The sequence below is a fragment of the Gorilla gorilla genome, chromosome 6, assembly GCF_029281585.2.
Source record: "Gorilla gorilla gorilla isolate KB3781 chromosome 6, NHGRI_mGorGor1-v2.1_pri, whole genome shotgun sequence".
Lineage (NCBI taxonomy): Eukaryota > Metazoa > Chordata > Mammalia > Primates > Hominidae > Gorilla > Gorilla gorilla.
Window position 1 is genome coordinate 32,557,966 of NC_073230.2, and position 144,179 is coordinate 32,702,144.

The 144,179-nt window shown below is 41.2% G+C and overlaps 2 protein-coding genes, 1 non-coding gene and 3 pseudogenes across 5 annotated transcripts; 2 read left to right on the forward strand and 4 right to left on the reverse strand.

Annotated features, from left to right (window-relative positions):
- Positions 1-5,205: 5,205 nt before the first annotated feature.
- On the reverse strand, positions 5,206-50,270 carry SPMIP4 (sperm microtubule inner protein 4). Of its 3 annotated transcripts, none has more exons than XM_019030289.4 (10): positions 49,836-50,270; positions 49,040-49,197; positions 38,161-38,337; positions 31,002-31,073; positions 28,313-28,342; positions 24,826-25,007; positions 21,380-21,468; positions 12,106-12,280; positions 11,713-11,804; positions 5,206-6,262 (listed from the first exon to the last, which is right to left on the reverse strand). In XM_019030289.4, the coding sequence occupies exons 2-10, from the start codon at positions 49,171-49,173 to the stop codon at positions 5,441-5,443; spliced, it is 1,773 nt and encodes a 590-aa protein (XP_018885834.1). In that variant the 5' UTR covers positions 49,174-49,197; positions 49,836-50,270; the 3' UTR covers positions 5,206-5,440. The 3 variants fall into 3 exon arrangements, with proteins under 3 accessions (XP_018885834.1, XP_018885835.1, XP_018885836.1); XM_019030290.4 differs by having other exon boundaries at positions 49,527-50,263; XM_019030291.2 differs by lacking the exon at positions 49,836-50,270 and adding an exon at positions 38,421-38,514 and having other exon boundaries at positions 49,040-49,182.
- Positions 50,157-66,727, forward strand: LOC134758797 (ubiquitin carboxyl-terminal hydrolase 22-like; annotated as a pseudogene).
- Positions 66,728-80,226: 13,499 nt separating this feature from the next.
- LOC134758798 (large ribosomal subunit protein eL8-like) lies at positions 80,227-87,765 on the reverse strand (annotated as a pseudogene).
- Positions 87,766-98,648: 10,883 nt separating this feature from the next.
- On the reverse strand, positions 98,649-102,564 carry NPVF (neuropeptide VF precursor). The gene is made up of 3 exons (XM_004045196.4): positions 102,380-102,564; positions 100,707-101,107; positions 98,649-99,253 (listed from the first exon to the last, which is right to left on the reverse strand). Exons 1-3 carry the CDS (start codon positions 102,515-102,517, stop codon positions 99,202-99,204), a joined length of 591 nt encoding a protein of 196 aa, XP_004045244.3. The 5' UTR covers positions 102,518-102,564; the 3' UTR covers positions 98,649-99,201.
- Positions 102,565-138,683: 36,119 nt separating this feature from the next.
- Positions 138,684-138,910, forward strand: LOC115935531 (small nucleolar RNA U3). The gene has a single exon (XR_004071141.1). It is a non-coding gene; the product is annotated as a small nucleolar RNA U3 (small nucleolar RNA).
- Positions 138,911-139,949: 1,039 nt separating this feature from the next.
- LOC101136140 (tRNA-splicing endonuclease subunit Sen15-like) lies at positions 139,950-140,317 on the reverse strand (annotated as a pseudogene).
- Between the last annotated feature and the right edge of the window lie 3,862 nt (positions 140,318-144,179).

The window sequence follows — 144,179 nt, forward strand, 5'->3', positions numbered from 1 at the left end:
TCTTGAACTCCTGACCTCAGGTGTTCCACCCACCTCAGCCTCCCAAAGTGCTGGGATTATAGGTGTGAGCCACCGCGCCCAGCCAGTTATCACTTAACTACACCTGCTTCTTAGCAATTCAGGCCCCTCCCATAATCCTAACCTTGTGACCTTTCATTAGTGTTTCAAGGGTGATTTTTGGTTCCTCAACAAGTAGGGGGTTAGTTTTGGGAAGGAAGGAGCTATTATTGTCTTTGCCTTACAGTTAAACTATAAATTCCTCCCATAGTTAGCTTGGCCTATGCCCAGGAATGAACACACAGCTTGTGAGGTTAGAAGCAAGATGGAAATAGCTATGTCAGATTTATTTGACTTCCATCATTTTTGCAAATGCAGTTTCAGTGACACTGGGAGCAACACACATCCATATCTGTTCAGTGGTTTGGAGCAGGGGCCCTCAATCCCTGCTCTGTGGCCTGTTAGGAACAGGGCCACATAGAAGGAGGTGAGGTGGGGGGTGAACAAACGAAGCTTCATCTGTATTTACTACCACTCCCCTTCACGCACATTACTGCCTGAGCTCCACCTCCTGTCAGATCAATGGTGGCATTAGATTCTCACAGGAACTCGAACCCTATTGTGAACTGCACATGCAAGGGATCTAGGTTGCATGCTCCTTATGAGAATCTAATGCCCGATGATCTGTCACCATCTCCCATCACTGCCACATGGGACCATATAGATGCAAGAAAACAAGCTCAGGGCTCCCACTGATTGTACATTTTGGTGAGTTATATAATTATTTCACTGTATATTATAATGTAATAATAATAGAAATAAAGTGCACAATAAATGTAATGCACTTGAATCATCCTGAAATCATCCTCCCCCACGCCCCAGTCCATGGAAAAATTGCTTTCCACGAAACTGGTTCCTGATGTCAGAAAGGTTGTGGACTGCTGGGTTAGAGGACATGGAGCTGGAAGACCTGAGAAGGAAGAGAAAAAGGTTCTATGCCAGACTGGTCATATTTAGAAAACACTCCATATTATTGTTACGGCGAGGGAGGAGTGGTCCTTGCTCCCAGAGCTCCCAAGATGGTGGCAGGCCGCTTCCAAAATGGCAGCAGGCCACTTCCAAGATGGTGGCAAGCCTCGTGTTCTCTGACCTGGGGTTCTTGGCCTCACGGATTCCAAGGAATGGAATCTTGGGCCATGTGGTGAGTGTTATAGATCTATTAGAAGCCATGGGTCACAGAAGAGAAGCATGGAATCCAGTGACTAGTGTTCAGCTCGATTAGGACAAACCCAGGCACTTAGCCGTGCAGGAACAATGGCAAGATTTTAGCCTGATTGGGAGTGGCAATGGGCACCTCGCTGGATCAGGAGCACAGCGGACACCCTGCTGGATCCGGAGGGATGGAAGTCAGCGGCGTGTCTGTGAGGGTGGCACACAGTGGTGGATGGCAAGCGAAAGCTCAGCTCGAGCTGTAACAAACACGGACCAGAAGAGTGCAGTTGCAAGATTTAATAGAGTGAAACAGTAAAAACAGAGCTCCCATACACAGGGAGGGGACCCAAAGAGGGTAGCTGTTGCTGGCTTGAATGCCTGGGTTTATATCCCAATAATTGTCCCTCCCGCTGTGCTTTCATGCAACAGATGATTAGCTGCTTCTTTACCTCCTGTTTTTGCCTAATTAGCATTTTAGTGAGCTCTCTTTACTATCTGATGGGTCGGGTGTGAGCTAAGTTGCAAGCCCCTTGTTTAAAGGTGGAAGGGGTCACCTTCCCAGCTAAGCTTAGGGATTTTTAGTCGGCCTAGGAAATCCAGCTAGTCCTGTCTCTCAGTATAACCATCGTTGTCGTGTGCATTTTATTCCTCACTACTGTGTATATCATTGACAATGCTAAGTACTTTTTTGAAATATCTAGGCTTTGTAGGTATTCAGTGCCTGATACATATGTTAAAAGTAGAGGTTGTAAAATAATACATTTTGTAAATATCTTTTTGTTAAAATTCCATGTGAAATGTTGTTTGGGGGAGAATGGCCAAACCACCTCTTGAGTAGTACACATTGTGTTTGTGCACTGTTTCAGGGGAAGAGAGAGGAAAACAAGCGCAAAGAGCTCTATGCTGATGTCTACAGTGAGGCAAGATTAACCACTGTTCCTTACTTCTATGCATTTTATTGTACTTATCTGTGTATATAAAGGATAAACAATACCTAATTTACAACATCTAGTCTTTCTAGATGTTAAAGAGTTGCTTGTGTATAACAAAAGTAAGGTTAGTAAACGAGTATATTTTATACATTTTGCTCAAATTTCCGAAAATTTGAGCATTATTGACCACTGAGTTGATGGAGATGGGAAGGGTTTTAGGCCAGAATGTTCATATTTTAAAGGCTCTTTCAAATTATAACTACTCTTACATGTGTGCAATTTATTCAAGACTGCTGTACACATAGTGGACAAATTAACTCCTTATGTATGTTAAATGTAGAGGTAGTAAAATATCACTTTTTGCTAAAATTCGTAGGAAATATTGGCTTTTGGAAATGGAATTGTTACACCACTTCTGTGAGCAGTATATTATTGTCTGTACTTGTTCAGTGGTTTAGAGGAGGTAGGAGGGAAGGAATTGCAAAAGGTAATATGCTAGTGTGTTCATATTTGGACATTTTCAGGAACTGTTTTTTTCTGTATGTTTTGTGCATTTTGTTTTGCTGTGTATATAGTGTATATAATGGATAAATGAGTCCTAATTTTGCAACATCCAGTCTCTAGATGTTAAAGAGGTTGCCAGTGTATGAAAGCACTTAGTAGAATTAGCACAGTTTTGTACACTTTGTGTTGAAATTAATAGCAAGTTGTCTTCTATAAATGACTTGGATATGAATTTGTTCAACCATCTCTAAGCATTACACATGCTTATGTTTGTCCACTGGATTGAAGGCAGAGAGAAGGAAGTGAGGATAGAATGGTTCAAGGCCAAAGTGGTCATATTTAGAAGATCTCTCAGATTGTGACCCTTGTAATGTGTGTAATTCAACTGCTGTGTATATAGTAGACAAGTTCTGATATGAAATATCTAGTCTTTGTAGATATTCGGATGTGCCTGATGTTTTAAAAGCAGAAGTAGTAGAGTAATACTTTTTGTAAATAGCTTTTAAAAATTAATGGAAAATACCGTGTTTGGAAGTATAATAGAATGTTAAACCACCTCTATGAACAGTGTACTCTCTGTATCATTCATTGGGTTGAGGGAGGAGGGAGGAAATTGCAAAAGGTGTTTTGCTAATGTGTACTAGAACATTTCAGCTTATCCATTGCTCTATATGTTCTTTTGATTTAACTTTTCTGTACTGTATATATTGCGCATGTACTGGACAAGTGAATCTTAATTTTATAATACCGAATCTCTGGATATTAAAGAGGTTGCCAATGTATGACAAAAATAGAGTTAGTAGGCTGGGCATGGTGGCTCACGCTTGTAATCCCAGCACTTTGGGAGGCCGAGGCAGGTGGATCACAAGGTCAGGAGTTCGAGACCAGCCTGGCCAACTAGTGAAAACTCTTCTCTACTAAAAATACAAAAACTTAGCCGGGCGAGGTGGCAGGTGCCTGTAATCCCAGCTACTTGGGAGGCTGAGGCAGGAGAATCGCTTGAACCCAGGAGGCGGAGGTTGCAGTGAGCCAAGATTGTACCATTGCATTCCAGCCCAGGCAACAGTGTGAGACTCTGACTCAAACAAAAACAAAAACAAAAACAAAACACACACACACACACAAAAGAACCAGTTAGTAAACTAACACATTTTGTAAAAAAAAAAACAAAAACCAAAAAAACAAAAACAAAAAACACACACACACAAAACAAAAAAATTGAGCTTTTTGATGAGCATGCTTGGAGTTTGGTATTTTCTGTCATCAAATAAGGGCAGATTCATTAGCTTTAACAATCAGCAGAGTTAAAGGAAAGGCTGACTTCCTCTTAGTTGAGGAGCATGACTATGACAATGCCTAAAGAGAAGGCTGTGCCACCCTTGCATGGAGGTAGGCACAGTGAACACCATATTTAGAATGTAATTTCTAACTAATTTCCATGCAACCCAGGGAAGCTGGGTACAAAGGTATGAACATTACACAAAACTCTAGGAGTGCAATCAAAACCTCAAATGTTTATACTGGAGAGTTACATCTTCCAAAGTTTATTATTTGGAATTCCATTCCAGTGATCTACTCTGTGATAAAAAGTGTGTACACTATATCTCCCTCACCTCGGACACTCCCAATTGCATTACATATTAAAGGCTATAGAGAACCCAGTGACCAAGGCATGCAACTGACATTGTTGCTCCGATTTCCCCAGTATTATTTCACCATGTAAACTTTTACTTCCTGTCATAATGTAACTAGTGCTGTACAGGATGCAGTTGGAAAAAAATTCTCTAACTTTAGCCCAGAATAGTTTTAAGGAGGTTACAACCAAACAACATGTTGGTCATAAAATTAAAATAAATATTCACAAAATACTTAAAGAAATTCCTCTTGAACTTCCACGACAGACTATGTTTAAAATCTACCTCTTGGCACATTAAATGAATTGACTTGCATATGGGAGTTAGCCAAACTCTTAGAGAACACACTCCAGAAATGAAGATTTGGGGCTCTGTAATAACTGATACCAAGCCATCCTTTCTTGCTATAATTAGAACTCACCAGTTGCTAATTAAGGCCATTGCTAGATCTTCAGTAAAATAATTTTATCTGCATAAAAGAAACAGTTATGTTTCTCAATCAGAAAGTTAAGGGTAAGCAAACAATTCAATTTGAAATGTGTACGTGCAGAGAGTTTTGGGTTTCATTTTTTTCGCTGACTTATTTTCTTTACATGTTTACATAAAGGAACAGAGTCCACATACTTTTAAGACAATATAGTTTTTAGAGGTGTCCATCCCTTAATTAACTAGGTGTTTGGGTTTTGTCTTTTCTACCTAATGCTACTATGTACAAAAATTTACATAAAGGGACAGTGTTCTCATTTTTATTAAGATACTATAATTTGTATAGTCATTCATTAATTATTGATCATTTGAGTTCTTTCCAGCTTTTCAATTTTTTTTGGTGAAACAATGATGTAAACTTTGTTGTACACATTGCTTTTTGTGATTTTGGAAAATTTCCTTGTAGTATAATCTGAAGATGAGAGATTAAAGACTATAAATTTTTCTAGTTCTAATATTTTATTGCCAAATTGTTAAACTTTTCAAGAAGTCATAACATCACCTTTTCTGGGTTCCTCCAACCAGATACTAACTTAAATTCCTGAAAATGTAAACCTCACTAACAAGGTCCTTGTGGTTTAATCTAGAAAACAGAATCCAGCAATATGAAGGAAATTCTGTTATATTTTTTAGCTTCTTGCAAGAGGCTGGGTTTTGAAGGGAAGAATGAGTATCTCAATTATAGAAATAATAGGAATTATGGCCATAGAATTGGTGCTTCATCCCCGAATGCTCATTATCCCTGAGGTCTTTATGGTCTTCTAGAATTGATTTATGGAAACGCTTTTGTGCACCAGTTTTTGAAAAAGAGTTCTTAAGCTCCAGCAGGTTGGTCTGAGGTTTGGTCACTCCAGCTCTAGGAATCCAACCAAGAACAGGTCTTGTTTCTTCAATGTTTTCCATGTTCAAGAACAACTCTTCTTCTGGCTTACTTAAAAAATGTTCTAAAGTGAAAGCTTCCGTGTCTTGTTTATTCTGTAAAACACTAGGTTTACTAAGGCTAACAGGGTTTGGACACATATTATACTGATCACGTAGGGGAGATTTAAGATTTTCATAGTGAATCCAGTGGTTTGGTTTACAGTAAGGTGTGGGTTGGGTTTTTAGTGACTGCTGTCTCCAGTATAAATCTTCTGTCTTTTTAGTATCTGTGATTTTTGGAAATGGCTTTATGTCATAAATGCTAGTAAGGTCTTTTGTTGGGTAACAAGATGGGAGTTCATAGGTAGACAGCAAGCTCTGTTCTTCTATGATCTTCTCTTCAATATCCTGGTTTTTATGGGTCACACCGGCTGGTGTGTTATCACTAAGTGCCATCATTTCTTTAGAACTGGGTACAAAGGTATGAAAATTACACAAAACTCTAGGAGTACAATCTGGACAGGAACGTGGTCTTTGCTGGACTATAGCCTCCAGAGAACGTCGGTTCTGAATTAATCGGGCAATTCGTCCTTCCAACGGTCTGGGAGGTTTGAAGACAGGATGGAATTTTTCTTGCTGTAGTTGTGGGATAAAAAGGAGAAAAAAATTGATCAGGGATATTGCCACAAATGGTAGGTCAAAAGTATACCCATTTTCATTGTCTGAGTACACGAGATGGGCGTAGGAGTGTACATTGCAATGCTCTTTGATACTAATTTAAAGACATTGAAATTTGGGTCCAAATACATTTTCCTCCTTTACTGGTTCTAGAGAGTATGAAAGGGGCATGTTTTTTATTTGGCTATACAGAATTCTTTCTGTGTGGGAACTCTGCTTTTAAACTTCAAAGATATAAAGCAATCACTGGAATAAAACTTCTGTCCATCACTAACAGATGGCATTAGCAGTGTGTGCAGTTATTTAATTTCAGCCAAAGTCTCCTTTATTAGGCCTTAGCAAGTGCCCTTAAACCTTGGCTGAATCGGAATCATCTGCAGAGCTGGCATGAAATTCCTAAGCTCCTAAGACCCTCCAAGACTGTGGGTCAGAAGGTCTGTAGTGGGCCCCAGGAAGCTGAATTTTCTTTTTTTAATTTTTTAATTTTTTTATTTTTTCTTTCCTTTCTCTTTGGTTTTCATTCTCTTATGGTTTTGGCAGGTTTTGACAGTATTAGAGTAATGCGAACCTCATAAAACAAGTTGCGGAGTGTATTAATTTGCTAGCGCTGCCATAATGAAGTACCACAAACTGGGTGGCTTAAACAATAGAAATTTATTGTCTCATAGTTCTGGAAGTTCAGCCTCAGTGTATTGGCAGGGTTGGTTTCTTCTGAGGGTTGTGAAGAAAAATCTGATTCCTGCCTCTTCCCAAGATTCTGGGTGGTTTAATGGAAATCTTTAGTGTCCCTTGGCTTGTAGAGGCATGACCCCACTGTCTGCTTTCATATTCACAAGACATTCTCTCTGCAGCATGTCTACCTCTAAATTTTCTTTTTATAAGAACACCAGTTAGACTGGATTAAATTCACCCTCATGACCTCATTTTAACTTGATTACCTTGGAAATGACCCTATCTCCAAATAAGGTCACATTCTGAGGTACTTGGGATTATGCTACAACTTCAACAAAAGAGATTAACCCATAATATGGGGTAATTTAACCTTCCTTACATTCTAAAAATCTTGTGTAAGATTGGTATTATTTCTCCTTGAAGATTAGAAAAGATTTACCAGTAAAACCACTTGGGTCTAGACTTTCCATTTTAGGAGGGTTTTTGATAAATTCAATTTATTATGTATAGGACTATTCAGATTTTCTTTATCTTCTCATGCCAATTTTGGGAGGACCACTTTTTAAGGACACTTGTCAATTTTAAGTTATGATCCTTTTAATGCCTGGAGAATATGTAATGATAATCTTTTTAAAAAATTCATTATAACTGTGATTTATGTGTGTATTCTTTTGTTCTTAATCAATCTAACTAGAAGTTTGTCAATTTTGTTGATCTATTCCAGGGATCAGAAAACTTTTTTCTGTAAAAGGCCAAGTAGTAATAAGCTCATAATTTAGTGTAAGCATTGTGGACCATATGATCATCATTGTAACAATGCAACTCTGCCATTGTTGAATAAAATCAACCATAAACAATCCATAAACAAATGAATATTGCTGAGTTCTTTTATTTTCTTTTTGTGAAGATAGAGTCTTGTTATGTTGCCCAGGCTGGTCTCTAACTACTAGGCTCAAGCAATCCTCCCGCCTTTGCCTCCCAAAAATGATAGGATTACAGGCCTGAGCCACTGTGCCCAGCAACTGTTGCCATGTTCTAATAAAATTTATTTACAAAACCAAAAATAACCACAATGAGTTAATACTCCACAGTCACCATATAATCAAAAAGAGAGAAATAAATAACTGTTGGCATTTATGTTGAGTAATAAAAACTCTCATACATTTCTGGTTGGAATGTAAAGAGTTACAGCCACTTTGAAAAATGGTTTTGAAGTTTCCTAAAATCATATAACTACTCTCCCAAAACAAAAACATATGTCCATACACAGATTTGCATGTAAATATATGGAAGCTGAATTTTCAACGAGCATTTCAGGTGATGGTGAGGCTGGAGATTTGCTATGCTTTGAGAAACACTGGTCTGAGGTGTCATGTCTGTGCTTTTTTTAAGTTGTTTTATAAATATTATGAACTCAATTATGTCTGGTAACTGCGAAAGTAGTGAGTGTATTTAAAGTGCTATTAATAGATACACACTGGGTGGTGGGAAGAGGACGCAGCTGACTGGGAGGGGGTATGAGGAGGAAACTTTCTGGAATGATAGTATTCTGTATCTTGATAGGGGTTTGGGTTACAAAGGTGTGTTTGTTAAAACTCGATGAATGTACACTTAAGATTTGTGCAATTGCATTGAACTTTATTTCACCTTAAAAGAAAAAAAAACCGCAAACAAATATTGAACTCTGGTTGATAATATACATGCTGAATGTTTAGGAGTGAAGTAAACTAATATCTGCAATTTACTCTAAAATGCACACAAATAATATATATTTATTATTTCTGGAGGATGGATGGTTAGAAGGATGGAAAGATGGATAGATTATGTGATAAAACAAGCATAGCAAAATGTTAGTGGTGAATCTAGGTGGTGAGTATATGGGTGTTAATTATACATTTACATTATACATTTTTTTTTTACTTTTCTGTATGTTTTAAACATTTTATAATAATATGTTAAAGTAAAAAAACTACCAAAGAATGTATGTATAATGATGATGGAATTGACAGCAGAGATAATACAAATGAGAGTAGTGAGAAAATAATCACTGTAGCTTGGACTTAAAAAAATGGACTTAGGAACATCCTTTTGAAAGCTAATCTGCTTATAGTCAGAGAAATTTCCATATTGAGGTAACAAATTTGTTACAGCCTTTAGCTAATCAAGTTTGAGTAAATAATGTGATGAAAAAACTTTAGCTCTTTGACGTGCTTTGTTAAATTTGTCATAAAAAAGGACAGGACTTATCATATTGTACTTTGACCATATATATTTCTGTATGCAAGAAGCAGTTTTTAGTGCTTTTATTTTACACTACTACAATAAAATATTTCATACACATTTTTATTACCATTAAAACATGTTTTCCCAGTCTGTTCTTTATGGTTTAATCAGAAACCAGCAAGAGTCACTAAAACTTTCTTTTAAACTTCCAATTATCTTAGGTATATTTTATCTCGTTATTCATAAATATTTAAGAGTTGATTTGCTTGCACAATGATTTTGTATATAACATATTTGGCAAACATCCTGTATATAATGGAATACGTATTTTGTACATACCATACAGGGTCGAATCTCTGGAAATCTGGACAGTTGTTGAACACACCTGACAACATGTGTTCATATAATATTTTCTATACTTAGAGAATGCTCATTGCAAATTCAACATAAAAATTATTAAAAACCCTTCAGTGAATGATAAAACACAGCCTATAAACCTGCTCCTGGTGTTATGATTTTATATCACCTTAGGAAATGCTGAAGCAAATGTAAAATCAGTATGTTCAGCTCAGTTTTTATTTTATTTATTAATTTATTTTGAGATGGAGTCTCACTCTGTTGCCCAGGCTGGAGTGCAGTGGCACAACCTTTGCTCACAGCAACCTCTGCTTCCCAGATTCAAGCGATTCTCCCACCTTAGCCTCCTGAGTAGCTAGGACTACAGACATGTGCCACCATGCCTGGCTAATTTTTGTATTTTTAGTAGAGACAGGGTTTCACCATGTTGGCCAGGCTGGTCTCCAACTCCTGACCTCAGGTGGTCCACCCGCCTCAGTCTCCCAAAGTGCTGGGATTATAGGCGTGAGCCACCGCACCTGGCCCTCAGCTCAGTTTTTTTGTTTTCTTTTTTCCCCCCACCCAGCATGATCTTGGCTCACTGCAACCTCTGCCCCATCCCCCCGGTTCAAGCGATTCTCCTGCCTCAGCCTCCAGAGTAGCTGGGATTACAAGCGCCCACCACCACGCCCGGCTAATTTTTGTATTTTTAGTAGAGATGGGTCTCACCATGTTGGCCAGGCTGGTCTCAAACTCCTGACCTCAGGCGATCCACCCGCCTCAGCCTCCCAAAGTGCTAGGATTACAGGCATGAGCCACCGAGCCTGACCCAGCTCAGTTTTTGAAGTGTTCACACTGAAATAATCTTACAGATGCTTTTCCATGTGTTTTTCACAATTTATATATCTTCAAAATGTTAATTTTGTTTTCAAAATTTGTAGTTGTCGAGAATAAAATTTAGGCCTCAAATAAAACAACACATATGCAAACTATTAGGTCATTTCATCTCATTTACATAATTAAACCAACAGATTATACTTTTGCTTATTAAAGGGCTTGATTATTTCTTCCAGGCCATTTCACATAATCAATTTAAAAGTCTCTATTGATATCTGCAGAGAATGTATTGGCTTTTCATTGTAATTCAGCCAGCTCTCAATTATTATGAATATCAGGAGGAAGCCTTTATTTCTTCAAAAGCAATGGTAATGTACAAGATATATAAATATGCAAAGGGCCAGGCGCAGTAGCTCACGCCTGTAATCCCAGCACTTTGGGAGGCCAAGGCGGGCAAATCACGAGGTCAGGAGATCGAGACCATCCTGGTCAACATGGTGAAACCCCGTCTCTACTACAAATACAAAAATTAGCTGGGTGTGGTGGTGCGTGCCTGTAATCCCAGCTATTCTGGAGGCTGAGGCACGAGAATCGCTTGAACCCAGGAGGCGGAGGCTGCAGTGAGCTGAGATCGTGCCACTGTACTCCAGCCTGGCAACAGAGTGAGACTCTGTCTCAAGAAAAAAAAAAAAAACAAAGATCTACGGAATTTACTAGGAATCTCATTAAATCACTAGTTAAATTCTTTTGTAAACTGCTTTTGTAAGTTATTTCAGCAACAGTAGCATAGTAGAAAATCTGTTAAAAAAAAAAAAACACTCTGAAGAAGAAAAGAAATCTCTTTTTTTTTTTTTTTGAGACGTAGTCTCGCTCTGTCGTCTAGGCTGGAGCGCAGTGGCACGATCTCAGCTCACTGCACCTCTGCCTCCTGGGTTCAAGCGATTCTTCTGCCTCAGCCTCCTAAGTAGCTGGGAGTAGAGGCGAGTGCCACCACGCCTGGCTAATTTTTGTATTTTTAGTAGAGACAGAGTTTCACCATATTGGCCAGGCTGGTCTCGAACTCCTGACCTCGTGATCTGTCCGCCTCGGCCTCCCAGAGTGCTGAGATTACAGGTGTGAGGCACTGCGCCTGGCCCAAGAAAAGAAATCTTGCTTGTTTTCCCAAACAGCAGACAAAGTATTCAAACCAGTTCAAATCAGCTCAGAATTCACTTCTAAAATGAGTAAAAATTTCCATTTGCTAACTTGATTGCTAAAACCCAAGACACAAAAAGTGGCAAAGCAAGAAGGAGCCCAGCACTCTCCCCCCAAATAACTGAGAGTTGACTGCAATTACTTACAGGCTCTGGGTCAAATCCTATCTTTCCTGTTAACTCTGCTACCATCTTTTCATGGTAATCATCCAGTTCAAGGGGGTCCATGGGCCCCAGACCTTAATGGAAACATCATCTTATTATTTTGTTAGGGTAAACGAAGAACGACAGTTATATTACCCTTTATAGGAAAACTTACCCATTCCTTTTGTAATATAATTAGAACCAATAAAATGAAAACCAACCCTACCTCCCAGCTACCTATGAAGAGAAATTTACCACCCACCTTAATTCTTATTACTTAGGATTTAAATACTTTGAGAAAAAGGCAAAAACATGAGAAGTTGAAAGCTTGTCATAGCATTTGTTAAATATTCCAATTTTGTTCTAATTTTTACTTGTATGAAAGTGAACTCATACCTGTAAAATCACGAGTGTACGAAGTGAGCCAGTGGGACCTCTGAAGATTTCTTTGTATGTTGGCTTCTTTGGCAGAGCAAATAGGGTCCCATGAATTTAAAGAAGTGTTAGGAGCAAAGGTTTTAGGAGGTTTTGGGTAGAATACTGGCTTATTTTTCTCAACACCTCTGGGAAACTAAAATATGAACATAAAGATTACTGCTGTTAATGTCATCTAGTAGAATAAGAGCTGATTCATGATCTCAGCAGGAAAGAGGCAAAGGAAATTCCAGGCTGACGTCAGAATGTTTTTTTTTTTTGGTCATTAATTACTAGTTAATTACTAATTGCTATAATTGGAACCATATATAGAGTTAAACACAATATTCTATCAAATAAATGGTAAGGTCTTTTCTAAAAGTCTTTTGCCTTAGCTGGGACTTTGATAATGTGTATTGGAGAAATGTCCCTGAATATTCTACCTCCAGTGAAATTTTATTAGCAATACAAAGGGCTCTAAGGTGGTCTTTTGGCTAAGTTTAGCTAAAATTGTGTGCCTTCTACTTTTCCTTCCACGCCTGAAATGAAACCATTTGATGTCTTTTATGAATTTCCAATGAAGTTTAAATCACTCAAATTCAAATAAAATTTTCATTCTTCAGACGTAACTAGAGAGTTTTATTTTATATTTTCAAAAGAGCTATGCATGTAAACATGAGTGAATAAGTGAGTTTCACTGCAGTCTTTTTGATTAGAAATTCACCTTTTCTCAGTATCTCTCTTATGATACTTAATATTTACTAAGCACATATAGGTGCACAGCAGTGGCTGCAAACAAGCATGGATCCAAAACAAATCTTGCCATCCAGGAACAGGTTATTGGCTAGTAGGGGAGATAAAGCATGAAACACAAATGACAAAAAGGTTTTAACAAGTAATTCTTTGTCATAAAAGAAGTAAAGACACTTTTTTTTTTTTTTTTTTTCCAGAGACAGGGTCTCACCCTGCCACCCAGGCTGGAGTGCAGTGGTACAATCATAGCTCACTGAAACCTCCAACCCTTGGGCTCAAGTGATCCTCTGGCCTCAGCCTCCTGAACAGCCTGGACTACAGGCCTGTACCACCACTCCTGGCTTTTTCTTTAAAAAATACTTTTTGTAGAGACAGGGTCTCATCATGTTGCCCAGGCTGGTCTCAAACTCCTGACCTCAAGAGATCCTCCTACTTCAGCCTATCAAGCATTAGGATTATAGACATGAGCTACCATGCTCGACCATGAGACAGAATTATTTGAAAGTTCAAAGAAGGGAGAGATTGAATTCACCTGAATGGGGAAGTGGAGCTGGGAAACAGGGAGGGAGGGTGAAGACAAGAGGCCATGTCATGTTATATGCAGAAACTGGGCCTTGAATGATGTGCAGAGATGTGGAGGCCAAAGGAACAGCAGGAGCAGAGTGGATAGTGGTGGCAAGTGTGGAACTAGCATTTCTTCAACATTAGGCTGCTGGGTGCCCTCACAGCCAGGCCCACCCTTAACACTTGAGGGCCTGGGATGAAAGTACAAATGGAAGTCTGTATTCCATTTCACTAAATAGTTAAATTTATAAATCAAGTAAACAAATGTTAAATAAAATATGTTCCTTTCACCTGCTTTGACAAAATATCTCTGGAACAACCTGTAAGACCAGGTTTAAATTTGGACTTCTTGGACTACTTCCAGTTCTGCACTGGGACAGGGTGGTTCAGGCAGAGCCAGCCGCTGGCCCCTGGCCTCAGCACCCTGACTGCTTTCTTCTTTACCCGCCCCATTTACCCACCACCTCACTTCTAGCAAACAGGCATGCAGTCATGTTTTGGTCACTCCTTTGGCCATGAGGTATATACCAGCTTGGCAGCACTGCCAACCCTTGGGAAGATGGACTTAACGAAGAGACCCTAAGAAGGGCCTAGGATTGGGTTTAAAGCTATTTGGAGGCCGGGCGCGGTGGCTCACGCCTGTAATCCCAGCACTTTGGGAGGCCGAGGCGGGCGGATCACGAGGTCAGGAGATCGAGACCATCCTGGCTAACATGGTGAAACCCCGTCTCTACTAAAAATACAAAAAATTAACCGGGCGTAGTGGCGGGCGCCTGTAGTCCCAGCTACTCGGGAGGCTGAGGCAGGAGAATGGCGTGAACCCGGGAGGCGGAGCTTGCAGTGAGCTGAGATTGCGCCACTGCAGTCTAGCCTGGGCGACAGAGCCAGACTCCGTCTCAAAAAAAAAAAAAAAAGCTATTTGGTCAGGGAATTCTGTGGTTCAAGATCATGGTCAGGGGAGGGAGACAGAGGAGCATGGGCTCCAGACGAACATATCCTCTTGCTCCACAGAAAGGGCCACAGCCAGAGGAAGGCCAGAACTGGCCCTCTAAAGTGTGGGGCCTTCTAAAGTTCCCGGGCCTAAGGGTTATGCTGTTCATAGCAACCCTGTGAGATTAGAGTGATTCCATTTTACATATACAGTAATCATGGTAAAAGGCACTGCTACCCCTATAAACCTTTAACAAATATGTGGCTTACTTATTCAGGGATAAAGAAAGCCCCTTTTGATCTCCTTATCTTTTTCATTATTTGCAGAGCCAGTTTACTTGGAAATAAGAAGGACTGTTTTTTTTTTTTTTTTTTTTTGAGATGGAGTCTTGCTCTTGCTCTTGTCCCCCAGACTGGAGTGCAGTGGTGCGATCTCGGCTCACTACAACCTCTGCCTCCTGGGTTCAAGTGATTCTCCTGCCTCAGCCTCCCAAGTAGCTGGGACTACAGATGTGCGCCACCACGCCCGGCTAATTTTTGTACTTTTAGTAGAGACCGGGTTTCACCATGGTTGGCCAGGCTGGTCTCCAACTCCTGACCTCAGGTGATTTGCCTGCCTCGGCCTCCCAAAATGCTGGGATTACAGGCATGAGTCACCATGCCCAGCCAAGAAGGACTTTTAAAAAAATATTGTTCTACGGGGCTGGATTAATCTTGTATCTTACACTGGTTGAACTAACAACAGAGATCTACTGAAACACATTCAAGGGCACGGAAAGGAAATAAGCAATGTGAAATTTTACTGTAGCGTGTGATGTCTTGAGAAGGGGCTAAAGAGGCAGGAAACATTTGAGAGGGGAACTGGCCAATTTTCAGTATGTTAAGGGGATGTTACTCTGAGAGGATAGTGAGAGAGGGGTGGTGGAAGTCATTTACTCCAAAGGTATTCATTGGCTCAATACACTAAACTCAGGGTACAGTTTGTATCTGATATGGAAGATAAGCCTACGGCAGAAAGGAATTCCAGTTCCTGAGATGTTAGTTTCTAGACAGACACTCCAGTCTACAAAGAAGTGACATTAGTTGTTTTGAATTTGGAATATATTCTCAGAGGAATAGTACTATATAAATGGTGGTTACATTCCCAGCATAGCTCATATAATATATGTAACTCATAACCTATTTAATAAACATTTACTGAATACCTATTGCATGCAAAACCATGTACAAGGTTCTGAGAGTTCTGTGCTAGGCACCAAAACTCCATAAATTGTCACTAAAATAACATGGTTGTAATATATTAAATGAAACAAAAAAAGGAAATATAGTTTTTTTTTTGTTTTATTTTAGTCTTGAATGATGGGGCTTAACCAGGTTAAATAGGGGAGGTTAAAAGGTTTACTGTGGAGACCACATTGCCATTTGCAGAGGCTTTAGCATTTGGGAATACTGGTTCTTTATTAGATATTTTAATTAATTCTATTAGCACCATTTTTACACTAACAGGTTATGATAAGGCACTTCGTTCATTTACATCTGGAATGAAGACAGAGAGAGAGAGAGAGAGAGAGAGACGGAGAGAGGGAGCAAATGAGAGACTGGCAGACAGAATTATTTTTGGCCTCTAGTCAGGGCTTAGGAAAGAGAGACGGCTGAAGGGAGAAGAGGACGCCTGGTTGGATAACAGCGCTGCCTGAGATGGAATGGTGGGAACACTGCGGGTGTGAGACAGAAGATGAGGAGAGAGACAGACAGTTTGTTTCCCATTCTGGACACCTTGTCTGTCAATGGGCCTGAGCAGGTGGGAGGGGGCACAGGGTGCTGGCAGTCATGGAGAGGTGCACTGTGGGCGTCCAGTTATTTGGTAAGATGACTCCTTTCTAAAGGAGGTCCCTGCATGATCACCAAATTCATTATGGCCACTTAAGGATGAGTGTGGAGTATGGGTGGTATGTTGGAGAGAGAATTGTCCCTGGAATGAGGAAAGTATCTCTAGGATGGGAATGGGCATTTTAGATTGGAAAGATGGCAGGTGGATCAAGAAGAAAAACTGCTCCCCTTTGAAGGGGTGATATCAGTGAGCTCTCTTTCAAAGGGAAGCCAAGGGTCTGTCCAAATATTTAGGTTTGCAGAAAGCTGGGTTGTAATGAACACTGTGTTATTCTCAGTGAGGCTTTGAAAATGGTTTTGTTAAAAACATTTCAAAAAGTCCAAAGTAAGGAGGTTTATGGCACTTGACCTTTGTGATTATATCTCATCTTATCAAAAAATGATTACAAGGTAGATTTCATCCTAGAGACTATTCTCATATCCTAAAAGCTAAGGCTAGACATTCAAGTTCTTGAGAAACAGGACAAAAGTCTTCACTTGAGTAAGCAATGAAACAGCCCAGAAGAGTCAAGTATTAAAACCTATGTATGGGCCGCACACAGTGGCTCACACCTGTAATCCCAGCACTTTGGGAGGCCGAGGAGGGAGGATCACTTGAGGCCAGGAGTTTGAGGCCAGCCCGGACAACAGGGTGAACCCACCTCTACAAAAATTAGCTGGGCATAGTGGCGCACATCTGTGGGCTTAGGTACTCTGGAGACTGAGGCAGGAGAATTGCTTGAACCCGGAAGGCGGAGGCTGCAGTGAGCTGAGATTGTGCCACTGCACTTCAGCCTGGGTGACAGAGCAAGACTCCATTTCAAAATCAAAATAAAACCTATTTATGTTTGCCAACTGGAAAAGGAAAAGGAACGTTGATTGGTTTGGTAACAGATGCAAACGGTCAGTGAGAAGAGATCTCAGCGGGAAGAGAAGGGTAGCAGGAGAGGCCCCGAATAGAGTGATAAGTACAATGATCACCAGAGTCACTAATGACTCTGGTGGGGAAAACTGGGCCAGTCCAAAGAGGCAAAGCTAGGGCAGCTCTGGGGTCTGGGTGGGAAAGGGGCGTCTGATCTCAGTAGCTGCTGAAGGCACAGCTGCTGCATCCACATGCAACGTGAAAGGAGGAGGGAAAAACGACATTTAACACACTGTTAACATGAAGCCCCGGGACTTAGTTTTTAAAAGGTTAACGTTCTTATGTGGAATATTCTCCTTTCCAAGGTTACCCATTTCTCTATGTTGCTAGGTAAACAAAGTATTATAACCATTGGAATAATAATACTGATAGCAGCTAATATTTATTATGAACTTACGATGTACCAATATTGTGCTGGGTGCTTTTCTGTGTATTTCATTCTCAGGACAGCACTATCAGGTAGATTTTATTATTATTCCTGCTTTATCTATGAGGAAACTAGGTATTGAAGGATTAAGTATGTTACCCAGGTCACAGAACTGACAAGTTTTAGAGCAGTATGTTATACATATTTTCTTATTGGCTTGGATGGAAAGTACTAACATATGGTTCCCGGAGTTTTCTGTTTTGCAGCTAAGTGACATATTTTTGGACCTGCTTATCAGGTTAGTAGTGTCCCTTCTCCTTCCCTGGGTAGAGCAGAAGGAGGGAGAAGACTATTATCCCAGAAATGCAAGTTACAAGTCCTTGAAAAACAAGGCATTCTTGTTATGAGTTCCATTCTCAGAGAATGATGTAATTGGTGTGGGGTGCAGCCTGCACCCCTGGTGATTCTAATGTGCAGCCAAGGTTGAGGACCACTGCTCTGGCAATAGGAAAGGTAAATACTATAAAAAATATCCTCCTGAGCCTGGTGTGGTGGTGCACAGCTGTAGTCCCAGATACTTAGGAGGCTGAAGCAGGAGGATGCAGAAGGCCAGAAGTTTGAGGATATGGTGTGCCATGATTGCACCTGTGAACAGCCACTGCACTCCAGCCTGGTGTTAAATAATTAATAGATCTGAGAAAGGCAGCATGAGACAGAATCTGTCTCTTTTTTTTTTTTTTTTTTTTTTTTGAGACAGAGTCTTACTCTCACCCAGGCTGGAGTGCAGTGGTGCCAACTCGGGTCACTGCAGCCTCTGCCTCCTGAGTTCATGCGATTCTCCTGCCTCGGCCTCCTGAGTAGCTGAGGTTACAAGCATGCCCCACCATGCCCAACTAATTTTTGTATTTTTAGTAGAGTCAGTGTTCCGCCATGTTGGTCAGGCTGGTCTCAAGCTCCTGACCTCAACTGATCCACCTGCCTTGGCCTCCCAAAGTGTCTCCCAGAGGGATTACAGGAGTGAGCCACTGCATCTGGCCATCTCTTTTTCTTTTGTTTCTCATTTTTCTTTAATATTTTAGAATTTAAAGCATTTAATTCAACAAAAACCAACTCATAAATTGGGCAGTCGCCAAACCAAAATAGGTTCAGAGACTCTGCCGCCGCCAGGTGGTGGAAGAAGGTTTATGGACAGAAAAAGGAAAGTGACCTATAGAAAACAGAAGTGAGACACAGAAACAGCCAGATTGGTTACAGCTTAATGTTTGTCTTATTTGAACACGGTTTGAACAGTTGGCTGCCTTTGATTGGCCAAAACTAGGTGATTGGCACAAGAGTAGGTTACAGTCTGTTTATGCATCCAGTTAGGCTGCAGTTCATTCTGTATGGAGAAATCTTTAGGCCAAACTTAAAAGACATGAGGAGGTAGCTGTAGGCTATACTTAACAATTCCCCCTTTCTGGTTAGTGGGCAACATAATGAGACCTCGTCTCTTAAAAAAAAAATCCTTTAATAGGAATAGAACATTGTAGATAAAGAACACTGTAGATTACCTCCCCCAATTAAATGACAAAAGGCAGGAAAAATAGGAAGGACAAGTATAGGGTATTATCCTAGAGATTAGAGAAAAAAAAAGGTGAGTCATGAGTTACTCCCAGGAAGCTCAGCATCTATTTTATTTTTACTTCTTTGTCCAGGGAAATGCAAAACTTGATTAGAGTTAGGGATGAGCCAGAAGAAAATGTGAAAGGTTGAAAATTAAGAGCAGTTAATAAAGATTAAGAAAGTGGGATTAATCATCAGAAATAAGAAATAAATAAATAAATCAGCCAAAAATATTTATGTACAATGCACTGTGGGGATATACACATAACATATTCTGTTCTCAAATAACTCATAATTTAATTGATGAAATATGAAATATGTGAAAAGTTACTGGTTATAGTATGTGTGGCAGAAGTCAGATGAGGGAGATATCATTTCTGCTGGAGTAATAATAATGCCTTATAAATTATAGTATTTTCTAGTTTTGAATCTTTCATATGATCCTCTTATCTTGTGAAATTTACAGGACAGATTTTTAGTGAAATTACCCAGATACGTTTTATGAATTGAAGCTCAGAAAAGGGAAATAATCTGCCTAGTATCACTTACACAGTAAATGGCAACAGAGGAGTGACCCGCAAGCACACAGGCCTCCTGACCTGGTTCTCTTTGCTACATAACAGAAACAAAGAGGGTTGAGCTGAGCCTTGAATTAGCAAGTGTTGGGCAGAGAGGCCTTGGGAGGAGGGCATTCCAAGAAGGGAAATGGCATGAACCTGTTTGGGAACCAGTGGGTGGGGCCAGGCTGCAGGCTGGAGGTAAGGGCAGATCCTGAGGGGTCTCTGCACCTCAGTTAAAGCATAGGGATTTACACTCAGGCAGAGGGGAGCTATTCAGGATGGCTGCCAAGGAATGTGACATGAGGAAAACAGGATTTTAATGACTAGGAAGAAACTTAGCTACAGATCTGGAGCCTTTGGCTATAAGAACATGTTATGATAGGATGGGTTCTAGAATAACTCTCATATTTCTGGGTTGTTTAGATATAGATTTTGCTTAAAAACTGAAAGAGATCCAGTAAAACAGACGCTTCGTTAGGACTTCTTTTTGACATTTAACTTTAAAAAAACAAACGGGAAATGACTACTTTATAGATGACTCTGTGACATGGCGGTGACCACATGCTGGGCCTGTCATAATGGTTTGCCAGGTAAAATTCAAATGTTTTCAACCTCCCAAAATTATCACTTGCCTATCTCATGGATTGCTGGATGCCAAGAGATAATATATGGAGAACACTTGGCACTGCTTCTCACCAACCATGTTAGCTATTATTATTTTCAAACGTCTAGATATTTTCCCTCTTGATTTATAATTTTCTCTTTTTATCCATGAGGAGTTATGGGACAGAGGTTAAGGTCAGAGACTAGAACTTCACAAACCAGATTTCTGTGATCATGACATAGTTACAAATTCTGAGTCACAGTTTCCTTATCTATAAAATGGAAATGATGATGCTAACCTTAGGAGGTTATTGAAAGGGTTAAATGATGTATTTAGAGTGGTTAGGTGTGTAGCAATTTCTCAATAAATGGTGGCTATTGCTTTATTTCATTTTAAACTTGACACCAATATGATAATAATGGCTGGAACAATAATAGCTTGCAAATCTTTCTGGAAATCTCCCATTTACTCTCTGCATATTTGGAGTGACTGGAGGTATTATAAGTTGTAAGAATAGGGTTGGAGGAACACAGTGTGAGAAATGCAGCCCTCCTCCACCATCTTCCTGGGGGCAATCTTTTTTTTTCTGGTAACTGTGGAATGTTCCATAACTACCAACAGTACATGAAATCAGCTAAGAAAACTGAAAAATGTAAATCATAGTCAAAATCTCAAATTTTACATTCAGATAGAAAATGAAAATAAACTTTTAGATTTTTTTTTTTTTTTTGAAACAGAGTTCACTCTGTTGCTCAGGCTGGAGTGCAGTGGCATGATCTTGGCTCACTGCAAACTTCACCTCCCAGGTTCAAGCGATTCTCGTGTCTCAGCCTCCCGAGTAGCTAGGACTATAGGCATGCACCACCACACCCGGCTAATTTTTGTATTTTCTAGTAGAGACAGGGTTTCACCATGTTGGTCAGGCTGGTCTCAAACTCCTGACCTCAAGCAATCTGCCCACCTTGGCTTCCCTAAGTGCTGGGATTACGGGCATGTGCCACCATGTCAAGCCTAGATTTTTATAAATGTATTGACTAAAAATATTTGTTACTTTCCTTTAAACACACATTTAAAAAGATACTTACATCATAATATACACCTTGACCTGGCCAAGTCAGTGCTTTCTTCTTTGAATCCATGGGAATATCAATCAGTTCATATCTATAAGGATTACCTGAAAATTTCAGGAAAAGCAATAAATAAGAACAGTCTTTTAAGGGATTAATAGGTACAATAAATAGAAATGAGATAATACAAGGTAGAGATGAATGTTGGTGTACATTTTACCTATGTAGTTACAGCTTTAGAGAGATTCAGCTTGCTCTTGAATTCTTTTTATTTTTTATTTTTTTTAAGATAGCATCTTGCTATGTTTCCCAAGCTGGACTTGAACCCTTGGGCTCAAATGATCTTTCCATGTCAGCCTCCTGAGTAGCTGGGACTACAGGGCAGGGCAGGCCACCACACTTGGCTTGTTGCTCTTGAATTCTTGAGCATGTGCAGGAGCAGCATGTGGGCCACACAGAGTGCGAATGAGTCTTTAACCCTAGTGCTCTCAGTAGTAATAGGAGTCACTAGTACTTCACCTTTCTTCTTAATGAGAGAGATCTTAGGTAAATAATAAGTGTTCCTGGATCCTCTTTCTGATCTTTTTTTCCGGCCTCTGGGGACTCAACAAATACATTTCTATATTATCTGTTTTGGCTTTTCTCTGCCTAAATATCAAGTTTTCTGAAACTGAGTTAGTACTTGCTTACCAAAAAGGTATTGAAAGGGAACATCTTAAACAATACAGCTTTTTAGATTTTGTTTTATATCTGATAAGCTTTACCAAACAGCATGGCTTGCTTTGCTCTCGTGATAAGTTTCAAGTTAAAGAATGTTCTGAACACCCATCTTCATATGTAATAAGAACAAGGGCAGGTGTTTATTGAACACTTACCATGTGCCAGTCACTGTACTGTTTTATATACATACATCATCACATGCAAATTTTAACATTACTATAAGAAAGGTACTGTTATTCCAACTTTAGCGAATAAGGAAATTGAAGCAGAGAGAGAATAAGTGATTTGTCCACATCTCAAAGGTAGAATTCAAACTCAGGCAATCTGATTCTAGAGTCTGCACTCTTAACTTCCTAACCTCTTTCCTTCCTTCCTTCTTTCCTTCCTCCCTTCCTCCCTCCCTTCCTTTCTCTCTCTCTTCCTTTTCCTCCCTCCCTCCCTCCCTTCTTTCCTCTCTCCCTCCCTCCCTTCGTTTTCTCTCTTTTTTTTTTTTTTTGAGACTGAGTCTCTCTGTCACCCAGGCTGGAGTGCAGTGGCATGATCTCAGCTCACTGTAACCTCTGCCTCCTGGGTTCAAGAGATTCTCATGCCTCAGCCTCCCAATTAGCCGGGACTACAGGCATGCACCACCAGGCCCGGCTAATTTTTGTAGTTTTACTAGAGACAGAGTTTTGCCATATTGCCCAGGCTGGTCTCGAACTCCTGGCCTCAAGTGATCTGCCCACTTTGGCCTCCCAAAGTGCTAGGATTACAGGCATGAGCCACCACACCTGGCCCATGCTTCTTAGTTCTAATAAAGAAGAATTAAAATAAGTGGGAGAGTAGAAACCTAATGCCGTACTAGTTCCTGGAAAGATTTTTTTATAAGGGTTGTTAGAGTATGCTCATCTTTTAAAAATTCCCTAATAGTGACTGAATGGTTGGAGAGAGGTAGAGGCTTGGAAGAGCAGGAAATTAAGAGGACAACTTGCTTTTTCAGTCCCTTATGTTACTGCATTGAAAAGTGTTTTTATGGGCTGGCCATGGTGGCTCATGCCTGTAATCCCAGCACTTTGTGAGGCTGAGGCGGGCAGATCACTTGACGTCAGGAGTTCGAGACCAGCCTGGCCAACATGGTGAAACCCTGTCTCTACTAAAAATACAAAAACTAGGTGGGTGGGTGGGTGTGGTGGCACATGCCTATAGTCCCTGCTACTTGGAGGCTGAGGCAGGAGAATCACCTGGACCCGGGAAGCAGAGGTTCCAGAAAGTGCCACTGCACTCTAGGCCTGGGGAACAGAGCAAGACTCCGTCCTCCCCCAAAAAAAAGTGTTGTTATGAATTCAACACATATTTCTGTGATTTCTTGCTAACTATGTGTACTTCAGATAATTTCAGAAATTACTGAATTCAGGATTGAGAAAAAGAAATCTACTTTGACAATTTACGTAACAAAGTCATAAAAATTTTACTTGTTTAGGTATCATACTTATCATTTCCTTTAGAACATTTATAGTTCTTTTGCATGGCACCATCTCTCCCCACTTCTGCTATAGAGCTAAGCATGGTGCTCGATACTAACAGCCAGTATACTTGATACAGCTTTCACTGCCTTTTTCCAATGCTGCCTGGTCTGAGAGGCAATGGGAAAGTTCAGCATGGTACACACATACTGCAGTCATTATACGCTAGCAGGGTAAGAGAATAACTGCTAACATTTATCTCTGTTATTTGATAAGTGGGTTCTATTAATAATATTCCCATTTTGCAGACTGGGAAGCAGAACAGAGGAGTTCAGAAACTCTCCCATGGACCGCAGGTGAGTAAGTGGCAGATCCAGAATTCTACTCATGCAGTCTGACTCTAGAATCCATGCTCTTACATATTCCACTATGCTAGCTTTCAAAACGTTACTATCTGCTAATAAGACACTGAGGTTGAGGCTGATCATGGCAATATTCTGTCCTTGCATTTTGGTCCAAATATTCATGTATAGAGGAACTGCAGGATAGGACAATCCTTGAGTCTTTTCTACCTCACCTAAATGCACTCAACAAATATTTGTCTTTGCCTACCATGTATCATTTCTGTCCCTCTCTCAAGTGTTTTCACTCTTTCTCCAGAGATGGCCTCTCTGTTTACACACATGTGTAGGACTCCTCAGCAAAGACCGAGGTGTCTAGTGTGGGAGAGACTCGATGACTAGTGTACGGGATTCCTGATAAAACACATTCACAAAGACTCCAAGGTTTGCAGCTGGGAGAACCTGCTCCAGGGTGTTAACAAGGACTGAACAAACTACTCCCATTGCTTTCTGCATCTTATTTCAATGGGGATCTTTCAATTCTATCACTGCTGCTGCATCCACATCCAGACTCTGTGATTGATGCAAACACTGTCCCTTGTGCTGATCACCTGGGCTAGGATGAAATTTTTAAAAGGTAAACCGTGAGAGCAGGAAAGAAATAAAAATAGAAAATAGAAGTGGAATAAAAACCACCAATTCTACAACGTTTTGGTTTCTGATTGTAACATGAGAGGCTGTGTCGAGGGGAAAGTTTGGGAGCACCTGCAGAGAGTCTGATTTGATGGGTCCATGGTGGCGCTCCAGCTGATTTGTAAAGTCGCAGCTGTGAACAAGTTTCCTGATCTATTGAGTCACACATTTGTGACTTGAGTCCTTTGTGCTCCTTGCTTTAATTTTATTATTGAAGAAATCCCAATAATAAGAATTAATACAGTTCTGATTCCAGATCACATTTTACCTCTTGTCTTCAAAACTGTTGAATCATAAGCCTTCGTTGGCACCGTGGGAGGAAAGGGCTGCTGGGTGCAGGCTTTAATGCCCGTGTAGAGGTCCTCAGGTGACGTGAAGGTGGGGAACATGGCGCCGCGACAGATGTGTGTGTGGTAGGGGTGTTCAATTGGATATGGCAAGCAGATCTCTCTAAGATTTATTGAGGAAACAAAACAAAATGAAAACAACAGAAAGAAGTATGGTTGAAAAAATTAATCACCAAAAATTTATTGGGACCCTTTTTTTAATGGCAGAAACTGTTCTAATGCTGGGGGATAGGACAGTGAGTCAATGTCCCTGTGCTCATGGAATTAGCATTCTCTTGGAATGTATACCACAAAACAGGACATTTTCTTAATTTTGCTAGACAAAACTAAATTTAATTTTAAAATAAATCATACCCAATTCTTTATCAGTGAGTAAGTTTCATAACTGGTATAAAAAATATAAAGCAAAAAATAAATGAGTTTTGTGTTTTTAGAAGGGTATAGTTGCTTTTAATTACTGTGTCTTATTTTAAGAGGCTCCCAGGAATTGTTTTGGGCATTCTGCTTCAGCAAAGTGATCTCTAACCATCTTTGAATGAACTTTCAACCCAGGCCATCTGTTTCTTTAAGCAATCAATCAACAATCAACAATCAACAAAATATAACCCCTGTTTATATACACAGTACTGCTTCAAAATCAAAAAGCCAAAAACAGCTAGCACACTGAAGGAAAAAATAAACATGTTAAAGAGACCATAGGGATATAATTTTCCTATCATTTGGAGAACTGGCAGAGGTTAAAAAAAAACCATGTGGGAGCTGTCTAAACTAGAAGAAAAGCAAAATTAGGAAGTCCATGGGATAGAGAAATGTTATTCATAACAAGAAAATTAAGCAGAAAAAAGCAAGACCAAGTGTTTATGTGTTGAATTCCTCCCCTCCGCCCCCATCCATATATTGAAATCCTAGTCTCCAGGGCCACATATTGTAAACTTGTATGGAAATAGGGTCATTACAGATATACTTAGTTAAGACCGAGTTATTCCACACTGGAGCAGGGTGGGCCCCTAACCCAAGATGCCTGGTATCCTTTTAGGAAAGGGAAAGTTGGACACAGACAAACACCTGAGGAGAATGCCATGTGAAGATAAGGCAGAGATCGGGATGATGCATCTACAAGCCAAGGAGTGCCAAAGATCACCAGCAAAGCCCAGAAGCCTGGGGAGAGGCATGGGACAGAGTCTCTATCACAGTCCTCAGAAGGAACCAACCCTGCTGAGGTCTTCATCTCAGACTTCCGGCCTCCCACCTTGGAACTTGCCAGGCTACAAGCAGAAAGGTGAATCCAAGAAATATGACCTAACAAAAAGGACTTTACTTTTCAAACTGTTTATGAAGAGAATTTGAAAAGCTCAAGACAAGGGTTCTTCACTTTGTCGTTTTTTAAAAAATAGAAAGACCAAAAAAACCTAGAAGTTAATTTTAATAGCCTTTTGAATAGGTCTTTAGCTGAAACACAATTTTTTAAATGGCAGCTTAATAATTTCTGTTAAGCTTGATAGAGGACTCCTGTGGCACGGAGGATACTGGCTGCTCAGATCTCGGCTTCTAACACCTGTCCCCAGTCAAAGGAGTCAGGGTTTCTGGGAGTTATTATTACTATTATTATTATTTTTGAGACAGAGTCTTGCTCTGTCACCCAGGCTGCAGTGCAATGGCAGGATCTCAGCTCACTGCAACCTCCGCCTCCCAGGTTCAAGCGATTCTCCTGCCTCAGCCTCCCAAGTAGCTGGGATTACAGGTGCTCGCCACCACACCCAACTAATTTTTTGTATCTTTAGTAGAGATGGGGTTTCACCATGTTGGCCAGGCTGGTCTTGAACTCCTGACCTTGTGATCCACCTGCCTTGGCCTCCCAAAGTGCTGGGATTACAGGCATGAGCCACTGCGCCCGGCCACTCTGGAAGCTATTATATAAGATGAGCCTGGATTATTGCAGAGTGACAGAAAGAAAGGAAATGCTAAAAGGAAAAAAAAAGAAAGCCAAAACCCCACGATGATGGGGAAATGTCAAAAGAATATAGGAGCGAACTCAAAGAGCTCCTCATTGCCAATCTTAGTAACAAAAGAAAGTGGTATTGGATTGCTACCTAAGTACTAAAGCACAAAATAAATTTCCATGAGTCTATACTGAGAGAAATAAGTGATTGAATAAATAAACAAATGGAGTGGAATCGATACATCTCCCATGTAGAATGCCAAATAATTTATGCAGGTACTCTGCTTTCAAGAAGGTGGAGTATAAATCCAGATGCCTTAAGTGTGGGCTGCACACAGACACACAGAGAACTTCTTCTAGAGTGCAGTGTGGAAAGGAGGAAAGAAAGAGTGTGTGTGCAGCGGGGAAACCTGCTGAGGACACCTCTGCCGGGCGGTCAGGGTTAACATCACCAGGGATAGATCATGCCAACGGCATGTACCCTTGCTACGATGCGATGAAAACAGAACTTTATCTCTGTGGTCTTCCTTCCGCAAATACATCATCCCAGTCTAACCATAAGAAAAATGTCAGTCAAAGCCCAATTTGGGGGCATTCTACAAAATATCTAACCAATAATCCTAAAAACTGTCAAGGTCGTTAAAACAAGGGAAGTCTGAGAAACTGTCACAGCCAAGAGGAACCTAAGGAGAGATGGTGACTGAATGTAATGCAGTACTCTGGATGGGATCCTGGGACAGAAGAAGGACATGAAGGAAAAACTGAGGAAATCTGGATAAAGCATGGATTTTGGGTCATAGTGATGCATCAGCAATGGTTCATTAATTGTGACAAATGTGCCATATTATTGTGAGATGTTAACAATAGGGGAAGCTGCGTGTGATGTATATGGGAACTCTCCACACTATTTTCTAATAATTCTATAAACCTAAAATTATATGAAAATAAAACATTTACTAAAAAAGATTTTCAGGGGATATAATGGGAGAGAAATCAAAGTAATGTTACCCTGGACTTGCACCAGCCTTTCCTTCCAACTGTTAAGACATAGTTTTCAGGCCAGGCACTGTGGCTCACGCATGTGATCCAGTACTTTGGGAGACCGAGGTGGGCGGATCACTTGAGCCCAGGGGTTCAAGACCAGCCTGGGCAACATGGCAAGAACCCATCTCTACAAAAATTACAAAAATTAGCCAGGCATAGTGGTGCACACCTGTAGTCCCAGCTACTTGGGAGGTGAAGGTGGAAGGATCACCTGATCCCAGGGAGGTCAAGGCTGCAGTGAGCTGTGATGGCACTACTGTACTCCAGCCTGGGCGACAAAGTGAGACTCTGTCTCAAAAAAAAAAAAAAAAAAGAAAAGTTTTCATGGGAAGTCTCACTTGTTTTCACACTTCTAAGACATAGGAAATGTCAATTTTTTTTTCTTTGATTATAACAGAGAAGGAAAATATAAGTTATTTACTTACCCTACTGTTGAATTAGGCGGCTTGGGTATCCTAGAATAAAAACAGGAAACAAGTTCTAACTTACATTAAGGGCTTTTAAAGGTTTATATTCCTATTAGAAACTTGATTAATGATATAGGCTGGGCATGGTGGCTCATGCCTGTAATCCCAGCACTTTGGGAGGCCAAGGTGGGCAGATCGCTTGAGCTCAGGAGTTCGAGACCAGCCTGGGCAACATACAAAATAGAAAAATAACAAAAATACCAAAAATACAAAAAAAAATTAACTAGGCATGGTGGTGCATGACTGTAATCCCAGCTACTCAGGATTACCCAGGAGGTGGAGGTTGCTGGGTGACAGAACAAAAGTCTGTCTCAAAAAAAAAAAAAAATAATAATGATATACCCCATTTTCAAACCGTAATGTCATTAAGATAATGTTCTTGATTAACTTTCTGGATTCCTGAATATTGACAAGACAGGTATATGTTGTTTCCTTATCTCAGTTGTCTGTTGATTACTTTTTCCATCCATTTATTCTAACCTCACCACTGTTTCTGCATTTTCCATTTGTGGTGAAGATACAAGGGATGACTACTTCTAATGATAAGAGAGCTCTGGTTCTTTCTGACGTTTACTCTCATAATCAGGCAGTAGCCAGATTGCTCTGAGGAAGCCTGATGTTATACATGTGGTGCAATTTCATGGCCTAAAGTGACCTGAGTGTGGCCCAGCTGGAGAGGATATTTAAGTACCATGTATGCTTTCTACCTTTGCTCTGTGTTGCTGATCTCTCATGATAGTAAATGTTGCCCGGTCAGCAGAGGGAATAGAACAAAACTGACCAAGTTCCTGGAAGCATGCCTTTTCTGAAGCAGTTCATTCCAAGGCTGTGCATTTACTAATTACTCCGAACCTTGCATGCCAAGAAATAATCCTGTAGCCCTGGAAAAAAGTCGACTAAAGACGGGTAATCATCCACCTACATTGGATTTCAACAATTCGTTTCAGCCTATGTAAATAAAATTCTGAAAGATTTCAGGTGTGAAAAATGAACAGAATGTTATCAATTTGATAGTAAAAGTCAGTAAAATTGAATACACTGTTTAATTTTTTAGATGTTCTTCCATGCTAGCAGACACTCCCTAGAAAATGGCATGTAAGCCATATAAATTTATTATCCTGTAATGCATTATAAACACCTGACTCCCATGAACTATAAAGGTTTATATCTTTTTAAATTTCAACTCTAAATCTGTGGGCACGAAACTAAAAAAAGCATGTTCTATCTTCCATCAACATCACTGAGTTGGAAAGATGGTGGGGGCACAAAGGGCAGGGAAGTGATGAATATATGAATCCAGGGAATCTAGAGTTGTTATTAATAGATTGGCAACTATATATAATACATTAAGCTAGCATCTAAAATTATTCTTATGTGACAAATTCCACTACAATATTGATAAGCATATGCCTAAAAGCATATGCCATTTTGATTTGATTCGAAATGAAAAAAAAAATTAAATTTAAAATATAAAATCTTTTTTAAAACTTCAAGATCTGAAAAGATAAAATGAAAGTAACAAATGCTGAGACACCTCTTCCTTGACCTAAATCAGCCCATTAATTTTACTGCCACCCTTCACATCTGCTTTGCAAAAATCACCAAAGGGATAAACCGAGACAACCACAAATTTTGTCTTTTTGGCGCCATCTAGTGGCTAACTTCTATATTAAATTTTTACCTATCAACAACTAGTACTTCTTAATAAAGTGATAGTTTCATTATTACTTCAATGCTGTCGTGTTTAATATTTATTTGTTTGTTTGTTTGAGACGGAGTTTTGCTCTTGTCGCCCAGACTAGAGTGCAATGGCGCGATCTCGGCTCACTGCAACCTCCGCCTCCTGGGTTTAAGTGATTCTCCTGCCTCAGCCTCCCTAGTAGCTGGGATTACAGCCGCCTGCCATCACGCCCAGCTAATTTTTATATTTTTAGTAGAGACAGGGTTTCGCCATGTTGGCCAGGCTGGTCTTGAACTCCTGACCTCAGGTGATGCACCCTCCTCAGCCTCCCAAAGTGTTGGGATTACAGGCATGAGCCACTGTGCCCAGCTGTGTTTTATTTTTATCTAAAAATAAAAATGTATGCTTTTGTAATGTACATGACAAACTATTTAAAAGTGTAACAAAATAATACACTTGAAAAGAATACCTTTCAGCGACGGGTAAATTAACGAGTATGCCTTACGTTAAAAAAAATACTTAGGAAGTGTTATTAAGAGTTATTTGTAGATGATAATAAAAAACTTCTATCCTCGTAAAATTCTGGTTAAAAATTTATTGAGGGCCACTATGGCATTTTCTATTGATATTTTAATAAATGTAGCAGATTCTTACTAGGTTGGGTAAGTAGGTCAAAGGCAGGAAAATGGACCAAGATAACTTTTAGGAATCCCTTTGAACATTACTATTCATCAGCTCCTGTTTTTTTTTTCTTGATTTCTTTAAACACTAAAAACTATTGGTTTGTTATTTATTTGCTTTTGTTTGTTTGGTCTTGGTTTCTGGCATTAATTGTCTCTATTTTAAAAAAGAAATAATTTGTTTCTCTAAAAGTCCCCATTTGGGGCTTTAAAAATGTCTCATATAACTCATTTCCACTTAAAAATGTTATTTGATTTTATATAAGGAAAAAAAACCCAGACTTACAAAGAATCATTTCCATAGACATCACTTTTTTTGTTCTGGGTCAAATAATAAAATTGTTCAATAGGAAGCTTTCTGAAAAGAAAGAAAAGATTAAATTAAACATGTTTTAAAATTAACACAATATAATGGTGAGATAGTAAAAGACAAATAGATTAATAACATATCCACGTATATGTAGAAATTCAATATATGAAAAGGTGTCATTTTATTTATTATTATTTTATAATAAATAGAGACGAGGTCTTGCTATGTTGCCCAGACTTATCTTGAACTCCTGGGCTCAAGAGATCCTCCTGCCTTGGCCTCCCAAAGTGCTGGGATTACAGACATGAGCTACTGTGCCTGGCCAAAGGTGTCATTTTAAACCAGGGGAAAAAAGATGTATTTTTCTTTTTTAAAATGTTAGAACTTTTTATTTATTGATTTTTTTTTTTTTTGGTAGAGACAGTCTTGCTATGTTGCCCAGGCTAGTCTCAAACTCCTGGCCTCAAATGATTCTCCCGCCCCAGCCTCCCAAAGTGCTGGGATTACAGGCATGAGCCACCACGCCCAGCCAGGATGTATTTTTTAATATAGAAAAAATTCAGTATTCATTTGAAAAATAATCCATCTCTATTTACACTATTCAGAAAGATAATTTCAGGTGGATTTAAAAATCTAAAGAATTTGGGGAAAAACCTATACAAAAATTAAAAGAAAACATATAGGAATATGCTTTTTCTTTGGTGGTAGGAAGGACCTTTAAAATAATAATTCTATTTTAAAAGTCAAAAGCCTGAAAGAAAATTTGATCATCAAATTTAATTATAAGGCTGGGAGTGGTGGATCACGCCTATAATCTTAGCACTGTGGGAGGCTGAGGTTGGCGGATCACTTGAGGCCAGGAGTTCAAGACTAGCCTGGCCAACACAGTGAAACCCATCTCTACTAAAAATAGAAAAAATTTGCTGGGTGTGGTGGCCCACACCTGTAATCCCAGCTACTCGGGAGGCTGAGGCATGAGAATTGCTTGAACCTGGGAGGCAGAGGTTGCACTGAGCTGAGATCATGCCACTGCACTCCAGCCTGGGCAACAGAGTGAAACTCTGTCTCAAAAAAAAAAAAAATTAATTAAAAAAATAAAAAATAAAAAAACTAAAAAACCCAAATTAAATTATCAGACAAAACCATAAAAGTTCAAATAAAATAAAAGTTAGAAGAAATACTTGCAAATATTAATAAAGATAACATATAAAGGATTGTTTCCAGAACATAAAGAACCAACAAGAATCTATAAGTAAAATACAAACAATAAAAATGGGCGAAGAATAAACGTAGAAAAGGAAATGTAGAATGGCCATACCTAAAGGATAAGAAAAGTACTCAACCCAACTAGTAAGCAGAGAAATGCATTCTCATAACCGTGATACCCTCTATACTCATTAGATAGGCAAAAACTATACATTTTGATAATATAGATGGCCGGGAGTGTGAGGAAATGAATACTTTTAGACACTACCATGACAATATAAATCATTTGTGCTACATGCACTAAGGTTTAAAAAAATCCCTATACTATGACCCACTTAGGATTTGGCATTTATTTATTTATTTATTTAAAATTTTTTTTGAGATGGAGTCTTGCTCTGTTACCCAGGCTGGAGTGCAATGGCGTGATCTCAGCTCACTGCAACTTCTACCTCCTGGGTTCAAATGATTCTCCCGCCTCAGCCTCCTGAGTAGCTGGGATTACAGGCACCCGCCATCGTGCCCGGCTAATTTCTGTAGAGACAGTTTCACCATGTCGGCCAGGCTGGTCTCCAACTGCTGACCTCAGGTGGTCCGCCCACCTCAGCCTCCCAAAGTGCTGGGATTACAGGCATGAGCCACTGCGCCCAGCTGGATTTGCCTTTTAGAAACCTTTGAGCATTATCTCAAGAAGCCTTGTACAAGGATGCTTTTTAAAGTATGGTTAATGTAAAAAGAAACACAGAGAGAAAAGAATACATGACGGCTAATAATCTATGATGCATGCGTATTGTAGAATACTGTGAGGAATTAAAAACAATGTACCCATTGAAAATATACAGTGCCATTTCCTGGATGTGTGGAATCACTTGATACACAGTATTAGGCAATTTTGGTTTTTTTTCTCTCTACAATCTAGAAATAGCCACATGTCTGTAAATGTAGACAAACATAGATCTACATCATTCTTTTTAACTTGCTTTTTCCAGCCTCCGAATGGCCCTGGAGTGTGAGGGTTATTTGTACCCCACAAGAATGCTCACCTAGAGAAACACGCCATTGAGTATGTTCTCAATAATTAGGTAGATAAAACGACCAGCTCTGTGTGTGTCAGGTTTTCTCCAGTCACCCTGGTGCTTGCTCAGTGGCTTCATAACGAAGTGATCATGGCGGCAGCACAGAAATTATCACATATGGACTCAGTGACATGAACTTCCCTCACTAAGACTCACCTGGCTATTGGCAAATTTGAGTTTGCCATCAGAAGTGACCAATCGTAAGCACTTGATAGGGTGACCTATCCCTGGATGTACTAGTCAGCCATCTGGTGGTAGGATAATTACATTGAACCCCTTCCATCATCAAAGAGATAACTTATCCTCATAAGATTAGACAGTTCTTCAAAATAGGGATTTCCCTTCCCTTCTCACCATGCCTCTGCAAGTAACATCATCAGTAAACTTACTAAATGTCTCATTCGTTGCCATGCCGTCTTAAACAATATTATTTTTGACTAAGGAACTCAATGTACCGCAAAAGACATTGGGCAACAGTTGGTTGAATTCAAATGATTCACCATATTGATAGAATGTTAGGTTTTGCCATACTTACAGAACATTAGGATGGCTTACTGAATATTCAATTATGGCTGAGTGTTGTCCTAAAGAGTGTGGGACACGCTCTGAACCAGTGACCAATAATTAGATTCCCCCTTAGCCAGAATGCATGGTCTGAAAACCAAAGAGTGGAAGTGGGAGTGGTGCGTCTTACTGTTATACTTATGGTTACACTTGAGAAAATTTGACTCCCTCCCCAGCTACCTTGAGCTTTGGTGGTTTAGAGGTCAAGGGAGAAATGCTTCCATCAGGGGATACAACAATGGTTCCAATTGCATTGGAAGCTGAATTGATGATGATGTGGTAATTTTAGGCAGGATGACTGATCCTGAATATCAAGGGCCAGAGGATATTACACAATGATGGGGGAAAGGAGTATTTCTGGAACCTGGGGAACCTTTTGAACACCTAGTATTGTCTTCAGTAGCATGGAGTTAATGAAACACTATAGCAGCCTTACACAGGCAGAACCACTAAGAGCTAAGATCTCTTAGAACACACTTTTGGGTTGTTCTATCAAGTAACGTACTCCTACCAGCTCAGGTATTGGCTGAGGGCAAGGGAACTTGGAATAGGTAGTGAAGGAAGGAAATTATTATTATTTATAAAAGCATTTTTAATTTCAATAGTTTTTGGGGAACAGGTGGTGTTTGGTTACATGAATAAATTCTTTACTGGTGATTTCTGAGATTTTGGTGTAACCATCACCCAAGCAGTGTACACTGTACCTAATGTGTAGTCTTTTATCCCTCACCCCTTTCCCAACCTTCCCCCTGAGTCCCCAAAGTCCACTGTATCATTCTTATGCTTTTGTATCCTCATAGCTTAGCTCCAACTTCTAGGTGAGAACATACAATGTCTGATTTTCCATTCCTGAGTTACTTCACTTAGAATAATGGTCTCCAGCTCCCTCCAGGTTGCTGTGAATGCCATTATTTCATTTCTTTTTATGGTGAGTAGTATTCCATGGTATATCTATGCCACATTTTCTCCATCTACTCGGTTAATGGGCACTTGGGCTGGTTCCGTATTTTTGCAATTGCGAATTGTGCTGCTATAAACATGTGTGTACAAGTGTCTTTTTCATATAATGACTTCTTTTCTGGAGGAAGGAAATTATAACACCAATGATAGCCTCATGACCAGGTGTGGGAATGAGGACTACAGTCGCTTCTCCTATTTTCTGCCTTGATGTGTCTTATATAATTGTATGTATTTTCTTTTTTCCTCTTCATTTTCCTTATTATTTCATATAGGATACATTGGTGATGGTTAACTTTATTAGAGAGCATAGGTATAGAATATTGGGACAAGATTACAACTGAACTAGACAGGAGTGGGCACTTGGAATTGGATATAGCAAAGTTGGAAACCACTTTTCTTTGGCCTCTGCTTTTGGGGAGGTGAGTATATTTTCATTTGTATGAAAACTGTTGCTTTTTTGTTTTTTTTAGACGGAGTCTCACTCTGTCGCCCAGGCTGGGGTGCAGTGGCACAATCTTGGCTCACTATAACCTCTGCCTCCTGGGTTTAAGTGATTCTCCTGCCTCAGCCTCCTGACCTCATGATCCGCCTACCTTGGCCTCCCAAGGTGTTGGGATTACAGGCGTGAGCCGTCGCGCCTGGCCGCATTTTCTTACATTGAAGCAACGGTCCTCCAACTTTGCTGCATGTTGGAATTATCTGAGGTTATCTTGTTAAAATGCAGATTCTGTTTCAGTAAATCTGGGGTGGAGGCTGAGATGTGGCATTCGCCATTTCCTAGGTGATGCCGATGTACCGTGTATTGAATAGAAAAGCATGCTATTGTTGCTGCTGTTGTTTAGAGTGACAGTCCACTGGCACTCAAGACTGTCATCTTTACAATACCCTCTCTACATTTTGCTAGTTTCCCACATTTGGAACACCCCGCTTCCCAGCCTTCCTAGCAGCCAGGGTGCAAATGTGCCCTAAGTTCTGCCAATCATCCATATCTATACTAGATTTTGAGTTGACTGTGAGTAGCCTGAGAACATGAGCTTCATGAGGGGCATCCAAACCACCAATAAGGTTGCAGGAGAGGTGTCCAGTTAAAGAGGCACTTCTTCCCTGATGAGGCCAGTCCTGGGAGTGAGTCTGGCCAATATTCCTGGATGCCGAACAATGAGCCTATTTCTCTAGGCATCCCACAGTTTTGTCTCATAATCTTGCTCTTTTTTCTTTCTTTCCTTCTTTTTTTTCCTTTTTTTGAGACGGAGTTTCACTCTTGTTGCCCAGGCTGGAGAGCAATGGTTAGTTTAAGAAGAACAGGATTGCCGGGCGTGGTGGCTCACGCCTGTAACCCCCGCACTTTGGAAGGCCCAGGTGGGCGGATCATGAGGTCAGGAGATCGAGACCATCCTGGCTAACACGGTGAAACCCCGTCTCTACTAAAAATACAAAAAATTAGCTGGGCGTGGTGGCGGACGCCTGTAGTCCCAGCTACTCGTGAGGCTGAGGCAGGAGAATGGCACGAACCTGGGAGGCAGAGCTTGCAGTGAGCTGAGATCGTGCCACTGCACTCGAGCCTGGGTGACACAGCAAGACTCTGTCTCAAAAATAAAAACAGGATTGGCCAGGCGCGGTGGCTCATGTCTGTAATCCCAACACTTTGGGAGGCCGAGGCAGGTGGATCACCTGAGGTCGGGAGTTCGAGACTTGCCTGATCCACATGAAGAAACCCCATGTTTTAGTCTCTACTAAAAATACAAAATTAGCTGGGCGTGGTGGCACACGCCTGTAATCCCAGCTAGGCTGGGAGGCTGGGGCAGGAGAATTGCTTGAACTCAGGAAGGGGAGGTTGCAGTGAGCTGAGATCATGCCACTGCACTCCAGCCTGGGCAACAAGAGTGAAACTCCACCTCAAAAAAAGAAATTAAGAGATATGCAGGTGTAACTGGCATTCTAAGTGGAACAAGTATTTTCTCTCTCCTTGTCACATTCAGTAAGAGATCATGCACAAATATCATTTTGAAGTAGATCATCCTTAAGAAACAAGTCTTTGGCTTTCTTTTTACACACTGGAATTCTGTATGAATATTTCTAATTCTTATAAAGTATTGTGCATTTTTTAATAATTAAATTTTGGGAGGGCAGTAGCTGTAAATTCCATACAGAGCTATCTCCCCAGTCTCTAGAACAATGCTTCCTATACTTAAATTACTGAGCAGATAAATGAATAAACAGATGCACAAATAAAATGAACAGATGAAAAGAACTTGGGTGTTGGAGTCAATACATCTGGATTCAAATCCCTATTCCACAACTTTATAATTGTCTGACCCAAGGAAAGGTGCTGAATCTCTTGGGTCTGTTTATTCATTGTAAAACAAGGATGGCAGTATCTGCTTCACAAAGACATTACAGTTCCATGAGAGCGTGGGCTTAAACACATCTGTTGAGTGAATGAATGAATGTGAGGTCCTCACTATCTATAATGTATGTTGATGTCTGAATCTTTCTAATTGGCCTGTGACTGTCAGGCCTTTTTATTTGTCTGCTTTTTATGGCTTTCTGAGGCTTTGATAAGGTCATCGGCGGCACATGTCCCTGTTGTTAATGTTTCTCTCTCTTGCTGTGGCTTGTCTTCCTTAATTTATTTCTTTTACCTGCTTTAGAACAAAGAACTAGTTAACTAGAGTGTTCATAAACCAGATAATCAGGATTGTTAGATAAAGCAGGAGGAAGTAGGCTCTGTGCCAAGTGTATGATAGACTGCTCTGAGTAAATCCTTAGGAAATATTTAATATAACATTTGCTATTCAGATTTTTTTCTGCTTTCTGTTGAATTTTAATGTGTTTTGAATAGAGTTGCTGAGTAACTTTAAGATTTATAAACTATTATTGAAAGGTTTTAACACTTGAAAACAATGCCCAGCAGATTCTAGTGACTATCAAAAAGACTGACAAATTACAAATCAAAAGTTCCAAAAACCAAGAGCATCTGTACAGATTAGGCCAGGTCTTTGCTCAAACAAAAATATTTAAAATTTAATTGTTTTCTCTCTTTCTATCTCAGGAACATTCCCATTTAGTTTTAGATAAGATACAATAAGTAAGTAAAGGAATTAAATGAATCAAAATTTCTGATCACAATATTTTAACATCACTAAGGACAGCAAAAACCATTCATTTATTATTATTTCACAATTAGAAATTAATTTTTCATTCTGTGTCTTTTCATAAATAGTAAGAGAAATAAGTTTGAAGACAGATTTAAGCAAACAAAGGACTCACAATAGAAGTAAAGAAAAATGGATAATAAAGACCTTTCTGTGAATGGCAGAAAGTTTATTTACCTTGGCCAGGTTTCTCCACCAAATCCATAATGCTGATGTCCTTTGCCCATGACACGAGGAGGCTCACACTTTGGCCTGTGGTCCTCGGGGAGTGAAATCGGTATTATCCCACCATACTCTCTTTCAGCGCCCCAAGGAAGCCTACATGGTTGAAGTGACTCCCTTAATTCCTGATACCTGTGAAAAAAGAGAGACTTTAAAGAGCCTCAGCAACATAACAGATGCATAAAATTGCATAACAGATTGCATAAAATTCCTACCACTTCATAAGTATTTTCAGATTAAATCTTCAGAACACAGAAGTCTCAGTGTCAGGTAGATTATGATACTGGTTAGTTAGGCATCATGGGACTGCTGAAAGAATAAGGTTAAATTTCTGAGGATTTACAGATTATCCTTTTTTTGGTCATCAGTTATAGTGTGTTTATTTTTTTCATTTTTTTTTTTTTTGAGACAGGTTCTCACTCTGTTGCCCAGGCTGGAGTGCAGTGGCATGATCTTGGCTCACTGCAGCCTCTGCCTCCTGGGTTCAAGCAATTCTCCCACCTCAGCCTCCCGAGTAGCTGGGATTACAGGGGCCATCACACCCGGGTAATTTTTGCATTTTTAGTAGAGACGGGGGTCTCACCATGTTGGCCAGGCTGGTCTCGAACTCCTGACCTCAGGTGATCCACCCGCCTCGGCCTCCCAAAGTGCTTGAGACTACAGGTGTGAGCCACTGCATCTGCCCATGTGTTTATTTTTAAAAACAGGTTTATTGAGATTTAATTCACTTGCCACACAATTCATCGATTTAAAGTGTACAATTCAGGCCAGGTGCAGTGGCTCATGCCTGTAATCCCAGCACTTTGGGAGGCCAAGGCAAGAGGACTGCTTGAGCTCAGGAGTTCAAGACCAGCCTGGGCAACATAGCAAGACCCTGTCTCTATTTTATAAATTTATGATTAATTAAAAAATAAAGTGTAAAATTCAATGGCTTTAAAGTTTATTCACAGATAAGTGCGAGCATCCCCACAGTCAACTTTACAGCATTTTCATCATCTCAAGAATACCCTGTATTGCTAAGCCATCATCCCCTATACTCCCCACCCTCACTCTATCCCTCGGCAATTATTATACTAATCTACTTTCTGTAGATTTGCCTATTCTGGACATTTCCTGTAAGTAGAATAATGTAACACGTGGCCTTTTGTGATGGGCTTCTTTGACTTGGCATAAAGTTTTCAAGGTTCATCCATTTTGTAGTATGTGTCCATACTCCATTCCATTTATTTATTTATTTGTTTTTTTGAGATGGAGTTTCGCTCTTGTTGCCCAGGCTGGAGTGCAATGGCGCGATCTTGGCTCACTGCAGCCTCTACCTCACCTCACGGTTCAAGTGATTCTCCTGTCTCAGCCTCCCAAGTAGCGGGGATTACAGGTGCCCACCACCACGCCTGGCTAATTTTTTGTATTTTTAGTAGAGACATGGTTTCGCCATGTTGGCCAGGTTGGTTTTGAACTCCTGACCTCACGTGATGCCCCCTGCCTCGGCCTCCCAAAGTGTTAGGATTACAGGCGTGAGTCACTGTGCCCAGCCCTTCATTCCTTTTAATGGCTATGTAATATTCTACTGTATAGATATATCACGTTTTGTTTCACCATTCATCAGTTGATGGACATTTGGGTTATTTTCACCTTTTAACTCTTGTGAATAATACTGCTATGAATATTCATGTTCAAGTTTTGGTTTGAATACCTGTTTTTAATTCTTTGGGGAATTAAATTAGAAGTGGGTCATATGGTAATTCTGTTTAATTTGTTGAGGAACTGCCAAACTGTTTTCTACAGTAGCTGCTCCATTTTACATTCCTACCAACATTGTATGAGGATTCCAGTATCTCCACATCTTTGCCAACACTTGTTATTTTCTGTTAAAATTTAAAAAAATTATTGCCATTCTAGTGGATGTGAAGTGGTATCTAATTGTAGTTTTGATTTGCATTTCCCCAATGACTAATGATGTTGAGCATTTTTTTCCATGTACCTATTGGCAATATCTTTATTGGAGAAATATCTATTCAGATCCTTTGCATTTTTTGTTGTTTGTCTTATTTTTGAGTTACAAGAGTTCTTTATATATCCTACATATAAGTCCCTTGTCAGGTATAATAGGCAAATATTTTCTTCTATTCTGTGCAATTTCTTTTTACTCACTTGATAGTGTCCCTTGAAGGAAAAAAGTTTTTTAATTTTGAGGAAGTTCACTTGATCTGTTTTTCCTTTTATTGCTTGTGCTTTTGGAGTCATATCTAAGAACACAGTTACAAATCCAAGGCCATAAAGATTTATCGCTATGTTTTCTTCTAAGTATCTTACAGTTTAGCCCTTACGCTTAGGTCTTTGATTCAGGATGAGTTAATTTTGGATACAATATGAGATAAGGGATCTCATGCATCTATTCTTTTGCATGTGGATATCCAGTTGTTCTAGCTCTATTTGTTGAAAATCCTTCTTCCTCATTAAATGGTCTTGGCTAAAGATTATCTTTGGATTTTCAAAAATGGAGAGTATTGTAAAGGAATATTCCTAATCTTGTAAAGGAGCTACTTACCCATAAGTTTTATCTTGGGCTACTATAACAATGGTTCTCAAAGAGTGGTCCCTAGACTAGTTGCATAAGCATCTCCTAAGAGCTTCTTAGAAATGCAAATGCTCAGGCTCCATCTCAAAACCTAAGAATCAGAATCCCTGGGGATGGGGTGCAGTAATGTTTTAAGAAGCCCTCCGGGTGATTCTTGTGCATGCTAAAGTTTTAGAAGCACTATTCTATTCAATAGTTACCTTGTAAATTAATCATGTCTCCAAGTCCCACCCCTTACAACAGTACTATGCAGGACTGGCGGTTTCCTAAATTGGTTGGTAGGGCTTATCTAATCTTGAAACTGGTAGCTCAGATGATTTTCTCTGCTTTTTCTTAACAAAGGAGTGAAGGGCAGGGATTCTATTGGCTCACTGTTGTAACCTTTACCCCAGTGCCTGGCACACAGGAAGCACCCAAATAATACTATTGAATAAATGAGTAAGGCCAAAGAGATGGATTTGTTTCCTATACTGCTTTCTGTGATAGAGGAATGAAATCTTCTGGTTAGGAACACAGCCTTACAAAAACACCTGCAAATGTATCTGGCAAAAGTTCTGCTTCCTAATTAGGAAGGATTTAATGACTTTCAGTTTCCAGTAATGGCGGCCTAGGTTATTTGGACCAAACTTCCCACTGAAAACAACTAAAAATACTGGGAGGAGAAAAAAAAAATCTTAAAAACAACTAGCTTTTTGACAAGACAGAAAGGGATAAGTGCTACATAGAGGGTAAATAGGAACCCAGTGAAGTAAGCAAGCAGGGAAGCCACTTCTGCCCTTAGGGCAGGGCCGATCCTGGCAAATTTACATTTTTGTTTTAAGGTGAGGGATATGGAAATCAGCCAAGTGAGGAAACTAAAGGAGACCATCTACACAAGAAGCTGGGACCTTAAAATGCTTACCCTCTCATGTTCAAGGTGAGTCAGAAGTTAACCAGTTCCCTTGTGGCCCCAGTTTGCACCTACCCTAAACTTAAGCTTGGATTTAAGTGGTCCTGGATTGGTATTATGGTATATACCTATAAGGCACTTTGCAGGACAAACAGGAATCCTTTCAGTAGGAAGGATTCTTGGGGGAAATCACAAGATGTGTTCTAAAGGATGAGTAGGAGTTATCTAGAGGAAACAGAAGAAATACTGGGGCATGCAAGGGAATAGCAGGTAGAAAGGCCTAGAGTTTAATAGACTGGAAAATTCCTGACAGTGTTGAACTTCAGTCTAGAATCTCTCTTAGGGAAGAATTACTTTTGTTTGGTAAAATATTCTGCTAAGCCACTTGCAGACACAGAGACTCTGAAAGTATGGGTGTTGGTAGGAGCTCAAGCAAGCTCAGACTGATTAAACTGCTCTGCAGTGGGAGAAACTTGTTTGTTTGCTCTTGAAAGAGGGAGAGGAGAGGAAAGGGGAGTAAGGGAAGAGGGAGATGAGAGGAGCCAGCAGGATGGTGAGGCTGCTGAGGACTGCACTGGTTGGGTTGAAAACTGGGAGAAACCCTTGGCGACAGCTGGTTAAAGACCTTTTAAGAATGTGGAAGTTATGGCTAATAAGGTGTTTTGGTTACATGTAGCATGGCATGGAGTGACTCTCCTTCCTGATCCCCAACAGCTCAGTGAAGTTTACCAGGCTCACAAATGCTCTGCATGGACAAGGTCCTTAGAGAAAAATGAGGGATGACTGAGTTTCACATCTGGGTCAGTGTGTTGTTCTAAGTGGAACCAGGAACCCAAAGTCAGAAGTGACCATGAGACTTTCAAGTGCTATCCCTATCCTTGTCCTGGGAACTTGGATAAATTTGGAGGAATTCCACAAGGCATGGAGTAAAGATCTGAGATCTGAGTAGAACTTACCCAGATCTTAGGGGCTGAGAAAACAGAGTTGAATTTTGAACCATATTAGAAGAGTTGATATAGAATTCTAGAACTTGGGGCATGTAGACAAGGGCCATGGTGAGAGGTGGAGCATGAGAGGAAAACAAGGACAGTATCCTGTGGGGCCTTCTAAATCCTCTGGACTATACCCTGAGAACAGTGGGATCCAGTCAGAAACATGGAGGAGAGGAAGGGGGTGGTGGGGTGAAGGGTTGGGGGAGGAGGGCGAGAGAAGGAAGGGGGAAGAAAGTAGGAGAAAAAGGGAGGGAGAGAGAGGGGGAGAGAATGGGAAAGAGAAGGGGAGATAGGTAGGTAGATAGGGAGAGAGAAGGGGAGAGACAGGAAGAGAGAGAGAGGGAAAGAGAAAGAGGTATGGACTGTGGAGCTACTTTTTCTCTTTACCAGTACAGTGCTTGGCTTAACATAACCCCTCCTCCCCCACCTGTAATAATTGTTGAATAGAATGAAGAAGCAACACTCAGGACTATAAGTGGAATGTATTGTCTTGTGAAGTCACTAGATTGAGAGTTGGCAAAGCATGGCCCATGGGCCAAATCCAACTCCCTGCCTGTTTTTGTAAACAAAAGTCTATTGGAATACAGGCATGACCATTCATTTATGGACTATATACATACAGTCTATGGCTGCTTTTGCCCCACAATGGCAGAGTTGAATAGTTGGACAGAGACCGTAAAGCCTACAATATTTACCATCTGGCTCTTTACAGAAAAAGTTTGCTAACTCCGCACTAGCTAGGCAAGGAGAGTCCTGGGCCCACTGATTTGGGGTGCTGCAGAACGGATGCTGGCATTCAGCTCTCAGACCTCTACGTCCTCCCTAGCTGTCTGACAACGATCAACAGACACGATTTGGGGGACACGACAAGTGAAAAATACTTAAATGCATTTGATTAATGACAACCTAAGCTTTAATATCTAAGTCTGTAAAAGTTACATTCAAAACCTAAATGAGTCAATTTCTCAACATCTGACCCCCCGTATATTACATTGTCCCCGGAAGATGAGCCGGTAGAAAATGCTAATCAATCATTTGGGCTGGCATCCACCTAAAGCTGGAAAGTTGCAGGAAATCATTTAAAATAAAAGACAATGCATAAATAAGTCGTATTTCCCTCTTACTTTAAGGTATCATGTCTCCCTCCCCTTAGCCTTAATATTCACAGAATTGTAGAGAAGGAACCAAATTAAAATAAAAATTGACATTTTAGGATGTAATAATTTAGGATTTCATTATAGGCTCCCATTTGTTTCTGGATTCACTTCGTTGCTTTCTGATTCTTAAACATTTTTAAAAAATGATAGTTATCTGCCAACTACAAATGAGGGTTATGTTTTAATAATTTTAATGAAATTTTAAACCTTTCTCTTTCCCTCTCTCCATCTCCCTTTCTCTCTCTCCCTCTTTTCCTCCCCTTCTCTCTCACTGTCTCTCTCACCTCTCTCTCCATGTCTCTCTCACCTCTCTCTCCATGTCTCTCTCCCTCTCTCTCCCTTTCTGCTAGCCCACTAGTTCTCAATGTAAATAAAATACATCTCTATAACAAAGAGAATAATTATCAAATTATTGGTGCTACCATCTCTAGCAATAGAAAATTGTTTACTTGTTTTTGAAAAAGATACATTCCCTATAGATGAACCAATATTTCATTTTAAAGTCACTGTACAAGATTTTGTGCATCAAACCCCAAATTCAGTAATTTAGCCAGTAATTACTAAAAGGCATGATTAAAGAAAAGCTCGAAATAAACATAACCCTCATTTTTAGTTGGCAGATAACTATTATTTAAAAAAATGTTTTAAGAGTCAGAAAACAGCAAAGTGAATCCAGAAACAAAATGGGAACTGATAATGAAATTCTACAATGAAATCCTATTATATAATGAAATCCTAAGCAATTCTCAAGGCACTTCCTTAATGGATATGTTTGTTTGCCCTGTGAGCTAAGAGAACTTGCTAGAAGTTAAGGAGAAGTCAGCTGAATGAAAAAGAGGATAGGAATCTTGATGATTTTGAGTAGCTGTTCCTGCCAGTTAAATTTTCAACAGAAGAAATGAGAAAAAAATACCACCTGTTTATATACTTAGTATTTTTAATGGAGAGCAAGCAAGTTTATATAAAATAGTGGCTAGCATAATTGTCCCAAAAAATCCACTTGAGTAAAGTAATTAAAGTGTAGCAACTAACTTGCTCTTGGTCATCAGGTAAGCCAGATCCATAGTCCTGGTTTTCTTACATTTTCAGTGCTGCTAGCCCAGTAGTTCTCAATGCAAGCTGAAAAACTAAAAAATGCAGATTCCCTTGCCCCCCACCTCAGACCTGGGGAGTCAGAATGTCCATAGATAGAGGCAGCCTGGGAATCTGTTTTTCTAGAAAGCTCCTCAGGTGATTTTGAAGTACCCTGTCTGTAGACCAGTCCTGGGTAACAGGGAAGCTAGGCCGTGTCACCTATTTTTGTATTGTTTTATTTTGTTTTGATTTTTGAGAAAGAGTCTCGCTCTGTTGCCCAGTCTGGAGTGCTGTGGTGTGATCTTGGCATACTACAACCTCTGCCTCTAGGCTCAAGTGATCCTCCCACCTCAGCCTCCCAAGTAGCTGGGACCTAAAGGTGTCAGCCACCACACCTGGCTAATTTTTGTATTCACCTCACCTATTGTGAAAAGAAAAAAAAAGTAGGCTGATGTGAGGAAATCGTTTTGCGTCACTGTTAAAACTGCCAAGTGAGTGCCATGATGGCTGCATCTAGGTTGTAGGTATGGCCTACATGATCTAAGTTGTACCTGGATACATCATGATATTGAAAAAGGGTGTCCCTTTAAGTACATCCGTGTTTACAAAATTAAGCTGCTGAGTGCAAACGTATGCTAGGGCTCACGTTCACCCTTACCATTATGAAGGTAATCCTGAAAAACCAGGGGCTTTCTGTTTTGTATTGTTTTATTTTGCTGTTGAGATACCTTGTGATTCAAATTGGGAGCCACGGACCCTGCACCTGGTCTGAAGAACTGAGCCTCAGCAATGATAGAACAGAGTTACCACCAGTATCCTGTTATCACCGTCCAGAGCCGTTCCATCACTAACACTGAGAGAAAAGACACTCTTTTGTAAGCTGTCTGGCTGCTTTTTAAGAGGGGGTTAAGAGGAGGGGTTCTGAGAACACATGATCATCCTGGTTTTCTTAATCTGGTGATTGTGAAAGGAAAGAATTCACGTGAAATAAAAGGGAAAGCAAGTTGTAGTTATTAGGAGCCAGGAGCATGGTTATACCTAGATAGAGCTTCAAATAATACCTTTTTGTAGTTTATAGTTGGCCATATATTGTGTTGAATTTTATAGTCAGTTAACAAAAAATGTGCTTCTCTTAAATTTCATGCCAGTTAAGGGTTTTGGAGCTGATCACTAACCAACTATAGGACCGTTTAGGTAGAGGGTATCAACATTTCAGTGAAAAGCCTTTGACAGTGCTTTTTGATGGTGCATTCAGATATGGCAGCCCTGAATTCTTGGATTCCTTTAGGCCAAATATAAAACCTCACATTGCTGTTTTTGAGCCAGGGACAACTGCCCATTCCCAGATCACACACAATCCACTAAGGGTTTTATTTGACTCAAGGGAAGCTCTGCCTAATGTGATAACCCTTGGAGTTGAACAGGAATTTAGGGCTGAAAACCACTCTTGTGAATCAGGTCAATGGTAGAGGAGTAGGGGCAGCAAGGACTGACCCAGAAGTGACAAGAGCTCCTTTTCCTCCAATACAAGAATATTTCTTTTCATTAAGTGAAAATAGCAATTGATTTAAAACATGTTGAATATGATCTTTACATTTAAAAAAATTGGAGAGGACACATATTAAGATGTTAACACAGCGGTTATTATCTCTGGATAAAGGAAATATAGAGGGTTTTTTTCCTGTGCTTCATTTTCATAATTTTTCTGTTGGAAAAATAAAGAATTTGTTTTCCTTACAAATTTCTATGATTTCTACATTATGAGGAATGTGTGTTAGTTTTATAATTACGGAAAAATCATTCTTTTTCTTTATTAATATAAAGAGCATGTTTGTAAACTGGAGAAGATCTGTGGAAGTCTGATCGAGATGGTGAAAGGCTAAGTGCAAGAAGAAAAAGGAGCTGACTCTGTGAGAATCAGTGTTTAGTCTGGCAAACAGAACTTTCACATGGGCCAAGAGAATTTTCAGATCTTGAAGGGCTGCTAGCATGGGATGATGAATTACTATTTTGCATAGCTTCAGAGGGAAGAACCAGAATCAGCAGGCAGAAATTACAAGGGAAAAAATTGTTCACATTAGAAAGAAAATGATCTAACAATCAGGAGCATTCAAAAATGGAATGGACTGCCTGGTGTGGAAGTGCTGTCCTTTCTGGAAGTGTTTAAACTGAGGCTGGGTGACTTCCTGTCTGGTTTCCTAGAGAATTCTTAAATGATTGGGAGGCTGAAGCGGATGGATCATGAGGTCAGGAGATCGAGACCATCCTGGCCAACATAGTGAAACCCCATTTCTACCAAAAATACAAAAAAATTAGCTGGGCGAGGTGGTGTGTGCCTGTAGTCCCAGCTACTCAGGAGGCTGAGGCAGGAGAATTGCTTGAACCCGGGAGGCGGAGGTTGCAGTAAGCCGAGATCGTGCCACTGCACTCCAGCCTGGCAACAGAGTGAGACTCCGTCTAATAAAAAAAAAAAACAAAAAAACAAAAAACACAAAACAAGTAGACAACCACTCAGGCTATTTTTTCACTGTCCAGGTGTTTTGAGGTGTTTTTTCCTTTTCCTTTTCTCAAAATGATTCAAGTAAATACAATACAGGAAATGCTGACACTAAGATCTTGGCAAATTACTGGTGTGTATCTGTTATTTCATATGTAAAATGCAGATAACAGTAGTACTTTTAGGGTTGTCATGAGGATTAAAAGAATTACTACATACAAAGCATTTGGTAGAGTGCTGACACACAGTAATCACTAGATAGGTGCAATTATTTTCATTGTAATTTTTTTTTTTAAACTTTTTTTCTAGGTTCAGGGGGACATATGCAGGTTCGTTATACAGGTAAATTGCATGTTGCAGTGGTTTGGTGTATAAATTATTTTGTCACCCAGGTGATAAGCATAGTATCCAAGAGGTAGTTTTCTGATCCTCGTCTTCCTCCCTCTCTCCACCCTCAAGTAGGCCTTGGTGTCTGTGGTTCCCTTCTTTGTCTCCATGTGTACTCAATGTTTAGCTCCCACTTATAAGTCAGAATAGGTGATATTTGGTTTTCTGTTCCCGTGTTAGTTTGCTTTAGAATAATGGCTTCCAGCTCCATCCACGTTGCTGCAAAGGACATGATCTCGTTTTTTTACAGCTGCATAGTATTCCATGGTGTATATGTACCACGTTTTCTTTATCCAGTCAACCACTGATGGTCATTTAGGCTGATTCCATGTCTTTGCTGTTGTGAATAGTGCTGTGATGAACATACTTGTGCATGTGTCTTTATGGTAGAATAACTTATATTCCTTTGATAGAACAACTTATAAGAACAATTTAGAATCCAATAATGGGATTGCTGGGTCAAATGGTAATTCTGTTTTGAGTTCTTTGAGAAATCACCAAACTGCTTTTCATAAATTAAATCATAATGTATAATTAATGTGTTACAGGGAATTTGGTGAAGCAAAAATTTACACAAGTATAAGCAGCAAATTCTGGGAGTATTTTTGGGCAGATGGTAGAAGGGCATGTTAGGGAACCAATACAGTACTATTTATAAAAGTCTTTGCTTACAACATATTAATTTCCCAGTGAAGGAACGGACCATTCTAAGATTTTAGAATGTAGTGGATGAATTTGATGTGTGGCTTTTATAGCAGACAGCCACTTACTTCTCGAGTTCCTTACAGACACTTGAAGGTTCAGTTAATTGCCACGTTTTGCCTTCCCTATTATATGATAAGCAGAAGAGCCCCGGCCCGGCGCAGTGGTCACGCCTGTAATCCCAGCACTTTGGGAGGCCGAGGTGGGTGGATCATTTGAGGTCAGGAGTTTGAGAACAGCCTGGCCAACATAGTGAAACCCTGTCTCTACTAAAAATGCAAAAATATTAGCTGGGCATGGTGGCGCATGCCTGTAATCCCAGCTACTCTGGAGGGTGAGGCAGGAGAATCACTTGAACCTGGGAGGTAGAGGTCCCAGTGAGCCGAGATCGCACCACTACACTCCAGCCTGGGCGACAGAGAGAGACACCGTCTCAAAAACAAACAAACAAACAAGAAACAGAAGAGCCCCAGAACAAATGTTTTTCCTCACATAATAAAACACACTAATACATTAAAACTGCTTTTTCTTGTTTTCTTTTTCTAGTTTTTGTTTTACCTGTCCTCTGAGGCAGTTGGGCGAGTAACCGTCTGGAGGGGGGTGTGCAATTCATTAGAGTAAAAGGTGTTGGACAGTATGTCAGCTCCTTCAAGCTCCCTGCAATAGTAGGGCCTGCCGTGAATGACTTCCATGCTTCTTGGCTAAAAAGGCACAACCTGGAAAAGAAAAGGAGGGCACACTTGGCTTGTCGAGTCAAGGCAGGCAGAAAACACACTTTACACTGCGAAATTGTTCAACCTGACGCTGCACAGACGTCACAGGCTTCCCTCTGCACTGAAAGCCGTCAAATCAGTAATAAATAGAGACCTAAATAAGTTCTATGGAAATAAATTTCAACTGAAACAAATCCACAAAGTGGACGGTGCCTCCAAGTAGTCACCAGAATGACCATCCAGTAGGTTCGTACCAGTCCGCTACTTTGTGGCCATCAACTGACATTCAATTCCTGCCTCAAATGTAACTATAACTATTCAAGAAAACTCACTCGACTTTTAGCCTGTGGTCTTTCCGAAAATTAGAGACTCTTCATTCAACAAAATAAGCGCTGTCCTAAAGCCTTCGGGGATTCTGGACAAGAATCCCTTTGCAGATGGTGCAGTCAGTGGTGCAGCACGAACGGGACCCTAAAGGGGATTCCCGGTTTCCAACTGCGTCGGAGAGAATCCCACCTCTCACTCGGACTTGGGGGAAGGCCAGGAGGCGGCGTAGCTGGGACCAAGGGTGCCAGGGGCCGAGGCCGAGCCTCACGGGCTGTCATTGTCCTGCAAGCGGTGCCTCGGGGGTCTGGACATACCTGGGACATGAGCCTGGGGGCGCTGCGGGACCGCTCCTCCCCTCGCCTCCCCGCAGCTGGCGGCCTTCGCGGGCCGAGGAATTTTGAGGTCGTCCGCACCTACGGCCCGGTGGAGCTGGCAGGCAGGGGCGGGGGCGGGAGAAGGACGGCGGGCAGGCCGGGGTGGGGTGGGGCTGGGGGCGCTTGTGACGGTGGCCGTGACCGCGGCATTAGGTGATGCGTCCTTGAGGGGCTGGGGGCTTCCGGGCGGCGAGCGGGGCGCAGTAGGAGGCTCTTAGAGACCTCGGAGGAAACCAGCCCAGCGCTACGGGACTGGCAAGAATGCGAAGAGGAACCGAGGGTGAACAGAGTGCGAGACGCCGGGTCGGAGGCGAGACGGGCTCTTCCGCCTTGCGGCCCCTGGCCCCGCCTCCCGGTCCCTTGCCCCGCCCCTCTCGGCTCACCGCCCTGCCTCCTGTCGGACCCCGCCTTGCCCCGCCCGCGCCCCGCCCCCAGGCGCCCTCTAGCGGCGGCGGCGAAGGCGATATCAGTTTCTTTTTCCAGGGCTGCCAGGTCTGGAGCTGTCTCAGGGCTGGCCAGGGAGCTCTCTCATGTGGACTGGGCGGAGGAAGAGCTCCGGTCCAGTGGAGTCCCTGGTGAGGTCGGAGCATCCGACCTGTCCTCCCTCCCCAGGTCACCTCGCAAAAATTGGGGACAGTGTGGCCAGATAGAGGGTGGAGTCTGCAGGATTCTGAAACTGCAGCCCCTGGCATGGCGCCCTAACAGAGTCTCTGCTCCTTCCCTGGTGGGTGCGGACATGGCAAAGTCCTTTACTTGCCTCGTCCCCAGGGCCTAGCCCCACCTTGATTACCTCAGTTTTCCCCAAAAGATACAAATGTGAGCCACGAATCTGCACCTACAGGGTCATGAGTTCCTGTGATGGCTGGGAACAAGGGATGTCACCCCCGCCCCCGCCACCTGCCACCCCATCAAGGAATGGGATGTGGGGAGGTTAGGTTGTGTGTATGATATGTGTGATATGGTTAGGCTTTGTGTCCCCACTCAAATCTCATCTTGAATTGTAATCCCCATAATCCCCACGGGTCAAAGGAGAGACCAGGTGGAAGTAATTGGATCATGGGGGCAGTTTACCCCATGCTGTTCTCATAATAGTGAGTGAATTCTCACAAGATCTGATGGTTTTTATAAGGCTCTTCTCCCTTCTCTCAGCACTTCTCCTTCCTGCCCCCTTGTGGAGAAGGTAACTGCTTCTCCCTGGCCTTCTGCCATGATTGTAAGTTTCCTGAGGCCTCCGCAGCCATGTGAGATTGTGAGTCAACTAAGCCTCTTTCGTTTATAAATTACCCAGTCTTGGGCAGTTCTTTACAGCATTGTGAGAAAAGACTAATACAGTGTGGGAGGCTAGAAATGAGCCTGCAGGAACCAGAAGGTGAGGGTGAGAATGACCACCTCTGAGAAGAAGGGCGTTGAAACTGTGTGCCAAAGAGTTAAAGAAAACAGTCATAGAAATTCTTGAGTTTACAGGATGGCAGATAAAAGAAACAAATTGCTGAAATGCTGAAATGCCTGGGCTTGTAGGTTAATAAAACTGGCTGAAATCCATTGGAACCTATAAGGCCAACTAGAGTCTGCACAGATCCAGCTTGCTGACCTTACAGCTGAATTTCTACTGCCATGTTTCATACTAACTCCTCACTGAATTTGCACGTGGAACCCTTAGGTAGCATGAAGAGATAAGAGCACATGCGCAAGGACTTTCCAGACTTCCTCTTTCCTTCCACCAAGCACCTGCTAATCCCAGAATCCACACTCAAAACCATTTCTAATAAAATAATTGTCCTAAAGCCAGCACAGGGAGACAGATTTGAGCTGGACTTCCTATTTCTTTGTTGGTTGACATGAAATAAAAGTTTTTATTTTATCAAAAACCCAGTGTTATAGTATTGACTTCTAGTGCCTCGGACAGCGAGCCTCCTTTGATTGGTAACAGTATGATGGTGCCTTTGCTATTCTCTGCCTACTTTACAACTTTCTACTAACCAACCAGTGGGCATTCATTTTGTGCTGTGCCTTCAATGTGAGTGTTACCTGGAGTGGGGGAAGAAAGGTGTATTGAAGTAGGCACAGTGGTAATTTTGTAGTCTTGGTTTATTTCTTAGTTCCTGCACCTCTGCCGACCTTCCAGTAGTTACCACCCACTAAGCCTAGAGGAATAGATCCTGCTGGAGACAGAGTTGTGTATTAGGTGAAACTGGCTTTTATCTTTGACATCTTTATTTCCCCTCCAATTTCTGGTAGTTCATTGTAAGCTTTTGCCCCTTTTCTGCTCCTGTGCGTTCAGGATCTCCCATTAAATTCCTTGTCTCCCCAGCCCATTTCATGTCCCCAGTCTTCCAGTACTTTCTATACTTCACCTTTTTCTCATCCTCAACCTTAGTCCTATTTTCCCATGGCTTGATTCTTCCTGGGAGGAATAACTGAGCATGATAGATTTAATCAGAGGCATCTGATGAAGATGCATCACTAGCCATGTATGTACATGGATGGTGGTGACACCAGAGAAAGTGTGTCAACTCCAGGTTGAATGATCAGGATATGCCATGTGGTAGCCTCCAGGTTCTAGGGGATTTGAAATTTTATTTTAGGTCAGATGAGTGTAAAAGGCAGATAAATGTAATTATTTTTATCTTTATCGTTTTTCAAATAAAATGTACAGGCAACAAAAATTCATTGTCAGATCGTTGTGAAACAATTGTTTTCTTTGAAAATGCTTCTCCATCTGAAATTTTCAGGGATATCAGGATTGGGTCTATTTGTTTGACCAACACTCTTTACTCTTAGCTTTTGTGATTTAACTCACTCCATCTCAGCCAGCAGGTGATGTGGATGTGATCTCAACAACACAAAGTAGCCTCCTACCCAGGGATGCTCAAGTGACTGACTTCTTAGGTATAACATGGCCAGGGGGCCAGTAGCCTCAGATTGCCTTCTTTTGACTTCTCACGTGTTGATCTTGTCACCACCTCATTTTGCTAGTAATCCTTCAAGCAGGGAAGATGAAATTTGGCAATGAAAATAATATATGCTTAGAATACTGTGGGTTGATGACAATTCCAAATCACAGTTAGACCTTTCACCTTCAGGTAAAGAATAAGTAGGAGGTAGATAATAACATAAAGCATGAATTACAGTCTATAACCTTTCTTTTAAGTCTGTTATAGAGACCAGTAAAATGAATGAAGAGACCAGTAACATGACTTTTTTTTTCTTTTTGAAACACAGTCTCTGTTGCGCAGGCTGGAGTACAATGGTGTGATTTCGGCTCACTGCAACCTCCGCCTCCCCGGTTCAAACAATTCTCCTGCCTCAGCCTCCCAAGTAGTTGGGATTACGAGTGCTCGCCACCACGCCTGGCTAATTTTTTGTATTTTTAGTAGAGATGGGGTTTTGCCATGTTGGCTAGGCTGGTGTCAGACTCCTGACCTTAGGTGATCCGTCTGCTTTGGCCTCCCAAAGTGCTGGGATTACAGGCGTGAGTCATGCACCCGGCCCAGTGAATATTTTTTACGTGAAAAAACAATTTGGAGTCTGGTGCCTTGCTTAGAAGATGTGATGGAAAGTGTCTCAGTAATGTTAAAATATGCATCTTTAAAAATTGAAAAACTTAAAGCCTCGTTGATTTCAGTATATGTATCTTCTTAGTAGGATGACAATTAAAAGTATGTATATTCTGCTGACTTTAAACTACAAATGAGTTAAATTACACTTTAATACTTTTTTGTACTGAATAATTTAACCTAAGTTCAGTACTTTAAATTCTTCTCAAAACATATTTTCTTTCTTTCATAGTTGTTTATTATAAAAACGCAATCAGCTTTTTTGTGGGTATCATTTCAATTTTTTTCTTGAAGAGAGTTATTTTTAAAGAGCATTGTAATCTCAACAGTCTTTATGGTTGTAGTCATGTCAACTATGATCAATTGAATAAGCCTAGAAATGTAATGTGCAGCACAAGGATTATAATATTCATAATATTGTATTGCATACTAAAATTTTTCTAAGAATGTAGATTTTAGATGTTCTCCTCCTCCAATAAAAAATTTACTGTGTGAAAAACAATAATAATTTTTTTTTTGCCTTGAGTAGCTAAGGAACTAGGTGGTCATTTAGTAGTGAACACTGAAGTGACGTTGATGCACACATTTATAAAATGTGCTATTTAGTAAACAGTTACCAGTTACCTAGAATGCATCAGGGGTTGTCCTAGCACCTACAATCTATGGGGACATGGAGCCATGGAGAGTCATAATCAGTGAGGTAAGTGCTCGACTGGGGCCAGCACTCTTGCTGTAGGGGTCCATGGTCACCTAACCAAGACTCTTGTGCTTCTGATATCATTCCCTTGGAAATGTCTGAAAAGCAATGTAAGGTTCTTCTATTTAGAAACATGATCATCAGGACCCTTTAGCGAGGTGACCCGGCCATGTGCCCTTGGTTACATGCAGTTGTTTGTCCTTGTGGCCTCCCTGGCATCTTTCCATTTATCTTTCTTTGCATCTTCCTACATGGATATTCTAACATTTTGTCCCATGAATTTGAGTTCCTTCTGGGTAGCCTTTTTCTCTCTAATCTTAAACCTCTGCTCAGAAGACTCAGTGGTCAGTCTCTATTCCTCTGTCATGATTCAATGTGTTTGAACTATGACCTATATACAGATGGCCCCATGCGCTATCCCTACTGCCTGGTTGAGTGAAGTTATGTAGAATATGTGTTCCACATATGTATTAAGTTCCACTACTTAAGTTTCTTCTTCACTGATCCACACACACAGATATGGATGAAATGTGTATTGGATAGAGAGGGTGGGCATGGTGCTTCTAGATGCAACTGACAGGAAGACATGCTGTCCCCTGGGGGCTCCAGCTGATGAGGACAGTCCGGGAGCATCCTGTGGTGTCACATTCTGTACTCAGGGCATGGTGATACCTAGTCAGGGAGGGAGGTTGTAGGGGCTTCCTTGGATGTACCTGGCCCACCATATGTTCAGCTGTCTTACCAGAAAAATATTGACTCAATCATTCTCTATATGAAAAAGGTAATCAGTTACCCTACTCAGTCATTTGGGTATTATGTGGGCTTTCTTGGCAAGATTGAAGCTGTGGGGCTCTTCTTAGGGAATGAGAAAAAGAAGCATTACGAATCCAAGTGCTGTGATTTCTCATCACGTTAAAATAATGAGACCCTCTGTTGAAATGAGGAGTGTCCTCACGTGCGCTTTTTTTTTTTTTTTTTTGAGACTGAGTCTCGCTCTGTCACCAGGCTGGAGTGCAGTGGTGCGATCTTGGCTCACTGCAACCTCTGCCTCCCGGGTTCACACCATTCTCCTGCCTCAGCCTCCTGAGTAGCTGGGACTACAGGCGCGTGCCACCATGCCCAGCTAATTTTTGTATTTTTAGTAGAGACGAGGTTTCACCATGTTGGCCAGGTTGGTCTTGATCTCTTGACCTCATGATCCACCTGTGTTGGCCTCCCAAAGTGCTGGGATTACAGGTGAGAGCCACCGTGCCTGGCCTGATGTGGCCTTTTAAAGCATTGGCCCTGGGTTCCTCGGGTCTCTGCTGGGTGAATGTGCTCTTCCCTTGGAGACTCCCCAACTTTGGAGTGCACAGATGTTAATCCCAGAACCGTGGCCTGTCCCCAGGTGATGACAACAGGAAGAAGGCCAACAACCCCAAACACTGCAGCTGCCTCATAGATCAGATCTTCACTGGTGGGCTGCAGTTGGACGTCACCTGCCAAGTCTGCCAGTAAGTGACAGGCTGTGTGCTTGGTGCCATCAAAACCCACCGGGGCTGTGCTGACATCTCCCAGTCTCCAGAGCTGCCAGTCTCCAGAGCTGCCAGTCTCCAGAACTGTGTGTGCTCTGAGAGGTCTTTAAGGAGGCTACAAGAGAAATGGTTAACAGACGCCCTGAGAGCAAAGGTCATGGGGTAGAGGTGCTTCTTCTTGGGGAGATCCTGGGGCGGGTGCCCCAGTGGGATGCGAGACCTCCGTGTGGAGGTCTTGGCTGTTGTCCACAGCCAGTAGTGTGTTCTTGGAAGCTTCCCCCACCATTTCTCTTCTTTTAGTCCTTGACCAGGAAACAAAAAAAATAACCCCCTTCAAGAAGGGGTGGATCACGCATGGCAGATTATTTACATATGTACTTTGAAGTGTGTTAGTTTTCATTATCATTATTTTATGGTTTCCTGTTCCATTTTCTCTATGTAGCGGCCCTAATTCTTTTGAGGTGTGGTCTTTGCTTATAGCTCCAGGCATTGAGTGCAGGAAGAATCTGCTGCTTTGTCAGATTAGAGGGACCCTCTCAACCAACCTCAGTGCATGCTGATGGGTTTTGTTTTTATTTTTAGGCATGGGGTTTTATGTTGCCCAGGCTGGCCTTGAACCCCTGGGCTCAATCAATCCTCCCACCTCAGCCTCCCAAGTAGCTGGGACTACAGGTGTGCGCCACGGTGCCTGGCTCTGTTCTTTACTCCAGTAGAAGTTTTAAAAACCCTGGACATGATCCACTAAAACGATTTCAGAACCCATAATGGATTGCCACTTGCAGTCTGCATAAGACCAACGAAAAACGGAGAGGGCCACTGCTGGCTGTGTCACAGATGCAATTTTCTGTAAGGAGCATAGACCGTTAGGGGCCTTGGCTCTAAGCATTAGAAACCGAGTTTGCTCTGAGCAGTTTGGACCTCCTCGCTGGCCCTCAACTACTGAATTCCGTCAGCAGGAGATTGTCTCAGATTTAAATCCTGTGTAAATATTGACAGCAAATTTCCCAGTCTGCGAGTTTTTGTTTTTAGTGTTGTCAAATAAATATCTAGCAAGGAACCAGCCTTGTGAAATGCAGCATTAAATGTCCAGCTCGGGGCTGGGCACGGTGGCTCATGCCTGTAATCCCAGCACTTTCAGAGGCTCAGGCAGGCGTATCACTTGAGGTCAGGAGTTCAAGAGCAGCTTGGCCAACATGGCGAAACCCCGTCTTTACTAAAAATACAAAAAATTAGTCGGGCGTGGTGGCGGGCACCTGTAATCCCAGCTACTCAGGAGGCTGAGGCAGGAGAATCACTTGTACCCGGGAGGCGGAGGTTGCAGTCAGTCAAGATGGCACCACTGCACTCCAGCCTGGGTGATGGAGTGAGACTCTTGTCAATTAAAAAAAAAAGTCCAGCCTGGCTGGGGCACACTCTGTGAAGTGTGCAAGAGGTCTCCAGTGTCACCTAGATCACAGGCCCCAGGTTCCAGATGCAGATGAAATAGACCTGTGGATTCAGAGCCTCTGACGGGGCCCATGAGTTTATCCTCTTCCAAAGCCCGTTAGTGACTATGATGGTCTCCAGGCTGGGAAGCCCTTGCTTGAGGAGCAGCCCTTGGCTTCAGGGTTCACACACACCCCTCCCAGGGGCCACCTGGGGAGCCAGGACAGGTTGGGTGTGAGCACTGCTGCTCTTGATCCGTCCCACCCTCCCAAATGTCCCTGAAACAAAAGGTGCCACGGGGAAGAGGTGTGGGCGCAGCCTCCTCCCCAGGATGCCTCTGGAGCTGGGAGGGCATCAGTCCTCACAGACATTGTTCCCTCTGTTTGCTTCCAGCAGAGTCTCCACTACCGTAGACCCCTTCTGGGACATCAGCTTGGATCTGCTCAGCTGTTCCACCCCGTTCTGGCCCCTGAGCCCAGGGAGCAAGGGCAGCATAGCGAACAAGGAAAGCCACGCGTCTGGGAACCACCACAGTTACGGACTGCCTCAAAGACGAGAAGCCTGCCTGCACCCACGTGGAAGGGGCACGTCTTCCTGGTGGGAAGGCTGTACTTGATCAGGACCAAAAGAGGGCTTTTCTTTCACATGCCAAGGACAGAGCCTGAGCAAAGATGCAGTATTAGCCTGGATTGGCTGCAGTCTCTCGTGCTAGTTTGTATTTTGTTTTGGCCGGTCACTCGATATTTCTGTTCCCCAGCTTTGCACAGTGCCGGGTGTCGGTGTCAGCAGCTGATACTCCAACCTCCTCATGTAAATGAATTGAGAGCCTTTAACCTTTGTAGTAAACACCGACCCTGGAGTGTGAGCTGAGAAACGTCCAGCTCTCTCCCTGTGGTCCACAGCCTTCTCTGCACGTGATTAAAACTTAGTTGTGATGTTCTGTGCTTAGGGCCATTTTCAAAATTGTTCACTTACTGCTTTAGTTGGGATAAGTAATAAGATTGAGGAAGTGTTTTTTTTTAAAATGTATTTTAGTAGCTGTAGCATACAATTGTAGAAGGAGCAGAAAACCTTCCTAAACTTTGTCTAGTGTTTTATAGTTTTGTTTTATTTGCATTAATTAAAAGTAATACAGAAGAGTCCTTGTTGAGTGGAAGTATTCCTTAGAAGAGGTATAAGCTTTTGGTTTCTGTCTGGCTGCATAGTCAACAGGACCAAAGTTGCATGTCTATTTTATTTTTTGAGATAGGGTCTTGCTCTGTTGCACAGGCTGGAGTGCAGTGGCGTGATCACAGCTCACAACAGCCTCAATCTCTTGGGCTCACACCACCCTCTTGCCTCAGCCTCCCCAGTAGTTGGGACTACAGGTGCGTGTCACCAAGCCCAGCTAATTCTGTGATTAAAAAAAATTTTTTTTTTTGGTCGAGACAGAGTCTTGCCACATTGCTCAGGCTGGTCTTGAACTCCTGAGCTTAAGTGATCCTTTCAACATGGCCTCCCAAAATGCTGGTATTACAGACATGAGCCACTGTGTCCTGCCAAAAGTTTGCCTGTTTAGAATTTTGAAAGCATCAACTTTGTAACACTAAGTCCACATAATAAAATGGGGTATCACATTTTTAATTCAGAAACGATGGAAACCAGAACTTTCTTAAAGAAGGTCTTTGCAACTAAATTAAACTTAGTCATAAATTCCAATAAAATGAAAGTGTTGGCCAGGCGCGGTGGCTCATGTCTGTAATCCCAGCACTTTGGGAGACCGAGGCAGGTGGATCACAAGGTCAGGAGTTCGAGACGAGCCTGGCCAACATGGAGAAACCCTGCCTCTACTAAAAATACAAAAAATTAGCCAGGTGTAGTGGCAGGCACCTGTAATCCCAGCTATTCTGGAGGCTGAGGCAGGACAAGCACTTGAACCTGGGAGGTGGGGGTTGCAGTGAGCCAAGACTGTGTCATTGCATTCTAGCCTGGGCAACAGAGTGAGACTCCGTCTCAAAAAAAAAAAAAAAAGAAAGAAAGCATTGCTAAAACAGTAGGCCATGAGGGAGAAACCACACTTCAGAAACTACAATGTGTAGGAAGCCTGTGTTGTTAGAAGAGACCTGGCACGGTGCTGGCTCCTGGGAAGGTGGAGGAGAGGGAGAGCGCACCCTTCCCCACTTTGTATTGGAAGCGAAGGCTCCTTTTGAGTCCTGTGGAGAGCAGATCCCAAAGCTAGCAAGGAAACAGGCACCACTTTGCCCAGAGGTCTTCTCATCTTGCCCTAGGTGAGATGGCAGAATTTCCAAACCATAAACAAAGGCTTTCCATACATGGCTGTGAAAAGATTGAGATTTTTGCTAGTGTTTCAGCTTTAAAATTTTCAGCTTTAAAAATTGAATCATCTGTTCCGTGCGTGGGTTTTGTCGGTGGCAGCTGCCACCTGTGACAGATGCACTTCTAACATAGCCCTCCTACCTCTTGCCTCTGCACCATCAGGAAATTACCTTTCCCAGCCCTCTCGCCTCTCTACATTAAACTGCTCATGTTGAGATCATTGTAGATTCACATGTAGTTGTAAGAAGCAATCTGCTACCCCTTGCCCTGGTTCCTGGATGGTGACATCCCACAGTGCTGTGCTGCGGCGCCCTAGCTGGGATACAGAGACGTTCATGCGGAAGTACCCAGCATCTTCATCGCCTCCTCCCTCACCACTCGCTCTGTAACCCCAGCCACCGGGGACTCCTTCTCCATTTCCATAAACCTGACGTTTCCAGAATGTCATGTCAACTGAATCATACAACAGGGAGCCCTTTGGGATTGGCTTTTCTTGCTCATCATAACTCTCTGGGGATGTATCCAGGGTGTGGCTGGGGTCAGTAGTTCCTTCCTTTTCGCTGCTGACTTGTGTTCCATGGTACAGATGTTCCACAATTTCTTTATTCATCCATGGGAAGAAATGAGGTTGTTTCCAGTTTTGTGATTATTATTATGAGTGACACTGGGGTACACATTTGTGGACAGTTTTTGTGTGAACATTAGTTTTCATTTTTCTGGCTCAAATTTGACTGCTGGGTCATATGGTACTTAGAAAATTATCACTTCCCCAGGTCTTTTCTTGAAACACAATATTTAAGATAAATATTCTTTAAAGAGATAGGCAGCAAAGGTGGAAAACATTTTCTCTTTTTTCGTTGTGAAATTGTAACCATTCACAGTTGTATGTGGGTGTTTTTGGTAGGAAAATCAACCCACTGAAAGAGATAAAATACCCCTTTCCTCTCTTTTTCCTGTCTCTTACATCTCCCTTACCACTTCTGTCTTTTTAAAACACCTTGTAGATTCACCAGACCAGAGTACTTGGGTAGCAGTGCCAAGATCAAGCACAGTGATTGCCATAAGTAACAGGAGTTCATGAATCAGCTCACCATGAAGAAACTGCCCATTGTAGACTGTTCCTATCTCAAAATAGTTGGCTTTCCAGAAAGCCAACTCTAGTGGCAGACTCGGTTTTTAGCCCACAGTACAACTTGCAGCCTCTTGGTTTGGTGTGCAGAGTTTTGTTTTTTTTTTTTTTTTTTGAGACACAGTCTCACTCTGTCACCCAGGCTGGAGTACAGCGGCACAATCCGGCTCACTGCAACCTTTGCCTCCTGGGTTCAAGCGATTTTTCTGCCTCAGCCTCCTAAGTAGCTGGAATTGCAGACGTGCATCACCACGCCCGGCAAATTTTTATATTATTAGAGCCATGTTGGCCAGGCTGGTCTTGAATTCCTGACTTCTGGTGACCTGCCTGCCTCGGCCTCCCAAAGTGCTGGGATTACAGGCGTGAGCCACCACGCCTGGCCAACATTTTTTATAATTGCAGCAAGTCAGCAAGAACACAGACGAAACAAGAGGGTGTGAGTGAATTGTCCTTCTGTCTGTGCTGTGGTAAATAAAAGCAGTGGCCTCACAGTGAAAGTAGGATGTGAGCTACTCTTCTAGGGGAGGGGAGTGGTTGTGAGAGAGTGGTTGTGTTTTTATTACTTCTACCCAAATTCCTCCAGCTACTCCCTCCTCAGGTTTTCTGTTGTTCTTTTACTTTAGAACAAAGGCCCTCAGCATTCGGATCCAGTACAGGAGTTGGCAAGCTCTTTCTCTAAAGGCCCAGATAGTGAAGGTGCCAGGCTCCACGGGCCACATGCAATCATACAGTCTCTGTTGCATGTTCTTCTTTCATTTTACAACTCTTTAAATGTGGAAAGCACCCATTCCTAGCTCACTGGCTGGAATGTGTGACTCCCAATCTAGGCAAAAGACTGTCTTCTGTCTGGTGAAAGAAACAAGTTGTTCATTATTCTGCCACGAGTCATGGGTCTTTGTTTGGTTGTCTATGCTTTGCTGGGTTTGCTGTGAGATTACTTTTTGTATCCTTGGTGTTACACGGAACAATGCCATCATTTGAAGGCTTGACTGGAACCCTGTAAATGAGGACTTGTATGGATTACCATTGTGTTATTGAATCTGTAATTCCAGGTGTAGCTAAAAGGCAATTCAGTAAAATACAATGAGATACACAGGCACATGTTATCGGAGGAAGACCCTGAAGCCTCCAGTGACATTTCTGGTCTTCTTTCCTCTTCTCTCTGCCTTTTTCCTATTTCTGCAGTGATTTGAACACTCAGCCAAGCTGCAGCGGACGATCACCATGTACATGTTCCTTGCCCTGGAGCTGGACATGACCCCTTTCATGGCCTCCAGGTAGGCGGGGGTGTTGGCCTGTTCTGTGTCCAGAGGGACTGTGATCAGGACAGGAACCCAGCTCGGAGCTCCTGTGATAAGATGACTGTTGATATTAATATAAACCCCACCTTCCAAAAACCTATTTATCCTAATCTTAAGATAAGACACATATTAATGAGTTTTTTTTTCCCAGATACACTGTTTTTGCTTTGAATGTTTCTCTAACAATTTTGGATCCACTTTCAAACTGGCGAAGTCATCAAAGTGGGATCACAGCGAGAAGGCAGAGCTTTAATTGGTGGAACAGGTGTTGAAGTACAGACAGACATCGTTGCTTTTGCAGTTGTAGATTGCATTTTCCTTTTCAAATATGTAATATCGTGGGGCCCTTGGAATTTAAGCCTCCAGAATACCATGCTGTTTACTAATGTGTGAGACACATATGAGTTTCCTATGGATCTGTGACAATCAACCAAAAACTTGGAAGCTTAGAACCACAGAAATTAATTTTCTCACAGTTCTAGAGGTTGGGAATCTGAAATCAAGGGGTTGGCAGGGCCCCACTTCCTACAAAGGGTCCAGGGGGATTCCCTTCCTCACAGCCTCCAGCTGCCGGTGTTTCCATATGTTCCTTCTGTGGCCGTGTCCCTTCCCTGGCTTCCAGGTCACACAGCCGGCTCCCCTGAGTGTGTGTCCAATTTCCCTCTGCTTCTCTGTCAGAAACAGTGGTCATTGGATTTGGGTCCTAGGCAGATCATTCCAGGAGTGTCTCATCTTGATATCCTTACCTTGATTCCATCTGCAAATACCGTTTTCACAAATGAGGTCCAGTCTCACGTTCTGAGGCTTGAGATGCGGATGTCATGATTTGGAGGATGTTATTTTTTAGAGGGCCACCGTCCCAGTGCCAGCACTGTAAAAAGCATGTTGCCTTTTGTTAGTTATCAGCCTCTTCCTGGTGTCCTTTCTCATGGCTGTCCCACCCATCTTGTGGCACACAGATGTCCTCTTGAATAACACAAGATCACACAAGATCACCAGAGTCAGAGCTCTGTGTTGTCAGCCTGACCACGACGTCACATACCGAGGGAGGTGACAGTACTGTTGCTAAGGTCAGGGTCTCAAAGATCTTGTGTTTTCGGCCAACCACAGCCATGGGAAAACACGGCAATAACGCGTGGGACTTCCTGTTCCCAGCTCCCGCATCTCCCCCATCTCACCAGGAGAGGTGCTGGTGGTGAAATAATGAGCAGCAATCTTTGCCCCTTTTGAGGAATCAGCTGTCTAGGTTGTGGAATGGATTTGACTTACCCTTTTCAAATGAACCCTTTACATGTGGGAGGAAGAGTGCCTTCACCATCTCTGTCACACACCAAAGTCCCATTTGTCCCAGATCCAATTCCCATCACCAGGCCCATTCAGGACCCAAGTTGGAAGGGCCAGGGTCCAGGCCAGGTGACTCTGGGACCCAGGTGGGCTCTGCCTCGGTATCCTCACAAAACGTGGGGTGATTTCTACCTGAAACATAAAGTGCACCCCAGTGCAGTGTCTGCATGGTCGGGCCCGGATAAGTGTTGGTATCATGAGAGCCTTGTGTCTCTGTGTCTGATGATTTTAAATGATGCTGAATTCTGCTGTTGTTTGTTATAGCAAAGAGAGCGGGATGAATGGACAGTCCCAGCAGCCCATGGACAGTCTCCATAACAACAAGTAAGTGGTGCTCAGCGGTGCGGGTGTCAGGGGCCTGTGGCGGAGAGCCAAGGGTGGGCTCCTGTCTGCCCTGCAGGGCACCCAGCAGAGCTCCTGCCACTGACCAGCTTCCTGCCTGGCTGCCTGCGGCTCTGCTAGGAGAGGCTGCTCCAGGCGGCGCCACAGATGCTCCCTCCTGTTGGAGGAGCCCATCTCAACTCCTGGGTGCTGGGAGAAGGGAGGTTCCATCTGGAAAGCTCAGTGTCCATTCTTCTTGCCTTGTTTTGGACTAAGCTCATGCACTAGGCCCCACCTGTGGGGTCAGGATAGACCACATGGATGGGGAGGCTTCAAGAACTGTGCTGAAGATGGATCAGGTGACGGTTGTGCTCTGGGTGGGAGGAACAAAACAATGGCCTCCCAGAATTTTGTTTAAAAATATTCCCCCTTTTTGGTCAGGTTCTCACTTAGGTAAGAGTGTGACCAAAGCTTAGGGCCTTAGCGCCACTCTCAGTTACCATCATTTTGGGTTTCTGGTCTCAGCACGTCATTGATAGGTTGCGGTGTCCTCAAGGTTGCATATTTCTTTCAGCTCTTGTCATTCTGGTTGAAGGGAGACCATGTGATGTTCTAGAGACGGCTGCATGCAAGCATTTAAAACCTTCGAGACAATACAGTGCACAAGGGAGACTATTCTTATGACTATTGGGAGGATAATACAAAGAGTTTGCAGTTTGCTCCTTACCCAAGGTCCCCATAAGTCAAACATCCTAAAATCAAATAGAGCAAAGAATGAGCTAGATAGTCTACTCACTTAACAAGTAGTCTCTTTGTTAATCCCCTACCACTGAATTTCTATAATTTTCACCTGATGTATTTTTCCATAGGCCACAAGTGCCAGCAGTGGCACAGATACTTCTTGTTCTGCCAATTCTATCATAACTTTCACAAGAGAATTTAAAGTTTCTTGTGTCCTTACCTTTATAATTTGCTACAGAGTCTATCACGAGGGATACACTTCTAATCACTGCTTTTTTTACTTTAAACCATGGAAAAAGGGCCTGACAAATGATGCCCTTCTAGAAGAGTGAAGACTTCCTGGCAGTGTACTTTTTAACCCATGATGTGGGTTAAAAGGAATGAACCAATGTTTTGTTCATAACTGATTACGAGGCAATGTATGTACCATTAAAGTTTTGTACCTACATTGGGTCTTCATCTTTTATCTATCAAAGTATAAGTTTATCCATGTATAAGGCTGGCTGTAAACTTCTTCACAAATAAAAGTATACCCCATAAGTGCACATAACAGACTGACCCCCTAACCACTTCTATTGTTTATAGAAGCGTAAGCAGGAAAAAATATTCAAAGATTAGAGTTTCATGATAATAGAAGTCTTAATCTGTGAACATGGAAAAAGCTGTTCACATCAAGATGCCATCTTCTTCTGGGGAGAAACTTTCCTGGCTAGTTTTACCTTAAGGATTTCAATGGGTGTAGAATTCCAAGAGTGATGAGGGACCCTTCTCAGTTGTGAGATTATGAACCTAAAGTTCAAGGTCCTGAAATTTTGTAATAGTGTGGATGGCAAGGACAGTTTTTCTTTGACGTTCTCAGAAGATCCAAACCATAAAAAGTTTTCTTTACCTGGTGAAACTACACTGTAGCATAATAATCTGCTGTGATAACATCAGCCCTCTGGCATGGGAAAGCTTTTTTTTTTTTTTTTTTGGAAACAGAGTCTTGCTGTGTCACCCAGGCTGGAGTGCAATGGTACGATCTCGGCTCACTGCAACCTCTGCCTCCTAGGTTCAAGTGATTCTCCTGCCTCATCCTTCTGAGTAGCTGGGATTACAGGCACCCGCCACTATGGCTGGCTAACTTTTTGTATTTTTAGTAGAGGCAGTATTCCGCCATTTTGGCCAGGCTGGTCTCGAACTCCTGACCTCAGGTGATCCACCTGCCTCAGCCTCCCAAAGTGCTGGGATTACAGGCATGAGCCACCGTGCCTGGCCAGGAAAGCTTTTATACCATCAGAAAACATGCACTGAAAATAACAGTTGCATGAAATCCCTTTACGAAATGTTCAAATGGCCCACCAGGTGACCAAATGTACCTGAAGCTTTAATTGTTTTCCCATGAATATAGAGCCAAACATTGGTTATAAACTATTTTAGTAATTTGTAAGTTACTACATGAATGTATTCACTTTGGATTATTTTATCTTTTCCATGATGAGTCATGGAATGCAGAACTTTTAATAATAAAAACTTTAAGGACTCAAGAAGGACAAGGTGGTCATCCTGGTTCTCCATGAGTCCATGCTTATTAACATTAGATGTATATCCTCTCGAATACCAGTTGTTTTTCTAAATTAGGTGCATAGCACTGACAACTGATGAGTTATCAAAGGTAATTTGACTTAGACTGTGAAGTTTATTCAAATTGTATATCTAAACAATTTCAGTATCAGCTGGTTTAACATGAGAATCTGACTTTTCTTGGCATTTAATTTTTTTTTGTTCTACTTGGGTTAGTAGCTTTATATAAGGAAATTTGGTTATTTCTGTGGTTTACAGTAACTTAACATAATAACCATAATTATAATTGATAGCATATACTTACACATTAGAATTTTAGAAATCCCATACAATTTTGGAATATCTATTAGTATTATTTACAAAAATATAACCTAAAGAAGATTGAACATCATTTTGGCAATCCCATATACCTAAACAAGTCAAATAATCTTGTTTACTTCTTTTCCAGATGTTTTCAAGGGCCCTCTGATCAATTCAAAAAGCTAGGCATCAGGAAAGAAAATTTTAAAACTGAAGTTTGATTTTGGAATTCTAGATTACCATAAATTATTTATTTTGCCAAAATGATAACTCAGAAATTTTAAAGAAGCGAAAACCTTTTATAATCTTTTACAAAAAAAAATTCTTCTGTTCTTACACACCTTGCATGTAAAACTGTTTCTAGTAGTCTTAATTACATGTTATAATGGTGACTCTCAGCAATTTTAATTTTAATGTAAAACCTGGTAAGTTATGTTCTGATAAGGTTTGACTATTTCCAGCATTAGCCAGGGGTGTGGCCACCTCCACATGTCCTCAGGCCTTACCTGGTGGAAAGCAGACAAGTTAAACAACTTTCAAAAGCTAAACGAGCAGTTTATGATCTTAAAGCATTTAGCAAACCTGAAATTTGAGCATAACTTAGGCCACATGTTTACATTTTGAAGACATTTGTATTTTACCAATAATCTTTAAGACTGTCTTTATTTCCCAAAGATTACACAAGTCACATGAACTAAATAAAAGGCATTACATTTTTCACTTTTCTGACAAAATATTTGATTTAAGCTCTTATTATTATTAAACCAATTAATTAAAGCTCTTGTGTATCAATTAAAACTTTACAGAGGAGATAAACAGTGACTTTTACTATTTATTTAACCAGTTTGTACAGAGAGAAAGAGGCCAGTGACTGGCTGGTAAGAAATTCTTACCCTTTTGCCAGCATGCCACGTTTCTGGGTTCTCTCTTCCTGACCGGCCCTAGTTGACCCCGCTTGACCGTATGCAAACAAACACATTGCCATGAATTAAGAATATTCACAAATAGTTTACAAATTTTGGAGAAATTAGGCAGAGAGAGAGAGAAATGTGACTCAAATTCTATTTATTAGAGTATACTCAACACACTTAAAGTATCGGGGAGCCTAGAATCCAAAAAACTAGTTTTGGATAGAAAGCTGGTGTGCTCCATTAACTCCTGTGGCCCAACAAAGGCAGTGTAGAAATTCCAGATAAATGGAACAAATAATGATTTGCTAGAAATGCATAGGAAATAAAATAAGTATTCACAGAACCAAGTAAAAGCCTTCCACTAGGAACTAAAAAAAAAAATCATGGTTTTATATATATGCATACACATATACATACACACAAAGCTAGAGGAGAATAAACAGCAAATGAATGAAAACTAGAAGCAGAAACAAAAAACAGGAGACCAACCCTAAATTTTCCTACTCAATATACCTTGGAGGCTACAGTGTTACTGATCCCCAAAACCCACATATTACATATTTTATTCCTGATACACAATTTAATATCCTTAAGTTCATCAATATTATTATAAATTCTGTGCAATTAAGAAATTCACTTTAGGCACATGACCAGTAAGTACTCTAGCACTATCCAAGCAAAACAGTAAACAGAGTGAAGCAATGCAAGCATGTATGTGAAATTTGGCTCCACACTAAACCCAGCTTCATGCTTAACTATATTTGAAAAAGAATTGCCAAACTGCTGATTCATTTCTTTACAATACTTCTTATTTTACTTTAATCAAGACTTGGCTTTAACAATGAAAATGTTAATTAGCCAAATGTCTCCAATTCTCTATCAGGTTTTAAAGAATATTTTATTATTTAAATTTTTTTTCATCTTTCTCCCCTACTTAATTATTCCTTACTACATTGTTTCATAAATAACCTTTTCAAATCTGTAATTTAAGCTAACTTTCAGATAACTTCTGAATTAGACAAAATTATTCTTTTTTTCACTAATAACATAACCCTTTCTAGCATATTTTGTATACAGAAGTATGTGTTAACTGGAATTTTTATTCTTAGTAACCTAAAACTTTGGTGAAACCCTAAAAAGCGAGAAATCCTGAACCATCAGATACGGACATTTACAGATAAAAACAACTCCACAACCTTTTTCCAGAGTGTTTCTGGGAGGGATGGTCCCCCTGGGTCTTCTCCAGGACCAAGGCCCCAGAGTTCTCTTGTTCTTTTTCAGTGACCCAGGAAAACGAAGTCCCCTCCTGTATTGACAGCTGGGAATTGTGGAGTCTGCCATCCCTCCTCTTGAGATGGGGTCTCCACTAGCACAGAGGCTACTTTGGAGTAAATAGATCATTTTTTCCCCAAACCAAACACCCTCTTTGCTTGGCTGGTGTTGTTCCTAAGGCAGCTTCACTGGTGAGAGTGAGTGAGGATTGAAGTAGAATAGAGCAGTCACCAGATGTCTTGCTTCCTACAGAAAACTGGATATCTTCGTGGTCCCTGAATGATCCCAGGAGGCTGATCCTATAAAGACGTCCGGTCCCTGACCCCTTCTGCCTCCAGGTGCCCAGAACAGCCTATCGTGGGCCTTCACCCTTGGCAGGTGGATAGCGTTGTCTCAGCTAAGGTTGAGAACTACCAACCTGGGTAATTTGAGCAAAATATTGAGGACCAAATAAATATGGCTGGGAGAAATCTCATCCTCATCCATCTCCTTTATTCCAAAAATAAATTTTGAGAAGCTTCCAAAATCATATGTAATGTGGTAAGATGTTTGAACTTTTATGGGATCTGGGAGGGGGAAACTTTGGAAAGAGGGGAGGGCTCTCAGAGAGGGTAAACTTTGAACTGAGGACTGCAGGATAAGGAACGTCCCCTCTGACCTGAGTGAGAATGGAGGAAATAGCATTCCTGGCCGGGGGAAAAGCCAGGCAAAGCCCTCAGGGCAGGAATGAGAAGTGGAGGACTTCTCTGAGAATGAGCTTCATATGGCCTGGGACAGTGGGTCCTGGAGAGTCAGGAAGGCTGAGGTTGAGAGGACACCAGGGCCAGGCCGTGTGGAGCTTGAAAGCCCCCCGCACCAAATGGAGATTTCATTCTGACTGTGTTCAGCATGGTTTTCAGCAATGAGGAGGTGATCTGACTGATGTTTGCAAACATTGCTCTGGCTTCCAGTTGCCAACTAGGAAGTAGAAAATCAGAATGGGCCTCACTCCTCTGGTAACAGTAAAACAACAGATAATCTACAAGATCATACCTTTCCCTGAACCCATCAGAAGCTGAAGTCACAGGGCAACCATTCAGCCTGAGGTTGAAGGAAGGCAGGAGCCTCTGAGAAGAGGAGGTGTGAACATGGCTGTCTGTGGCCAAGCGTGAGAAGGAGACAGCCCTGCCACACAGGTGGGGAAGACTGGCTCAGTCGATGCCTTTAAAGAATCACTGAAGGCTGCGTTTGAGTCAGCATGAAAGTGTGGACCTCCTGGGATCTTTGGACAAGCAGAGTTCACACTCTCTTGCAGGTGCTTCTCTATAGAAGGCCACTGAGCCCCCCTCACACATGAATGTATTGGGCACAGAGTGGGAGACCAGATAGAGCCTCCCACAACAGTGCCAGCCTGGGGAACGGGAGCAGCTGCCACTGCAGGAAATGCACAAAGCTCTTCCAGACTCTTCTTCCGGAACGAACAAAAGCCATACGTTTTGGGGAAAGGGCAGAAAACCCTGCTGGCCTCAGGCTGCAGGAAAATCCCACTGAGGTTGGTGGTGTGAAAGGAAAATAAATCTTGGTGCCCCAGAATCACTAAGCTAAAAGGAAAAGTCAAGCTGGGAACTGCTTAGGGCAAACCTGCCTCCCATTCTGTTCAAAGTCACCCCTCTGCTCACTGACATGAATGCATATCTGATTGCCTTCTTTGGAGAGGCTAACCATAAACTCAAAAGAATGCAACCATTTGTCTCTTACATACCTATGACCTGGAAGCCCCCTCCCTGCTTCGAGTTGTCCCATCTTCACCTTGAGTTGTCCCACCTTTCCAGACTGAACCAGTGTACTTCTTACACATATTGATTGATGTCTCAAGTCTCCCTAAAATGGGTAAAACCAAGGGGTGTCCCTACCACCTTGGGCACCTGTCATCAGAACCTCCTGAGGCTGTGTCATGGGTGCTTGTCTGCAACCTTGACAAAATAAACTTTCTAAATTAACTGAGACCTGTCTCAGATATTTGGAGTTCATATTGGGAAGGAAAAGAAAAATGCTCATGGCAATTGCAGGCAGGAAATTTTCCCAGTCCATTAGAGTGCCCCTTGTCCTGGGGAAGAAAGGATGGATAAAAAAGCCTCATTCTCTGGGCCCTGGAACACTGGGCCTGCCTCACACTGAGTCTGGAACAAAACGACAGACAGTGGCCCTGACCCCACACCAGGTCAACAAGTAACAAGTAATAGCAGTCTACAGCAAGGGACAGCCAAAAAATGTGGATGGGCACACGGGAAGGTGTAAATCTGAGGGTGGAGCATGAATATTGTGAGCCCAGCCCTTACCCAGGGACGCAGTAGCACTAGGGGGATTTGAAGCCAGTGGTGCATTGAACTAAAATGGCAACAGCAAAACCCAGACCCAGTTGAACTCATCAATAGATCAACTCAACCCCTCATACCAGCAGGTAGTAGAAGGAAAGGCATGCCCATTTCCAGGCATAAATATTTCTTGCTTCAGTCTCTACTGTCTTACACATGTCAAACATTCAATCAAAGATCACAGGACACACAAGAGCAACTGAAAACAACCCACTGTCAGGAGAAAAATCAATCAACAGAAACAGACTCAGGTGGACCACATGCATGACTAGATGGGGAATGTCAACAGAGAGATGGAAGCTGTAAGGAAAAGTCTAATGGGAATGCCAGAAGAAAAAAAAAGTGATGGTAGCAGAGATGAAGTATGCGTTTGACAGGCCTATCAGTAGACTCAACCCTGTAAGAATTAAAGAAAGAGGAAAGAAACACAAAAGGTGGCTTGGCAGTTAAGGACAGGTTTATTTTAGAGAAAACGAACCTGAGAGGGGCTTTTGGCTGAGTTAGGGTAGAGGCACATTTTTTTACAGACTAAGAGTGTTTAAGGATTTAGGGTAAGAGAGTTTGTTGGAGGCTTGGACGCTTTTGTGTTTTTTTGTTGTGTTTATTTGGGAGGGAGAGTTGTGTGTTTGTTTCCACACTTTTTTTTTTTTTGCAGCTGCAGGCATACCCCCTGAGTTTGCATTTAGCTTCCCTATCTTAGTGCACCCGAAGGGAAAGGAATGTGCTTATTAAGGCCCACTGTTTTACTGGGCCTATTGTATGAGAGTGAAGTTTGGCAGTTACCCAAGAGACTTTCCCCTACTTTCCTCTGTGCCGGGGCTGTGTTATCTGTGTGTTACTGTTTGCTCTTTCTGGCTGATTGTAGTTAGAAGAGAAATGATTTCCTTGAAATGCATGAGGCTAGAAAGGGAGCTGGGATTTAAAGTGACGGTGTTTGTCTGAGATGATGGTGCTCCTGCTCTGTCAAACACAACTGAAGAACAAAGCAGTGAACGTGAAGATTGATTGAAATTACCTAAACTGTGACAGAGTGAGACCCTGTCTCAAAACAATAAATAAACAAATAACGTAAACTGAGACACAAAGAAAAGAGTGAAAACAAAACAAAACAAAAAAATAGGGCACCAAAGCTGTGGGACAACATAAACAGTTTGAAGAGATGATGGCCAATAGTTTTTTATTTTTTTTTTGGTGATAGAGTTTTGCGCTTGTCGCCCAGGCTGGAGTGTAATGGCATGACCTCTGCTCACTGCATCACTGCAACCTCCTTCTCCCGGGTTCAAGTGATTCTCCTGCCTCAGCCTCCTGAGCCACCACACCTGGCTAATTTTTGTATTTTTAGTAGAGACAGGGTTTCGCCATGTTGACCAGGCTGGTTTTGAACTCCTGGCCTCAAGTGATGCCCCTGCCTCGGCCTCCCAAAGTGCTGGGATTGTAAGTGTGAGCTACAGTGCCTGGCCACCAAGTCAGCTCAGTTTCTTTACTTATCTTGTCACGGATCTGTGTTTATTACTGGACAGAGACCACAATTTGAATAGCAGTGATCTGAGGACAGTGTTTGAGAGCTATGGGGGAAATTCTTTTGACAATACTCAGCTTGGATGATTTTTTTGCTCTCTTGAAGTTAAAGCTGTCTGTAAAATTCTTCTCCTAATAACAATAGTGTATAGAAAAAACATACATATGTATATGTATACATATAAAAGATGATTTTAAGCTGTTGTGGATCACCAGTATTTGATCTTTGTGTGAATTGATGTGATGGCAAATGATGACAACCATGGTTGAACTGAGGCTGTGAAGTGCCAGGCAGTTGGTGTTTACTCTTTCAAGACTGGTTTCCAGATTGAGAGACACAGAACTCTGTATTAACCTCAGGGACACTTCAGTGTATTCATCCAAGAGTTTGTCATCTATGTCACAAACTCCATGTTTAACTATCATTCTGGCTGAAAAGAGAGAGAAGAAAGTCTCTGCATGGAGTCAGGATAGACAAGTTCATGCTGCAGGAACATGTAGTCCCAAATCTAAGCGGCCTAAAATCCCAGTGGGTTGTCTCCCCTTATTCTCTTTAAACCAAGACAGTAAGGGGCTGTGTATTGTCATATTGTGTCATTCAGGGCCCAGGTTGGTGGGGAGTCCACTGTCTCCTAACTCTGTCTTCTCAATATGAGGCTTCAGGGTTTGTATCAGCAGGAGAAGGGAGCATGGATTATTAAGCATCGGTTCTTAACTGCTTTGACTCATAAGTAATTCACATCAGTTTCTTCATAATTCAGCAGCCAAAGGAAATTAGGGGGCCATGCATAACATTAACAAGCTGGGAAGTGTAATGTTCCTGTGTCCTGGGAATAGAGGCAACTGGAGGTGTTCGTGAGTTCTAGAAATGTCAGTCAGTATTCTTTTACTGCTCTGCCTACCTCTAAGTTTTATACTCATCCTGTTATTCTTACACTGCCACCAGGGAGATTTTTCTAAAATGCGAATCTGTCATGAATCTTGCTTGAAATCCACCATGGATCCCTGTTTACAGAATGAAAGCAGAATTCAAAACTTAAAAAAATTCCTTCAGAATCAGATCTGTCTTCATCAGCCCTGTCCCACCCACAGCCCACTCTCCAGTTCTATTGAACTACCTACTTGCAATTTCCTGACAGCCTTTTTCTTGTCTGCATACCTTTCCACCCGCTATTCATTCATACCAAGTTTCATTCTCTTTGGTAAACCTTATGTATCAGTCTGTGTTCAGCAAGGAGACAGAAACCACACCCATTATTTGAACAGGACACATTTAATAAGTAAAAGCTTGTTTACTAGAGGAAAGTGCTTAACTACTCAGAGGGACCAAAGAGGACTTTAAGAAGCTGTAACTTGTAGGCTGAGGTAGAGTAAACAATAAAGAAACTTAGGACCAGAAGGGTCTCCCTGCCTCAACCAAGGCTGAGATGCAAACTTCTTGGAAGACAGCATGGCTTCCAAGCCTTCAGATGGAGAAGAAACTTGCCAGGGTGCAGGTGGCGGTAGTCCCTAGAAGTGGTCCGCTCTTGTTGGAGGGTGTGAGCTGAGCAGAACTGGTCTGTAGATGTGGCCTGCCATTGCTGGTGGATGTGGCTGCTGGTGGAGGGAGTGGCCTGAGGGCAGAGCTGGAACTCAACATGAGGCCACTGGACTCCCAAGCTGAATAATAATAATAATAATAATAATAATAATAATAATAATAATAGTAATAATAAAAACATCAGAAAACAAGAACCTGAAACTGAGGTGTCTTCCTGTTATCTTTGCCTTTTAAGATCACTCCAGTGCTGTCTTTTAGTGAAGATTAAAATTCTGCCAGCTGAGACAGGAGAAACGTTTGCAGAGTCTCACAAAGCAGGGTGAAGAAGAGTTGATTTGGACCTGAGAGCCAATAAACAGATAACTCACACACCATAATAATAATGATAATTTATTTAATGTATATTATGTGCCTGGTGCTGTGATACAATTATATGTCTGTAAATGTGTGTAAGTGTATGTAGTTTTAAATTCTATAACACACCTGTGAGATAGATATTATTACCATGTGACATGTGAGAAAAATGGTCCAGGTTTGTCTGGGCATCAAAGCTGTGCTCTTGTCCACTCTGCTATCCTGATTTTCCTTTCCTGTCTTTGGAAAGTTAAATATTCTCTCTTGTCTTCCCCCTTGTGACATGAGCAGGTCTGTTTATTTATTTATTTATTTGAGCTGTAGTCTTGCTCTGTCTTCCAGACTACAGTGCAGTGGTGTGTTCTCAGCTCACTGCAACTCTGCCTCCTGGGTCCAAGCGATTCTTCTGCCTCAGCCTCCTGAGTAGCTGGGATTACAGGCGCCCACCATCACGCCCCGCTAATTTTTGTATTTTTAGTAGAGATGGGGTTTCACCATGTTGGCCAGGCTGGTCTCAAGCTCCTGACCTCAGGTGATCTGCCCACCTCGGCCTCCCACAATACTGGGATTACAGGCGTGAGCCACCACTCCTGGCTGCAGGCCAGTTTATATGGAGTTTATCCAGGAGTACCTAGAAAGCAGGAACTGTGTTTTTCTATTCATTTTGGGTTTCAAATGCCTATGATTAGTGCTTGGTACCTAACAGGCACTTAAATGTCCACCAAAAGAACAATTGGTTGGATGTTTTATCTTTGCAGTTAATGCCAATGAGGTAAGTAACTCTGGAAACACGTCTGTAGGTGCTTAATAAATCCGTTGCATTGAGTATTTGCCATTGGATTGAGCAAGTCAGCTCTTGTTGAGTCTTGGGAATAGGGAATGCTGGAAATTCCTTTTTTTATTTTTACTTTTTATAGTTTGGTTTATTTATTAACATTATAAAATGTTAAAAAATTCTATCAATTTCAAATGTCTTTGATATGTTTTTGTGTTTCACAAAGCTTTGAGTTCTTTCAAAATAATAGCCCACAGCATAATAGTACCATTTGGTTCACACTCATGGATAGATTCTATTCTTGAGCATTCCGTTAAATTTCTTTCAGATTCACATTCTATCTTTTTAGTTATTCAAGTAGAAAACTTTGGAGTTATCTTCAGCACCTCTCTTTTTCTCATATCCCTCATCCAATTTATAGCATGTCCTATTAATTCTACCTTCAAAATACACTCAGAATCTGGCCACTTTGCACAACCTCTGAAGTGCCAACCTGATCCAACTTCCATTATCTATTCTGTGTTATTTTTAAAGTCTTCTAACTAGTCTCCTTGCTTCCTTTCTTGCCATCTACAGCCTGTATTCCACTCAGAAGCCAAAGTGATACTTTTAGGTCTATTATCTTGCTCTTAGTTTTCTATCTCGTCTCTTTTGTATTCCTTTATGCCTATTTTGCTGCCGTTTGTATTAATCAAGATTGTGTTATTCAATTTATCTCCTCCATTAACCTTTTTATTGTATCTTTTAGTGTCATTTTGTTAGTGGGTGCAAAATAAATTACAAAACATATCTTTATTACAGTTTGTGTACCTTAGTAATTAGTGCTTTTCCTGCATACTGAACAATGCAGAAAATTTACAAAAGTTTAATTCTATTTGCCTTCGACCTCACCTTGTTTGCTATTGTTGTCATTGATTTGACTTCTGTTACACGGCTCACATGACATTGCTATTATTGTTTCTCTAAATGATCAATAATTTTAGATTTACCCACATACTTTCCTTTTCTGGCATGTACTCCCTCTTGCATTTCCATGTTTCCATCTAGGAACATGATCTTTTAGCCTGAAGAATTTAGTATTCCTTGTAGAGTAAGCACAATGGTGAAGAGCTCTTTAAGCCTTTGTTTGTCTGAGAATGTCTGACAACTTATTTACTTTGCCACTTTCTTCTTCTTCTCCTTCCTCTTCTTTCCTTCTTCCTCCTCCTCCTCCTCCTCTTCTTTCTTCTCTCCTTCTTTTACTGAGATAGGGTCTCACTTCAACGCTCAGGCTGGAATGCAGTGGCACAGTCTGGAATCACTGCAACCTCGACCTTCCAGGCTCATGTGATTCTCCCACCTCAGCCTCCTGAATAGCTGGGACTACAGGTGTGTGCTGCCATGCCTGGCTAATTTTTGTGTTTTTTGTAGAAATGGGGTTTCACTATGTTGGCCAGGCTGCTCTCAAACTCCTGGGCTCAAGCCATCCACCAGCCTTCGCCTCCCAAAGTGCTAGGATTACAGGCGTGGAGCCTGCCTTCATTTTTGAAAGAAGTTTTCACTGTATAGGTTGACTGTTTCTAAACATTAAGCTGTCTCTTCATTGTCTTCTGGCTTCCATTGTTTCTATTGAGAAGTTAACTGTAATTTGCATTTTCCCACTGAAGATAACATGTAATTTTTAACAGAGTCTCACTTTGTGACCCAGGCTGGAGTGTAATGGTGCGATCTTGGCTCACTGCAACCCCTGCCTCCCGGGTTCAAGCAATTCTCCTGTCTCAGCCTCCAGAGTAGCTGGGATTACAGGAGCACACCACCATGCCTAGCTAATTTTTGTGTTTTCAGTAGAGACAGGGTTTCGCCATGTTGGCCAGGCTGCTCTTGAACTCCTGACCTCAGGTGATCCACCTGCCTCAGCCTCCCAAAGTGCTGGGATTATAGGCGTGAGCCACCACGCCCAGCCTACTTTTACGATTTTCTCTCTAACTTTGTTTTTCTCCACTTTGATTATAATGTGCATAGGTGTAGGTCTGTTTTTATTTTTCCTGCTTAGTGTTCTTCGAACTTCTTGACTCTCTAGATTGATGTAGTTAATCAGTTTTGGATTGTTCTCAGCCAGGATTTCTTTAAGTACTGGCTTTATCAAATTCTCTCCTACCCTTTGGAGATCTTCTGACTGTGTCTCACATTTCTCTTCTGCTCTGCTCTATTTTCATTATTTTTCATCTCTGCTCTTGTTTCAATACTGTCTATTGATCTGCTTGAAGTTTACTCATGCTGTCTTCTGCTGAGTTTAGTTGGCTGTTAAGCGGCATCCAAAGGATTTTAAATTTCAGATTTCATATTTTGCAGTTTATCATTTGATTTTTTTTATAGATTTAAATTATGTTTTAAAATACTCCATGTTTTTATTCGTTCTGCCCATTAAAAATTTATTTGTCTTCCCCTGGCTGTTTTCAAGTGTTTGGTTTTTGGCAGTTTGAGTATGCGATGCCTAGATGTAGACTTTTTGGGTACTGCTTGATGTTCTCTGAACTTCCTGGATCTGTGGTTTGGTGTCTATCGTTCATTTTGGAAAGTTCTTGACTATGATTATTTCAAATATTTCTTCTGCTCCATTCTCTCTTTTTTCTTCTGTTATTCAATTATGCATATATTTCACCTTTTGAAATTATCCCATGTTTTTGGATGTTCTATTCTGTTTTTTTTTATTTTCCTATTCTTTTTTCTCTTTGCATTTCAGTTTGGGAAGTTTTTGTTGACCTGTCTTCAAACTCACTGGTTGTTCCTTATTCATCTCCAGTGTACTAGTGAGCCCATCAAGGTCATTCTTCATTTCTGTTACAGTGTTTTTTTTTTTTTTTTTGCTAGCATTTCTTTTTTGTTTCTTTCTTAGAGTTTCTCTCTCTCTCTGCCTACATTAAATTACATCTCTGCTTACATCTGCTTTTCATGTTGTCTACTTTTTTCATTAGAGCCCTTGACATATTAATCATTGTTATTTAAAATTCCCTATATGGTAATTCCAAAGTCTGTGTCATATCTGAGTCTGGTTCTGGTGCTTGTTTTGTCTTTTCAGACTGTGTTTTTTTTCTTTCTTTTGACATGTCTTGTAATTTTTTGTTTAAAGTTAGCTATGTTAGGTTGGATAATAAGAATTGAGGTTAAATAGGTCTTTATTGTGAAGTTTTATGTTGATCTGGCTAATAGTTGGGTTGTATTTAATGCTTCTGTAGCTGTAGGTGCCAGAGGCTTCAAATTACTCCAGTGTCCATGATTTCTCCTCTGTGGTCTTTGGGCTTCTCTAAGAACTCCCTCTTTTTTTTTTTGACAGCATCTCGCTCTGTCACCAAGGCTGGAGTGCAGTGGTGCAATCTCAGCTCACTGTAGCCTCAACCTCCTGGGCTCAAGGAATCTTACCACCTCAGCCTCCCCACTAGCTGGGACTACAGGCATATGCCACCATGACTGGCCAATTTTTGTACTTTTAATGGAGATGGGGTTTCGTTATATTGCCCAGGCTGGTCTTGAACTCCTGAGCTAAAGTGATCTGACCACCTCAGCCTCACAAAGTGCTGGGATTACAGGTGTGAGCCACCACACACGGCCAGAATGCCTTCTTAAATAGAATCTGCACATTGCAGTTCTTTCAGATATAATTCATTGTTATTATACTGGAGGCTGTTGATATGGTGGTAAGGTGTAGGGGAGGGGAAGTTATCTATAATATTATAATTAAATTTCATTTTCATAGTAGGCCTGTGTTCCTGGACAATGTCCTTCACGAGTATTACTTAGCCATCACTCTCCTCTCCTGAGTAGGTGAGACAGTAATGCTAGGCAAGGATCTGGGCATATGGTTATAAATGGTTATAATTCCCCTTCTCCTGCTAGAGCCACAAGGGGATCTTTCTTGACTGTTGACCATAAGAACTCAGTTGGGTTTGAGGAAGTAAAATCTATGAAAGGTTATGTCTCAGACTGTAGCCCCCAGGAATTTTTCACTCTTATGCTAATCTACACTCAGCTCTCAACAGTTTGTCAAAATTACTACTTGTGTGTTACTACCAGTTTATAGCTCCAGTGGCTTCTGCTCCAGGTAAACATAAACTTAGTTGTGTGTGTGTGTATGTGTGTGTGTGTGTGTCTGTGTGTGTGTTTGTATTCAAATGTCTCTTTAGATTTCAGGATGGTGGTTTTCTCTGTCGACTCAGTTGTCTAATGAGTCCAAGAAAAGTCATCGATTTTGCATTTTTTCAGCGTTTTTTCCCTGTTATTGTTAAGAACAGGAATGACACCTTTTATGCTCTTCACATGTCAGAGCTGGAACTAGGAATCTAATGTATTTAAAAGCTATTAATCACAGTTATTTTAAGACCTGATATATAGATTGTTCCTGGGTCTGCTTCATTGACTGCTTTATTTCTTATCAGACACGTTTTTCTTCTTTGCATATCTACAAGTTTTTAAAAATTGTACTGCAAATATTATTGACATAGACTGTAGAAGCTTTGGATTATGCTATGATCCTCTAAAAAGTGTTGAGTTTTGTTTTGGCAGCAGTTAAATCACCAGCACATTGCTTTGATTCTGTTGAGGCTTCGTGTTAGGCTTTAGGGTAGGTTTTTTCAGTTTTGCCCCCACTTCCAGGACATGGCCTTTTACAAAAGGATCTCAACTAAGGGGTCAGGATATTCCTCAAAGTCCCTCTGGCTGGGCCTGAACTCCACTGTCACCTCAGCACCGTTAAGTGTCCAGAATCTCTGCTTAGCGCTCGCACCCCGGCAGCTGTTCTCTTCTCGGGCTCCTGGAGTCTTACTCTATATTTGAGGCCCTCCACCCCAAGAGGTCTGAATCCCAGCTCCGTGCATCTTCTCTGAGCTTCTAGGATTCGCTAATTTCTAGTTTTTCCTCTGCTTCCCCAGCTGTATGGGTGTTATCTGCTTACTGTCAATATTATTTTTGGTTTCCTGTATCCTCTTTTTGTTTTTCTCTCAGGCCTCTAACATCTGTATAACCAATTTTCTGTATTAAATTCTCTCTGCTGAAATGCCTAGTTTGTTTTCTGTTTTCTTAACTGTGCATATTGCACCATGGATAGATAGAAAACAATGTTGACTGAAACAGTAAGAAACAGAATGAGATCTAAGGCACTGTATCACTGAGTTGAATTAAACACACACAGATAGAGGATGCATGCATATTTGAAGACTTATATTGAATCCATTTAGAGCCTATGGGGGAAAGAGGGAATGGAAGTGGTAGTCAGTGATAAAAGAAATAAAATAAAATGAGAGGGGCATGATAGCAAGCCCTGAATTCAGGAGTACAAGTAACCCAACTGTCTGCAAGCACCTGATGTCCAAAATAAAAGAAAGCAAAACAATAACAACCAAAAAGTGCTATTCTTCTGACATATGTTAGGGTGATTTGTCTTTTTGGAAAGGCAATTCCCTGCAAGAAAGATAAAGATCAGATGTCAGAAAAGGAAAAGAAAACCATTTATCTCAAAACATTTAAACTATTCTAAAAGATAAATGAATGGCCACATCAGGGTCAAGAACGGGCCACTAATTATTAAGCTAACAGCCTTTGGCGAATAGGTGCTCCAATGAGGAAAATGGCAAATTTAAGTGTAGCTAGGCAAATTATCAACATTATTGTCAGCAAATCTGACTAAAATGGAAAGCTATAACAAAAGCATCTTATCCGATGCAGGTCATGGGTAAAGTAAGAAGGAAATAATTTTCGATTCCCTGATAGGGAAAATGCAAGCATCATTATTCATTGCTTCATTCCACATCAGGACTATCCACATTGTCTCCTATGCCATGGAGGAAAATAATAGCACTAAGACACGATCTTGACTTTCTATATCCAGAGCAACTCAGTTATTTCCATTGTAGGTGGTATATCTTTTAGGATACAAAATTCAGGAGCTCAAAAACAAACTGTATCTGTTTTTTATATATAAATTTAATTTGGTTTCTGAGCGATCAGCCTGCAGGATGTGGGAGGATTTTACATCAGTTACTCTTGGGTATATCCTCCCTCAGCAGGATTTCATGGAGATTGTGGAGGGTGTTGTGCAGTGACCAGAAGCACCATTCTGGTAGTCAAGTTGGCAATTTTCACTGTGATGTCAATTTTCTATATTTGTATGTCTTCACTCTATAATGCACAGGAAACCCAACTGGCTGTGGCCTCACTCCAGTTCCCTGGTTCCCACTGCTTCAGGATCCACAAGAGTTTCTTTCTGCTCCTCTCAGCTTGAACGAATGCTTTGCTCCATCCTCCTCTTTTCAGACATTCTGCTGCTTCTTAAAAAAAATGCTATCCTTGCTCTGAGGCATATAGTTTAGGAAACAGGGCTAGAAAGTTGGTTCTTCACTTTCCACCTTACCACAAACCTCCCCTGAGGCATGCAGCATAAGAAAGAGCAAAGGAGAAATACTGAGAGGGCTAAATATATAAATTAATATCTCACAATATTAGCCATGTACATCTTTTTGCAGGATCAGTCCATTTATGTGACAAAGTGAATAGAGAAGGAAGAGAAAAAAAAGCAGACAGGAGAATGGGCAATGTATTTTATAATTGATGAAAATTCGAGCATAATCACTTTACATGTAATAATCGTGGAATCAAATGTCAAGATAGAAAAACGATAGGGAGGTACTGAATATGGTCAGTTTGCCAGCATTGAAGCTATAAACCAAAAAGTATTCAAGACAGGTCTCAATCAATTTAGAAGTTTATTTTGCCAAGGTTAAGGGCATGCCTGTGACACAGAAGGTCCTGAGAATGCGTGCCTAAAGTGGTTAGGCTACAGTTTGGTTTTATATGTTTTAGGGAGACATAATACATCAATCAGTACATGCAAGACGTACACTGGTTTGGTCTAGAAAGGCGGGAGAACTCCAGGGAGTGGTATTTATTGATTGGCAGTTGCTTGAAAGAGTTTATCTAAAGACTTGGAATTACTAGAAGGAAGTGTCTGGGTTAAGATAAGGGGTTATGAACACCAAGGTTTTTATTATGCACATGAAGCCCCAGGGTAGCATACATAATAGGAGCTTAAGAAATCTTTGCTGATCAAAAATGAACTGGACATATGTGAAGTGTGGATGGCAAAGTGATACACATTTCAGTGGAATATGCTGAAGATGGGAGTAGTTTTTGGCAGAATAGGTGGAGAGGTTTTATAAAAATCTACTTAATCTAAAGAGGCATATCATAGATTTTGACTCCCAGAAAGCAAGATTGATAGAAATTTATTGATGTGGGCAAAGAGATGTTTAAAATATTTTGATTATATACTCAGTAAAAGAATTTGTGCATTAGGTCCTGTGTGTCTGTGTGTGTGTGTGTGTGTGTGTGTGTGTGTGTTTTACTCACACACATATCTCTTTACTAATATATACTTTACTTATGGACACAACTCTTACACATATTTATAGTAAAATATGCACTTACAATGAGGCGTACCATATATTTGCATTTATGGCTACCTGGTTTCTTTCTTTTTTTTGCCATTACTTTGTCCATTTCATAAATGTTACTTGAACAACTACTGTTCAGGTCTGATCCCTGATCTCAGAAAACTCTTCAGTTTAGCAAACCATTGGCTTCCAAAGTAAGGTGAGACATAACCAAGATGACACAAGATGACCTAATAGGGCCTGGAAAGAAAATATTAGAACACTATATATTTTTATCCCAACAGTTTAAATTTTATCCCAACACTTTAAATTTATATTTTAATTTTAAAACACTTAAAGTTATATTTAAATTTATATCTTTATTATATTATTCTTATTATATAGAGACAGGGTCTCATTCTGTTGCCCATGCTGGAGTACAGTGGTGCGATCATAGCTCACTGCAGCCTCGAACTTCTGGGCACAAGCAATCCTCCTGCCTCAGCAACCTGAGTAGCTAGGTCTAAAGGAGCACACCACAACTCCTGGCTAATTAAAAAAAATTGTCTAACTATATTGCGCAGGCTGGTCTTGAACTCTTGGCCTCAAGCAATTCTCGTGCTTTGGCCTCCCAAAGCATTGGGATTATAGGTGTGAGCCACTGCACTTGGCTAGTTTTTGTTTATATTTAATATGGTACTTTCTTAATTCAGTTATACACATAAAGGAAGGGTATGGAGAAATAGGCTCTCATATGTTTTCCAAGGGAGTGTGAATCGGTGCAGCGTAGATGGAGGGCAATTTACCAATATCTATCAAAGTTATGACTGTTTAGCATTTTGACCTAGAAAAATTCTAGGATTTTTTCTTTTATGCACACACTCACAGGGCTTGAACACACACAGATTATTCAGTTCAGCATTGTGTGTAATAGGAAAAGCTTTGATATAACTTAAATGTCCACCAAATAAATTATGTTACATCTCTGTAATGGAATACCAATTAAAAATAAAGATACTTAAAGAAATTGTGCATGTCTAAGACATAACATGATGTTATTATGGTTTTATATATATGTTTTGTAAAGAAGTTCTTATAGTGAAGCAAATTAACACATCCATCATTTCACATAATTACCCATTTTCTTTTGCTTTTTTGACAGGAGCAGCTAAAATCTACAGTCTTAGCATGAATCCCATATCCAGTCTAATTTTGTTACCTACAGTCCTCATGTTGTACATCAGATCTCTAAACTTGTTTGCCCCACATATCTGCTGTTTTGTACCTTTGGACCTATATCTCCCCATGTCCTCCCCACCCCATCTCTGTTAACCACTGTTTTGTTCCCTATCTCTAAATATTTAACTTATTTTTTTGATGCTACATGTAAGTGAGATCAGGATCCTGCCATATTTTTCTTTTTGTATCTGGCTTACTTCACTTTGTATAATGTCCTCCAGGTTCATCCATGTGTGATAAATGGCAAGGTCTCATTCCATTTTAGGGTAGAATAATATTCCACTGTACATGTGTACCACAGTTTCTTTATCCATTTGTTCACAGAGACTTAGGTTGTTTCCATAGCTTGACTATTGTAACGCTGCAATAAACACGGGAGTGTAGATATCTTTATGAGGTGGTAATTTCATTTCTTTTAGGTATATCATATGCCCAGAAGAGGGATTGTGGGGTCATGTGGTAGTTCTATTTTTAATTTATTTAGAAACCTCTGTACTCTTTTCCATAATGGCTGCACCAATCTGCAATCCCCCAACAGTGTACAAAAATTTTCTTTTCTCCACGCCCTTGCCAACATTTGTTATCTTTTGACTTTTTGATAATGTCCATCCTAACAGGTGAGAGATGATATCTCACAGTAGTTTTCATTTGCAGTTCCATGATAATTAATGATATTGAGCACCTTTTTATATACCTATTGGAAACTCTTATTTCTCCCTTGGAGAAAAGGCTACTCATCTCTTTTGCCCAGTTTATAAACAGGTTGTTTCCCCCCTATTTAGTTGTATGAGTTTTTTATGAATTTTGGTTATTAACCCCTTATCAGATATATGGTTTGCGAATACTTTTTCCTAATCCATAGGCTGCTGTTTCATTTTTTTTTCTGCTGTGCAGAAGCTTTTTAGTTTGATATAATACCATTTATTTAGTTTTACTTTTTAGGTCTGAGATTTCGGTGTGATATACAAAAAGCTATTGCTGAGGCCAATATCTAGGAGATTTCCCCCTATGTTCTCTTCTAGGAGTTTTATACTTTCTGATCCTATATTTATGTCATTTATCCATTTTGAGTTGATTCTGGTGTATGGTATATGATGGATATGGGTCTAATTTTGTTCTTTGCATGTAGAATTCTAGTTTTCCCAGGCATCATTCATTGAAGCAACTATCTTCTCTCCATTTGCCTTGTTGGTGTCCTTGTTAGAAATTAGTTGACTGTATATGTTCAGATTTATTTCTGGGCTCTCCATTCTGTTCTCCTAGTATATGTGTCTGCTTTTATGCCAGTACCCTACTGTTTTGATTTCTATAGCTTTGCAATATAGTTTTAAGTCAGGAGTGTAATGCCTCCAACTGTGTTTTTCCTTTTCAGAATTGTTTTGGCTGTCTGGGATTGTTTATGGCTCCATTTGAATTTTAGGATTGTATTTATAAGGGAAGGTGATTGGGCATCCTTGCCTTGTACCAGGTCTTAGTGGTAAATATTTCGGTTATTCCCCATTGATTATGTTAGCTGTGAATTTTTTGTAAGTGGCCTTTATTACGTTGAAAGTTTTTTTCTATACCTAAACTGTTGAGAACTTTTATCAAGAAAGGATGTTGGACTTTGTCCAATGCTTTTTCTGTACCAGTTGAGATGATCATGTGATCTTTGTCTTTCATTCTGTTAATGTTATGTATGACATTGATTGATTTGCATATGTTGAACCAGCCATGCATGCCAGGGATAAATCCCACTTCATCATGATGTATAATTGTTTCAAAGTTTTGTTGGATTGGGTTTGCTAATATTTTATTGATAATTTTTGCATGAATTTTAATCAGATAAATTGGTCAGTAGTTTTACTTTCTTGTGATATCTTTGTCTGGCATAGGTATCAAGGTGATGCAGGCCTCATAAAATGAGTTTGGAAATATACTTCTTCAGGCTCTATTTTTCTTTTTCTTTCTTTCTTTTTTTTTTTTTTTTTTTGAGGTGGAGTCTTGCTCTATCACCCAGGCTGGAGTGCAGTGGGGCGATCTCGGCTCACTGCAAGCTCCGCCTCCTGGGTTCACACCATTCTCCTGCCTCAGCCTCCCCAGCAGCTGGGACTACAGGCGCATGCTGCCACGCCCAGCTAATTTTTTGTATTTTTAGTAGAGACAGGGTTTCACTGTGTTAGCCAGGATGGAAAAAAAAGAGGGGCTCTATTTTTCAGAAGAGTTTAAGAAGTACTGGTATTAATTCCTCTTGGAATGTTTGGTAGAATTCAGCTGTGAAGCCATCAGACCCTGGTTTTCTTTGTTGGGAGGTTTCTGACTACTTCTTCAATCTCTCTCTTTATTATTGGTCTGTCCAGGTTTTCTGTTTCTTCCTGACTCAGTCTTAGTAGGTTGTATGTTTCTAAGACTTTATTTCCTCTGGTTATTCAATTTGTTGGCAAATAATTGTTCATAATAATCTCTTATAATCCTTTTTATTTCTGAGGCATCTATTGCAATTTCTTCACTTTCATTTTTGATTTATTTGAGTCTTCTTTTTTTCCCTTAGTTAAATTAGCTAAGGGTTTGTCAATTTTGTTTATTTTTTCAAAAAAACTGTTAGTTTTGTTGATTCTTTCTATGGCTTTTCTGTGCTTAATTTGATTTATTTCTGTTCTGCTTTTTATTGTTTTCTTCCTTCTGTTTAATTTCATGTTTAGGCCAGGCATGCTGGCTCACACCTGTAATCCTAATGCTTTAGGAGGGTGAGGTGGGAAGATCTCTTGAGCCCAGGAGTTCAACACCAGCCTGGGGAACACAGCAAGACCCTGTCTTTACAAAAAATAAAAAGTTAGCTGGAAATGGTGGCACACACCTGTGGTCTTAGCTATTTGGGAGACTGAAGTGGGAGGATCGCTTGAACCTGGGAGGTAGAGGCTGCAGTGAGCCAGTTGCACTACTGCACACCAGCTTGGGTGACAGAATGAAACCATGTCTCAAAGAAAACAAAAATGTGTGTTTTGTTCTTTTTCTAGTTCCTTGTGGTGTAATGTTAGATGGTTTATTTGGGATCTTCCACTTAAAAAATTTTTTTTTCACTGTCACAAATTTTACAGTCTTTCTTCTTTTTTGATGTACGTGTGTGTTGTTATAAACTTTCCTCTTAGGACTGCTTTTGTTGTATCCCATAGGTTTCATTATTGATGATACATTTTATGTACTAATGTGAAACCTCCAAAATATAGCTTTTTTTTTTTGAGGTAGAATCTCACTCTGTCTCCCAGGCTGGAGTGCAGTGGCATGATCTCGGCTCCCTGCAAGCTCTGCCTCCCGGGTTCACGCCATTCTCCTGCCTCAGCCTCCTGAGTAACTGGGACTACAGGCTCCCGCCACCATGCCCGGCTATTTTTTTGTCTTTTTAGTAGAGACTGGGTTTCACCGTGTTAGCCAGGATGGTCTCGATCTGCTGACCTCGTGATCCGCCCACCTCGGCCTCCCAAAGTGTTGGGATTACAGGCGTGAGCCACTGCGCCCGGCCGGTAAGTTCTTTAACCTTTGCCTTTCCAAGCTTGGCAATGTGAGCCACAGATTTGGGACCCAGGACATTGCCTTCCCAGTGACGGTGGATCTCATCGTTATCTGTTGTTGAAGTTGGTCCTCATAGCTTCCGCCAGCTTAGCCAAAGCTCCTTTGTCTTCCGAGTTCACCTGCGTGAAGGCAACAGTAGTGCAGGTCTTCCTGTGGACTACACGTCCCAGTCTTGCCTTCCCCTTGATAATGCAGGGGAAGAGACCCCCATTTTACGACATAAGGCAGGCAGGAAGACAACCAGCTGGATGGTATCCACATCGTGTGCCATCACCACCAGCTGAGTCTTCTTGTTCTCCACCAAGGTGGTGACGGTGTTAACTCCTGCTTGAAGGACAAGTGGTCTCCTAGTGGGGATGTCCCCTTTGCTGGCAGCTTTCTTCTCAGCCCGGACGAACAGCCTCTGCTTCTTCTCTTGCTTTGTCTCTGGTCTGTAGTTGTGGGCCAGCTGAAGCAGCCGAGTAGCTGTTTGGAGGTGCAGGGCCTGGGTGAACTGGTTAATCGCACGCAGGAGGCACTTTCAAGCCGCTTATGGAGAACGGCTCTCTGCCACTGCACCCTGATATAGCCTGATACAGACAATTTCATGAAGCGGGTGAGGTCTCTTTTGGGCTGGATGTCCTGTCCAGTGCCAAAATTCCTAGGCCTTTTGTCAAACAGGGGACTCGCCACTTTCTTAACCTCCTGTTTCTTCACGACAGCAGGGGCCGGAGCCACCTTCTTCCCCTTGGCCGTCTTTCCTTTCGGCATCTTGGGTGGCAGGAAGAGAGAGCCATATTTTCTTATAAGTTACATGCACACACCATTTCTTATATACCCATAGAAAATTTCTGGAAATATGCACAAGAACCTGGTCACATGGGTTGACTTTGGCCAGGGGAATTGGTAACTAGAATTGAATGGAGAGAGGGAGAGGTTTCACTATATATATACATATATATATATATATAGTGAATATATATATAGTGAATATATATATATTTTTAACAAACATATATATTTTTAGTTTTTTGCACCTTTTGAATTTTGCAAATATATATATTTGTTTTTTTTTTTTTGCACCTTTTGAATTTTGAACTGTGTTACTCATTTGGTACAGGTTGGTTTTTCTGGAAGCAGATGCTGAGATGCAGTTTGGAGTACAAGATGTTTATTAAAGATCAACACCTGAGGAAGAAAGATAAGGAAAAGAAGAACTGGGCAGAAAAAGAAGTCCATCTGTGAGGAAACCTTGGCAAGACCTTGGCTAACCCTCTGTGGCGCTCCGGAGCACATATGGCCTACCAGAGCAATCCCAGGTGGGTGTAAATGGCCTTTATACCCCTTTTTTGACAGGGTATTGGATGCCATTGACCTGGGAAGGCGTTCTGGTGGGCCAGGTAGCTCTCTGCAGCTGAACGTTTCCCACTAGATCTGACAGCTTGGGTAGCAAATCCTACCCTGAAGGGAGATGTACGTATCATGTCTCAACAAGGACACAACTTTTCCTATCCCCTCACTTTGCTGAGATTTTGGTTGGATATAAAATTCTAACAAAATTTAGAGGTAGGAAAATTTATTTTCAGATGAATAAATCTTCATGCAACTTACCTCTCAGGCACTCCTTTCTATTTGTTTAAGTCAGTGATATTCCCCCTTGGTCTCTAAATTAGTATCCAAACGCAGTTTTTTTTGTTTTTTTTGTTTTGGAAACGGAGTTTCATTCTTGTTGCCCAGGCTGGAGTGCAATAGCACAACCTCAGCTCACTGCAGCCTCTGCCTCCCAGGTTCGAGCAATTCTCCTGCCTCAGCCTCCTGAGTAGCTGGGATTACAGATGCCCGCCACCACGCCCAGCTAACTTTTTGTATTTTTAGTAGAGACGGAGTTTCACCATGTTGGCCAGGCTGGTCTCGAACTCCAGACCTCAGGTGATCCACCTGCCTCAGCCTCCGAAAATACTGGGATTACAGATGTGAGCCACCATGCCCCGCCATCCAAACACAAATTTCAACTGATGCACCTGGTATAATCATGATTTTTAGACGTTTGTAGCCAAATAGAGGAAGTCATAACAAATGGCAAGTAGTTGCTTCTGGGGAAGAGGAATTGGGATTGGATGAAGTTGGGACTTGGGATGGTCATTTTCCATCCAACTGAGACATTTTTGAGAGTGAAAGGGGTCACTGTTAATAATTACTCTGGGATAATAGGCATAAATTGTGCTATTAATTAAGTCATGCCCCCCACCCCCACCACCCCAAGTTTATATGTTGAAGCCCTAACCTCCAATGTGATTGTATCTGGAGAGATGGTCTTTAGGAAGTACTTAGGGTTCAGTGAAGTCATAATGATGGGTCCCTAATCCTATAGGACTGTGTCCTCATAAGAAGAGGAAGAGATAGATAGCTGTCTCTTCATGTACATATGCAAACATATAGTGAGAAGCGGCCATCTGCAAGCCAGGAGGACAGCCCTCGCGAGAACTCCACCATGCTGGTGTCCCAATCTCAGATGTCCATTCTCCAGAATGGTGAAAAAATACATAAAAGTCTGTTGTTTAAGTCACCCAGTCTATGGTATTTGTTGTGGCAGCTCAAGCTGACTCATACACATCAGAACTGTCCCTGGGAAACTGGGGTGATTAATTTGATTAAAAGCCTTGTGGAATTCTTTGGAATTTTAAAACTTTATAAATGTATCTCTTTGTTAAAGATAAAATTAATTTTAAAAGAAGAATTATAAGAGTTTAGAAGTCAACTCATAAATCTTCACATCTCATGCAGAAATGGCATCTGTGATATTCCTATTGTATAACCATCCTTGAACACCTTCTTGTGGCTCAGGTTAGATCTATTTCTGGCGGCTATAATTGTTAGAAGATTCCTTCAAATTTGCCAGTATGTAACTGCCACCAATAGGTGATAATACAGAAGCTTTTCTCTTCTGTGGCTAGCCCTGCTTTTAAAAGTGCATTGCTTTTCTTAGTCCACTAGGAGTGACACCTCCACCCTGTCCCAACCCCACCTTAGCTGTAGCACTGTGCTGTGTTTATCAGTTAGAGTGAAGAGTGGGGAGACCTGAAAAGTGGGGAGAGCAGGTTTGTGTAGGTTAAGAAACTAGACCTCAGAAATGATTTCATGTCTTGGATAAAGTCACGCATAACCCCACAAGGTAAAAGCTGTATCAGGTTTGATTGGCAAGTGAGTGCCTCATGCATCAGAGAAGTCACCGACTGCAGTGATGTATAACCCCTGGCTCCCTGCTGGCTCCGTTCCTCCATCAGCCTGCTGCCATTGCCCTCTCGCTCTCCCATGATGTAGGACATAGCTGAGATTGACAGAGAGAGAAGGTTGAAGGGGCAGTAGTTAAAATGTCACCCACCCACAATGAAATCCAAATGGCTTAATTTACCATGATGTGTTTTAACTAATGAGAGTGAAAAAATGAAGAGGTTGTACTTTCTAATCAAACAAAGTAATGCCTTAGTTACTGAAATGCAAATGGCTTCATTGGGAGGGAAGCAAAAGTTAATTAGGTCACATAGATAAATTAGGAGGAAACCAAAACCATCTTTGCCACAATTAGATCTTTGCCACAATTAGCTGGTTTGTAGTAAAAGAGAATATATATAGAAATTAAAGATTCAAATGTAAATATTTTTGCATTAGATTGCTTTGGGACTTTGGTGACTTTCAATTTTATAATAAATACCACCTTTGCATTCCACTGCAGATATTTTAATGTAAAAATGGTCTTGCTTATTCTCAGTGGGTGCTGTTTTAAGTCCTCTGCCTTTTCTAGAGGATGTGCTGATTCCTCACTGCTGAGAAATGATCCTTAACGTGTAACTAGACTTAAGATGCAACAAACATGTTTACTTTTGCCTTCTTTAAACTGTTGATGTTTACATTTTAGTTTAAAATTTAAAAAGTTTAAAGGTTATTAACTGAGCCTTAAGTGTACAGTATAAAACAAGAAGGCCTTTTTGTTGTGCTGGTGGTGTTTATTGTTTTGGTCTAAGAATTTAAAATTAGTTATGTACAAACGTGGAGTATTTTCTGCCCTCTAGTGGTCAAAAGTAATTTTGCAATATTGTCACATCTCAGTGCTTTCAATTACAAAGGAGAAGCTAGGTGATATTTTAAAAGCAGTTTGAAAATTATGTTGGCGTGTTGCTGTAGCTAATTATTGTTGTTGCATATTTTAAGAAAGAGAAACAATAGTTTTATGTTTTATTTATTAACCACAATATACCAATGCCTAGAAATCTGGCAAGAAGTGAAATAAATTTTAAGATAATTTTTTTCAGGATTAAAATAATATTTCTCTACTTCTACAAAGAGAGTATTAATTTGACATTAATCTAGTTACAGTTTAATTTCACTCCTGATTCTAGTCGTGATTTTCCTGTTTGGCTTCTTTCATACTTTATTTCCTACATTTAGGAAGAGAATAATGGGTGATAATACTTTCTATTTCCTAAGCTACACATAGGAGTATATGTACCACATTTGTGTTATATTATGAAAGGAAAATGCCGTGGCATATTTTATGAGCAATTATTTTTATTAGTTATCCTTGGGCATCTATCTGACTAATTATTATTATTATATATTCTAAGATACTAGGTGTAAAGGTTCTAAATTTTATTGACTGCAATATAAAAAGATCCGGGAAGCAGATGAGAAGCAAAGTATAAATAGGCTATTAGGAAGGATGTGAAGGAGCCCAGAAGGTCAAAGAAAAGTGCTATAAAATAGCATATGAGTGATTGTTGACCATTCTTCATTTCTTAGGAAAATTAAACTAATCAACTCTTCATTTTCATTAGTGTGCTGAAATTAATGTCTCTCCATCTCTGACTGCTAACAGAAACCTTTGCTGTCCCAGGCATTTCCAAAGACGCAGTAGCTCTTGTCTCAGGCGAATCTAATATATTATAAACTGGTGAAATGATAAAAGAGTTCAAGAGAAAAAAAGATTAGCAACAACTACCCCCTTTTAAGATAGGCTTAACGGGGCTGTAGGAAAAATTTAATGTTCTGGTGAAAAACGTGACATTACTAAATAAGTCTGTCATTTATAAAACCTTATTTTTCTCATAGGATTTTTTTTATGGTAGCCAAAATAGCACTTAAGCTTTGGGTGTGATTTTGTAGGTATTAATAGTGTGAGCATAATTAGTGAATAGCATCAGACTATGTAAAAAGGCAAGTGAAATGTACTTAATGCCACTGAATTGTACACATCAAGATGGTTACAATGGTAAACTTTATGTTATGTGTATTTTACTACAATTTAAAAAATTTAAAAAGGGCAAATGGAATCTTTCTGATTTTTAATATTTCTAGCAATGGTGAATAAAATGTGCAACATCTAATAAACATTTCAGGAACTCTGGGCCACTTAATAAGAAATCCAAGTAAACAGTGGGTATAATGAAGAGGGACAAATGCTCACCACATAATATTTTCCGAATTCAGGCCTGACTCCAAGAAGCAAAGTGATTCTATTTTCCACAGAGCATTCACCTGCACACACTCCTCTGAGTGAGATGAAGGGAACGGCTAGTACAATTCATGCCAGTGAGCAGGAGCAAACTTACTTCTGATTTATTTTAATTCCTTTACTGCTTTGTCCTAATTCATGAGTGAGATCTGTCGCAGACTGCAAATAACCCAGGGAGGCAAGACCCATCCATGCAGAAGTTTACCTACTGGCCGCCTTTGGCTTCACTCCATTTGCCATGACTGCATATTTCAGTGGCTCTCTGGACCACTTCAATTTCCTTTTATTACAAAATTTAAAAAAATAGAGATGGGATCTCACTTTGTTGCCCAGGCTGGTCTCAAACTCCTGGTTTCAAGTGATCCCCCCAACAGCCTCCCAAAGTGCTGGGACTACAGGCGTGAGCCACCGTGCCTGGCTTGGACCACTTCAATTTTACTACTGAAGCAGAAACTGACAGTCAAATTTTATCACCAACAATAGCACCTTTTTTGCTAAAGGATAAAAATCAAAAAACATGACTTGCTCCTTGAGAGTCTAAGATAAAAGTGGTCCAGCTTGTATTCTGTGATGCTTTTACCTTTTACAGTCACTCATGACTGGTAAGGTAGGCATCTCCTTGCCTGCTCTAGAAGTAGATACCTTAAAGAACAACTAAACTAAAGCTCTTCAGGAATCTATGGTCCTTCTTTCTTCCCGTTCTTCCTCCCTTCCCCTCTCTTCCTTCTTCTCCCTCTTCCTACGTTGCTCCTTCTCTTCCTTTCTCCCCCCAGCTCCTTGCTCCCTCCCTTCCTTCTAAAATCTTTATATAGTGTTTTAAAACTCCAAGGATTTATTCCTGGGCCTCAGTATATCCACTTTTTTCTTATTTAAACATAATTCAACGCATGTTTCCCGAATGCTTATTATGCTGCAGGGTTGGTTGTGTGGTAGTGAACAGGGCAGTGGATGATGGTTCAGAAGAGCGACACTTAAAAATCAGACCTTGGTTGAACCCACTCGTTAGCTCCCATTTCTTGGGAAAGTTCTTTCTAAGCTCAGTTCTCATGCATAAAAATGAATATAACAGAAGTGGTTAAAATAGCCTTAAATGCTAAAATACATAGTTATCATAACAATTAATAATTACTATTATTTTTAAGCTGGGAGGAGGGGATTCAAAGATGATTAGAACAGTCTAGTGCAGCAGTTTCTAATTAGGGATGGCCCCCCAGTCCACCCTCAGGAGCACTGGGCAATGTCTGGAGATATTTTTGGTTGTCACAGTAGGGGAGCGATCCTACTGGCCTCTGGTGGTTAGAGGCTTCCGATGCTGCTAAGCATCCTACGATACACCAGGAAGTCCCCACAACAAAGAATGACACAGTCCCAAATGTCCATAGAACCCTGTTAACCCTGGTTTAGTGAAGAAAAACCATTAAAATATGTTCCATATTTTCTATAACAAAGAAGTCAGCTCGAATTTGGTGAGGGGGACCCGTCAAGTTGTCCACTTGATATTCATGCTCTTTTTTCGTGTCATAGTAGTTGGGACAATGCGCCTAATGGAGAAATGACATTTCCCAGTCTCACCTGCAGAGTGGAGTGATCAATTACATGAAAGAGGAAGTAGTCAGATGGTGCTCTTTATTTATTTTATTTTAAATTCTGGGATACATGCGCAGAACATGCATGTTTGTTACATAGGTATACACACGCCATGGTGGTTTGCTGCATCCATTAACCCGTCATCTAGGTTTTAAGCCCCGCACGCGTTAGGCATTTGTCCTAATGCTGTCCTTCCCCTTGCTTTCCACCCCACTGGATGGTGCTCTTTAAATAGGCTTTTTTTTTTTTTAAAGAAAGAGTCTTTACCTGGCCCCTTTGTTTCTACTGCCTGGAAAGGGACGTGCCGGCGTGGTGGTCATGTACTTAGGCCGGTGCAGCAGCAGGATGGGAGGGTTTGGATCTTGGATGAGGGTGTGGAATTCCCATGCCGGCCCAGAACTGCTTCCTTCCCAACCATTTTGTGTGAGGAGAAAAAAAGTTTCTCTTGGTTAAAACAGTATTATTTAGGTTTTTATTATATGCAGCTACATCCAAATTTGACCTGTGTTTCAAAGGATTTTGATCGGTAGAAAAGAGGCCTTTGAGCTGAAAGAATTAGCAGGAACGAAGGCATGGAAATGTGGAAGTTCATGTTTTCAGGAAATAACTTGTGGATTGGTGTGTTAATTAAGTAATAGGAAAACTTTGGTCACAGAGCCTCACATAATGTCCCCAAGAAGATCTTCAAGGGAAAAAAAGGAATAAACACACGGAGGGCAACACACTCACCTTCCTTGTCCGTTTCATTTTGTCGGTCACAGTTAGGTGAACACTGACCTTTCGTTTTTCTCACTGAGAAATTTGTCCCAGAGTCAATACATTTTTTTTCCTTTTTGTATTTCTCAAGGTCGTTGTCATAGTATGATGTATGAAATGCAGACCTGAGAGCACGTGAAAGCCGCCTTCCATGAAAACCCTTGCTGCGTGGGGTGTGTTCCATCCTGCGTCCCCCTGAAGCCCCACACTCTGCTCCTTTCACAGGCCAGCTGAAGCTTGGGTTAGGACCAGTCCAGATGGAATTTCCTTGGGAAAGGGAAGTGTTGGAAGAGAAGAGAAAGGTGGAATGGATATTGGGAAGGAAGTGCCTGGAAAAGCACATTAAGGAGAAGAACACAATTACCACCTCACTTCTATTTTATGCCACTGTCAATGCCAGTATTTGGAGGAAGTTCAAGCTAAATTACTGAAATGATTTTGATTGTTCCGGCATTATGTTCTCAACACCTAAATGGCCAATCAGATAACAGTATTCATCTGTAAGTTGGATTAGATATTAACTTAAAATAATTCTAGACATAATCTTTTATTATAGTGATTCTTAAACTTTATGGATTACAAACCCCTTTGAGAATCTCCACAAGCATTATGAACTCTCTCTCCAGAAAAATGTATATATACGCTTATTGATTCAGAGAAAACATCATTTTAGCAGCTGTGAGCACTCCTCTTAAGGAGAGATTCATCTTTGTTGCAAAGGATGTGAAAAGTGAAGTTTTAACCCAAAACACCAAAACTAATAGACATATAATTCCAAAGTCAGATCACTATTTGCAGATTTTCTGAAGGATGTGGTTGGAAACTGCTTCCACCAGTCCTCATTTCCTTCACTCACTTGGAGACAATAAAAGGATAAGATTTGGATTCAGGAGAGATTCCTTTGGAGAGAGTTGTTACCTCGCTGTGAGCTGAAACCTGTGTCCATGCCCAGGGGTCTGGAATTACTGTGTCCTCACCCTTCATCAGGGAGGGGCTTCCACATGATGAGGAAATGTATTCTATGAGGTTGAGAAAAACAAAAGCCAAAAAGGCTGAAGAGCCTGGGGGCAGCAGGACAGAGGAGCCATTTGGGATCACAGCCAGGTGTGGAGGGTGAGCTGCGCACAACCAGACACAGGCTGCAGCAGACAGAGACTTACTGGAGATATTTCAAGTCCTACTCAAGAGGACCCCAGAAGAGAAATAGGCATGTATGGAGTGGATGCCCATGCCCCAGGGCTGAGGGCTGAGGCAACTGTGGGGCCTGGAAGATTTCACAGGATGACAGAATGGCAGGGAGAGGGTCCAGTAATGTTCGGCAGTGCCATCCCCTCATTCCTGAGAGTGAGTCCATCCAGGTGAGAACTGTCCCATCCCCTCTCCTCTCATCCCAAATTCTCTTCACTCCCAGTGGAGTCCAAAAAGGCAGCCAGGGAGAGAAGCAGCAGATGAGGGTGGAAGAGAGAACAGAAGCCAACCACAGTCCTGTCTCCAGACTCAGGCCTCAGCATGGGAAGGGTGCAGAATGAATGTATGAACAGCTGAATGCAGGCTGAAAGGTTGATGACAATGGAATTGAGACTGTGTGTTTTTGACTCAGAGAGGCCAAAGGCTTAACATTACTTAAGAGAGAGGTGAAGTTCATGGCATCTGGCCAAGTTTCCGTTGAGGGTCAGAGGAGGATTTCTGCACACCCTCTTCCCCACCCCTTATATTAGAAAGGGGCAGTGGGACACAAAAATAAATTTGCATTTTGAGCACACTTCATGAGTCATGCAGTTGTATTTTATACCCACTGTAGGACGAAAGCAGACCTCCCAGGCCTGCATGATGCTGGCTTTTGGGTCTGATGTAGAAAATGGAAGCTGCTCTGATTAATAAACATGGGTGGCGGGGAATGGGATGTTGTGGGATCCAGCAGGGCTGATTCTGGGGGAAGCAAGACAGGCTGCATGATATGCAGGGTCCAGTGCGAAATATAAATGTGGGGCCCCTTGAAATACTTAAGAAATTCAAGACAGTGACAGCAGAGCACTGAGCCAAGTGTGGGGCTTTGTGTGACTGCAGGGATTGCACACCCATGAAGCCACTCTGGAGTGAGTAACAGAGGTCAGAGAGGAGGGGAACTTGCCAGGGGTCCAGTTAATGCGAGAGCCGGAAGAGGCCTGATGGAGACTTTCCCAGTGAAATGATGCACCATGGGATCCTGCAAATTCTCTGCAAAATCGCAAGCTCCACACTGAGTTATGTGAATGGGGTTCTTATGGAAGCTGGTGAAGAAGCCGGTGTGGCGGCACAACAGAATAAGCCAAGCAGATGAGGGGACAGCCAACACTTGGCTATTCGGCTAACATTTCTCATCAATTAGGGGCTTAGGTAAAGAATCCATTTCTATGACAAGAAATTTCCCTGTGTCACATAATCTCATGGGACCAGGTGATCTTTTATTTATTAGTGTAGCAGGACGTTGCAGGATACTCTCTCTGTCACTCAGAATTGGCAACTGGGGACCACATCTGGAGGTGTACAGAGAGGCTAAATACTTTAGCAGAGATGCTAAGCAAAGAGAACCATGGATGGCAAGAGCCAGACACCTGCTTGTGGTTTGCTAAGACCCGGCAGAGCCACAGCAGCCCTCCCTGTCTTGGCTGTGCCCTTCCAACATGTGCAGTTATGAGGGTTTGCCTTGGAGGGGGCCTGCTGCAGCTGCTGCTCCCCCAGGAAGCCAAGGAAGAGGCATTCGTAGAAAACCAATTCTAGAGTATGGGGTTTTGACAGGCGCACTGCATGCTACTTCTGACTGGCTGCTTGCTTAGGCAGTAGACTTATGACCTGCCTGCTCTCTCCCAAACAGGGGCAGAGGGGTGGAGACAATGGGGGGCAGTGGAGGGGCAGCCTGCAGTCTGCCCTTGGTCTGGCTGGGGGGGATGTCTGCATTTTCTATGCTTCAGGTGGTCGCTGGGAGGGTAGCTGGCTTGAGCCTTTCTGTCTGGCAGTAAAAACTATGGGGAGAACAGATGAGACGGGGGTAGTTGGAAGATATCAAGTAGCATCCAGAGCCCCCAGGTAGGTGACCTGTGTGAAGGCCCCTGCAAGTCTTCCCGAAGAACGCTCCTGTAGAAGCAGCAACTTTATATAGAGAGGAGGAGACCGCTTCTCTTGACCACCCCCACCATCCCAATTCCTCCCTTGCCCTGGAGAAGATAGGAGGGGAGATTGTTTTTCAGAGCCTACCATGTTCCCTCCCAGCACCCTACCTCTGAGGTGAGAAAGGAGAGGAAGACAGAAAGAGCAGACCTGCCCCTTTCCCACTTTAGGCCTTTCCACCAGCCCAGCCAGCCATGGAGGTGGGTGGGGACACTTTATTTTTGGATATGAGGTTGGAGTCTTCAACTGGACTTGACGAAGTTTTTTAATATCAGGAAGTGACCGAGGGAGTTATGCAGTATGTCCAGGGTATCATTAAGGGACCTTTAATCAGCAGGGGCGGGAGATTCAACACAGCCCAGCGGGGGGCACAATGGGAGAAAAATAAAACCATTTCCTGTGTGCACCCAGTGGAGTAGAGACTGTTCAATAAACTAGCTATATCTGATTAAGGACTTCATATCCTTAGGATTAAAGGCAAGTCACTGCATTTGTGTTGTGGTGTACTGAATTTATAAATCTTAGTTGAAGAATAGCCAGATCTTTTTGCAAATCAAAAACTTGAAATGTTAAACGAGGAGGAAAGAAACTCACTAGAGGCAAATTTCTGGATGTAGATAGAGGAGACACTAAAAGAGGTAACTCATAGTTGCCTTTTTCTTTTCTCCCTAAAGTCTAAGAGTTTTTATTTTGTAGTTTTACACAGACATTTACATTTCAATTGATCACAGATTCATTAACATTTGACACGATAGAAAGGGTATACAGAAACATGTTTGTAAGTGATTTTTAATCCTTGTTCACTTATTTGTCAACCACGTTATTCTGGCAAATTATTTAATTTCCATCATAATGTTTTTCAGGGTGCTCTTCTGTTTAATTTTTTTAATCAAGTGTAACTGTGTCAATGATTTTTATATAGGGTAGGCAGGAGGGTCCTCTGTCTCTCTCTCTCCATTATCAGAGATTTCTAAAGCATTTGCAATGCTTTTTTTTATTCAGACAAAAATCATTTTAACTTTACATAACACATATGCTTTAATTTTTTTACAACTTTCAAGATACTATTATAGCTGTACTGACAAGGAAAAATTGCCGTTGATGATCCATAGCTGATGAAGTGTATGTAGCTACTCTTCTGTGTGGTCTTCGCTATAGAGCCATTTGTAGATTACAGGCCACAGCTTTAGGGACAGGCTCCAGGTTTCTTATTTTTCTTGTTTCAATTCTGCATCATCTATTTTCTTGAATAGCAGTCTCCTAAAATGTAAGCAGTATAAAATGTTCTCACCCATCAGAACAACAGCATGCAAGAGTGTATACAAATACAAGCCATAGTCCTAACTGCCTAATTATACTTGAGTTGAATTGTGTTGCACTTGAAATGAGTGAGATATTGGGGGGATGCTGAATCTGTGATGGGCACTCAGTCCCAAACACTTATCATTGATTCATCTCTGTCCCTCCACACCGCCCCACTCCCAACGCCTGATTAGCTGTCAATTCTGCCTCTGTATAACATCCCACAACCTCAGCAGAAATGTCAGCGGTTCTCCCTCTCCTGATGAACGACGCCCCAAGTCCTTGTCCGGGTCCTCAATATCTGCGCTCTCTGCTCTTACTCTAACGGTCTAGACTTCTTTCCTCTCTTCTTTGCATACTTTTTGCTCTTGCCAAAGGGCGCCTCGGCTGTTCTTGGCTCACCTTGCTTTAGTGCCTAAAAATGACCTCCCTCTTCTCACCAGTCTCCGAATGTTCAAGAGAAAGCTGCTTTTGAAAGGCAGGTTTCCGCATACAGAAACACTCTCTTTTTTTCTGACCCTCTGCAGGACCTTATTAGTGCCTCTCTTATTTCATTTATCCTGTCAGATATTGAGGGCTTACTATGTGGTAGACACAGTTCTTAGGCCCTGGGGATATGGCAGTGGACAAAAATTATGGGATTTGTAGGACTGAAATTCTAATAAAGGCAATGGACCCTAAATATATGTCAGATGGGGATAAGTACCATGGAAAAGAACAAACCTGGAGTGTCCTGAGAAGGTCTCTCAGATAAGGTGACACAATCTGCCACTGTACTTTCTTCAGGTCTTAACTAAAGCATCATGTTCTACTTCACAAAAAAAAAATTTTTTTTAAGCATACGCTCTCTACTATAAAAGAACAGGTAGGTAGCTTACTAATTTTTAAATCTTACATTCTGATGTGTACATAGGAGATAATACATATTTCTTAATATAAATAATGATTATAACAGAGTTTATAAGATGAGATCCAGATAAAAGAAAACACTTTGATTACAAGTTAGGAAAGAAAACCTGCTGCATTTGAGACCTAGATTATTGAGATGGGGTCCTTTGCACCTGAACAACTCTCTCCCGTGAGACTTTTTATGTGGGAGAGGTCCAGCGTTTAGACAATATACTGTCATTGCATGGACTTAGTGAGCAACTATAGGATAAGGAGATTGATGCCTATATGTGGCTTAGGGGAAGCCATCCTATGATTTTATACCTTGAGCCATGCTTATTATACCTGACCTTCTATAGTTCCCAATTTACAGGTATTTAGTTCCTTGTGTCTTTGCCTCTCTCTCCTGCTAGGAAACTTACTGTCTTAGAAACTTATGTTGAAAAGATGTAGTCATTCTTAAAGTTTCTAGACCACCTCTGTATAACTGCTCATGCACTTTGACTGGTTTTCAGGTATTTACCTTGACTGTTTTTGATCGGGATTCTGGATTTCTTGGTGCTGGCAGGTCATGGAGTAAAATAAGTCATTGGCACATGGTGAATGCATGGATCCTTGACACAAATCACTCAGCATCCTGCAGACACTTTTGGCTGTTGTTGTTCTCCCAAACCTTTGGGGCAGGTTAGGAACACGTCTCACGAGGCTCACCTCCATATTTCTTCCAGATCTCAGAGGTAGGTTGGCTGTTGCTCCAGCACTTCTTTCTTCTTGAACGTTCCTCCCAAATCTCAATGGCAAGTTGGCGAAGGAGTGTGGCATTTTATTGACTGCAGGTGTACTCATCTTAATAACATTTTTTGGTCCCCAATCTTTTAATTCCTCAAAATTGAGGCTTCTTTCCCCTTTTGGGTATCCTCTAGGCTATAATTAGAAGTGGCCATTACAATAACATATTGTTGTTATAAGCAACAGACTTAAACCCCCAATTAACTTAAATCTAGACTTTAATCTGCAGAATTGTTAAAGCTATAAACAAAGTTTGTGTTCATATGTGCAGAATTTTTTAATGATTTGTATTAAGCTTTTTAAAGCAATCTAGTTTCTCTGTCCCTAGACTATTGTAAGACAACCATAAAATATTTATAAAATATATATAGTGAATACAGCAATGAGTTCAAGCAGCAGGAACATAATGAAGTACTGAAATGTGGCAAAAGTTTATTTTACTGCAGTTATTCTCTTTTGGTTTTTTTTGATTCATGTTGTTTATGGAATATTTTATATATTTTTATAATTTGATTTTAGAGAAACCTCCCACTCATTTTTCATGTTTCTCTTTAAAGGCCAAAGCGGCACATGGAAACACGGTACATCGAAACAGAGATGCTGGCCAGGTTTTGGGGTATAGTTGTAGAAGGCCCAGTGAATTTCTTTTCTATTCCATCTTACTCAGGGTTCCACTCTAAAGCTTTCTCAAGAAACCAATTGCATTTTTATTAGAATATAAAATACATTTTTAGCAAAGAACTCATTGGTTTATGGGTTACTGCATCACAAATATGCAAACTTTGTAGGAACCATCTCAAATACAGAGAATATTTAATTAGATTTAGTCTTTACCATAGGAGCTTTTCCATATGGAAATTTTTAAATGATTGTTTTCTGATTATCCCTTGAGTAAAATGAGTATACACACTAATTTCAGCAGATTTGGAAAACACATAAAAGAAAATAAAAACAATTTGCAATTTTACCATCTACAGGTAAACACTTTACTAAGATATAGATTTAGTACACATTGGCCAGTTTGTAATTGCTAAGCCCAAAAGAAACATGTTTTTTGTTTGTTTGTGGTTTAAAACAATTTGAATGTCCAGCTGAAATGTATCCAAATCTTATTTCTGCCAACCATTTATTACAAATATGCAGTTGTGAGTTGATTGAAAATTATTAATGCGCTGTATGCTTGCTAAGTACCATACTCACCAGTACAATTGTCATGACAGAGGCCAGCCTGATTGCTGTCGTGCTAAATAAACAAGTTACATTTATACATTGTCAGAGGAAGGCTGAAATTTCACAAAAAAACAGAGTACACACCAACTTACTTCTTAGTCTTTACAAAATCATTAGACTTAGGATTAACATTATGTAATTAATGCTACTCACATTAGAGAGATTTAAAAAACTTACCTCAGGATATTTGTCATAATTTTCTTTGCTGTGAAGATTGGACATCATTAATTCATCTGCACAAAAAATGTTTGATGTTAACAAGCTTGAAGTGGCTAAAGTCAATAAAATGAATAGTTTTGATGAAATAATTTCCATTTTGTCTAAATCTAAAATTAAGTCTCTATGTGCAGCCCAATGTTTATGAGAGGAGAAAAAAATTGTGGTGTTTTTATATCATCTAAAAACAAAGGAAAGTTTTTTTTTAACAGTGAAATCAATCTCACACATTTTAAGTACTAATATTAATTAGAGTGTACAACTAAAATATGCATGTAAGGAATGTGAATAATTCATTCTGGGAAGACAGCAATGTTTGTGCTTGCAAATTCATTAACTTTGAAAATAATTTTCCCCATTATAAAAGAGCTTCTAATTAGGTAAGTTTGGGGCGATAGTAATTAAGATTCCAGACAAACAGAATGCTTCATTTCCCTAAGCTTAAACAAAAAGTATTTTGTTTTTGGTGTTTGTGTCAATTCTTGAGGGAAGGAAAAGGAAGTATTCAATCCATGCTAGCTATGTTTTTTTTTTCAATCTGCACAAAAGAGTTAGGAGTAGTATTTTCAAAATGTCAAGCAAAATTAAGAATGTGAAAAAAAATTATAATATCCCAACAAAATGCCATGAATTAGTTTTTTTGTAAAATGCTGTTTGGTTATTAAAAAGCTTCAGGGGTCAATGTCAGCCGTAACATGAAGGATGTGTATATGAGCAAATACTTGATAGGCATTTTGACAAACTGGCATCTCAGGAGAAGCTGGAGGCAGTCAGGCCCTCTGTGTTTGCTCTATGGGTCTTATTTGGTAAAGCTGTGTCAATCACCAAAATTTTCTATCAAGATGCTGCATCCTACCTTCCCTCTCAAAGTCCTTAGGGAGACTAGCAGGGGCTTGGTAAGTCATACACATGCTAACTCTGTTGGTCCCAGGACACATACTATTTAGGTAATCGCGCATTGCCAAAGGTGTGCTGTCTTCATGACATTAAAAGAGAATTTACAGAAATAAATGCGCATTTACTGAAATGCCAAAGCGAATCTCTTTTGGAGCAGCTGACTGTTCTTAAATATCTGCCTTATCACTAGACTGCCTGGGTTCTAGAGACACCTTTACTTGTTCCCACCAGTCCCTTCAGCCCTTTCAGGAGAAAAAGACTTGCATGGATTTCCAACAGTCCAGCTACTTCTAGACACAGACAGTTAGAGGTAATTCACAAAGAGTTGTAAAATTGCTCTGTTGTGTCTAGAACTGTGCCACCTCTCACCTCTCTCACCAACCTACCGTATGTAATTTGAGACGTGAGATGGCAGAAGTGAAGATCTTTCTTCATATTGATCTCCAGAGCAAGCCAGAAAGTTGAAAAACCACAGTGGGTGAACTCTTGTGATACAAACTTGCCTATGGTCTCTCTTAAGGTATTTGACATCATTGGCTTCATTTGTTTTGGTTTGTGGTAGCCAAGAACCCCACAGTAGGAGGCAATTAATTCAATTCATAGTCTATTGTTAATTTTGTAATGCCATTATTGGATTATTTGGGTTTAATTTCCCTGAGGATTTAATACATTTCTCTTCCAAATTGTTCTTTTGCAAACTGCTGATGGAATTTCTTTGTGTGTGTGTGTGTGTGTGTGTGTGTGTGTGTGTGTGTGTGTATGTGTGTGTAGTCAGTAGATTCAAACTTTTGAGAAATGAATGAATCAAGGGGCAAGTTTTGTTGACTGAATTCACACCCCAGAAAAAGCAGAAGGCATCAGCCTGAGTCTTTTTCAAAATGTATTTTTATCTAGTTGTCATTTTCAAATAAAATGCAAATTAAGCAGCTCACCAGTTTTCAGTGCTGCTACTAATGGGTGTTGGCAGATCCATTAGAGTTTTCCTGATGACAATCAGCATCCACATATGACTTAATTGCTCCCTGCCTCCACCAGGTTAGGCCTCCACGTTTGGAAGGTAATTAGAATTATCTTATTAATATGGGGCTTGGGCCAGGCATGTGGCTCATGTCTGTAATCCCAGCACTTTGGGAGGCTGAGGCGGGCAGATCACCTGAGGTCAGGAGTTCAAGACCAGCCTGGCCAACATGCTGAAACTCCATCTCTACTAAAAATACAAAAATTAGCCAGGAATGGTGGCACATGCCTGTAATCCCAGCTACTCAGGAGGCTGAGGCAGGAGAATCGCTTGAATCCAGGAGGCGGAGGTTGCCGTGAGCTGAGATCACACCATTGCACTCCAGCCTGGATGACAGAGCAAGACTCTGTCTCAATAAAAACAACCAACAAACGAACAAGCAACAACAAAAAAACGGGTCTTGGCTCTTTTCAATTATATCTTCATTTAACTTTGAAAGTGTTAACAGATATAGAACATACAAAGTATGAAATCACCATAAATCTTTTGTTGAAATGTGCTACTGCATACACACATACAGATTAATTGGTTTAGGGTCTCTTGGTGAGACATATGAGGATATGAAAAATTTAAAAAAATCTCTCTCTCGGACTTGTGGCATTTAAATACATGCTTCATTTGCTAAGATTTTAGTGGCTCTATCTAAGCCTATCTCTTCAGGCTGGTCACTTCTCCTGAGCTTTTGAACCTCCCAAACACTCAGCTTCCTACCAGACAGTGCTGTTTGGACATCCCACAAACATTTCAAGTTCAGTATGTCTGAAATGGAATTTATCTTTTCCATACCTATTTTTCCTCCTATGTTTCTCATTTCGATGAATAGTACTGCATCAGTCAGGGTCCAATCAGGAGACAGAAAACATACAGTAACTTGAACAGGAAGCGATGAATACAAATAATTATTAATTATAACAGGAAATTAACTATAAAGGGGTGAAGAATACACTACAGTTGAGAGACAATATCCAAGGAAAGAACAAGCTGGTTGGAATTTAGATCATATTGGAGAAAGTGTGATGGCAGGGAAGTTTGCTGCGTTGCTCCTGGCCAGAACTTATCTGTAGTCTCAAGCAGGAAACCTTTTGGAATGTAGGTAGGTCAGGCAACTTCCGGAATATCTGTGAGACTCCTAGGAATCTCCCACTAAAACCTGATGGGGGTGAGCACCATTGGATGACCCCACATGTACTACTGGCAGCTGCGCACAGAGAAGCAAGCGGATGCACGATTGGATCAGGAAAAGTACCCCTTTGATTTAGAAACGCTTCAGTACCTTCTACTGACAGAACTTAAAATTATGCCTGCTGCAAAGGAGAAATTCTTACTGGGTCCATCTCCCTTATCTCGAAGCATGCATTGAAGGGCAGATGTAGAGCTATTGCGATAGGCCTATAACTGGCAAGGTTACTATCATCCATTCATTTATCCAGGCTAAATTCCCTTGTGAGATCCCTATTTCCTCCCACATCTTATTCTACAGTTGGTGATAATTGTGTTTCTAGTTTTGGGCTGTTACACTCAATAATAATAAAAGCCAATTTTTTAAAGCATTTATCACGTTCCAGAAATTCTTCTAAGCATTCTGTGAATTAACTCACTTATTTTTCATAATAATCCCATGAGCAGCTACTATTATTGTGCCTACTCTTCAAAAAGGGAGACTGAGGTGCAGAGGAATTAAACAACTTTCCCAGTAAGTGTCAGAACCAGGGTATGAACACAGTCTAAACTTAATGACTACTAGTCTGCCTGATAAAGTCTGTTCTCTTCCAACTTCTAAATGGCTCTTAAATCTGCTCACTTCTTTCCACTCCCATGGCCATAACTCAATTTATCATTTTTCTCTTGCCCAGATCCTTTTCTTGATCTTCTCCAATTCTTTCTCCGTGGTGTAATCAGACAATTTTTTTTTAAATTGAGACGGAGTCTTGCTCTGTCGCCAAGTTGGAGTACAGTGGTGTGATCTCGGCTTACTGCGACCTCCGCCTCCTGTGTTCAAGGGATTCTCCTACCTCAGCCTCCCAAGTAGCTGGGACTACAGGCATGTGTCACCACGCCTGGCTAATTTTTTGTATTTTTAGTAGAGACGGGGTTTCACCGTGTTAGCCAGGATGGTCTTGATCTCCTGACCTGATGATCTGCCCTCCTTGGCCTCCCAAAGTACATTTATGACTTTCCTTCTTAATGTCTTTCAGTCGTTTCCCATTTCCCTCAGAATCACTCAGGTCGCCTACCCTTCATGATCTGTACTCTATTTATCTCTGTTTATTTACCTGCATGCACTCCTGCCACTCCCTACCAGCTCCTTGCTTGATGATGAACTTCTTTCTGTTCCTCCAAATAGATGAGCTTTCTCTCGCCTCCAGGCCTCTGCCCATGATTTTCCGGTGCATCTAATGTTCATCCACTGGCCTCTCTCCTTCTCACACCTATTCATTGTTTGGGCCTCAGCTGAGGTATGATATGTTGTGAAAAGTCTCTCTTGACTTCCGTCTCTAAGAGATAGCTGTTTTTTCTTTGCTAATCGTTGCTGTTATCACTCTGACTTGTCCTGAACCATCCATGGCTCCACAAACTCTGTGAGGGAAGGAGCTTGCTTGTGTAGAACGTAGGAGTATTTTCATTGTCTATTGCACAGATGCCCAGGAAATTTTATTTCTAAGTGAATTTGTAATTTTTTTATTATTATGGGAAATAGGAGTTAAAACTGAAGTTGTTTAGTTATTTTTCCCCAGTGTTGGCCTAGGTTTGTGGCTTGTCGTGAAATCATAATGTCTTAACATTATCTTTTTGGGATTTCACATTGAAGACTTTCCTAGACTGAGCTCCATACAATTAAGTATAAGTAGGTTGAATGTGAGTTTTGGTTTATTCTGTTTCTAGTTTAATATGCAGCTCAATAAGTTCAATATGTTCTGATGGATCTTACTGTGTTGATGGCCATCAGTTGTGCCCAAACACCAGGATGGGTAGGAACAGGGACTGTGCAGCCCCAAGGAGTGCTTCCTGGTGATGGTTCAGGGTCTCCCACTAGGCCGACTTCAGAACAGAAAAGGGTTCTCTGCTTGCTTATTATCTCTCTATGCCCACTAGCCACATCCTAACTTTGGGCAGGCAGGTAGAATGGGAGTTCAATTTCACCAGTCAGAAAAGGAGCTGACTTGAGTTTGGGTTTTTGACTTTGTGAGATTCTAGACTATTTGCACTTCTAGTAAATATTTAAAATAAGAGGTTTTGTGCCATGGGCTGCAAGTTTCTACTTAAATCTTTATGTAGAAGGGGCAGCTCACTCTATGCATAGTTCCATGCTTCTTAAGGTCATAGTGAGGGCTACCAAAAAGGTGGTTAATTTAATATCTGGAGGAGCCCCATTACAGAGCCCTTCTCCTCAACCCAGCAGCATACTCCCAGGGCACTTGCCTTTTTATAATGTTTATTTCTTCTTTTCCATCTAAGTATAACCTAGTTGTTATAAGGAAGTATTTATAGGCATTAGAGTCTTATTTTGCATTTCATGTTTGCAAAGTATTTTGCAACCATTTGTGAACTAATTCAGGCCTTCTTTAGAGGTGGATGGTAGTATTACCATATAATTCATTTCAGCATTATGTGTGGCAAGGAGAAAGAAATACCTGCCTTTGTTCCAAATAAAAACATCCTATGCAAATTGTAAAAAATTCTTATTAAAAAATGTATAGTAGTACTTTTTTTCCAGGATTTATGAGTGGCTTGTTATAATCAGCTTGTCATATTTGGAGAGCAGGATTGTATTTACTTCTCTGCTTTTTACTATGACAGATTATAACGCCAGGGTTTTAGAAGGTGCTGATGTGAATGTAAGACAAAGATTATTCCTCCATCTAGTAAAAGCAGTTGAAATTCATCTCGAGTTGAAGTAACTTAAAGAATCAGTTTGTACAAGAATAAACATTAAATATTTATAAAAATTAATTCACATGATTTACTCTGGAAAATTGAATCAATGGCAAGGTCCCTATATCTACAGGACATATTTTAGAGCAATATATTGAGCAAACATTCAGTATCTCTATTAGATCTTTCAAACAATAGAGAATGGTAGTATTTTTTAAGATTTTTTTAAAGCAATTGTGTAAGGCTGATTAGGAAGGAGGCTCTCTACGGCACAGCTTTCCAATTCAAGCTTTTACGTTTTTTAATGTTTCATTTTTATTGACTTTTTTTTCTCTTTCAGGAAAAATGTGTGATTTTTACTGGCCTGGCAGGGGGTTGTGGTACCTCTTGCCAAAGTGTCAAGAAAACTCAGAATTCTGTACGTGAGAGACAAAGACCAGATGTTTAGTTAAAACAACACGTAGCTTTTACACAAATATAGGTAATGGAAACCAAAACTTTCCCTCATATATTTTTTTTTCTTTTTGACCAGTCTTGCTTTTGATATTTTTAAAATAAGCAAGCAGCCATCTTGTCATTCTAACCTGAGCAGGACAATTTAATTTCTTGTAAAATGTGTGCTTTTTCAATATCTTGGGGGTTTTTGATTTATCTTTTTTTTTTTTGAAGGATTCTGCTCTAAAATGTAGAATGTACTCTTCAAGTAATAATTTGCTTTAATAAAAAAGGAAAATTTAAGACTGAGTGGCTTAGGAAGGACCTAGCCTAATCCTTAGGCTGCCCTTTTCCACAAGCCTGGCCACATCTTATTTATTTATTTATTTATTTATTTATTTATTTGTTTGTTTGAGACAGTCTCGCTCTGTCTCCATGCTGGAGTGCAGTGGCGCGATCTCAGCTCACTGCAACCTCCACTTCCTGGGTTCAAGCGATTCTCGTGCCTCAGCCTCCTGAGTAGCTGGGATGATAGGCATGCACCGCCACACCCAGCTAGTTTTTGTATTTTTAGTAGAGACGGGGTTTCAGCATGTTGGCCAGGCTGGTCTCTTATCTCCTGACCTCCTGATCCGCCCACCTCGGCCTCCCAAAGTGTTGGGATTACAGGCGTTAGCCACCGTACCCGGTACGGCCACATCTTTATCGGGGGGGAAATCTGTTGCTTAAACTTACACTGATGTGGTTCGTGGAGGATGTTTGCAGGGACAGCCGTTTTCCCATCTCCAGCCTAGGAATAAAGGCAGAATGAACATCATCACTAATGTGGGTCCTCCCATCTGCTCTTTCATCTCTGATGAAAAGGGAACTGATTGAAATGCCCACATGAAGGAGTTGTTGTTGTTTGTTTGTTTTCTTTTTGGGGGGGGGGGGGGGCCATGTTGGTACTGTGCTCCTGAGTGCTGTTGGTAAGAATTTCCTCAAAGGTCCACGTAGCATCCACGCAATTGCCCGGATCCTGAATAGCAGCTGGCCTGGCTCTGGCCGACCTTGCATGAACACACTGGCGCTTTCTTCTGTTTTTAGCCCTTTGGCTTTGGCAACGCTCCATGCCCCTCTGCTCTACCTGTGAGCACCTGTGGGTACTTCATACCCAGTGGGTGCCTCTTTCACCTGAGTCAGAGAGACTGCCCTTCAGTACTGAGGAGTCGGCACTTCCCTTCAACACTGGTTTTATTGGATCCCCCCAAAGGGATGTGTTCATGCTATAGCCAGGAATTACAGCACAGCAGTTCTCAAGCAATTCCATGACAAAACTCAACCAATTCCAAGCAAGCAAACAGGAAAAGCTTCCGCTAAATTGTTACTGCTGTCTTTGGAGGAGTACTTAAAAATACACTTTTAAACCTATAGCAACTTTAGGTATAAATTTAATTAAAGGGGGAGATTTTCTGGCCATCTCGTGATTCTAAAAGACGAACTCTAAAGTGAAATTTTCTGTACTAATTGAGGTAAAATGAGCTAAATAGATATCAATATAATCAGCGTTAAATACCTGTTATATGAAACTTAAGTTGGCCTGAGGATGCCTCCATACTTGATTCCTTACATAAAGAACTGCAACCTAAGTTAGTACATAAACTAAATGAAAGCCTAACTTAGGAGAGTACTTTTGTAACACACAACTGAGTCTCATCCAATCACTGCAGCTGAGCTTCAGTCAGTCTTAGGTGGCCGACTCCTCAGACCATATTCAAACAAAGCAAATGCCAAGCTGTAACTAATTGAGCTGTCTCTGTACCTCACTTACATTTTTTGTCCATAAATGCCACCAGACTACATTGCAGGCTGATGTTCTCTGAACCTGTTCTGGTTTTGAGGCTCATTCTTGTTCAGTTAAACTGTTACATTTAATTTGTCTCAAGTTTTTCTTTTAACATACCTAATGGATTTAATTATATACTGGGTTTTAAAACTTCCTAGGTTTTAAACTGGTGAGTTTAAGAGATCAGATATTTCTCTTTTGAGAACCTATAATAAAAATAAAATACGTCGGTAAAGGTTTTAGAGAATATTTAAATGCCTAAGTAGGCACAGCAGTTCTAGGGACAATAGCCTATTATAAACACAGACTTGAATGACCCAGAGCAGTTTTAGAATAGTGGGAGCTTTGCCTCAGTAGAGATGTCTTTCTGATTCACTGATGGAGGTAGGCGGTGATCCACAATCTAGAAGCATCCAATTAGGAGAGCAATGTGGATCTTCAATCAACACCCCCTCTGTCCATGTCTCATGCCCCAAACTTTAGGTGGAATAGCTTGTCCTATGTTTTCATACAATTTAGGCTGATTGCTTATTTATATTTACCACTCCCAAACTTCCTCTGATGTATATTTTAATCTGATCTTACTCGAATAAAAATATCCATGGAGAAGGAGTCCCAGAATGCTAGGGGAGCCCCTAACATACAGACTAAGCAGGGCACAGTGAGAGGTAGAACAGGAGAGAAACCACTGTGGGCGCACATTGGCCCTCCCTGCCTCTTGGGCAGTTTTCTATTCTTTTTTTTTTTTGAGACAGAGTCTCGCTCTGTTGTCCAGGCTGGAGTGCAGTGGCACAATTATGGCTCACTGTAGCCTTGAACTTCCCAGCCCTAGCAATCCTCCCACCTCAGCCTCCCAGGTAGCTGGGACCATAGGCACATGCCACCAGGCCCATTCCTATCTATCTATCTATCTATCTATCTATCTATCTATCTATCTATCTATCATCTATCTATCTATCTGTCTATTTTGTGTAGAGATGGGGTCTTGCTATGTTGCCTGGGCTGGTCTCAAACTCCTGGGCTCAAGCAATCCTCCTGCCTTGGCCTCCCAAAGTGCTGGGATTACAGGTGTGAGCCACTACACCCAGCCAAGTTTCCTATTCTTGTAAATGTTGTGCAGTTGAATCTTTCCTATCAGCACAGCTGCAAAACTAGGCTCTCATTTACCTGATATATTGTTACTCAGTACTCCTCAGTTGCACATTATTGAAATATCTAATGCATTTAAGCAAAATGAGGAATCTGTTATGAGGATACTGGGATGTCTTATGAATGAGATTAGGGCCTATAGAACATCTGGAACCAAAGACTCAAATCACCATCGAGACTTTCTCTTGGATTATTATTTCTTCTCTGAGTCTGTTTCATTATCCCCTCTTACTACTATCTAAATTTTTAGACTTCTCTATCTATCTGTCAAAACCTCCTGAGTTTACATATCCTCAATTCTGGCTATCCTGTGAAAAACTGCCTTAGCTTTCTCAGTTTCAAAGTACCAGGGGATGACTCTGATTGGCCCAGTCTAGATAAGGTGCCCCATCTGAACCAATCATCTGTGGCCAGGGGTGGTCCACATTGTACTACCATAGAAGATCCTATTATAACCCTCTGAGAAGTGCTGGGGGTGGGTGGCACTACTGGGAGGACAATACAAAAGGTATCCAATACAGCTAGAGAGACAGAGCAGGTCAGGGAGAATCTGGCCTCACCTCTCCCTGACTCCAATTCCTTGTGCTGAGAAAAACTATTTCCTTAGCTGGTGAAAACCTAAGTTCTGACCTGCAATCAGAGGGTGACTTAACCATTCTCTGTCACTGCAGGTATTTCTCTGTGTCTCTCTGAAGATGCTGTGGAGGTCTCTATTCTAGCCTGGTGATACCAGGAAACAGTGTTTTCAGCTGTGCCATCTGGATCTTTGTTTTTGCAAGCAGGTGTTCTTGTGCGATACTTTTGTGGCTCATATGGGGTTTTGATGGTAAAAAAAAAAATATCAAAACAAAACAAATTCTAGATCTTCCTTCCCCAGGGGCAGCTGAGGGCACAATTCCCAGCTATTTCTCCATATATCCATCAAAAGCAGTGCCAATTTTGAGAGCTTATAAGATTCCTGGTCTCCCCTGGCAGGTGAAAGCCTTGGCTCAGGTGTTTCTCCCTGGCATTTGGAGGTGCTCCTGTTTCCAGCGTTATGCTCACACCAGATATGAAGCACTGCTCAGAGAATTCCAGGACCAGATGGTTTGGTCCCTAAATGGTCCTAACTCTTTTCAATTTGGGCTTCTTTCCTAAACATTTTACACCCTTTATTTTGCTGTGATGATACTGGCTTGCCTTATTTCTTCCTGCTGAGTTTACCAAGGTGGGGTAAGTTCTATGACCCAAAGTAGAATGGTTTTTTGAGCAAGAAAGTTAATTTTTTTATTAAGTTGGCAGATTTGCCAATCTCTGCCTGATAGTTGGGTAGTCTTCCTTGGAGACACAATCCCAAATTTCTTTTCTTTATATAATGACCTGTACGGATCAGTAAGGAGTGTTTATTTTAGAGATAGTAAAAATAAGACCCTTGTGTATAATTCCAAATACAAGTATCTATTATTTTGGTAATTAGTGTGTCATTGCTGTCAATTTTTTTAAACAGTATTTACACTAAATTAGTAGTAGTGATGATGGGACATTTAAGTTCACTCACACAAGCATATCTGTCTACAATAACATATTTGCTTTCAGTGACAGAAAGTATTTTAAAAGTGTTCATTAGAACAATTTGATAACTGTGTATCCATTATTAATAACTTGAGACAGGGAATTACATGTTATATGACTCATGTGACCAATAAGGAAGCTACCATTTCCACAATTATAAAGAATTTATACCACATTTATTAGACTATTCTGTATCATTTGACCCATTTATGGCTCATTCTGAAAGGGTAAGATTTAAAAATTTATAAAGTTTTTTGAATGAAAAATCTGGCAGGTAATTTCTCCCTTACATTGCTAGCAGTGGGTGCCCGCCATCTAAGAGACTGGGGCCATTTTGTTCCACGCCTCCCTCCTCTAACTCCATACTATCAAAGAACATTTGGGATGCTCTGAGGTATGTTGACCCCTCTCCCTCAGGAGTGAGTTTGAGCAGAGGAAACACATCCCCTCTCTGGGGAGCCTTCTGATGGGTAAACTGTGACAAGAGTTGAAGTGGAAGAGGGTGATGTGGGTTGGCCACATTCTGTAACAAAATTAAGCCATGGGGTGAAGGGCAGCTATTCAGTGTCCACGTGTTCTTTGTTCGCAGGCCCAGTCAAGGTTTCTTTTTTTGGGGGGCGGGGAGTGGGGAGGCGGAGTCTCACTCTGTTGCCCAGGCTGGAGTGCAGTGGCACGATCTCGGCTCACTGCAACCTCTGCCTCCCGGGTTCAAGGGATTCTCCTGCCTCAGCCTCCTGAGTAGCTGGGACTACAGGTGTGCCCACCACGCCTGCTGCATTTTGTATTTTTAGTGAAGACGGGGTTGGCCAGGCTGGTCTCAAACTCCTGACCTCAAGCAATCCACGTGATTACAGGCACAAGCCTGTCAAGGTTTCTGAAGAACCCACTTAAAGAAAAAGTTGAGCAAATGCTCAACTCAGTAAGCTCTCAGTGAATGTTAATTACTGGTGGCACTAGCGCTGCTGCTATTATTCTTCCAATCTTCCAGAGTTAATGACTGTGTGTGTGTGTGTGTGTGTATGTGTGTGGGTGGAGAGAAGAGGAGGTGAGACTCAGGCATGAAAGGGTGGAGAGCATAATTTCAAAGGTTGGTAGAAGATGAACCTTTATATTCTAGGTTTTCTTCCTGGCACAGAAGAGAGAACAAGGCCTATTGAATGATTCTTGGCCTGTTATTCTTCCTCCCCAACCTCCGCCCAAAATCTCAAAAGTAGTTGAATTTGGAGCATCTTGAATTTGGAGATTCCCAAATTATTGTCACACTTGAGAACCTGCGACAGCGTTGTTCTTACTACTGGATGAATGAGTGCCGAGAGACTCCAAGTCCAGTCCCACAGGATCCTATTGCATCACCCCCTGTCTTTGGACATGCCTGTGAACAACAGTTGCTGAAACGATTTTGATGAAATGTGACATTTGCAGACTGTGGCCGCTGACCAAAGAATCTGAGCTGTGGTATCCAAAATTTTACAGGCTACAAAATATAAGCTGGCCAGCATTTATTGCTTGAACTGACAGCTTGAGCCAAGTTTCCTAAGCCTACAGGGCAGACTTCTTACTGCTGCTAATTTTACTATCAGCAAACAAAAGCGAAAGGGGAAACAGTATCAAATGCGGAAGGAGAGCATCTGTGAGCACGAGGTGAACACGGATAATTGGAAGAGGGCGACTTTCTGTGTTCTAAAACTAAAAAGGACTAAATTTGCACAGAAGTAAAATGGGAAAAGGTGTAATATAGAAAAAGCTATAAGCAGAGATCCTGTGCTGACTTCTCAGGACGGCAATGATTTATATATTAAGGCAGGCACCAGGGACATGTTAAACACTCTACAGGGAAATTTCCCATATGATGGATAGAACTTTAATATTAATAGAGGATTCATCATGGTAATGTAAGTCATAGATCTAAATCTCCTTTCATCAATTGAGTAGTTCCTTTCCAGCCTATTATACAGGTAGTACAGGTTTTAAATAGCATCGTATAACAGGACTGAAGTCTTTCTTTAGCTGCAGTTTCTGAAGTTCTGTTCACAGGAATAGTGACTGACTGAGTCATTTGTCTTTCACAATATTACCTGGGCCATCTGCATTTCTCCCCTTTACTTTTTATTAATATTTAGCACTCTTTAAAATATACTTAAGTTGTACTTTTTTCACAAATTAAAAAAAGCAGAATTCAATAAAAACTATTTCACACACAGGAAGTGGATATAAAGGAAAAAATCGATTATTCATCTATTTGTTGAGGATTCTCCGAAGAAGAAAAGTAATTCCTGCGTTGCTATTTGGTTTAGCTATCTAGTACACAATCACCAATTATATGCATTGCATTGTTCAGCATCTTACTCTGGGTTTTCTAGTCTTCTTGTAACAATGAAAGCCAAACAAAATGGTAGCACATCCTCCCTTAGGATCATGTAAGGCAAGGACAACCTTTCTGGAATGAGAATATTTGCAATGTTGAAGTTAGTAATAATAAATAAGGCTTGGCTGCTACTTTTTTTTTCAAGAGGGACTCCAACATTCATTAATGGAGCATACAGTCATCTTTTCTTATCTTAGTCTAAAACGTGCATGAAAATAAGTTCAGACTACAAATACAGACTTAAAAGTACATACACAGAAAAGCAGACCCTCAGTTCTATCAAAAAGCTGGGCTTTCCTTAAGCCTGGATATCACTGCATACTGTGTCCCTCTTTTCTAAATTCATAATGTGCACGGACTATCCTCCACTGCAGTTTTATGCCCATGGAGTAACCAGTGTTAACCTATGGCATGTATTTTGTGAGATGTGAAGGTTCTGAGAAGTCCTGCTGTGAAGAAAACTGTTTAATGTTGTAGAATCCAGCATTTTCTAAATTTTATTTTGATGGTGGAATCCCTTTCTTTTTTTGAGACAAAATCTCACTTTGTTGGCCAGGCTGGAGTGCAGTGGCGCAATCTTGGCTCACTACAACCTCTCCCTCCCGGGTTCAAGTGATTCTCCAGCCTCAGCCTCCCGAGTAGCTGGGATTAGAGGCGCCCACTACCACACCTGGCTAATTTTTGTATTTTTAGTAGAGACAGGGTTTTGCCATGTTGGCTAGGCTGGTCTCGAACTCCTGACCTCAGGTGATTTGCCTACCTTGGCCTCCCAAAGTGCTGAGATCGCAGGCGTGAGCCACTGCGCTGGTCGTGGAATCCCTTTTTATAGGTAAGATCTGTAAACAATTGGGAAATCTTGGCCTAATGGAGGTATTCATAAACTTGGCCTCTTCTTTTTTGTTTTCAGGGTTTGATTTTCATTGGAAACTTTGTGATGAACTCCTATTCATCCTTCAAGCCGTGACTCAGATGTTACTTCCTCTGTGAAGATTTCTCCACTTGCCCTAGAATGGACGTGCAGTTTTTCCCTTTTGCCTCCTACTCTTTAGCATTTTTGTGTGTGTGTGTGTGTGTGTGTGTCAGATCTATGTTAATGTTCAGATCATGAACTAACTTATTTATTTTTATTTTCCCCTTCTAATCTATAATTGCCTTTATTTTAAGGAGTGTATTTTTATTGTCAGTGCCCTACAGAGTGGCTGGGTCATTGTAAGAGCTCAACAAAGATCTGCCGAAGGAATGGATGAATAAGTAGAACCTGGGAGCTTAAGCAGAAAGATTATCTTTCTGGTGTGTTGATGTGTGATTAATGAATGAACCTTTTGAGTTAAGTACTTTCTCCATTATAGTGACTAATTTCCATAGAGTTGATTGGATTGAGATAGACTCTGATGTGAAATGGTTAATCATTTAGTCTGCCTAAAAAGCAAGATTGACTGTTACTCAGTCTGTTTTCCCCCTTGTATGAACATAGTACCTATTCATAGTGGAGACCTTTTTTGTGTATACTCACTACCAGTCTATAACTCAGAATTTCCTCTTTTTTTTTTTATCTGCTAAGGGAAAATATTGAATTTATAGACCTCTTTACCTTTCATTAAAAAGCTGGCATTGTAGATTTATGGAATTACAGATTTGACTATATTATGCTTTTAGCCTTTTAATTTATAATAGTTAAATTTTTTTCCCTGATATATTTTAGGTTTCAGGCTTCAAATTTTATTGTGGGTTGGGCACATTTTTCTCACTTTTTTTCCTTCCTTCCTTCCGCTCTCCCCACTCCTTCCCTTCCTTCATTCATTTTAAAAAACCTTTTAAAAGATGTGCAAGAATGAAGATAATAATCTCCCTCTCTGGCTCTACTACACTTCAGTTCTATGCCCATGCATGACGAATGTTAATACTGTGGTATATGGCTTCAGGTATTTGGTTGGCATAGATTTGGGGAAATGTAAGGACTCAGGCCAAGATGCAGCTTGGCTAGAAGGCTACATTTATAACATCCTTTTCTACAGTTCTGTGTTCTCTTTTTGAAGATGGTTTATAAACTTATAACCTGGTAAGGATATTAAGAAGAATCCATGTGTCCAAGAAAATTAATTATGTTTCTGTCATAGAGACTAGGATGGCAAATTAGGTAGGGATAAGTCAACTCTTTCTGTAGGTTGTCAGAATGTAAAAAATAGGTAGCACACCTGATTAGAAGAGGAAGAGGGAAAAAAAGTTAAGCCAGAAAGGTTGTTAGCTTGGGGTCAGGAACACCCATTATTTCCTCCCCCACAGCAATGAAGTCTACCACTGCAGGGAAGTGACACTCCTGAGTACCCCTGGCACCATGGCAAGGCCTAAAACCAAAGCAAAATGGATGATAGTAGTTGGGGAGGCGAGGGAGGAGAGAAAGAGACCATATGAAGTAATGGGACAAGCACTTGATTTGGAAGTTAGGGAGTCTGCCTTCTAGTTTCTAGCTTCTGGGTAACCTTGAGCAAGTTATTTAGCTTGTAGTTTCTTCCTGCAAAAAATCTGTGGATTGTGGGATAATCTTTAAGGGCTCTCTACCTCCAAAAGTCTGTGTTGGTGATGTGAGATAAAGAATTTGAGAGAGCTGGAGAAAAGAGATGTGTGGATAGGATTGGTAAAGATCATCCAACTCAGGTGCCCCTGAACTTGTCAGTTCAAAACTGCTAAATTGACAGGCAATTGCCCCTGAATTGCTCAGGGGCAATTCCTGCTTCCTCAAATCCAGGAGACAATTGACTAGCTCTAGAAGTTTCTGTTCATTAGCTGGGGTGGAGCTGAGAATCTGGCTAATAGAGAAAGGAATTGTTATATATAACCCCTGCCAGGAAGCCAATAGATCACAGGCAGTAGATAGAGTCCTCCTTAACCAGTTAAGTCTTGCACCTGCAGGTTCACCCCGGGAAACCATGCATGGAAATGGGGATTGTATCCTGAAACTTTTATCTTTAGATGGGGTAATTTTGACTGAGCACAAATTCCTTGGCTAAGGACCAAGTGTTCCTGGGAGCCAATCCTCTGTAGCAGGGTTTAGCTTTAAGGCTATTTGAAAGCCAAAACAAAGAGAATGAGTTTCACATTCTCAAGCAACTGCTCTGACGCCTGAATTCTAAAAGGTGTTCCAGAAACAGAGCTCACAGACTAACCCTTGACCATCAGAGTTCTCCCTGTAGCCCCTTTCAGGGTAAGTGTGGGGACAGTCAGCTGTGGAATGTTAGATGAGTAGAAAACTTTCCAGGGCTGTTAGGTTGTTAGTTGATTCCCCAGAAAGCAGTTCTGTGAAGCTAGTCTTATTTTTACATATGGCATATCTGAAAAAGGGATTATTTGGTGATTGCAACATTTTTTGTTTTATGTGCCTCTGCAGGCAAGATATGTTTTGTCCTCCATCAAGTCTTTAAAAAATATTTATCCTGGCATCTTCCCATTTTTCTTTCCACATGGAAACTCTCATATTTTTAAGACTAGTTGTGAAGTCATTCCTGGGTATGCACATTATATGGAGCTCTTAGAAAAACTTTGAAGGACAATGAATATAAAACGATAGTTTTTTTTTATTAATATGTACCAGACATTACAAGCCATTCTTTTGTTGGGCTCTTCTTGATTAGCAAGCTGTAACAAAGTGTGGCAATTATGCTTTTTCTAGTGGGACAGCATATTGAAAACTATGGAAGATAAGAAAAAAATGAGAATTTGAAAAAATGTTCTCATGATAGCATCATGAAAGCAATGCTATCTTATAGTTAAATAAAGCATGAACAATAATTTTGGGTTAGGTATGTTCTTCAATTATGCATTTGATTTTCGTAATAAAAGACGAATGCTTTTCAATAACGTTTGGAATTTAAATATACTGTTTCTTTTCCCCACTCTTCATGTGAGCACTTACCAATGCAAAAGTTACCTCTAGCCCATTCTTGTCCATTAAAAATTAAATGCCTTTACAGTAAATTATTAAGAGTGCTAGGTTGGCTGCAAATCATCAAAGGTACCATAAACCATTATGCAAGCAAGCGAGAAGTCTGATTAAATCTAAGGGATCAGAAGGCATATACATCCCTCGATATCCATCGCAAATTTGAAACTTACAAAAGCTACCATAAAATGCTACATTAAATTACTTTAAAAACTCTTCCAGGATTTTCACAATTCAACAGTGACTTGCCTTTTCAATTAAGTATGAACTAGGAACCTTCTACCACAAAGCACAGATACACCACTATTTAGAAGTTATTTCCACTTTCTCTAAACCTGCAGCAAGATTAACCCCATTTTTCCAACTAATATAGCTCACTTAATGGAACTGGGGCACTCTAACAGGTTTGCTGAAAAGCTAGTAATTAATGAAGTTCTTGTTTTCCTGCAAAATGTCTTTACTATCATTTGGTTATGAAAACAAAGATATGATGGGTCCTGAATATTGCAACACCATATTGAAAATGTTACAAGTATTTAACTAAGAGATGTTTGAAGAAAAGAAAAGATAATTCATTGTTTTGCTTTAAAGAGACAATGTATACCAAATGTAAAATACCTAGCATAGTGCCTGGCCCATAGTAGTCACCCAATAAATAGAGACTTTTATTGTTGTTAACTCAATTTTTCATTTGAAAAATTCAGGTTCCACCAAGACTAACTTGTGTAGTGCTACCTGGATGGTGTGAGCCCCAGGGTGGTTGATTCTGAAGCCAGCAGCCCTAAGCATTACTGGCCTTCTTAGAATATGACTGTGCAGGTGACCAATTAGCTACTCATGTATGTGTAAAATGGCCTATTGAAACAAGATATAGGAGAAAGAAAAGTATAATCATGGAGGTAACATTTAGTCAAGTTGCAAAAATTGTGGAGAAGAGGAACAGCAATTGAAGCAAACATTTACAGTTGGGTTCTAGAGCAGGGTCTGCTCCCAAGTCTCCCACCCATGGTTTACATCTACCAAGTGGGGTGAGGATGAATAATTCTGTAGTATATCTGGGATTGGTTTGGGTGGCTAATGAATCTGAATGAATAAATGAAAAGCAAACATTTGTGGGTTAAGTGTCAGATGATTTCATCTGTCAGCAATTCTCAAACTTTAGTATGTATCAGAATCAACTGGAATACCTATTAAAACACAGCTGCAGGTGGTGACCCTAGCATTTCTGCTTCAGTAGGTCTGGAGTGGGATTCAAAAATTTGCACTGCTAACTAGCTGACGGGTGAGGCCAGTGTTGCTGGTCCAGGGACCCCACTTTGAGAACCATTGATTTAGGTTATCTAATTAATGCCGCAACCCTGTGATGTAGGTGTTATTAGCCCCATTTTATAGATGAGAAAATGGATGAGTGGTAAGTTTGGGAAATTTTTCAGAGTGATGGTTTAGACCCTGGTTACAGAGAAGCTGAGAAATTGCCTTCAAAGAATTTCTGAATTTCTCCAATGGGTGACAGAAATGTAAGACTACAGCTGTTCATCTCTACTTCCCACTACCCTCCAGAAAGATGAATGTTGTCAGAATGAGACAAAAACTTGTTGGTATGTACCCAGCATGGCACGGTTCCAGAAACAACAATGAAAATGGAAACAATTCTTTCAGAGATCCTTGAGCACTTTAGATGGGAGAAGCTGAGGCATGGAATGGTTAAATGACTTCTTTGATTTTATATAGTGTATGAGAGGCAGCATTAGGATATCAGATGTCCTGAAATTCAATGAAATTTTAATTACAGGAGGAAAAATTTAGAGCTTCTGTTTGCCATCTCGATTGCCATCTGCCATGCCTGCTATCAAAAAAGCCAGATAATGAAGTGGAATAGATACCAAATCAGGAATCAGAATTTATTTATTTATCCTATATTTATTGAGTATCTTCCACATGCTAGGCACTGTTCTTGGTGCTGGGGAAAAAGTGGTAAACAAGATAGACAAAATTCTTGTTTTTGTACCCTAAAGGCAGTGAGACAATCAATGAATATGTTAGACAAACAAACAAACAAAAAGAAAACCCAGCAAATGTAAGAGAATGATAAACACTATGAAGAAAATTAACATCACATAATGTTATAGAAGATGATCACAGATTCAGAAATTTAAAAACACAGGTATAATGGTTTACTAAAGATGCAAAGAAGAACTGAGGGAGATTCACCACTAGCCAGAGGCTGGATCTGTCACATCCCAGTTCTTAGCATTTTGATTTTCTGGATTCTATTTTAGCCATGACTGTAACCCAAGATTTCCCCTCCAAACCTCTCCAGAAATTGTTTTGAGATCCTCAGGGGAGAAATGCTCTTGTATTCAGTCTTGTAAGCAAACTACAAAGAGACGATAATATACAGTTGGAAAGTTATGCAGGGATACATTTTGAAAACAGGTGAGATGATTGTATGTCACATGATGCATGTATATGTTTGATGAAAGATTCAGATATGGATTTTAAAGTCAAGGACAACAATCATAGTAATAATTGATTTAAGCAAGAATTACCAAAGGTTGGTCAAGCCAGCACATGTGCACATCTCTTCCCGACTCTGAGTTGAGTGATAACATAGCGGTAGTTTGAAGTCAGCCACGGTGGGAGTATTTAAACCAGGAAGTTGGCAAAGATGATAATGCAGGCCTTTACAAATTACTATTCTTTTTTCCCAGATTGAAACTGCCATTGCAAAGATTATAACTGAGGAAATTATGGCAGTGAAAGAGATCAGACCTAATCGACTCCATCTTGCTTTTGACATTTAAGCTATCCTTGCTCATTCCTGGGCATAGGCTGAACTAACTTTGGGAAGGAATTCAGTTTATGGTTTGACTTTAAAACAAAATTGATAATAGCCCTTTCCTGAAAAGACCCACTTCTTGCCTGGGCACCAGTCTGCCTTTGCAGGACTACCAAATTAGCTATAAGAATAGAAATTATGGTTTAGGTGGTATGCAACCTCTGGCTGCAAGAGTCTGAACCTCTCCAAATTACTTCGGGGGATAACATCATTATTGTAAAACCTAAGATCAGTTCTTGAGATATTTTGCAGACCCTGCACTGGACGGATCATCTGACACTGGGAACACCCAGACCGTGGTAATCTGGCTCAACCAGTTCTGCCATCCCACCCAGGAATAGAAGACAGCAGCAAACCTCACTTCGACCCCCTATGATTCCATCTCCACCCTGACCAATCAGCACGCCCCACTTCCAAGCCCCTACCGTGATTTGAGTACTAATAAAACTCCCGTCTCCCACACAGCTGGCTCTGCATGAATTACTCTTTCCCCATTGCAATTCCCCCGTCTTGATAAATGGGCTTTGTCTAGGGAACAAGCAAGGCGAACCCATTGGGAGGTTACAAGAGGGCTGGTTGTTGTTGAGAAACCCCTCCATAGGTCTCTTGTGCTTTTACACGTCTTGCTGGGTATGCCAAAAATGTGCCTTGGCTTCTCTTTACCTACGTAATTTCTCAGGGTTTCATCTGTAGTGAACAACTTTGAAAGATGAGGTGATATCTCCCTCTGAGACAAAGAACAGGCTTGCTTACTGTTTGCTATAAAAGTGGCAGATTTTTGAAGTTCAGTGTTTTTCTCCCATAACACAGCATGCTGCATATGCAGGCCTGCCATGTAGCCGTCATGGGACATAAAAGCAAAGGGAGCCAGTGTAAACATGCTGATGCTCATGATGCTTGCTATGCTGTGAGTAATAAAGTCTGTTGTCTCTGACCCCAGAGTCTTGTGTTTTCTGCCAGTATCCATGACACAGTAACAGGTTAACTTAGTAGCTTAAAAAAGTAGGGTAAAATAAAATTGCAGCCTTGACAGTTTTGGTGATAAGGAAGGAATGCAGTTGGGGACTTGGCTTTCTTTTTTTTTTTTAATTAAAATTTATTTATTTATTTACTTTTGAGACAGAGTCTCGCTCTGTCGCCCAGGCTGAAGTACAGTGGCGTGCTCTCTGCTCACTGCAACCTGTGCCTGCCAGGTTTAAGCGATCCTCCTGCCTCAGCCTTCTGAGTAGCTGGGACTACAGGCACACACCACCATGCATTTTTAGTAGAGACAGGGTTTCATCATGCTGGCCAGGCTGGTCTTGAACTTCTGACCTCGTGATCCTCCTGCCTCAGCCTCCCGAGGTGCTGGGATTACAGGCATGAGCCACCACGCCCAGCCCAAGGGACTTGGCTTTCTTGAAAAGGAAGAACAAGGATTCCATAAACCAGGATCAGATAGATGAGAAAACTCCCTGGGATCTGGTAGCAAATGTTCCTGCCCCAAGTAGTCGGGAGGGGGAGAATTGTGCGTGTGGAAGGTGGCTGTGGAGGAGGGGTTTCCCACTGTCCTATCTCTTAATAAACATGAGTTGAATTAATGCTTAGAGGCTAAGCTGCAAAAACCAGGACTAAACAAGCCACCTGAATGGTGCTTGATTGTTGCTCATTCTCTCCTCTTGGTGGGCAGAGTCAGAAATGTTATCAGGACAATGGGCGAGCAAGCTCCTTGGCCCCGGCTGAAACACAATGTCTCTATGGACGTTGAGCCAGGAGTCCTCAAAGCCAAACAACTGATGTTAGCAATGAGGACTTTGCTATTTACATAGAGCTTTCAATGAACCAAAACCATTGGTTTATATGAGCTGAAAACATCGGTTAAGCCATGAGCAGGAGAGTGCTCAGAAGGAAAAGTGAACACAGAAACTTGCTTAGTAGCACTGAGGTGCTGCAGTCATGTCCCTGGTCCTTGCCACAGTTCAACTTCACCAGTGAGAGATGGGCACTAGGCACAGGGGTCTCCAAAGCCTTCAGAACAGCATGGTGGAGCTGTAGCCAGGGTGTTTACAGGGCAGAATGAAAGGGGACCCTGAGCCCTGGTGCTCGCTGGATGCCAGGGGTATATGAGGAGGAAGTAGTGCCAGTGCTTGGGCACCAACCTGGGGGTGAAGGGTCAAAAGAGGTAAAATGAAAAGGCTAACACCATAGCCTTATCCTCCCTGCTGGCATTCAACCCTGCCCTCTCAGCTGGGAAATAGCATGGTCTAGAGGCTGTTGCTGTAGATCCTGGCATGTACTCAGGTCAGCTCCTTGCAGCCTGTGGGATTTGGACACAGTTGGAAGTAGGGAGGGGGAGCTAATGTGGCCTACTGGGTGGAAATTCTGGGCTAATTCAATATCCTGTTGTGGTTTGCACGGCTGAATGTATGATTGGTAATGATATTTTATATGCTTGTACTGTGAATGTCCACAAATATCAGAGGGAATTTTCCTGTTCGGGGATGACCACATGTACTGTCCAGCAAATCCAACAGAAACAATATATAAACCTGAGGGAGAAAGGGAAATGTCAGCTTTAGTGAGGGATAATGACTGCTGGAATACTAGGAGAGGCCATTATTCAGTACATAGCTCCACTTCTCTCACACAGCCACCAAGCACTCCTCCCACCACACTCTTCCCTATTGGCAGCTATTAACCTGCTACTAAGCTCTTGTTTAAACTGAAAATCTTTCCAACAGAAGCCTGTGACTCTCAGGCTGGATATTCCCATTTGGAATGGGTCAAACAAGACTCAACAAAACAAGGTGGGAAGCGCCCAGTGAGCCTGTCTTGTCAAATAGAAATAGTATATTTAAGAGTGCTGCTCTAGTGGCATCTGAGAGGCCACTGAGTTTTATGTGAAACGGTAGCAGTCATGTCTTTGGAAGAAATTTTTATCTCCCCCTCCACTGCCTGAAGGAAAGCTGCTGGCTCAATAGGGCCCTTGATTCATCAAGGTTGGTCTGTAACCCTGAGCTCTTTCACTGATGATGGTTTAGCTAAGATGACATCTGACGATGTCCACTGGGTGGAAGCAACCATCCAGCCTCAGTGACAATTCTGTAAGACCAACTGCAGCACAATGGGCTGAATTGAAAGCCACACCCTCGCCTTAGACAGTACTCCTAAGGACTATTTCTGACTCTTAGGCTGTTACCAATGGCCTAGCCATGTGGTCTGCCACTTGGAAGACTAAGAGGGGCAGATAAAGATATTCCTCTCTGCGGCCATGAACTGTATAAACAAATTGTGTCTCCCAAGTAGACAGTCTGGGTCCCTTGTGTTGATGGCATTGTAAGGGCCTGTTGTCTGATGGGAACAATGAGAATTGAGCTGTTGATTGAGTGTGCAATGCCCAGATTGCTCCTATTGCTGCCTGGTGTCCTCACCTCATCAGAAATGGCAACAGATCCACCATTGCAGACTAGACACTGTAAAGGACCATGTGTTTCTGATGCAGAAGCTTCCACTGCATACCAGACTTGTGACTCCTGCCAAATTTTGGCCTGTTTGTTCTGTGGTAAAGTAGGCCACATTGCACAGGACATTACCTCTGTCTGTTCCTGGCAAATTGACTATATCAAATCTTTGACCCCCTTTTGAGACTACCATTGTTGTCTCAATGCTTTGACATTTTTCTTTTTAAGGTTATGCTATTGCTGTTTCAGTCCAGTCAGCTGACTCTAGCCACACCATTGTGCTTTAAAGTGAAATTGTGTCATGCATTAGGCTTTCTGAATCATTTGCAAAGAACATCTAACAATGAGATAATAGTCAAATACTTAAATGGACATTCCATATTCCTTACTATATCCAGTATTGCTGAGTGCTAGAATGGCATTCTCAAAAACTAACTCAAAAGTGTTTCTGACTCTTTGTCCAGTACATTTTCCTGGTCTACATATTTTACTAAGGCAATTTGGTCACTTGATTTGGCTGTCTCAATAAAAGGTCATCCTTTTTGGTTACTCCTGAGTAATAATTAGTACAAAAGGAGTACAGAGTTATATAGATCCGTTATGAAAACTTGGGACTCCATTCTGACTAATCATGGACATGGTATGTCTTTCCTTCCCCTAATAGCAAATCCGGGTCAGCCTGATTGGTACATTTTCCAGGTGGCAGCCTGGGCAAAAGAAACCTGGGACATGACTGGTCCTGGATTATTCTGCTATGTCTGATGTTGTCAATGGTTACAAACACACAGTCTGGCACCACATTGTTTCAATCTGACTGATTATAAATTCATATGCTTCTCCCGCTGCCTGAGCAGTGTTAGGTTAAATAATGTATGCCTGTAACTGCTCAGTGGCACTGCCCATGTTTTTTAACTCAACATACTTGTGATTGAGATCAAGTTTAACAACAAATATCAAATTGGAGTAACTGGGAGACTTTCAGGTTCTATGTTTGTATGTGGAAGAGAATGGACCATGAATTTTCTCACCATTTGTGTTGGGGGCTCCTTTTTGACCCAACTATTCTCCCTGTAATTATTGGCGATTATACCAAGGACTGATGAATTAACCTCTAATTCAATGAATTCACCTTTAAGTTGATGAATTAACTACCTTCTTTTGTGTGGGTCATTATGGACAATAGACAGACCTTCAAGACCATTCTAGCTGGCCACCCAAAAATGTCCACATCCTAATCCCCAGAACCTGTGAATATGAGACATGATAGGGAAAAGGGACTTTGCAGATGTGATTGAGTTAAGGATATTGATATGGGGAGATTATCCTGGATTATCTGGGTGGGCCCAAGGTAACCACAGGGGTCTTATAAGAGGAAGGCAGAAGGGACAGAAATGTGAGTGAATATTTAAGAATGGAAGCAGAGGTCAGGGAGGAGGAAGATGATTTAAAGATGGAGGAAGACGTCATGAGCCAAAGAATATAGGAGGCCTCTAGAAGCTGGAAAAGGTAAGGAAACAAATTCTCCCCTAAAGTCCCCAAAACGAATGCAGTCCTATGGATCCATTTTACACTTCTGACTACTAGAACCATAAGATAATAAATTTGTGTTGCTTTAAGTCACAAGGTTTGTGGCAATTTGTTACAGCAGTACTAAGAAATGAATACAGATTTTGGTACCAAGGGTGGGGTGCTGCTGTAACAAATACCTAAAAATGTGAAAGTTGCTTTGGAATAGGTAATAAGTGGATGCTAGAAGAATTTTGAGGAATATAATAGAAGAAGCCTAGATTGTCTTGAATAGATTGCAAGTAAAACATTGATATTAAAGAATTTACTTGTGAGGGTTCAGAAGGAATTGGGGAGCACGGTAGAGAAAACCTATGTTTTCTAAGGGAATACGTCAATTACCATAAATAGGCCATTGATAGAAATATGGATGCTAGAAACTGCAAGAAAGGTGACCCTTGCTATATAGTAGCAGAAAGCTTAGTGTTGAGAGCAAATAGTTGAAGATGCAGCCTTGTTTCTTCCTGCTGCTTACAGTAAGATGTAAAAGGAAACAGAGGGATTGAAGAAAGAACTGTTAAGCAAAAAGGAACCAGGACTTGATAGTTTGGGAAATTCTCAGCCAATCCATATTGCAAAAGACACTAAAATGAGGAGATTTACTGTCAAGAAAGTATGTCTTAAAGGGAAAGCCAAGGGTGTGGCTGGACAACCTCTTGCCAGTGCATCAGAGGGGCCAAAAGGCCAGAGTATTCAGTCACACAGAGGGCTCTGTGAGGAGATTAGATGTGATTCATGGGTCCCATAAGTCGTCTAAGAAGAACCCAGGAATAGAGATGGGGTTATCAAAGAAAGATCTGTAAAGGAAAAGCACCTTCTTGTCTAATGGTATGAATCCCTATAAATAAAAGGAATCCTTTCCTTTTATTTTCTCTCCCTTTTTCATCTTTATTATGAAGGAAAAAAATAGTAACTACAATGGATAAATCTGGCACCTTAACCAAGTAATCAAAGTTAACATTACCAGTAATGGGACAGATGGAAATTTTGTGCCACCTGATAGGAGGCAATGAGAACACAGTATCACTTCTGTGAGATTCCTGTCAAAAATATAATCTGAATCTAATCTTGAGGACAAACTCAAATTGAGAGAGACAAACTCTAAAATAACTGGTCTGTATTCTTCCAGATGTCAAAGTCATAAAAGACAAAGACAAACTGAGAAATTATTCCAGATTAAAGAAGAAAAGGAGACAATGTTTACTCAAGACATGATCTTGGATTGGATCCTTGAGTAATACATTTTTTCTCTCTTTTACTATAAAAGATATTATTAGGACAATTAGTCTAATAATGAAATAAGGTCCTTAGGTAACATAATAAGGTGGGTATCAATGTTACTTTTTCAGATTTTAACAACTGTACTATTGTATGTAAGAGCATGTCCTTGTTTTTGATAGAAATACACACTTAACTATTTATGTCTGTAACTTTCTCATGAACAGTTCAGGGGAAATACACACACAAATGTATATATATTTACATGTACAAACAGAGATAGACAAATATGGGAAAGCACTAACATCTGGTGAATCTGAATCAAGGAAATATGGAGATTCTTTGTGTGTAATCTCAGATGAAGATTGTTTACTCCCATTTCAGACAGTGCTTCAGTGTGGAACACAGAGTTGTACTGATTAGAGTGAAAGCTAAGCTGCAGTAACAAAGAGGCCCAACAACACAGTGGCTTAAGAAACAAAGCCCTTTATTCTCATTCTCGAAGCAATCCAGAACCGGCAGAGGGGTCCATTTGCTCTGTGCAGTCACGAGGGCTCCTTCCATCTCATTTCTCCCCATCACCTGGAGCACCATCCTCTTCCACATGGTTGATGCTAGCTTACAGGCCTTATCATCTTCCAGCTCACCAGAAAGGGTAAGAAAGTGGTAGAGCACGTGTGCCATGGTTGAAGGCCCAGGCCTGGAAGTGGCACACACCACTTCTAACTCATATTCCTGATGGGGAGGTCTTGGTCATATGACCACACCAAGTTGCAGAGAGGGGATTTGTGGGAAGGGAAGGAGGTGTGATGTGGAGCTGGGCAACTCAATTAATATGGAAGAAGAGTGGAATCAGTTTGGTGGACTACAATAAATCTTTGCTACAAGTAGCCTGTGCAAATCTCTGTCAAAATATCTGCAGCGTAGTTTTATTTATTTATCTTTCCCCACTAGCCTGTGAGCCCCGTGAGGACCAAGGACTAAGCTTTCACTTCTGACTCCCCAGTATCTAGCTCACATGTGAACACTCACTATGCTTCTATTGAAAAATGAATGGGGCACTTAAGTGTCTGGGTTGGGGGAGCAGGACAAGGGCAAAGATGAGCATTATTTTCATGACCTAGTTCAGAAAGCAAAGCTGAGCTTACTTATCAAGGGCACTACACACCAAGTTTGTATAAGGCATTTGGTGAAAAGTTTTGCTCTGAAAAGAATGAGTTAATTCAGCCAAAAAGGGTGGGGCGGGTAGCACAATTCAAATGTGACATTCTACAGTTCAGCTCAAAAGAAGCAATTGGCTGATTGTCACCAAGTGACCTCACTTTTCTCTGCAGTTATCAGCATGGGAAGATATAAAACAGGTGAACCTGTGAATGTACACTGGTTTTAAACAGAGATAGAGGATGTAAAAGTCATTCTGAAGCATATGGGAGGAGCTGCTTCTACAAACCTGATTTTCCAGCTGCACAGTGGGATCAGAGGAGCAGGGCTGGGGACTTTTGTTCCGCAGAGTCCACCCCCACTCCCTATAGAAGGAGAGCTTCCAGGTGGCCTAAGTCAGCAGAATCAAGCAGGGTGCCCCATCCTGGGCTCCTGGAGACAACAACAGATGGCAGATAGGCAAAGCAAATTAATCAAGCCACCAAATGTTCTCAGATTTGGTTTTCAAATTCGCTACTAGTTACACACGGCCACTGTTACTGTGCGTCATATTTACTTGACAGCATTGTCCAGTCCTTAGATTTCTCTCACTGGCTCACGCTAAAGAACATATGCCTTGTATTTCAATTAGCATTTTCCAAAGTTCAAGGGAATTCTGGGGCTGAAAAAAAACCAGTAGGCCAGGAATTCATGTACAAAGGCCATCTGTGGGGCTCATTTCAGTGTGCTGATGTAGCCTAAAAGGCAGAGGCTTGAGCTTAGTCTTTTTGAAATGCAGGTTTTAGAAAAGATCCTTGAACATACTGCAACACACTCCATGTGGGATTCTTGTCCGTCTCTTTGGAGGAGTTGGTCATGACTTTTAAGATCTTTTCTCATCCTTCCAGCTCTTCCCATCATCCATGTGAGGCCGTAGCTGTGTACAGAGCAGATTAGTGCAGTCTAACCACTCATCCATCACATAAGCCTTTCAGCAGCGAGTAGGCAGCCAAATGGCAGCGTGGCGTGAAACTCCAGAGAAAGCACAGTCTACACAGATAAGGGCCAGCAAAGCACAGGGTATGGGTTTTGCTCACAGAGCATCTGGATGTGTTGTGCCACTCCTAGAGGATGTTCTTAACATCGAAAGCGACAGCTGAGGAGAAGAACTATCTAGAGGGCAATTTGGTCATAGCATGGAGATGAGGAGAATGGGAGACATCAAGGGGTGGAAACGGATGAGGTGGGCACATCCCCAAGAACCATAAAAATGTCCCAAAGACATCTGAAAATACATTTGGAAACAGTACCTCAAGGCAGTGTGGTCCAGGTTCTGGTTCCTTCCCTGCCAGTACCTCCAATCACCTCTCTGGAGCTGTTTCCTTTCTGTGCAGTGTGGTGGGTAGGACTCCCTGGGTGATTCTCAATAGGCCACATTCACATGCTCCGGCTGGTCTAAGCCCAAGTGTCATGAGGATGGAGAAGACACAGAGGATGAGCCCAGGCAGGGCCAGCTCCGGGAACGCTGGCCACCTTATCAAAGGACATATTCCACATAGACTTGGCTGGAAGGACCTTCATCAGAATTTTTTTTTATTACTACCAGGAGAGTGAAAATCAGGAAAACAATTTCCACGGTATCCATAAATTGGGGCTGATCTTGAGATGAATTATAACAAATTCTTTTGCTTATGTACTACTTTTCAGTTCCCAAAGTGCTTTTAAGCTCCATTCTTTGGGGACAAGTGGGGGGATTATTAATCCACTTTAGAAATAAAATTGCATAGAATTTGAGACCTCCTAGCAAATGGTAGAGACAGGATAAACCTAACTGGTGTGATTGAGAAGGCCAAGCCCCTCTTCATCTGCCTCAGAATATGTCCCTCGACTCAGCCAAAGAGTAACAAATACCTACATTAACCCTTTAATATGGATTAGTCGTTAAATTATATTGGTTAACTGTCATCTAATGAATAGCAAAATCTTGGGGAAACCAGGCACAAATCAAATCAATTTGTTAGACAGGAAGGTGAAAGGAATGGCCTAGGTGCTCACACATGTTCGCATGGGCAAGATAAGTCCAGGCTGGCATTCAGGGGGCCCAGGGTCAGGATGAGTGCACTGACATAGCCACAGGGCCAGAGATCAGGAGCAGCAGGTCCAAGGGCAGATGTGGGTTCATGAAGCAGGAGTTTTGACACATTTAGCCCTTTGTGATTTTGTCTGAGGCAGGCCCTGTCTGGAGTACTGCATTCAGCACAATGAAGAAAAACACAGTGAATACCTGAAAAAGAGATGCTCAAATGCTCAAATGGATATGAATGACTTCAATTATTTATAACACCTCCATATTTCAAGGCTCTACTCCCTGGATTCTGATTGTATAGGTCTGAGGTGCGGCCTAGGAACCAGCATTTCCAAGGACCATGCCAGGTGATTACAATGCAGAGGGTTCATGGATTACAACGAGTAATACTATACTAGTTGTGCATCCAGAAGGTAAACGATGGGCAATACTTGAGTGGTATTTAGTTCTTCCCTTACCTGCGGATATTTTGTGCCGATTTGGAGGCCGTGGGTGGGCACTTCATGGCATTTCTATCTGCTGCTGTGGAAGAGAGCTCTTCCCGCCCCCATCCTATGCAGAATCTTTAGATTAAGAGGGGTATGGGAGTCTTCCTTCTACATTTCCCAAACAAAGACATAGCTCAAACAACTTGTCACATGAGGTGGTTAGGAGGCTCCCCGGTGCATTTGGAAGGGAGTGAAAGCTACAGAGTATACAGGGAAATTGAGCAGGAAGCCACGTCTCCAAGGCATCCATTAGAGAATGGAAAGAGCTGGCTAACTTTGAGTTATAGGGTCATAATTCCATCTCAAGATTCTGGCAATAGCATAAACCACTAGAACTCTTCCTTGGTAGTTTATGAACACTTTGCCCTCCCTACCCTCACCCCACCTCCTGCCTTGGAAGATTAATAGCTCTGTAAATTACAGTTGTATTAAAATATATGTATTATATCTTGATATGAGGCTTTCATATGGGTATGAAAGTGCCCTCAACTTCCATCTCCCTGGGTGACATGTCTCGCTTTGTGTACTAATGCAGTTTCAGTGTTGAAAAAAAAAGGACTTCCAGACTGACAGAAGCACCACAAAAGGCTGTGGCCTTTGATTAAGACTATTCTGGGCTGGGAATCAGCAAAATGTAAAAGTACAGAGGCAAGAAAAAGATGGACATTAGGGGATGCCCAGGAGAGAAATGTGGCCGAAGTAGAGAACTTGAGTAGGTTGAGACTATGGTGTGTGTGTGTGTGTGTGTGTGTGTTTGTGTGTGTGTGTGTTTGCGAGAGAGAGAGAGAGAGAGAGAGAGAAAGAGAGAGAGAGAGAGAGAGAGAGAGAGATCCTGAATAATGCACGAGGTATTTGGACTTTGAAGGCAACATACCTTTGAAGATTTCTGGGTAGGGATGTGACATGATGAAAATGATGTCCAGGGTGGACTGGTTGCTCAGGATGCCCCTAGGGATGACGGGCTGCCTGTAATAGGACCACGAGGGAAACAAGGAGCTTTATCTTGAGGCTGTATTGCCACATGAGCATTGGTTTTCGATTGCTTAGATTGCATGTATTTGGAGTGGCTCAGCGGGAGCTGGTGGGATCAGCATTAGGTGTCTTTACTGCTTTTTTTAAAAAGAGGGCAGATGAACCCATTTTGTCTTTCTGCCTCCTGGTTCTCTATGAAGCTATGCTGACACCTAGATTTCTTACTTTGCATATAAACATGTCATATCCGTATCCTATTTCTGGGACAGAGCCACAGCCTGTGAAAGCCAGGTATCTCAATCTCTGGTTCAGGATCTACGATGTCATGTTGTTATCCCTTAAAGTGATTATTCTCTAATTATTTTTTGAAATTGTCTTTCCTGAATTCCTCAAATCAGAGTCCAGATCCTCCCCCAGACACGGGGTCTGGGCCACTGAATAATACAGTGGAGGGCTCAGGAAAGCAAAGGGGAAGGAAGAAGTAGAGGGGATGAAACAGAAAGAAGACGAAAGGAAGGAGAAGAGGAAAAGGGGGAAGTAGGACAGAGGGGAGGGAAGAACGAAGAGCAGTTCAAAGATAGAATGGTGGTAAAAGGGCACCAGTCGCTACAAAAATTGCTGCCCTAGAAGCGAGAGGAAGGTGTCCTGGTGTGTAAAAGCAGCCTCTCACTTTCACCACGTGGGGGCAGACTCTACTTACAAGAAAAAGCAACAATTTGCAATGGCTTCAGGGTCAAAGTGATCTTCTTGGCTTACGGAGGATTCGGTATTGAGCCGATTACTCACTCCCTGAGGTTCTTCTAGTCCCTCAACAGCTACAGCCCCATCTCTGGGCACAATGTCAGTGTGGAATGAAGAAAAAAAGAAGGCCAACTTTGCTCAAACTTAGATTTTCACATCATGTGGAGTATAGAATTACAGTTGAACAGATACCACGTAGAACAAAATATTTTGCCGTTTCACCTTATTATTTAAAATATAGAATTGCCCAGGCTTTTATGCTGTCTCTCATTTCTTTATGTCTTTTCCTTTACTGAAGAGTTATTGCATATACATTATATGTGCATCGTTCAAGGAATTTCCAAACGTTGGAAAGCATTCTTCTTAATTTCTTCCAGCTCCTTCTCAGTCTTTGCTTGTTATATTTTTAGCCTAAGGTGATAAAAATGCATGGGAATGTGTACGTTAGTTTCTTAAAAAAAAAAAAACTCATAAACTCTGAGCCTTTGCGTTAAAGGGATATTTTTATTTGGAGAATGGTTGAAAACAACCAAATTACTGCAGGTAGTTCTGTGGTGCTTAAAAAGCAATCGTTGCAAGTGTCTGATTGCCTCTGAGCACAATGCGACTAGCATAGGGCTAACAGGGCGAAGTGCCAACTGAGATATTAAAGGGGACCGATTTCCTCCAACCCCCCAAGTTGTTAAGTATTATTATCCCTGAAAACAGCATTTCAATGTCCATTTTGTTTTCCTTTTGGTAGATTTTTTCTTTTTTGAACAATATAGAACAAGTTAACTCCAGCAAGTATGTATGTTTTCTAAAATAGACTTTCTAAGTAGCCAATTAAAAACAGAATCTCTTGAAAATAAAAATATTCTCTTTGGAATGGTGATTGGGCCTCTGAGATAAAGAATCTCATTTGCAAGTTTAAAAGGAATAATAACTTTCTATTATCTACAGACTGAGTAAGTGCTGAGAAAAAGGCAATTTTGCTATTCCCTATTCCCCCCCCAAAAATTAAAAAATAGAAGGATAGCAAATTGACTGGACAATTGTGGGAAGTTTGGCTCCATCAGTCTCATGATTTTCAGTGTGTCCAGGTTAACAATAAAACTTAGTTTATGTGAGTATATGAGGTAGTGGTGTCATTCCAATTGTCTGTTTAATCTGGTGGCACAAGAAGTAGCAAAGCTACTGTTCTGTAGCAAGGTCTTGGGGCCTACCGTTTCCTCATTCCTAAGTTTAAGGAGAAGAGCATTACCTCCACTTAAGATTTACATAATTTTTTATGAAATACCTTCACGCTAATTTAGTCCACGGCCCCTTTAACACATATAATCCATTACAGTGCTGCAGAGATGATTACTTCCGGATGTGGTTTCTGTTCTCTCCCTCTGTTTCACAAGCTGTGTGCCGACGTTATGAAGCTCTTGCAAGGAAAAAAAGAGAAAAACTTCTAAAATGATTTCTTGCTCTTAAAAAACAGGAGAAGTGACTGCAAAGAATGATTTACTATCAGTCTCTGCTTTGCAGCAGCGGAAAATTGGGAGAGGATCAAACATCCTCTCCAATTTGGCTACTACCTTCTAGGTTTAATAGTGTTTTAAAATGAAATCTCTGACAGTCTTTGTAAGGGCTATTAATTTGTACCTTGCAGAAATGCGATTCAAACGTTTCTGGAATCGAGACCTTGGAGGAGGTTTTATAGTAAAGAAATATTAGAGACATCTGAGATTTTCTCTGAAAGTTGATGTGATCTCTTATCTGAAAATCAAAGGCTTTGACCCAAACTTTGAGATCCCCTCTCTCACTTAATTGGTGTTAGCAGGGAAGGTCTGATAAATACTGAAGGGGCTGACAAAACTCTGTTTTGCAACTAGTGTAGGGCCAAGACTTTCTCTCTCTTATTTGACTCTATCCCTTGAGAGCCTCATTTGTTTTTAGTACCTAATTTTATTGTTCATTCTTACTAACCTTCCAATCTCAATGCACTTTAAGAAAAAAGTAAACCAAAAGTAATTACTTGGAGAACACAAAGCCGTATCTGTATATGAGATCAAACATTTCCAACCTTCCCTTGTTATTTACTTCTAAATAACTACTCTTCTTTCTAGTGCTTTCTGCTTGTTTTTGTGACAAACTAACAGCAGGGAATGTCTTCAGGCTAATTATACAGGACCATTATGTGATTCTGCAGGAGGAGGACTAAGGAGAGCTCTATTTCCAGCTTTAGTTTCAGGGGGAAATGAAACCCTAAGGGAAATCAGGCCTAGGCTGACTTCTCAGATCACAAGTAATTCTGGTCTAGGAGTCCCTTGCCCTCCACTAAACAAGAAGGCCCCGGATATTCAGAGGATGACTTCTAGTATCCTTTGGATAAGTGGCTTCAAGTGGTCTTAAAAGTTGCTATACAGCCAATGCCTTCCCCTCCTCTCATTCAGAGGGTTTAGCATGAGTGTGAAAAGGATGAGAAACACAAAGATATAGGAAAGAATATAACAGCAGTGACTAAACATCTAGACTTATCTTTTGGGAAACAAAAATCTCAGCGTCAAATGTGGTGGTCACATAGAGAACTGTGAAAATTTCTCAGAAGATCTGGTGCCCTGCCCACACTGCAAACCCAGCCCCAAGTATCAACCAAGTCCAGCCTCCTCTCAAGAGCAACACACGTTGGCCTCTAGTGGGAGGACTCCTTTGGCTGCAAGCCACAGACCCCAAATCCAGACTTTAAAAGAAATTCCAGGGCTGCTTCTTGTTTCAGGGATCAAATGCTCTTCTCCAGTCTCTGACTCTCTCTGTGTCTCACACTTGTATTTGTTTCTGCCTGTTCATCCTTCAGATGGGAAAGCAACATGGCTGCCAGAAGTCTGGGACTTACAATCAACCACCTTGGAGATCTAGCATCCTGGGGAGGAATGTGAGGTCAGGTCTGGGCCATGTGCCCGCCGTGGGGTCAAGGCAGGGTGAGGTTAGCTTCACTCAAGCCACAGGAATGCGCTTCCCACAGGAAAGATAGGTTCTATTACCTACCGTAAGAGGAAATGGTTCTGGGCACCCAAAACCAAAAAAATGTTCCGTACACAGTCCTTATCTACATATATAAAAATACCAGGATCAATACCATATTGCCATTGTTTTGTAGTGTAGGTTTTGTTTCTTAAGGAAACTGCTGTTGCCTTTCCTGCTCCCTGGGGTCCATTTTGAACCTGTACCTTGACTTCTGACCACGGCCTTAGGTTCTGCCTTTGCTCTCATGTGGGACTTCCATCATAGGACACAATGTCCATCTTATCAATATTTTTCAACACCCATGGATTCCTTATGTGTGTGACCTGATACCTGTTTTGGCTTCATCATGGGCACTCCCAGGATCCAATAGCTGTCTTTTATAGTAGACCGGGCTCTAGGGGTGACTCCATGCCTAAATGGAGCACTATTCCTCATGCCTGGTCAGATCAGCCCAGTATAATTCAAACACGATGAGACAGATGCATCTAGGACATCAGATGGGTCCCTTCTTGTCTGCTCTGTCTCAGAGCTGGGGCTGACCAGGTACCGACAGGGAGATGACTCATTACACGGCAAAGAGCACGCCAACTTTGTGCGTGGACTGATCCCTAGCCAACATACTCATTTGCTACCCTGCACATAAGGGCCTGGGGAAACATGAGAGCATGAACTTCTAGATGACAGCATCATGCATATGTGGTGGGTGCACTTTTCCCTTTCATGAGCATGGAAAGTATTAGGAGGGGAAATATTCCCCTCACGACATATTTTACATCACCAGTCATGTTTTCCTGGAAACTGATTTAACTTTTAACACTTCAGAAAATATCTGCTGTAAAATACTAAATAGCCAGAGAGAAAGACTGTATTTCCCATCTTTCAACACCATCAATGTTACAAAATGCCTTTCCCCACTGACTAGTGTAGGTTGTTCCCCGCATCGTAATCTCACCACAGTTCATTCAGTCACTTGCTCCTTCATTCATTCACACGCATTTAAGCCCTAGGCTCTTTGGAACATACTAAGTGTGCAGTGATGAGTAAGACCCTGTCCTTGCTCTCAAGAAGCTCTCAGCCTAGTCAAAGCCAGATGAACAAAAACTGAATTCCAATGCAATGGGGCAGATGCATCTAGGACATCAAACAGGTGCTCAGAGGAGACAAGGTGGTAGGGTGGGCTGTGGGGCAGGCCAGGTTTCCATGAGGAGGCAGCCACTGAGGTGAATCCTGTAGAATGATTCATGTAGGTAGAAACATAGAGGAAGTGTGTTCCAGGAAAAGAAATATTTCAGGAAGTGTATCCCAGGAAAAAGCATGTTGGATGGAACAGGGCTGAACTGTCATGTTAGGTTTGAGAAGGAGTAATGAGGCATAGTAGCACATAAGGTATAGGGCAGGGGAGAAATGGGAGCAGCAGGACATCATCCTGGGATGGTAGGCAGAGGCCAGATCATGCAAGGTTTTTAAAATTATGATAAGAGTTTATATTTTATCCAGAAGAAGGGGGGGGGGGGAATTAAAGGGTTTAAATAGGAGTCTGTTGTGATTAAATTTGGATTTTAGGAAGATCACCCTGAGATTGGTGGAAATATTGCCTGGAAGGGAGTGAGACTGAGGCAGGAAGACCAGCTGAGAGGCAATGGCAGTCATCTGGGCCTGGGACAACCAGAGATTGGACCAGGGCAGTCAAGGTGGGCTTGGAGGCCAGAGAGCAGAATTAAAATACACTGAGAGATTATACTTTCAGGGATCAATTCTATAGTTTGTTACTAGGGAAGTTTCTCTGAATGCGTTCAGACCTGCAGAAGAGCAGCAGAACCCATGAGGAGAAGGCGCAGGATGATCCTGAGCGTGAAGCTGGCTCGTGGAGTTGCTTTGCTGCTACTGTCACTTGCCGCTGATGATCGTTCTTCTCTTCCTTTGGGAGAGGAAGAGGGGGAGAAAGCAGTTGGAGTGGTTCCAGTTAAAAAAAGAAGGAAAAAGGAAAAATAAATAAAATACGTTGAAAGTTATCAGAAAATGGCAAAGATTTAGAGTAAATGCTTGGCTTTAGTTTTGGGAGATGCAGAATACAGAAAAGCCACTAAACCAGGCAAGGGGATATTGGCTTAGTAATCGTTTTGGAGATATTACTTCAGAGATATTCCTTCAAATATTATTACTTTTGAAGTTTTATATCTGTCTAGTTGGAATTGAAGGAGGGACACCCTGGTATCGAGGTCTAGTAAGTGGCTGAAATATGAATCTGGAGCTCAGAAGAGAAGCCCGAGCTAAAGACATAGATTTGGCAGTTGTTTGTCATTGAAAGTAGAGCTAAACTGTAAGGGTGCAGGAAAATATTTACGGAAGACACACAGAATGAAAAGAGAAAAGGGCCAAGAACGAAGCTCTTGAGTGCACACTCACTTAAAAAAATTTTTTAAGGTAAAATATTCTTATTATAAAAGTAATACAAATGAAAACAAATATTGAGAAAAGACAAAGTTATCTATTTACTGTCCTGCCATCCTACTGCAACCACAGTTAGTAATTTGATTTCCTTTGTCATCTTTTTATCGTATGATGGGTGTGTTATTTCAATCATGATTACAGCCATTCATATGCTTTTGTATCTTGCAATTTTTATTTAATATAACATTTTCTCATGTTTTAAATAATATTGATTACTAATTTTCAAAGAGTACTTAAGGTACCACTCATATATATCCTTTTATTGACTAGTTCCTGGACGAGGGGTTGGCAAACTATGGGACCACATTTATAGATAGTTTTATTGGGACACAGCCATGCCCATATTGCTTACATATTTTCTGTGGCTGCTTTGTGTTACATACAGCAGTGTTGACAACTTATGACTGAGAGAGTATGGCCTGCAAATCCTAAAATATTTATTTTCTGATCTTTTATAGAAAAAGTTTGCTGATTCCTGACCTAAATTTTTAGGTGGTTTATAATTTGGGCTATTAAAAGTAATGCCACTGGGAACATCTTTGTGTTCTAAGATGCCTTCAAGATCTCCCTTGAGCCGTTATGGCTGAGGGAAGTAGTGAAGGGGGTAGACACCACAGTCTGCAGCCCCTCCCCTTCTAGCTCAGTACGAGGCAGATGAGCTGCAGTTCCAGCATTCCCACACACAATTGACTTCATGCCAACTTTTACTGTCCATGAGGTCCAGGTAAACTAAGAATGCTATATAAACTTGGATGTCATCTCCTGTACTTCATTCTATCATTTCTAAATACTTAGGGTTGGTGCCCATCCAGCCAACCTTGAAGGGCCCATGAGGGAGCACAGCTGCTGTGAACGCTGCCAGGGCCCAGCCTGCTGCAGCCGGGGTTCAGCTCAGAATCGCCATGTTCCTCCATGATGGCTAGTGTAGTGCTTCCAGAACACCTGCTGCTAATGAGAAGCAGGAGGGGCTGCCAGTAGACAGAGAAATCAAGGGCAGATGACAAGGGCAAAGAGTATGAGAGATCACAGAAATCTGGGGTACGTTTCAATGAGAGAGGAATGGTGAACTGCCCCATGGAGGAGAAAGGTGAGCTGAAAACTGAAGATCTTCCACTGGATTTGTTAATGGAATTTTCTCTGGCACCTTTGCCTGAACAATATAGCAGAGCTGAGGGGCAGAAGCTTGATTGCAGACAACTGAAAAGTAAATGAAATGTGGGAGAGTGAATTTAAAGTATTTGTATTGCTTGTTTAATTCTCAGCTTTCTCTCCTAGATTATAAGCTCAGAGGGAGCAGAGGTGACATTGACCTTGATCAACATTAAAACCCTAATATCAAATGCTATGCCCCATCCATGGTAGGCATTTAATAAATATTTAGTGAATGAGAGGCGACACAGTGGTAGATAAGGACATTAAGTACAAGGGATACCAGGGAGGTTTTTTATTTCCTTACATAAACTTGAGAAAAAAATAGAAGAGCTTAAAAATATACACAGAGTGAGGTTTCAGAGAAAGTATAAAAGGACAGACCTAGATATTAAAGCATATATTTGGCATTTCCTCTAGCTCTTCCTAAAAATCATCCAAAGGCAGAAAATGAATGCAAAAACCAAAAATACAAACTCCACTATGATTAAAGTAAGGAGCTGTGAATTCCCAAAGCAATGATAGAGAAGGTAAGAATTGACAAGAATGGAGAGAGAGGATGGCTCAAAGAGCCATCAAAGGTAAAAGGGGTACTCCTTGAGGTGCAAAACTCCAAACCCTCACTGCAACAGGGTGCACAGATAAGGGGCAGAGGTGCTTCTGCACACTATTTGCTTTTAAAAATTGGAGGAAGCAGAGCCAAATGAGAAGTCACACAGAAAGGTTGTATGCAGAGAAAATGGACCATCTCTATGACATCAGGGGAGAAGAGAAAATTGTCATTGTGAGAAAAAACCACTGATGCCCATCATCACCATTCACAAAACCCTGGGGAATGAGGAAATTCTAGCCAGGTTGGAGCCTGGCTCTGGTCCCTACCGGCAAAGAATTGTTCTGAAAAAAACTATCTCTTTCAATAATGAAGAACCAAAAAGTGAAAATCCACGTAACTATGAACCACAGGGAAAGGGAAGAAGGAACAAAAAAAATGTTAGGCAAGAAATACTCATGAGAAAAATATTGCCTTGAAACAGATAAACACTGCATATATATTGAATGAATTCAAAATAATCAATAAAGCAACAGCTTTTATGAAACAGGAACTTCAGATATGTAAGAGCCCAAGGAAAATGTAGTGAGATATAGGAGATGATAAAATGTAAGCTGGAAGAACTCAACAAAGAAATGTAAGACAAAGGTAAAACCATCACAGAAACGAAGGCAAAAGTGAAAGAAAGCAAATGAGAATAGATAGTGCTCGAACATAGTAAAGAACATAGAGGGCCAACTAAGAAAAGAAGACAAATAAAAAGGAAAGAAAAAGAATGAGAGAAAAATGCTGGATGGAAGGAATTGGTAAAGAAGATTCAATGTACACAAAACCATTTAAAAATGCTTGACCTCCTTCATAGTAAAAGAAATGCACATCAAACGTACACTAAGATAAGGACTTCTATTTTTAACAACATCACAAAAGCATAAGTAGATGCTACTCAGAGACAACATGGATATTGCTTAGTGATTTGAAGAGGAGCTTTTTGTGTGAGACTGGAGGGAAGAAAGTACAACTGGTTCAGATACAAGAATTTCATCAACTTCACCAGCTTTTCCTTCACAAGCCTATTTCTGCTGTAGAGAGGGAGTCAAGCACATCTGCTAGGGGAAAGGGTGGTGGATAGAAAAAAAGGAAGAAGGCTCATAAGAGTGTTGGAAAGTTGGAAAAACATCTGTGTGGAATGGAAGAAGGTGTTAATCTGAAAAGAAGTGGTGCAAGGTGTCTCTGAGTTTCCAATCTGTGCAATGTGGTCTCCTACAGCTCGGCTCAGCTGTTCGTTTGTCTTCACAAAGGCTGGAGATTCCAGGGTAGATCAGATGGAGAGACAGAGGGCAAGAATGCTGGAAAGGAATCATGGAAGTGAAATGGAGGGGTTGAAGGAGGTTGGCGATCTATTGGATTTATTAGATTTATTGGTTTCATTGGATTTCAGAAGTTGAATATTCCAAATCATAGACCTCTAGGAGAGGGGAGGCTCTCTTACACCCTACCCTAGGTAGGGTCCTCAAGGTAGAAGACATGCTAATCTGCTCGGTCAAATTCCAGGGTACTGATGAGGCCATATTTACTCATGGTGAAGTCAATTTGAGAAAAGATGTCAGTTCATGGATATGACTTACTCTCTTCTCTCTTCTACCCAAGTGACCAAAGTGGTTAGCTGACCAGGGTTTATTCTGTAGGACCACTGCCCATCTTTTCTTCCTCTCTCTTTCTTGTCTATGCGGCTTTAAAAGGTTAGCACTCTGGGCTCACACTCTGTCTTTTTCTTCTTTGTAGCTGCCTGGGGTGTGGAGAGATCCAAGATGCAGATTGGGCCTCATAGTCTGCTTTAGTGTGAGGCTTACTAGATCCTGGGGAAAAGGTGCTCCCCATGCTCTAGCCCAACCCAAGGTATTTGCTTCACGGGGTTTGGGGAAGGGTGGCCAAGACCACAGGTTGTTGGTAAATATCTTCTCTATAGCATGGACAGCTGTCTCCAACATCTAGCAACAAGAGGAGAGTCTAAGATGTGACTATGGGCATGACAGTCTGCAGAGAAGAGGGGCTGAAGGCCACTGGAGTAGGAGAAAAGATGAAGCTCCACCTCTTAGTTTAGCTTCAGCAACATCAGAAGCACTTTAGATTCAAACTTTTAGCAAAATGCTTCAGCAGACAGTTAACAGTTTTAAAACAGCCATTTCAAAAACCAGAAGATGTTTAGGGGCTTTTATAGTATTAAAAAGCAAAGGGCTTAGGGCTAGGTAAGAAATGAATAATAATAATAATAATAATAATTTAATAAACCAGTAAGTTCAGTAACACCTTACATGTGCATTAAAAAGCGGTTCCTGAGCTATTACTATTTATAGCAGTAGATACAAATCTTGACATGGATGTTCATATAAACATAAAGGTTTACATTTCAAATGGGTAAAGATAAGTTCCGTAGTAAAATAATTTGCCATAGGGGAATCCAAATCTCTTTACAGGGATACGTAACAGGGAAAATGTGCCACGTAAGATAGAGTGTTCAATTTAATCTTACTTGAGACCTTGACCTTAGTCTTTGCTGAGATTCCTTAATCATAAATACGGCTTCTTTATAAACTTAGATGGTGGATTTATAGTACAGTGTCTGAATAAGCAAAATACTTAAATTTAGATCCAAATGACATTTTCCTTTCTCAAAAAGAAGTCTGTATTTCCATGGGAACAGAGATGGGGTTATCTTAAGTCCCTTAGACTGAGGATTGAGAGGAAGCCAGCTCCTCAGTGAGTGGGTCCTGAAGACTCTATAGTTGGTAAGTGAGGTGGAACTTTTGAGTATGGAGAATGGGAATAAAGATAGGGAAAGAAGTTAGACAATTTCTGTATAGTGCCAGGCGTGGTGGCTCACACCTGTAATCCCAGAACTTCGGGAGGCTGAGGCGGGTGGATCACGAGGTCAGGAGTTCAAGACCAGCCTGACCAACGTGGTGAAACCTCGTCTCTACTAAAAATACAAAAATTAGCCGGTGTGGTGGCATGCGCCTGTAATCCCAGCTACTCAGGAGGCTGAGGCAGGAGAATCACTTGAAACCAGGAGGCGGAGG

What these genes read in the sequence shown, in the direction of transcription:
- SPMIP4 (XM_019030289.4), bottom strand. Translation starts at nt 49,173, where the DNA reads ATGGAAGTCATTCACGGCAGGCCCTACTATTGCAGGGAGCTTGAAGGA. An exon ending in GTCAAGGTGTATATTATGAT is followed by an intron (nt 12,281 to 21,379) that starts GTAAGTATCTTT and finishes TTCATATTTTAG; the next exon opens with TTTCCCAGAGGTGTTGAGAA. An exon ending in GTACACTCGTGATTTTACAG is followed by an intron (nt 11,805 to 12,105) that starts GTATGAGTTCAC and finishes GTTTCCATTAAG; the next exon opens with GTCTGGGGCCCATGGACCCC.
- NPVF (XM_004045196.4), bottom strand. Translation starts at nt 102,517, where the DNA reads ATGGAAATTATTTCATCAAAACTATTCATTTTATTGACTTTAGCCACT. An exon ending in ATTATGACAAATATCCTGAG is followed by an intron (nt 101,108 to 102,379) that starts GTAAGTTTTTTA and finishes TTCTAATTATAG; the next exon opens with CCTAGAGGATACCCAAAAGG. An exon ending in CCCGATCAAAAACAGTCAAG is followed by an intron (nt 99,254 to 100,706) that starts GTAAATACCTGA and finishes CTTACATTTTAG; the next exon opens with GAGACTGCTATTCAAGAAAA.